The following is a 105970-nucleotide window of genomic DNA, read 5'->3' as shown; positions in this document are numbered from 1 at the left end:
GGACACGATTTTGTATGGTTCCTTCCTTGCTAGTTGCATTTTATTTTCTTTGGTTGGTCTCAGTAGCAACACTTCACTATTGGGTTCAAAAGTTCTTACTCTGGCCTTTTTGTCGTACCAGGTTTTCTGCTTTGTTTGGGCTGCCTCAAAACAATTAATTAAATCAGCATCCTCTTTCTGTTCTTGGGCAAAACTAGGTTTTTGGTTTTTTGTAAAAGGAACCAGCAGGGCTTCATTTCTCCCCTCAGAGATCTGTTCCTCAGCTCTGTCTCCTTTGGCAACAGTAGCATTCCCCTCAGCATCGGGTGACTGTTGACCCCCCCCTTGGAGTGAGTAACTACAAAAGAACTCTGTTCATGCTCTAAGAGATCCCATCTGATCAGCACAGCAGTGGGAATCTCCTCAGAAATGGCAACCTGCCACTGTCCTGACCAATCTTGGAACTTAACATGGATCTCTGCAATGGGGAATACCTCAGGCTGCTTTGAAATTCCTTTTAATCGCATAACTTTCCCTGGAATTATTTTGGTGGGACAGATTATCTCTGGGTGGACAATAGTGACTTGCGAGCCTGTATCTTTTAACCCTAGAAATCTCTTCCCTTCAATCCATATAATTTCCCCAGCGTTTTTCAAAAGAAGATTGTCTTGTTTAATGGCATAGCAATGTGCCACTTTAGCCTCCACCACTTCAGCAGGCTTCGGCCTATCCTGACTAGCTTGGCTCTCCTCAGCTGCTTTGATACAATATGTTGTTTTTTTTTGGAGGGCTAATATTGACAGACTTTCCCCCTCCAGCTCTACAATTAAAATTTTTGTGGCCAAATTTTCCACATCCCCAGCATTTCAGTTCTTTGGGATTTGTATAATTTGTTTTCCACCCTTTCTCCTCAGTGAGACTGGTGTTTGCTTGGGCCTTGTCATTTTGCCCTTTTGACAATGGCCTATTTCCCTTGTCTGTCTTTGAAGATGGGTTTCCCTTTGCCTGTTGGAATCTATTTCTGGCAGTCCCCCACACTTTCCCGCCAAAACTTGGTTCATCAAACCTATGGTCCCTTATTTCATTTATTTGGTCAGCTAAGTTAGCGGCTTCTTGAAGCGATCAAGGGTGTCTTTCCTTTATAAGATATTTTAATTGGCCGTTTATCATTTCATAAAATTGTTCCAGAGCAAACACTTCTCTGATTTTTGGAACGGAGTCTGCCCTCTCCTGTTCTAACCATTTTGTGAGGTAGTTTGAGATTTTAGCCCCAAGCTGAGCGTATGTTTCCTCCCTCACTTCAGTCACACTTCTAAATTTCTTTCTCAGTTGTTCTGGGATAATCCCAAACCTGGTGTATATTAGTTGCTTAAACATATCAACATTTTTGGATTGGTCCTCAGTCATTTGGGCATAGATTTCAGCTAATGCACCACTTATTTTGGCTCTAAGTATCTTCATCTTTCACTTGAAAATCTTGACAAGCTCTTTCAAATGATATAATAAAAGCCTCAGGGCTATCTTTTTCCTTAAACACAGGAAAACGCTTTAAATCTACCTTCACCTGAGTTTGACTACTGGTGTTATTACTATTATTTTGATTTTCCATAGCTGCTAATTCCAGTTTCCTCATCTCCAGCTGAAATTGCATTCTTTCACTCTCACTTTCCCTCTCCTGCTCAGCTCTCATTCTTTCGCTCTCCTGCTCAGCCCTAATTCTTTCGCTCTCACTTTCAGCTTTAATTCTTTCTATTTCTAGTACAGATCTAATCTTTTCTAATTCCAATTTATATTCTTGTTCTAACTTCCAATTTACAAAGTCTTCAGAGAATTTTGGACCTCCTGCCTCAGGTTGAATGTTAGTTACATTTTCTAAACACTGTTCTTCCCTCTGAGGATTTCCATTCTCCTCTCCTTCAGAACTTTCATAAGTTGTTTCCCTCACGGGGTTTCTTATCTTTTTGGGCGGCATAATGTGTGAGCGAGAATTGTCAGTAAATTAACAAAATAAGAGAACTTTCCTCTCAGTACCGTTCCCTCTGGCTAGGCTTCTCTCAAGACTCTGGTCCCAAAGTTCTGCTATGGGTTTTCTCTCTAACCCTTTAAGCTTACTTCCTCTGACCACGAGCCTAAACCCTCTGCCAGAACAGATTTTGAGCTCTCTTTTTCCTTGTTATTTTGGCTTTGCGGCTTACCTTGGGTATTTTACAACTACACACTCAGGCTAGGTAATCACTTCACAGATTCACCCTTCCCCCTCCAAGTGTATTGTTTTCCCCAACACAGGCGTATCTATCTGATCCCGCCTCAAATCCCATGTTTTTTAAAGATATTTATTGAAGTTTCAAAAAAGGTTACAAAAAAGGTTACAAAATAAGAAAAACAAGAGAAAAACAAAAAATACAAAGTACAGAAAAATGAAAAACAGTTAAAAACAAATCAATCTTTTCGTAACTTATCTTTCATTTACATATTTCCTTGACCTCCTCACACCTCCCTTTTTTGTATTCCAGTTCAATTAGTTAATTCAGCAAATCCTTTCCCTCCTTATTTTTATCTTATTCCTCTACCTTAATGTATTTATAACTTTACATTCTCACCTGATAACAATCCATTTTTGCATACTCCTTTATAACATTACTGCTAGAACCACTTAACTTCATGCCAACATCATTCTAACATTCATTAATTTTGCAGTATTTATGTAAATAGTCTTTAAATTTCTTCCAATCTTCTTCCACCAACTCTTCTCCCTGGTCTCGGATTCTGCCAGTCATTTCCGCCAGTTCCATATAGTCCATAACTTTCATCTGCCATTCTTCCAGGGTGGGTAGATCTTGTGTCTTCCAATACTTTGCAATGAGTATTCTTGCTGCTGTTGTAGCATACCTAAAAAAAGTTCTATCCTTCTTTAACACCAATTGGCCGACCATGCCCAAGAGAAAGGCCTCTGGTTTCTTCAGGAAGGTATATTTAAATACCCCTTTCATTTCATTATATATCATCTCCCAGAAAGCCTTAATCTTTGGGCACGTCCACCAGAGGTGAAAGAATGTACCTTCATTTTCTTTACATTTCCAACATTTATTGTCGGGTAAATGGTAGATTTTTGCAAGCTTGACTGGTGTCATGTACCACCTGTATATCATTTTCATAATATTCTCTCTTAGGGCATTACATGCCGTAAATTTCATACCTGTGGTCCATAACTGTTCCCAGTCAGCCAACAAATGTTATGTCCGACATCTTGTGCCCATTTTATCATAGCAGATTTCACCGTTTCATCCTGAGTATTCCATTTCAACAGCAAGTTATACATTCTTGATAATATCTTGGTATTGGGATCTAACAGTTCTGTTTCCAATTTTGATTTTTCCACCTGGAAGCCAATTTTCTTGTCTAGATTGTAAGCCTCCTTTATTTGATAATAATGAAGCCAATCTCGCACTTTGTCTTTTAGTTTCTCAAAGCTTTGCAATTTCAATTTATCTCCTTCTTGTTCCAAAATTTCCCAATATTTCGGCCATTTGGCCTCCATATTGAGCTTTTTCTGAGCCTTCGCTTCCATCAGTGATAGCCACCTTGGGGTTTTATTTTCAAGTAAGTCTTTATATCTTATCCAGACATTGAACAATGCTTTCCTGACAATATGGTTTTTAAATGCTTTATGTGCTTTGACCTTGTCATACCACAAATATGCATGCCACCCAAATACATTATTGAAACCTTCTAAATCCAAAATGTCTGTGTTCTCAAGAAGCAGCCATTCTTTCAGCCAGCAAAATGCAGCTGATTCATAGTAAAGTTTAAGGTCTGGCAGGGCAAATCCACCTTTTTCTTTTGCATCAGTTAGTATTTTAAATTTTATTCTGGGCTTCTTGCCCTGCCAGACAAATCTAGAAATATCTCTCTGCCACTTCTTGAAACAGTCCATTTTGTCCAAAATTTGCAATGATTGAAACAAAAACAACATTCTTGGCAATACATTCATTTTTATAGCAGCAATACGGTCTAGCAAGGAAAGCTTCAAATTTGACCATATTTCTAAATCCTTTTTCACTTCTGACCAACATTTTTCATAGTTATCTTTAAATAAATTCAAGTTCTTAGCGGTCATATTAACCCCCAGGTATTTTACTTTCTTGACCAATGTTAAACCTGTATCCGTCTGAAACCTCTCTTTCTCAATCGGTGTTAGAGTTTTCTCTAGAACCTTAGTTTTTAACTTATTCAACTTAAATCCTGCAACCTGACCAAATTCTTGAATCAATTCCAATACTCTTTTAGTGCTAGATTCTGGCTCCTGTAATATCAGTACTAGATCGTCTGCAAATGCTTTCAATTTATACTGTTTGGCTCCGACTTGTATACCTTTGACCAGTTGGTCCCTTCTGATCATATTTAGGAGAACCTCCAGGACCGAAATAAAGAGCAATGGGGAAATTGGGCAACCTTGTCGTGTCCCTTTCTCTATCTTAAATTCCTCCGTCACCACATTGTTAACAATTAGTTTAGCCTTTTGTTCTGAATAAATTGCACCTACACCATTTCCAAAACCTTGACCAACCCCCATCCCCTGAAGATTTTTCTTCATAAAACTCCAGGAAATATTGTCGAAAGCTTTCTCCGCATCTACAAATATTAAAACTGCCTTAGTATTTATGTTCATTTGTAATTTTTCACTGCTGCCGTCGCTTTTTTGGTGACTAGGCGCAACAATCTAAATATCCCACCACAGGGTACTGAATGGATTTCACAGGCGTATTGATGTTATCCCACAGCTGCCGACACTTTCGTGGCGTTCGCACAGGGTCCCTGGACGTTTGACCGTCTATTGATCCCTGTGCCACCACTGGATCGCTTCCCCGCTGCCACCAACCCGTTTCTCTCGGGTACACACTACATCTAGACAGTTGTTAACATTAAACCAAATAAACAACTTTATTTTATAAGCATTAACAAGTTTATGGTTTCAGATAATTTTTCTTGTCAGTTTCTTAACCTTAGTTTCATTACCGCCCTATACCTTCCTAATACCTTCTAACTGATTATCCCAGCTGTTTAACTGACTCCTCTTAACAGATTCTCTCACTCTCTCGCATCAAACTAGCCCAACCCACAGACTTATCCTCCCTCTCCCTTCTCTAACTCCAGACTCACTTCTTAACAACTCTAACTCCTCCCCTTGGGTTCCTACTGGTTAATCATTTTACACTTAGTTAACCCTTTCCTTATGACCCAGTATGATGTCATACACCTAGGAAAGCAAACGCCACAGGCCTCCTTAAATATTTTATGGGGGGGGGAGACGCCTAGGTCTTTAAACATTGGTACCTATTCCTACACCCACAGGTCTCAGGATGGTTACAACATAAAAACACAAAACACCACATGTTCAAAAGGCATTAGATGTCAATCAGCCAAACGCCAGGTAATAAAGGTGTGGATTTCTTAGCTCCTAAAGCTGTAAAATGGTTTTTCCAACCTTTGAATGGATTCTTTTATGGGAAGTGAGATGGGAGTTCTTCCTGAAGCTCTTTCCACATTCCACACACTGATAGGGTTTCTCCCCTGTATGAATTCTTTGATGGAAAGTGAGACTGGAGCTATGAGTGAAGCTCTTTCCACATTCTACACACTGATAGGGTTTCTCCCGTGTATGAATTATGTGATGACAAGTGAGAGAGGAGCTCTGACTAAAGCTCTTTCCACATTCCATGCACTGATAGGGTTTCTCCCCTGTATGAATTCTTTGATGAGAAGTGAGACTATTGCTGTGACTAAAGCTCTTTCCGCATTCCATGCACTGATAGGGTTTCTCCCCTGTATGAATTCTTTGATGAGAAGTGAGCATGTACTTCTTCCTGAAGCTCTTTCCACATTCCACACACTGATAGGGTTTCTCCCCTGTATGTATTCTTTGATGGGAAGTGAGATGGTAGTTCTTCCTGAAGCTCTTTCCACATTCCACACACTGATAGGGTTTCTCCCCTGTATGAATTCGCTTATGGGAAGTGAGATCGGAGTTCTGACTGAAGCTCTTTCCACATTCTACACACTGATAAGGTTTCTCACCTGTATGAATTTTTTGATGGGAAGTGAGATGGGAGCTCTTCATGAAGCTCTTTCCACATTCCACACACTGATAGGGTTTCTCCCCTGTATGAATTCTTTGATGGCAAGTGAGATCGCAGCTCTTCCTGAAGCTCTTTCCACATTCCACACACTGATAGGGTTTCTCCCCTGTATGAATTCTTTGATGGGAAGTGAGATGGGAGCTCTGACTGAACCATTTTCCACATTCCACACACTGATAGGGTTTCTCCCCTGTATGAATTCTTTGATGGGAAGTGAGAGAGTAGCTATTCCTGAAGCTCTTTCCACATTCCACACACTCATAGGGTTTCTCGCCTGTATGAATTCTTTGATGGGAGGTGAGAGCGGAGCTATCAGTGAAGCTCTTTCCACATTCCACACACTGATAGGGTTTCTCCCCTGTATGAATTCTTTGATGGCAAGTGAGATCGCAGCTCTTCCTGAAACTCTTTCCACATTCCACACACCGATATGGTTTCTTTCCAATGAGATTTTGTTGATGGGAAGTGGAATGGGAGCTCTGATTGCAGTTTTCTCCACACTCTAAATTTTTACGTGGCTTCTCCTCTCTGGGGATTTTATCGTGGTCACCTTTGTTCTCAATTTCCGATTCATCACAATCTGCAATGCAGACAAAAAGGGGTTAGACACTCATGAACAAATGGAGAAGAACTGAAGGGAGCTCGGGGGGGGGTGTTCATTACCTCTGTTGTTTGTCATTAACCAACATATTTATTATGAGATTCTGATGTGTTGTTGAATGTTGCTTTGTTTGATATACAGTAGTGGTCAAAATTGCGGAAGCCTTTTGGAGAAAAATGTATTTCAGAGGCTTGATGGCTCAAAACTCTGCTTCTTTTGGAGTAATATTCTAAAATTATATATCAATGGAAAGATAATTTAATCAAGAATGCAATTCAACAAAGTTTGTTTAATTATCTGTATTCTATCAAACATTATAGCCAAAAAAACAGAAAAAGGAACCACAACTTGCTTAGGTTGACTTTTTTCAGTGTGTTACGTGATTGCTAACAAGTTGGTTGGTTTTCTGTCTTCTTTCATTTAGTCAGGTTGAAAAACATAATAAAATTAAAGAAATGGCACAAACATGACAGAAGAATATCATCTGGGTGTATACAAGATGACATGGTGCAATGTAATGTGAAGTTGAGTGCAAGGATTGGTCGAAATGTTAGAATTCTAAGGAAAAAGCCATTGTTATCTATCAAGCAAAGCTTGAAAGACTAAATGGTCCCAAATACATAAAGGAAATACTTTAGCCCAAACTGAAGCCTTCCGGAGGTGATCTTTTCCCTGATACTAAAGCATATATATATATATAATTTATTTATTTATTTTTCTTTCTATTTCAACAAGATTCAGCTCCATGTCATGTTGCTGCTGTGTGCAAACGGTGCTTTCAAGATAATACTATTCCACTGCCAGAATGTCCTGGGAATTGCTCAGATTTTAACCCAATCGGAAATCTATGGGGCCGCCTAAAGAAACTTGTTAATCAAAGGCAACCCAGCAATAAAGCCCAATTAACAGAGGCAATAATTCAGTCTTGGTTTCACATTCTCACAGCTGCAGAACTAAAAACTTCATGGGAAGGCGTTGTAAGGCCGTAATTAAAGCTAATTAATTAATTAAAGTAATTAATTAAATTAATTAAATTAATTAATTAATTTTAATTAATTAAAACCCCTTCATGGATCACTGCCTTGCCGTGGCGAAGGGGCTTGAATAACTCAGAGAAGCTATGAGCTATGCCATGCATATGCCATGCATATGACGGACAGGTCATAGTGGAGAGTTTTGACCAAACGTGATCCACCTGGAGCTGGAACCGGCAAGCCACTCCAGTATCCCTGCCAAGAAAACTCCATGGACAAAGACAACAGGTATATAAAAGTTATGACGCTGGAAGATGAGCCCCTCAGGTCGGAAGACATCCAACATGCTACTGAGGAAGAGCGGAGGACAAGTACAAGTAGATTCAGAGCTGATGAAGCGGCTGGGCCAAAGCCGAAAGGACGCTCACTTGCAGATATGCCTGGAAGCGAAAGGAAAGTCCAATGCTGTAAAGAAAAATATTGCATAGGAACCTGGAATGTAAGAACCATGAACCTGGGTAAGTTGGATGTGGTCAAAAATGAGATGGCAAGAATATTGACATCCTGGCAGACCTTTTAACATCAATCACAGTAATCCAAGTTTATGCACCAACCACTGGTGCTGAAGAAACTGAAATTGACCAATTCTATGAAGACTTACAACACCTTATAGAAGTGACACCAAAGAAGGATGTTCTTCTCATTATAGGGGATTAGAATGCTAAAGTAGGGAGTCAAGAGATAAAAGGAACAACTGGCAACTTTGGCCTTGGAATTCAAAACGAAGCAGGGCAAAGGCTAATAGAGTTCTGCCAAGAGAACAAGCTGGTCATCACAAACACTCTTTTCCAACAACACAAGAGATGACTCTACACATGGACATCACCAGATGGGCAGCATTGAAATCAGATTGATTATATTCTCTGCAGCCAAAGATGGAGAGTCAGCAAAAACAAGGCCTGGAGCTGACTGTGGCTCAGATCATCAGCTTCTTATAGCAAAATTCAAGCTTAAACTGAAGAAAGTAGGAAAAACCACTGGGCTGGTAAGATACAATCTAAGTCAAATCCCTTATGAATACACAGTGGAAGTGAGGAACAGGTTTAAGGATTTAGATTTGGTGGACAGAGTGCCTGAAGAACTATGGATGGAGGCTCATAACATTATACAGGAGGCAGCAACTAAAACCATCCCAATGAAAAGGAAATGCAAGAAAGCAAAGTGGCTGTCCAATGAGGCCTTACAAATAGCGGGGGAGAGAAGGCAAGCAAAATGTGAGGGAGATAGTGAAAGATACAGGAAATTGAATGCAAATTTCCAAAAAATAGCAAGGAGAGACAAGAAGGCCTTCTTAAACGAGCAATGCAAAGAAATGGAGGAAAACAATAGAATGGGAATAACCAGAGATCTGTTCAAGAAAATTGGAGATATGAAAGGAACATTTCGTACAAAGATTACCATAATAAAAGACAAAAGTGGAAAGGACCTAACAGAAGCAGAAGACATCAAGAAGAGGTGGCAAGAATACACAGAGGAACTATACCAGAAAGAAATGGATGCCTCGTATACCCCAAGTAGTGTGGTTGCTGACCTTGAGCCAGACATCCTGGAGAGTGAAGTCAAATGGGCCTTAGAAAGCACTGCTAATAACAAGGCCAGTGGAAGTGATGATATTCCAGCTGAACTATTTAACATTTTAAAAGATGATGCTGTTAAGGTGCTACACTCAATATGCCAGCAAATTTGGAAAACTCAGCAGTGGCCAGAGGATTGGAGAAGATCGGTCTACATCCCAATCCCAAAGAAGGGCAGTGCCAAAGAATGCTCCAACTACCACACAATTGCACTCATTTCACACGCTAGCAAGGTTATGCTTAAAATCCTACAAGGCAGGCTTAAGCAGTATGTGGACCGAGAACTCCCAGAAGTGCAAGCTGGATTTAGGAGGGGCAGAGGAACCAAAGACCAAATTGCAAACATGCGCTGGATTATGGAGAAACTAGAGAGTTCCAGAAAGACATCTACTTCTGCTTCATTGACTATGCAAAAGCCTTTGACTGTGTCGACCACAGCAAACTATGGCAAGTTCTTAAAGAAATGGGAGTGCCTGATCACCTCATCTGTCTCCTGAGAAATCTCTATGCGGGACAAGAAGCTACAGTTAGAACTAGATATGGAACAACTGACTGGTTCAAAATTGGGAAAGGAGTATGGCAAGGCTGTATATTGTCTGCCTGCATATTTAACTTATATGCAGAATTCATCATGCGGAAGGCTGGGCTGGATGAATCCCAAGCCGGAATTAAGATTGCTGGAAGAAATATCAACAACCCCAGATATGCAGATGACACAACCTTGATGGCAGAAAGTGAGGAGGAATTAAAGAACCTTTTATTGAGGGTGAAAGAGGAGAGCGCAAAATATGGTCTGATGCTCAACATCAAAAAAACGAAGATCATGGCCACTGGTCCCATCACCTCCTGGCAAATAGAAGGGGAAGAAATGGAGGCAGTGAGAGATTTTACTTCCTTGGGCTCCATGATCACTGCAGATGGTGATAGCAGTCACGAAATTTAAAGATGCCTGCTTCTTGGGAGAAAAGCAATGACAAACCTAGACAGCATCTTAAAAAGTAGAGACATCACCTTGACAACAAAGGTCCGTACAGTTAAAGCTACGGTTTTCCCAGTAGTGATGTATGGAAGTGAAAGCTGGACCATAAAGAAGGCTGATCGCAGAAGAATGGATGCTTTTGAATTATGGTGCTGGAGGAGACACTTGAGAGTCCCATGGACTGCAAGAAGATCAAACCTATCCAATCTTAAGGAAATCAGCCCTGAGTGCTCACTGGAAGGACAGACCCTGAAGCTGAGGCTCCAATACTTTGGCCACCTCATGAGAAGAGAAGACTCCCTGGAAAAGACCCTGATGTTGGGAAAGATGGAGGGCACAAGGAGAAGGGGATGACAGAGGACAAGATGGTTGGACAGTGTTCTCGAAGCTATGAGCATGATTTTTACCAAACTGCGGGAGACAGTGGTAGACAGGAGTGCCTGGCGTGCTCTGATCCCTGGGATTATGAAGAGTCGGACACGACTAAGCGATTAAACAACAACAACGACATTACTCCACAGAAAAGTGGTGTTATGAGCCATCAAACCTCAGAAATACACTTTCCACAAAAGGTTTCCACAATTTTGGCCACCAGTATAAGTTGCTCATTTTAAGTTAATGTTCTCTTTATATGGGATCAGAATATTATTATTGATGTTTCATGTTTATATATGTGTTGGAAGCCGCCCAGAGTGGCTGGGGCAACCCAGCCAGATGGGCAGGGTAGAAATAAAAATGTCAGCTTTGTTCCGGAGCTGACAGAGGCTGGAATGTATGAAAGCAGGCAAAGAGAGATAAGGACACTGGAATGTGAGCTGGAATGTGAGAGGGAGGAGGGGCAGCCGAGTGGCAGAGCTTCAGAGAACAGAGAGCAGGCAGCAGATAGCAAAGATCCACAAAATACCAATCTTAGCTCAGAGACAGAAGGGGAGAGGCCAGGAATAGCTAGCCCAAAAACTCGAAGGCGCGAAAAGGTCAGTGAGAGGAGGGGAAAGAGCAGAAGCGAAAGGGTTTTTTCCCCTGTTGGAAGAAGAGGAAGGGGCGGAGTTTAGACTTGGCAACTGCAAACTTGAAGTCAGACACGGAGTGAAAGAGCTCCGGAGTGATTTATGTGTTTGAGCAATAAACCTGAGATAATTACTGCCGGTGTCTCACTTCTGTGGGAGAGCCAAGCCATTACAAAAAATTATTATTATTACTACAGTGGTACCTGTTCTGGAAAAAATTAAGTTTGTAAACCGAGGTACCATTCTATCATCCTCATCACTGCTACTGCTACCTGAGATTCCATAAGCCTAGCTCTTCTCTGGGATGGATTTTGTTTGGCCCAGTCATGTCATCCCCTCCATCTCCAATGCCAATCCTTGGTCTCTCCCACAAACGTGGGAGGACTCTGGCTGTTAATAATTTCAGATTTATTGCTAAAACAACAAACTTGGACGGAGCTCCTCTACTCACCGTCCTCCCCACAAGATGGAGTTGCCCAGACTGAGCTCCTCCCCCTTCCCCAGCACGGAAGCCCCCACCTTCTCTTCCAGTATCTTTTGTGCTCAGATCCTACGAGATTTGGCAGAGAATGCTTCCTGCATTCCAATGTCTGACTCACTCCTATTGCTCTCACACAGCTGTCTGTCACTCTGTCTCTGTTTTTCTTCTCCCCTTTGTTCAGAGCTCAGATGACAGTTCCTCTCCCCCTCCTCTCTGCCTTCCGCTGCTAACTCTCCTCTCCCTAGGCCTGCTTCTTCTCTGGCTGGCAGCACCTGAGCTTCGCTGCCAGTCGTCGCTTTGGTCAACCCAAGACTGACAAAACAAAAACCTGAAGCTACTTATCTTTCCTAACAATTCTGAAGCTGACATTTAAGATGGCCTCGGAAGTTCAGAGCAGCCTGGGGGCCGCTGGGGCGCCTTGGAAGATGGTGGATATTAACATCTATCCAGCTCGCAAGAGGTAATTAGAGGCTGATTATGGGGAGAGATGCAGTTTTCACCCACTGTTGCCATAAATCACCCCCGAGTTTGGAAGAAGGAGGGGGTGAGGCACTGGGTGCACAACCCTCGGCGGGCCTCGGAACTCCTCCGAAGCTACTTCCAGGTGCGAAACTAGTTGCGTTACTTAAAAGGAAAAAAATTGGTGAAAGATAACGCACAGGCTTCAAGAGAGGCAGGATATTTTTATCTGCTAACAATTTTACCACTGAAATGAAGAAGACTGAGACGGAAGATTACATCAAAGTACTACAGACATGGTATGTGGAATGGAATGCAACGGAACTGAAAGGGGGAGGAAATGACTTTTTATTTTTTTTGCTCTATGTGATTAACTAATAACCCTAACTAATAAGAAGAAGTTCAGACCAGCCCAATTGTGGTAGAAAAAGGAATAATTTGAGGAAGATTGTTCAAAGAAAAAACTGTAATTTACTCTTTATTGTGGGGGTGTTAATTTCCCAGGTGTTATAGGGGGCGCTGTTGAGCTCTGTAAAAATAGATGAGGTTGGTCCCATAGAGGTATTTTTTGAATTTCCAGGCAGATATGACGATCCCACAGGGAGGCTTACCAAGAGAGGCCACGATCCCACGATTCTCCTCCATGACGTCCTTATGCAGAGCTCTCTGGTCAGGATCAAGCATCGCCCACTCCTCGTCCGTGAAATGAACAGCAACATCTTGAAAGCACACTGGACCCTAAAAGAAAAAGGGAAATGTCCTTTTTTGAGACAGCAGAAATATGATCTGCTACACAATGCTCTGTTGTTTCCTTCCTGTACATTGCGGTGTTGTTTCAATAGGATTGCTTTGCTTCACATTTTAAATATGGATGCTTATTTTATTCTGCGTTCTAATAATGGGTATTCGTCTTTGTGCAAATAGGTGGTACTCCACAATGTATCTTCCAATTCATTCTGCCTACGCAAGCATTCCAGTTTCCCCAATGGAAGGGTCCACTTTTTCCTCTCCTCGTGAGCTGTTCTGGGGAGTTCCCTCCCAATGCCCTAGAGCCAAATTCCAGGAGTTCATGGGGGCATGGAGAGGGGGAGGAATGTGGAGCAAGCCCCATTTTGCAGTAGATGGGGCTGGTTAGGTGAATCCAGGCCACTATTTGTTCTCATTTGTCCACTGCTTAGAAACCGATTTTAGCATTCAGTGATCAATCTAGAAATAAAATAAGCCTATTTTAAATGGCCATCTGTCTTGGATGATCTAGCAGAGATTCCTGCATTGCACGGGGTCTCCTGGCTCTGAGAGACAAGCAGGGAGGGTGGCTTCTGGCAAAAGGAGAGGGAGCCACCTGTGGCTCTTCCTTATCCTGACTCACCTCTGCCTCTTGACCTTCCTCTCCCACTCGCCTCTTTCCTCTTCTGCCTCTGATTCTGCACTGCATTCTGCCACAGAGTCTCCCAGCTCACTAAGCCCTGTAAGCCCTTCAGCTTCTGACACCTCCTCTTCCCAGGTTTCTCCATCTTGCCCCTCTGACCACCCATCCTTCCTCCACCTCCACTTCTTGGGCTCTGAGCCGTCTCCCCTTCCTGGTTCCCCAGCTGCTTCCTCCCGCCATTCCTCTGTGCCCAACCAGTCCATGACATTGCTCCATCCCCCGGCCTCTGTCCCCACAAGGCAGCTTCCACTGACCTGATCTGGTTCCACAGCCGCTGCTTCCCTTCTGCCCCCATGAAAAGACAGATCAGGAGGTCTTGCCGGCATCCTTCTGTCACCTGCACGAGAAAAAAGGTAAACGACGCCAGGAGTGCCGGCTTCTCTCACAGGTGAAACAGGGCATCTCTAACTACAGATGGGCTTTTGAGAAAGCCTTACCTGCTGAGAGCATTTGGATGTTTGTGGCCATTTCATATGTTTGTTGTGCAGAAATACATCTCCCCTCCTCTGGACCCTTGTTCCCAACTGTCTCCCCCCAAAGCAAGATGAAAAGAACCCTCAGATGAGTTGGAAAACCAACAGAATGAGGCCAAACAGGGCAAAAGCCACCTTCCTCCTTACCCAGTGGCCTCTCTCTGGTGTCCAACGGAGGCCTCTCTGCCTCACAGGAATCCAGGTCCATTTCTGCAAAGAGATCCTTTCCCTGAAAAAGAAACAAGGATTCAAAACAGAGAATGGGGAGAAAGACTGCGAGATCTCATTCCATGGATGCTTTCCCAGAAAACGGATGGGCCATCAGCAGACCATTATGGGATGTTCTCTGTCCTGTTTGGAGCCCCTTGGGAGTATCCAGAGGAAAGTCTCTCTCACCTGCTTTCTCTCCTCTGCCTGACTCAGGAGGAAACCTTCGGCCAGGGCCACCGCCTGGGAACTGGTCTCTGCTCCGCATTCCCTCACCCAGCTCTCCATCTCCGGGGGAAGGACAGCCAGGAACTGCTCCAAGATCACCAGGTCCAGCATCTCAGCTTTCGTGTGCCTTTCCGGCTTCAGCCACTGGCGGCAAAAGTGGTAGAGTCGACTGCAAATCTCTCGGGGTCCTTTGGCCTCCTGGCAGCAGAACTGCCTCAACTGCTGGCTCTGCACCTCTGAGCATAGAGTGTCCTCCTCACCCAGGATCTTCTGCACTGGGTTTTCCCAGAATCCCCCATTGCTCTCCGTTTGGCTGGCATGGCCTCTTCGTGCCTCAGGGCCAGCTGAGTCTCGCTCATCCATCTGTGCTCTCAGGAAGCCTCTGAGAGATCGGAAGGAACCCTTTGGTCTTCTGACAAGTTCTGTCCGTCTTAATGAGAGGCTCTAGCAAATCCTACAAAGCAAATACATTATTCTGTTACAGAATTTGTAGGACGGGGAAAAATGGTTCCCTGAGCAAGCATGGATGAGTCTTGCTGGGAACCAGGGCTGGACTGCACCGCATCCCAGACCATGAGCTATCTTTTTGAAAAGAAAGAGCAGGAAGAGGAGAAGAACTAAGTCTCTCGCCTTCTAGCAATGCAAAATGTGGAGGCCACTGAAGGGATTTCTGGGAGTTTAATCAACCTGGTTTCTGCAGCCTTCCAGTCAATGCATGAAGTCAGAACCAACTGACAAGAGAATCGTTTGTATCTTGTGAAAATGGATGCTTGGCTCTAGTGGGGATCCTCACCCTGGGGTCCTTAGGAGTTGCTCACCACCCCCACTCCCCTGCTTCTGTCTCCTTTTCTTGCATTTGGACTCTCTGCCGCTCTCCAGACAGACTCCTGGGGTGGGGTCCCTTTTTATTTGCTCTGAGGGCCAGGTATGTATCTGAACAACCCCCTAAAGGCCAAGTGGGCAGGGCCAAAGACATCTCCATTGAAATTTAGGTGGGTAATTTTTTATTTTAATATTATTATTACTATTATTATTATTATTCTGTACAATAGCTTAACACACACACAGCCATTCATGCCAAAGTCCCTGGAGGCTTGGTGAGTAGCAGCGCCCATTTCCAGCTTCTATTCCAGCAACAATCCCTTTGGGACAGAGAGGATGTGGTCCTGGGATGCCATGCTCTGGGTGCGAGGGGATTGATGCAGTGGCCTCCATGTGGAGCTGCCCTTGGAGACGACTGGGAAACTGGTTTGCAATGCAGCAGCCAGAATATGGGCTGGGATCCCTCTCTTTATTCCTGGCCTTTCTCTCCCACCTTTCCTTCCTTCCTTCCTTCCTCCATGTGGGGTTTTATTTGGGGGGGGGGAGGTTAGTCCACCTCCTCGTCCGGCTTTGGAAAACCATTTGCACATGTTTCCTCTGTTGTGCAATGAGGCTGAGCGGTGTCACTCAGAGTTAAAGTCCCAGGAACTCCTTTGTTTAAAGAAGGGAGATTTTTTCAGAAAGGGGGGGCGGAGGGCCATTTGAGTTTGGGATCCTCTGATCTCCAGGAAGGAGAGCGTGGCAGACCTGGCCCCTCCCTGATCAGGCCCCCCCAGGCATCCTCCCCTGCTGCAGCCCTGGGACCCCCCCTCTCCCCACTGCACCCTCTGGGGGGAGAGAGAGGAGACTCACCAGATCCCAGGAGGGGACAGCGAGGCAGCCCTTGCAGGAGAGACCCCAAAGCAAGGAAAGGACTGGGGAGGGAGGGGCCTTGGCTCTGGAGGACCTGGTCCCCTCTTGCTTCCTGTCCTCTCTAGGAAGGCAGCTCACTTCCCTTTAACTCTTGCCAAGCCGAGTCTCTGCAGCTCAGCCCTCTCTCGCTTGGCAGAACCTCAGATTTCTATTATTTTTTATGGATTTAGGGGGCCACTGCTCCCCTGGCTATGCCAATGCCCAGATATCCTTTTGAGGGTGAGGCTCTTGGATGGACTCTGAACATCTCCCTCCCTTGGCCAGAAACCAGAGGAAGAGCTTGCAGGGAAAAGGGCTTTGCAGGAGGCAAGGAAGCTCCTCCTAGAATTCTGGAGTGGAGAGATAGGAGGGGATCCCAGGGTCATCTAGTCCAACCCCCAGCAATGCAGGAATCTCAGCTAAAGCATCCATGGCAGATGGCCCTCCGATCTCTGCTTAGAAACCTCCAAGTGAAGCCTTAATTACTTGGGATCCATTTGCCCGCTTACCCAGGACGTAGAGGAGCAAAAAAAAAAGCACCAGGGATTCAGTTCCTTCGGAGAAAAAAATTTATTGTGATCTGTGCAGAGGCAACCAGCGGAATTGCTTCCAAAGGCTGGCGGCCCCTAATACACGTAAGCAAGCAATATTTATACCCCTGCAGCACCTCCCGACCACCCCCCACCAGTAACTCATCGAAATGAAGCCTTATTTACCTCAGGGATCCAGAGGCCCGCCAACCCCGGGCCGCGGAGGGAAACAAAAGTTCCAAGGAGACGAAGGTTCAAAGAAAAGAGATATATTCAAAACTGTATGCAGGGGCAACCAGCAGAATAACTTCTGAAAACTGGCTGCGTCACATAGCTTCAGGCAACAACATTTACACTTACACCCCACCCTGGCAGTCCATACATTGTTGCATATGGCTCGAGATCAGCTTGTGTGTCTATTTCTGATTGGTCTAAGGGGGGCATGGGCTCCTCGTGGCCTTCTGCCAGATAGGTTCAGAAACTCGTGCTATGCTGTCTCAGGGGTGGCGTGATGTGGTGTGACAAAAGGAGGGGGCTATGCAGGTGCTTCCTCTACAGTTTGACAGTTTGGCCAAAGCCTTATTTCCTTATAAGGGCAAATAGGGCGAGGGAAGTATTTCTTAAAGTTCTCCCTTTCAGTTTCAGGAGAATAGAAACTTCCCCTCCAGATTGCTGTAACTTGCTCAGTATTGCCAAAGCAATGGCCAGTCTTCACAAACTGTTGAAAAACGTTATGGTTAAGATAGCTCTATAAGTAAACAGCTCCCTACAATATCATATTCCCCAATTTGCCCAATTTGCCTTATTGGGTGTTGCTAAAACATTTCGCCAGTGCACTCCTTTCGCTTATCAGCCAAGCCTGCATATCTTGTTTGCTCGAGATGCATTCCTCCTCCTTCTCTCCGGGCTTTGCCTTCCAACTGTTAATACACTCCCTGCCTACTCCCTTCACAAGGAAGGAGAGTTCACCACCTCCCAAGGGAGACCTTTCTCCTGCCAAAATGAGTAATAATGAGTAATAAATTAAATGAGTAAATGAGTAATACTTTCTTATGCATGCTTTTTATGCTAATATACAAAGTATGCCATTTACCTATCCAGAAATGCTTAATCCCTAATTCAATGGACTGAAAATGGATGAACAAAAAAAATTTTTTTCCTTCCAGTAGCACCTTAAAGACCAACTAAGTTAGTTCTTGGTATGAGCTTTCGTGTGCATGCACACTTCTTCAGATACACTGAAACAGAAGTTGCCAGATCCTTCTATATAGTGAGAAGGTGGGGAGGGGTATTACTCAGAAGGGTGGTGGGAATGGGTGATTGGCAGATAGCTGTGATGAGCCTGTTGACGACTTTTAACGACTTTTCTTACAGGAAAAAGCAAGGGGTGAGAAGGTGAAAAATGGCTTTGTCATGTATAATGAGATAAGAATCCAATGTCTTTGTTCAGACCAGGTCTCTCCATGGTTTTAAGTTTGGTAATGAGTTGCAATTCAGCAGCTTCTCTTTCCAGTCTATTTCTGAAATTCCTTTGTAGTAATACAGCTACTTTGAGATCTTGTATAGAATGTCCTGGGAGATTGAAGTGTTCTCCTACTGGTTTCTCTGTCTTGTGATTCTTGATGTCCGATTTATGTCCGTTTATTCTTTGGCGTAAGGTTTGGCCTGTTTGTCCAATATAGAGAGCTGAAGGACACTGTTGGCATTTGATGGCATATACAATGTTAGACGATGAGCAATTAAATAGTCCCGAGATGGTATGTGTGATGTTGTTGGGGCCAGTAATGGTGTTGTCCGGGTGTATGTGGCAGCAAAGTTGGCATCTGGGTTTATTGCAGGCTCTGGTGCCAGTGTCCGTGTTACGTCTGGTTGTAGTATTATTGTGGGTTAGGAGTTGTTTAAGATTGGGTGGCTGTCTGTAGGCAATGAAAGGTCTTCCTCCCAGAGCTTGAGAAAGAGAACTGTCATTGTCCAGGAGAGGTTGTAGATCTCTGATGATGCGTTGTACTGTTTTAACTTGGGAGCTGTATGTGATGACTAGAGGTGTTCTGTTATTTTCTTTTTTGGGTCTGTCTTGCAGCAAGTTCTCTCTGGATATCTGTCTGGCTCTGTTGATCTGTTGTCTAACTTCATCTGCTGGGTATTTTAGTTCTAAAAAGGTTTGCTGTAGATCTCTTAGGTGAGAGTCTCTGTCTGTAGAATTGGAACAGATATGGCTGTAACGTAGTGCCTGGCTATATACAATGGACTGTTTGGTATGTTTGGGATGGTAGCTAGAGGCATGTAGATATGTTTGTCGGTCAGTTGGTTTACGGTATAAGGTGGTGTCTATGCGTCCATCCTGTATTTTTATAGTAGTGTCCAAAAAATGTATTTCTTGCATAGATTGATTCATTGTTAGGTTGATTGTGGGGTGAAAATCATTGAATTTCTGGTGGAAGGTGTCCAGGGTCTGTTGACCATGTGTCCAGATGATAAAAATATCGTCAATGTATCACAGGTACAAGAGAGGTTTGAGTGGGTAGGAGTTTAGGAAACGTTGTTCTAAATCTGCCATGAAGATGTTGGCATACTGTGGGGCCATGCGGGTGCCCATTGCTGTGCCGCTGATCTGAAGGAACAGGTCATCACCGAATTTGAAGTTGTTGTGGGTAAGGACAAATGGGCAGAGTTTGGTGGCAAAGTCCGCTGTGGTTTTATCTGAAATGGTGTTCCTTATAGCTTGTAAACCATCGTTGTGTGGGATGTTGGTATACAGAGATTCCACATCCATAGTAGCTAGTATAGTGTTGTTGGGAAGATTATTTAAAGATTGTATTTTCCTCAGAAAATCTGTGCTGTCACGTACAGTAGGACTTGGAATCCAGGAGAAAACTCTTGGAATACCCTTGCCAGGTGCTCAGGGAGGGACTGACCTGTCCCCATGTCCTTCTCTTTGCAGATGTGCTGCAAACTGTGTTGGAATGTGACATCAAGCTTTATTTACAGCAGAAGATAACAAAGAAACATGGCGTGAGCTGTCTTCCACAGCCGTCTCCTCCTCGGTCAGAGTAAAAGAGAAGAAAGGATGGAAGTGATTTACAGACTGACTTCCATTCTTACACAGACAGTACAGAAGGTGTAAACATGGATATCATGTTACACTAGCAATGGGAGAATGAAATACTGACAGTTTGGCCACCAATTTGGTCCAAGACTAAAGTTGGCAACCCTCATGGTCCAGGAGTGCCAGGGACTCCGTGGTGGGGGCGGTGGGGGCCGCTTTGGTCCAGATTGGCCCCTGACTCCGAGATGCTCTTTCCTCCCACAGGACCTCTGATGTTACGCCCTTTGGGAAAGTGGGGAGGAACAGAAACCAACAGCCAACAGCATCTCTACTCAGCTGGTCTTTGCCCGAAGTTCCCCCATCTCAGAGCAAGTAGCTCTCCCTCATGGATTCAGTCCTTTCATCACTTCCATCTCCCCAAGAGGCTCCCAAGGCTACTCATCCTCTGCAGTTGATAACAGACCTAACTGAAAAGAACGGCTTCCTCTTCTGGTGACACCAGAGAATTCTAGAAGACATTCACCCTTTCCATAGCATTATGGATGCACGATTCCCACAGACAAGTTTCTTGGCAAGACAAGGGCCTTCGCTGGCCATAGAGTGTCCTCCTCAGCATCCCCAACAAAGGAGCTGGGTTGCAAGAGCTGCAGCTAATGGGGGGGCTGTTCTCCCCCCTCCCATCTCACCTGGCTGCTAGGTAGGAAAGCAAGACCCAGAGAGAGTTGTGGGAAACCCCGAAACCAGCTTGCTCTGTGCTGGAGCCAAAGCTGCCACTAATAGAGAAGCAAGATCTGTTCGGGTGTTGATGCTGTGAGCCCCTCCGTCCTACACTCCGGTTGTGTATGTGAGTAAATAAAACTAGATATCATAAAGACGCCACAGTCTCCGCTGACCTTCGTTCCAAGGAAACCGAAGATGGGGAAGCGCCTGGGACCCCTGGAATCTCACCGCTCAGAGACTGGGGTAGTTTGCAAATACAAACACACATACAATAATTTGTGCCTGTGTTCCTAATAGATAACTAAGTGTGAAGAGCATGTCATGTGCTTCAGCAAAAGCCCTCCTGAAAATAAGGAAATGCAACCCCCATTGCTGGTCGACTCAAAAAAGAAACAAAGGAATCTGCTCTGGTGTCCCATGAGGTCTGTGGGGCCCTTAAGTAAGAGGAGCCATTGCTTTTCTTTCTTTTCTTTTTTTTAAAAATAAGTTAATTAAAGAAATTTTAACACAATCAAATATTCAAATTTCATTTTACAATTTCAATTAACATCCCCCCGCCATGCGAATTCCCCCAACTTCCCTTCCTGGTTTATAACATCTCTGTTTCTTTTGCTTATAAATTTGTATTCCTTATATATTAAAATGAAGTTTATAACATTTGTCTCTTCCTTCTCATTTTTACCTCATAACTGCATTTTCTGTTTGTATTAGTCCACTGTAAGTGTATCACTCAAATCCTGCCAGTGAGTTCATTTCTATGCATTGTTTCTGTATATACATCTTAAAAGGTTCCCAATCCTTTTTAAAGTCATTATTGTCCTTATCTTTAAGTCTCTGTTAGCTTCGCCATTTCAGCCTATTCCATCAACTTTTCTTGCCAGTGTTCTTTCACTGGTTTTTAATCCCCTTTCCATCTTTGAGCTAGTAAAATTCTGGCCACTGTTGTCACATACATGAAGAGATTTTCCTTATCTTTTGGTAAATCCTGCCCTAAAATACCTAATAAAAATGCTTCTGATCTTTTAACAAAGGTTATCTTAAAACATTTTTTTCATTTCATTATAGATCATCTCCCAATAGGTGGAGCCAGGTGGGCCCAGGTCCAGGGGGAGGGGGGTTGCCATGGTGACAAGGACCGGTAAAAGCCATAGACTTGCAGGCGGCCATTTTGGGTTAGCAGTGAGGCGAGTGGAGGAGAGAGCAGTTGGTGGCAGTTGACGGAGGACAAGGCGAGGCAATCAGTGGATTCTTATTTTCTCAGTTTCTTATTTCATTTATTACTTATTTTTCTCTTCTTGAAATTGTGCCACAGGCTTTCTTCATCCAGCAATGGTGAGTATTGGAGGAAACAAGAGTAGGGAGAGCGTAGCTGTCAACGTTTCCCTTTTTTGAAGGGAAATTCCTTATTCTGAACAGGATTCCTCGCATGAAAAGGGAAAAGTTGACAGCTATGAGGGAGAGGATCCCAAAGACCTCCTCCCCACTGCCAGGACTCTCACTTGTGAGGAACTGACAGCCTGACTTTTGCTGGAGGCAGAGCAAGATCTCTTGCTCCAGGTGACAGAGCTGCCAGGCAGCTGCCCTGAGAGGCCTCCACGCCCTTCAGGTGTCCAAGCACCGGACAGTGGAGGCCATTCTGGGGCTGCCGGAGAGGAGGACCCTGCTGGCTTACGTTCAGGTATCCTGTCTGAAAGGGGAATCATCTTAGGGACTTCCTGTGAAATTCTGCGTCAGGGATGCTGTTCCTAGAATGGAGGCATGTGCAAGAGGTCAGTCGCGATCTACTGGTGGATCCACAACTCTGGTCACTGCTCCCTGAGAAAAGCTCAACAACTCTGGGCAAAGACAATGGGTAGATCACTGGCAGGTTTTTTATTACTGGGAGTAGATCTCAGCATCTTGGAAGTTGGACGTCCTGTAGCCTTTCTAGGCCTTTTAACCATAGGTAGGAAAACGTTGCACCCGGGCAGAGACGAAAAGGGTCAATCGACACCAAGGGGTTAAATCCAGAGAAAGAGCTTTATTCTGCCGTTGGGGGGGGGGGGGCGCAGAGGCACCTGTGTGATGGATTCACAAAACAGGCCGCAGAAAAAAACATTTTACAGCAGGTTTTTATCCTTTTTCCCAAACCCCCTTTTCCCCTCTCCCCCTTCACAGGATTGCATAGAAATGTTTCTCTTGTTCCCTGGCTCTGTTCCCGGAAAAGTTTGCAACAATCTAGATGTACTGTTTGACAAGGTCAGCTAGGCCTGAGAAGCAAAAAGGCTTTGTTCTAATTCAGCTACCTTTGTTACATAGAAATATGCTGAGCTAAAAGCTTTTAGCCTTAGAGAGAGAAAAACTTTGAAAAGTGCAGTTTGAAAAGTGCTTGAGGCTTTGAGGCCTGGCTGGGGGAGGAAATTCACAAACAGTTTTAGGGTAACCTAACTGTTCCCCCTAACTGTCCCCCTTCAGTCCCTGCTATAATGCATAGGTATATACACACAAAACAAAACCTGATAAAATCGATAAAAATCCATTAAATAAAACAACTACTCAGAGACAATTCAGAGTGGGAGAACTCTGAAATTTACCTGTGGAAAGAATCTTGCATGTTATATTTGGACCTTGGCAACCTTTCTTCCATTGTTGATGGTTCAGTACTTCACCATTATTTCCCCTTTGGGACCCCCTGGGGCAAAGATTTGGGGCAACCAACCATTTTACACAAACACACAAAAGGGGTCCTTCTCACTGCCGTTCCCTCAATGGCTCCCAATTTTACAAAAAGAAATTTGAATCAAGTTTCATGTGCAGAGCATAGCTTTGTCACCTCTTGGTTTAAACCTACTTTTTCTTTCCTTCTTTTTTTTTTTTTAACTAACGTAGCCACTGTACATGTACAGGGTACATGATTCAGCAATCTATTATACCATTTGAAGTGTTGCATCACAAAAATATATCATCTGCCCGATAACAAATGTTGGAAATGTAAAGAGAATGAAGGTACAGAAAGAGGATATGTGGATAAAGATTCAAAATTCCAGAGCGAAATTATAAACAACGATGTGAGAACACTATCTAAAATGTATAAGATGCTGTTAGAGTGGAATTTAGGAGATGAGGAAGTCAAGGCAGTAATGATCCACTGGGCTAGAGATGTGGGACATAGTATACAATTTGAAGATTGGGAAAAACTGTGGAAAGAGGGTATAAACTTTTCAGCATCTATGTCAATAAGGGAAAACGTCATGAAGATGTTTTACAGGTGGTATATAACACCTTTAAAACTATCGAAAATGTATAGGGTTTGTAATAAATGCTGGAAATGTAAAGTTCAGGAGGGCTCCTTTTACCACATGTGGTGGGAGTGTAGGAAAGTGAAAGGATTTTGGGAAAAAATATATATTGAACTCAAGAAGATCTTAAAGTATACGTTTACAAAAAAACCAGAAATCTTCTTGTTAGGGATATTAGGGAATGAGATAAAAAAGAAGGATTGTAAATTTGTGTACTATGCGGTTACAGCAGCAAGGGTAATTCTAGCCCAGAAATGGAAACAGCAGGATATACCAACGGTGGATGAGTGGAGATCGAAGTTATTGGACTACGCGGAGTTGGACAAACTGACAGGAAAAATTAGATATCTAAGAGACCAAAAGTTCATTAAGGATTGGGGGAAATATGTAGACTACCTGGAATATGTAAGTGAGGGACTAACAACGCTAGTGGGATTTAAAGAAGCACTGTGAAGCATTAAGAGTTATTGTCTAAAGGAAATAGATGAAAAGAGAAATATATAATGTCAATATAAATTAGGGAATGCGTAATCTAGATTATAATTACGAATGATTTTCGGATAAGCTGAAGGAAGTCCCAAAAGAGAAAGCAATGTAAAATCTTTGATGGAGTACTTAATGTGGTTTTTTTTTTGTTCTTTTTTCTTATTTGTATTTTATTATTTACATATATATTTTTGTTATTTCTCTATTTGAAGTAAATTAATAAAAATTCATATGAAAAAAAAAAAAGAGAATGAAGGTACATTCTTTCACCTTTGGTGGACGTGCCCAAAGATTAAGGCTTTCTGGGAGATGAGCTATAATGAAATGAAAAAGGTATTTAAATATACCTTTCTGAAAAATACAGAGGCCTTTCTCCTGGGCATAGTCGGCCAATTGGTGCCAAAGAAGGATAGAACGTTCTTTATGTATGCAACAACAGCAGCAAGAATACTTATTGCAAAGTATTGGAAGACACAAGATCTACCCACCCTGGAAGAGTGGCAGATGAAAGTGATGGACTTTAAGGAATTGGCGGAAATGACTGGCAGAATCCGAGACCTGGGAGAAGAGTTGGTGGAGGAAGACTGGAAGAAATTTAAAGACTATCTTCAGAAATATTGTAAAATTAATGAATGTTAAAATGATGTTGGATTGGAAATAAGTGGTGTTAGCAACAAAGTTAATAAGAATATGCAAAAATGAATTGATAATGGATGAAAATACAGAGTTATAAAATGTTAAGATATAGAGTTAAGATAAATGAAAGAGGGTAAGGATTTGCTGACTTGATTATTTAAATGGGAATACAAGAAGGGGAGGTGTGAGGAGGTCAAAGAAACAAGCAAATGAGTTTTAAGTTATGAAAAATGGAATTGTTTTTAATTTTTCTTATTTTTTCTGTGCTTTTATATGTTGTATCTTTCTTTTTCTTTTTTCTTTTATTATGTGTTCTTGTATTTATGTTTTTGTAAAACCTCAATAAATATTTCTTTAAAAAAAAGAAAAGAAAAGTGTTGCATGACCTGACTAAATTACCATTTGAATAAAGCCATGATTGGCTTGTCCTACCAGGGACTCAAGGAAGGCGAAGGGGTAGATTTAAGATTTAAGAGACCAAATTCCCAAGGGCATAAAACCTTTTCAGTTAGTTTAAAATCCACTTTCCCAGTTTGATGTCCTAAGACATTTCTCATACGTATGCTTTCCTGTTTCTTTTTGCTTAGCAAGCAGGCTTATAGATCTGAAACTTTAAATAGATCAGAACTTCAACATTCAGACAACCCAACAACTCAACTTTCCCACCAAAAGCCAGTAATAAAAGTTTGATCAAGGCACATTCCACCTAATTATGAATTTGTATGTGCTTTAAACCTTGGCTGGACTTTAGCCTATTTGAAGTCCAATTTGAATAACAGACAAAGTGATGAAAATCCCCAGATAATCACTCAAATGCTTGATATCGCCAGCTCTGCTTCAAAACATCACCGCTTTCACCTCCCACTTCTTAACACTCTCTATTCCAAACTCTGAAAACCAGTCCTTCCATCTTTTTCTACCAAAGAGCAAAGCTTGGCTAAATTTCACCCCACCATAAATTAAAATTCACTCTCCAATGCTTGCAGACACATCCCTTCTCCTTCGGTGATGCCCAGAATTGAACACATTGTGACAACTTTAAAGATTTGCCACCCCATGCCATTTCTGTAACATCTGCAATCATGTGTGTTGTGTTAGCAATTCACTCCTCCCATTGCTGGATATGTGGCTAGTATGTCACATGTCTCTCTTTACTTTCTTTTAAAAAAATGAATATTTATTGAATTTTATAACAAATAAAAATACAGATCTCAATCATCATGTTATTTGCCATTGTTTTCCCTCCCCTCTTCTGGACTTCCCTCAACTTCCCCTCTGCTGAGTTATTTAGCTTTATTTGTTGTATCCTGCTTTTCTTATATAAAAGCAATTTCCCAAATCATTTCTCTAAAGTGTCTGTTCCTGAAATAAAGTTGTGAACGTTTATTCAAACTCTGCCAGTGAATCCAGTCCATTTTGTTGTTTCTGCAAATAGACTGTAAATGGTTCCCAGACTCTTTTGAAGTCCTTTTTGTCCTTCTCTCATAGTTTATCTGTTAGCTTAGCCAACTCTGCATAGTTTATCAGTTTTTCTTGCCTTTATTCCTTTGATGGTATGTCTTCTGTCTTCCAATATTGTGCAATCAAGATTCTGGCCGTTGTTGTAGCATACATAAATAATATTCATTTTTCTTTGGGCAGCGCTTGGTTTGGGATACCTAACAAAAAGGGTGTTTAAGAAAGTTCATTTTGTATTCTGCTCTGGTCAGACCTCACCTGGAGTACTGTGTCCAGTTCTGGGCACCACAGTTCAAGAAGGACATTGACAAACTGGAACGTGTCCAGAGGAGGGCAACCAAAATGGTCAAAGGCCTGGAAACGATGCCTTATGAGGAACGGCTAAGGGAGCTGGGCATGTTTAGCTTGGAGAAGAGGAGGTTAAGGGGTGATATGATAGCCATGTTCAAATATATAAAAGGATGTCACATAGAGGAGGGAGAAAGGTTGTTTTCTGCTGCTCCAGAGAAGCGGACACGGAGCAATGGATCCAAACTACAAGAAAGAAGATTCCACCTAAACATTAGGAAGAACTTCCTGACAGTAAGAGCTGTTCGACAGTGGAATTTGCTGCCAAGGAGTGTGGTGGACTCTCCTTCTTTGGAGGTCTTTAAGCAGAGGCTTGACAACCATATGTCAGGAGTGCTCTGATGGTGTTTCCTGCTTGGCAGGGGGTTGGACTCAATGGCCCTTGTGGTCTCTTCCAACTCTATGATTCTATGATTCTATGAACATGAAGCTGTTTACTTTCCTAGGCTTGGAAAGTGTAAGAACGGAAGTCAGTCTTATCTCTTCTGCTCTGCTGTGCTTTTGCACTGTTCTGTGTCTCCCTGTCTGTTGCTGAAGAAGAGAGAGGACGCCATTATAATCCCTTTGGTGTTGACTGCAAATGTGATGAGCATCCCCTCAGTTCCTTCATCCACTTTTCCCCAGGATGAGGAGGAACCATGAAGGAGTCCTCTTTGGGTTTGGTCAGTCAAATCCACCTAACAGTTACCTCATTCAGCCCACATTTTACCACCTTCCTCACATAAACATCACAGAGGACTTTGTCAAAAGCCTTACTGAAATCGAGATGCACAATTTCCACAGCAGTCCCCTGATCAACAAACTTTGTAACTCCATCCACAAAAAGAAAAGAAAAGGAGAGATTTATTTGGCATCACTTGTTTTTGAGAAAGCAATGCTTTCATCCTGTATGTTTATAATGTAAAATCTTCAGATGAAGAGCAAATAAATTTTAAAAAGAATAAATGAGGATATTGACAAGCTGGAACATGTGCAAAGGAAGGAGATTCATGTCTTTATCTAATCTGGAAACCACACGACCCAGTGCTGCCGACTTGAATAAAACATTGGTGGGGGGCCAGGTAAGGCCCGCCTTGCACAATCAATCACATGATGTATGCACACCATTTGAATGGCAATGCCTATAAAGGCGGCAACTTTTTAAAAAAGTAATACTTTGAGCCCGTACTTCAATTTCCCAGCAGCTCCCCTTGCCCCAGAGACACTTCTAGCATTCCATCTCCTCTACCTGTGGCATTGTTCAGCAGTGGGGAAAGTGACCTCTTCACACCGGATCTCCATTTGGTATGGCCCTTTCCAGGTTTTCCCCTGCCCCTTGTGTTTGTCTTTCATTTGTTCTCCTATGTGTGGGTACTCTAGGTGGCGCAGAAAGCACCTAGAAGCTCCCTAAAGGTTGAAGTGCCGATCAAACTTCTGTTTTGCGCTCTATTAATTCCAATTAGCAGTACTGGGGGTGGTTCAGATTCTGTGGCAGTGCTTTTGGCCAGCAGAGGGTGTCACAGGGCCAGCCTACTTTCCCTTTAAAGCAAACTTGGGTCTCCAGCTGGTTTTGGACTACGGCTCCCATCATCCCTAACTAGCAGGACCAATGGGGAGGGATGATGGGAGCTGTAGTCCGGGAGCTGCTGGGGACCCAAGTTTGGGAAAGCCTCTTTTAAAGAAACTTTTGCGTTTTGCCCGGAAAGATGGGACCTGTCCACATTTGTATTTTCTTGTATTTTGTTTTCCTCATGACCTTTGTGAGTTTATTTTTTTATTTTTTAAGAGAAGGATAAAAGGTTGTGTTTGGGGGGAAAAAAAACACCAAAAACTGGGGGGTGGCATCCTCAAATATTTTATTGGGGGATGGGTCAAAGACCCCTAGGCCTTTAAGAGTTGGCGCCTATTCCCTACACCCACAGGTCTCAGGATGGTTACAACATAAAAACACCACATAAAAACACAAAACATCACATGTTAAAAGGGCATTAGATGTATTTTTTTAATTATTTATTAATGTTCTTATGTTATATCGGTAAACATGATCATGTTACATTACAAGGCTTATTTTACTATAATTTTCAACATGTATACAAAGTTGACATGCTAAAAGAAAAAAAAACAAGGACAAAAAATTATTCCAAAATCATATATGTACCAACACTTTGGACTTCCTGTCTATCCCGTTGTATATTCCTTTTTCACAAATGAATGTATTCTTATTATTGTATATTTCTTTACATTTTTTTCTAATACATTCCTATATCAATATGTACCCTTGGTCTTATTTCTCAACTCAGTCTCTTTCCAACGTCAATTGAATGCTAGCATAGATAGCGAACCATTACTGTATTTTTGAACATTTGTCAACTGCACCATTTCAGCAAATTCTTGTAGCTTGTTATGCCAGTCCATTACTGTCGGGACTTCGTCTTCCTTCCACCCCTTTCCCACCAAAGTCCAAGCTGTGGCCGTTGCATATAAAAATACCTCTCTAAAGGCATTTGGGATGTCCGTGCCAACAATACTTAACAGAAATCCCTCTGGTCTTTTTAGAAAGGTTATTCCAAACACTTTTTTTAACTCATCATAAATTAAGGCCCATAATACTTTGATCTTCATACATGTCAATTAGCCAAAGCCTGGATTCTAAAGCTGTATAATGGTTTTTCCCACCTTTGTATGGATTCTTTGATGGGAAGTGAGATTCCGGCTGTTACTGAAGCTCTTTCAACATTCCACACACTGATAAGGTTTCTCCCCTGTGTGAATTCTTTGATGGGTAGTGAGATGGGAGCTCTGACTGAAGCTCTTTCCACATTCCACACACTGATAAGGTTTCTCCCCTGTATGAATCCTTTGATGGGTAGTGAGAGAGGAGGTATGAGTGAAGCTCTTTCCACATTCCACACACTGATAGGGTTTCAAGCCTGTATGAATTTTTTGATGGGAAGTGAGAGAGAAGGTCTGACTGAAGCTCTTTCCACATTCCACACACTGATAGGGTTTCTCCCCTGTATGAATTCTTTGATGGGAAGTGAGATGGGAGCTTTGACGGAAGCTCTTTCCACATTCCACACACTGATAAGGTTTTGCCCCTGTATGAATTCTTTGATGGGAAGTGAGAGAGGAGCTATCAGTGAAGCTCTTTCCACATTCCACACACTGATAGGGTTTCTCCCCTGTATGAATTCTTTGATGGGAAGTGAGAGAGGAGCTCTGAATGAAGCTCTTTCCACATTCTACACACTGATAGGGTTTCTCCCCTGTATGAATTCTTTGATGGCAAGTGAGATTGCGGCTGTTTCTGAAGCTCTTTCCACATTCCACACACTGATAGGGTTTTGCCCCTATATGAATTCTTTGATGGGAAGTGAGAAAGGAGCTATCAGTGAAGCTCTTTCCACATTCCACACACTGATAGGGTTTCCCCACTGTATGAATTCTTTGATGGGAACTGAGATGGGAGCTCTGACTCTTTCCACATTCCACACACTGATAGGGTTTGGCCACTGTATGAATTCTTTGATGGGAAGTGAGATGGTGGCTGTGACTGAAGCTCTTTCCACATTCCACACACTGATAAGGTTTCTCCCCTGTATGAATTCTTTGATGGGAAGTGAGAGCGGAGCTCTGATTGAAGCTCTTTCCACATTCCACACACTGATAGGGTTTCTCACCTGTATGAATTCTCTGATGGGAAGTGAGATTGTGGCTGTGACTGAAGCTCTTTCCACATTTCATGCACTGATAAGGTTTCTCCCCTGTATGAATCCTTTGATGGGAGGTGAGAGAGGAGCTATCAGTGAAGCTCTTTCCACATTCCACACACTGATAGGGTTTCTCCCCTGTATGAATTCTTTGATGGGAAGTGAGATGGGAGCTCTGACTGAAGCTCTTTCCACATACCACACACTGATAGGGTTTCTCCCCTGTATGAATCCTTTGATGGGAGGTGAGGGAGGAGCTATCAGTGAAGCTCTTTCCACATTCCACACACTGATAGGGTTTCTCCCCTGTATGAATTCTTTGATGGGAAGCAAGATTCTGGCTGTGACTGAAGCTTTTTCCACATTCCATGCACTGATAGAGTTTATTTCCAATAAGATTTTGTTGATGGTAAGTGTAATGGGAGCTCTCACTGCAGCTTTCTCCACACTCCACATTTTTACGTGGCTTCTCCTCTCTGGGGATTTTTTCACGGTCACCTTTGTTCTCTATTTCCAATTCATCAAAATCTGCAATGGAGACAAAAAGGGATTAGAGCCTCCGGAATAAATGGAGAAGAACTGAAGGGAGTTGTGTCATATGACACATGAGAGCAGAAGCAGGAAACAGGCTGAGAGGTGCTGGGACGGCATAATCATTTGGGTATACTAAAGTCATTCAGGCCTAACTGCTAACTGTTGAGTCACTCTGACATGTGACTTGGCAGCCATTTTCTCTCTTTGTTCTCCGTAAGATTTCAGTCAGAGTCAGTCTGCCTCAGTTGTGAGCAGAGTCAGTATATAATCTCAGTCAAACTGTTTGGAACCATGTTTTTATGAAGAAGTTTATTTTAACTCAGTAAAGCTCTTATTCTTTCACTTAGAAACTCAGGATTATTAATTTACACTGCGCGTCAAATTGGGTATGTGTTCATTACCTGTGTTGTTTGTCATTAACCAACATATTTATTATTGGATTCTGATGAATTGTTGAATGTTGCTTTCTTTGATACACAGTAGTGATCAAAATCCCCTTGCTGTTGCGAAGGGACTTGAATACCTCGGAGAAGCTATGCAAAGAAATAGAGGAAAACAATAGAATGGGAAAAAGCAGAGATCTGTTCAAGAAAATTGGAGATATGAAAGGAACACTTTGTACACAGATTACCATAATAAAGGACAAAAGTGGTAAGGACCTAACAGAAGCAGAAGACATCAAGAAGAGGTGGCAAGAATACACAGAGGAACTATACCAGAAAGAAATGGATGTCTCATACACCCCAGGTAGTGTGGTTGCTGACCTTGAGCCAGACATCCTGGAGAGTGAAGTCAAATGGGCCTTAGAAAGCACTGCTAATAACAAGGCCAGTGGAAGTGATGATATTCCAGCTGAACTATTTTAAATTTTAAAATATGATGCTGTTAAGGTGCTACACTCAATATGCCAGCAAATTTGGAAAACTCAGCAGTGGCCAGAGGATTGGAGAAGATCAGTCTACATCCCAATCCCAAAGAAGGGCAGTGCCAAAGAATGTTCCAACTACCGCACAATTGCACTCATTTCACACACTAGAAGGTTATGCTTAAAATCCTACAAGGCAGGCTTAAGCAGTATGTGGACCAAGAACTCCCAGAAGTGCAAGCTGGATTTAGAAGGGGCAGAGGAACCAGAGACCACATTGCAAACATGCGCTGGATTATGGAGAAAGCTAGAGAGTTCCAGAAAGACATCTACTACTGTTTCATTGACTATGCAAAAGCCTTTGACTGTGTCAACCACAGCAAACTATGGCAAGTTCTTAAAGAAATGGGAGTGCCTGATCACCTCATCTGTCTCCTGAGAAATCTCTATGTGGGACAAGAAGCTACAGTTAGAACTGGATATGGTACAACTGACTGGTTCAAAATTGGGAAAGGAGTACGGCAAGGCTGTATATTGTCTCCCTGCATATTTAACTTATATGCAGAATTCATCATGCAAAAGGCTGGGCTGGATGAATCCCAAGCCGGAATTAAGATCGCCGGAAGAAATATCAACAACCTCAGATATGCAGATGACACAACCTTGATGGCAGAAAGTGAGGAGGAATTAAAGAACCTTTTAATGAGGGTGAAAGAGGAGAGCGCAAAATATGGTCTGAAGCTCAACATCAAAAAAACGAAGATCATGGCCACTGGTCCCATCACCTCTTGGCAAATAGAAGGGGAAGAAATGGAGGCAGTGAGAGATTTTATTTTCTTCGGCTCCACAATCACTGCAGATTGTGACAGCAGTCACGAAATTAAAAGACGCCTGCTCCTTGGGAGAAAGGCAATGGCAAACCTAGACAGCGTCTTAAAAAGCAGAGACATCACCTTGCCAACAAAGGTCCGTATAGTTAAAGCCATGGTTTTCCGAGTAGTGATGTATGGAAGTGAGAGCTGGACCATAAAGAAGGCTGATCGCCGAAGAATTGATGCTTTTGAATTATGGTGCTGGAGGAGACTCTCAAGAGTCCCATGGACTGCAAGGAAGATGGAGGGCACAAGGAGAAGGGGATGACAGAGGACGAGATGGTTGGGCAGTGTTCTCGAAGCTACGAGCATGAGTTTGACCAAACTGTGGCAGACAGTGGAAGACAGGAGTGCCTGGCGTGCTCTGATCCCTGGGGTCACGAAGAGTCGGACACGACTAAGCGATTAAACAACAACAACGACATTACTCCACAGAAAAGTGGTGTTATGAGCCATCAAACCTCAGAAATACACTTTCCACAAAAGGTTTCCACAATTTTGACCACCAGTATAAGTTGTTCATTTTAAGTTAATGTTCTTTCTCTATGGCATCAGAATATTATTATTGATGTTTCATGTTTATATATGTGTTGGAAGCCGCCCAGAGTGGCTGGGACAACCCAGCCAGATGGGCAGGGTACAAATAAAAATATCAGCTTTGTTCCGGAGCTGACAGAGGCTAGAATGTATGAAAGCAGGCAAAGAGAGATAAGGAAACTGGAATGTGAGCTGGAATGTGAGAGGGAGGAGGGGCAGCCGAGTGGCAGAGCTTTAGAGAACAGAGAGCAGGCAGCAGATAGGAAAAATCCACAAAATACCAATCTTAGCTCAGAGACAGAAGGGGAGAGGCCAGGAATAGCTAGCCCAAAAACTCGAAGGCGCGAAAAGGTCAGTGAGAGGAGGGGAAAGAGCAGAAGCGATAGGGTTTTTTCCCCTCTTGGAAGAAGAGGAAGGGGCGGAGTTTAGACTTGGCAACTGCAAACTTGAAGTCAGACATGGAGTGAAGGAGCTCCGGAGTGATTTATGTGTTTGAGCAATAAACCTGAGATAATTACTGCCGGTGTCTCGCTTCTGTGGGAGAGCCAAGCCATTACAAAAAAATTTTATTATTACTACAGTGGTACCTGTTCTGGAAAAAATTAAGTTTGTAAACCGAGGTACCATTGTATCATCCTCATCACTGCTACTGCTACCTGAGATTCCATAAGCCTAGCTCTTCTCTGGGATGGATTTTGTTTGGCCCAGTCATGGCATCCCCTCCATCTCCAATGTCAATCCTTGGTCTCTCCCACAAACGTGGGAGGACTCTGGCTGTTAATAATTTCAGATTTATTGCTAAAACAACAAACTTGGACGGAGCTCCTCTACTCACCGTCCTCCCCACAAGATGGAGTTGCCCAGACTGAGCTCCTCCCCCTTCCCCAGCACGGAAGCCCCCACCTTCTCTTCCAGTATCTTTCGCCTGTCTTGACCACTTTTCAGATCCTATGAGATTTGGCAGAGAATGCTTCCTGCATTCCAGCATCTGACTCACTCCTGTAGCTCTCACACAGCTGTCTGTCACTCTGTCTCTCTTTTTCTTCTCCCCTTTGTTCAGAGCTCAGATTACAGTTGCTCTCCCCCTCCTCTCTGCCTTCCGCTGCTAACTCTCCTCTCCCTAGGCCTGCTTCTTCTCTGGCTGGCAGCACCTGAGCTTCGCTGCCAGTCGTCTCTTTGGTCAACCCAAGACTGACAGGAGCAAAAACAAAAACCTGAAGCTACTCAGCTTTCCTAACAATTCTGTAGCTGACATTTAAGATGGCCTCCGAAGTTCAGACCAGCCCAATCTGGTGGGATGCGTCCAAGGGATAGGGGGCATTTGGCAGGCCCCCAGCTGGCTCCAGCCCACCGGCCGGTAACCGGGCAAACTCTGGTCCGCGGAACAGCATCAAACAGCAACCTGCAACTTCAGAACTCTATAGAAGCTGGAGCACCCTCTAATCAGGAGAGTAATTAACTCTTTGCGACAGAAGGGTGGACAGAGGCATATGTAACTTAACCTATATGCAGAATTCATCATGCGAAAGGCTGGGCTGGATGAATCCCAAGCCAAAATTAAGATTGCCGGAAGAAATATCAGATATGCAGATGACACAACTTTGAGGGCAGAAAGTGAGGAGGAATTAAAGAACCTTTTAATGAGGGTGAAAGAGGAGAGTGCAAAATATGGTCTGAAGCTCAACATCAAAAAAAGGAAGATCATGGCCACTGGGCCCATCACCTTCTGGCAAATAGAAGGGGAAGAAATGGAGGCAGTGAGAGATTTTATTTCCTTGGGCTCCATGATCACTGCAGATGGTGACAGCAGTCACGAAATTTAAAGACGCCTGCTTTTTGAGAGAAAAGCAATGACCAACTTAGATAGTATCTTTAAAAGCAGAGACATCACCTTGCCAACAAAGGTCCATATAGTTAAAGCTATATGGGAAAGATGGAGGGCACAAGGAGAAGGGGACGACAGAGGACGAGATGGTTGGACAGTGTTCTCGAAGCTACGAGCATGAGTTTGAGCAAACTGCGGGAGACAGTGGAAGACAGAAGTGCCTGGCGTGCTCTGGTCCCTGGGATCACAAAGAGGCGGACACGGCTAAGCGATTAAACAACAACAGGAGTGGCCAAAACTGTGGAAGCCTTTTGGGAAAAAAGTGTATTTCAGAGGTTTGATGGCTCATAACCCCACTTCTTTTGGAGTAATATTATAAAGTTATATATCAGTGGGAAGATAATTTAATCAAGAATGCAATCCAAGAAAGTTTGTTCAATTATCTGTATTCTATCAAACATAATAGCCAAATAAGCAGAAAAAGGAAGCACAACATACTTAGGTTGACTTTTGTCAGTGTGTTACGTGATTGCTAACAAGTTCGTTGGTTGATTGCTAACAAGTTGGTTGGTTTTAAACAGCATTTCCGTGCGCTGCTCTGGTTCGCCAGAAGAGGATTGGTCATGCTGACCACATGACCTGGAAGCTGTATGCCGGCTCCCTTGGCCAATAAAGCGAGATGAGCGCCACAACCCAAGAGTCGTTTGCCACTGGACTTAGCAGTCAGGGGTCCCTTTAACTTTAAACGCACCCCAAATACATAAATGAAATGCTTGAGCCCAAACTGAAGCGTTCTGCAGGTGATCTTTTCCCAGATACTGAAGCATATTTATTTATTTATTTCAACAGGATTCAGCTATGCAATCGACTAAAGAAACTTGTTAATCAGAAGCAACCCAGCAATAAAGCCCAATTAACAGAGGCAATAATTCAGCCTTGGTTTCACATTATTACAGCTGCAGAACTAAAAATTTGGTTCACTTCATGGGAAGGTGTTGTAAGGCCGTAATGAAAGCTTAAAGGTTACCAATGGTTACCAAAGGTTTCACATTTTTTCTTTATGACTGCTGTTCTAATAAATATTCCTTCATAAAAGTCATTGCATTACATTTTTCATTAAATGATATTTCCATTGCTATATAATTTTATGGTATTACTCACTTTCCACAAAAGGTTTCCACAATTTTGGCCACTAGTATAAGTTGTTCATTTTAAAATTAATGTTCTTTTTACATGGAATCAGGTTATTATTATTTATGTTTCATGATGATATATGTGTTGGAAGCCGCCCAGAGTGGCTGGGGCAACGCAGCCAGATGGGAGGTAGAAATAAAATTATTATTATTATTACTACAGTGGTACCTCGATTTAAGAACTGTCCTGTTCCGGAAAAGATTAAGTTTGTAAACCGAGGTACCACTGTATCATCATCATCATCATCATCATCACTGCTACTACTACCTGAGATTCCATAAGCCTAGCTCTTCTCTGGGATGGATTTTGTTTGGCCCAGTCATGGCATCCCCTCCATCTCCAATGTCCGTCGTCTCTTTGGTCAACCCAAGACTGACAGGAGCAAAAACAAAAACCTGAAGCTACTTATCTTTCCTAACAATTCTGAAGCTGACATTTAAGATGGCCTCAGAAGTTCAGACCAGCCCAATCCTGGTAGAAAAAGGAATAATTTGAGGAAGATTGTTCAAAGAAAAAACTGTAATTTACTCTTTATTGTGGGGGTGTTAGGTTCCCAGGTGTTATAGGGGGTGCTGTTGAGCTCTGTGAAAATAGATGAGGTTGGTCACATTGAGGTATTTTTTGAATTTCCAGGCAGATATGACGATGCCACAGGGAGGCTTACCAAGAGAGGCCACGATCCCACGATTCTCCTCCATGACGTCCTTATGCAGAGCTCTCTGGTCAGGATCCAGCAACGCCCACTCCTCGTCCGTAAAACGAACAGCAACATCTTCAAAGCACACTGGACCCTAAAAGAAAAAGGGAAATGTCCTCCTCTGAGACAGCAGAAATATGATCTGCTACACAATGCTCTGTTGTTTCCTTCCTGTTAATGGCGGTTTTGTTTCAATAGGATTGCTTTGCTGCACATTTTAATTATGGGTGCTTATTTTATTCTGCATTTTAATTATGGGTATTTGTCTTTGTGGGCGGCTTCCAACAGAACACTAAAATACAATAATCTATTAAACATTAAAAGCTTCCCTAAACAGGGCTGCCTTTAGATGTCTTCTAAAAGTTTGGTAGTTATTTTTCTCTTTGACATCTGGTGGGAGGTCGTTCCACAGGGCGCGTGCCACTACCAATAAGGCCCTCTGCCTGGTTCCCTGTAACTTGGCTTCTCGCAGCGAGGGAACCGCCAGAAGGCCCTCGGCGCTGTACCTCAGTGTCTGGGCAGAACGATGGAGGTGATGGCGCTCCTTCAGGTATACTGGACCGAGGCCGTTTAGGGCTTTAAAGGTCAGCACCAACACTTTGAATTGTGCTCGGAAACGTACTGGGAGCCAGTGTAGGTCTTTCAAGACTGGTTTATATGGTCTTGACGGTCGCTCACAGTCGCCAGTCTAGCTGCCGCATTTTGGATTAGTTGTAGTTTCCGGGTCACCTTCAAAAGTAGCCCAACATAGAGCGCATTGCAGTACTCCAAGCGAGAGATAACCAGAGCATGCACCACTCTGGTGAGACAGTCTGCGGGCAGGTAGGGTCTCAGCCTGCGTAACAGATGGAGCTGATAAACACCTGCCCTGGACACACAATTGACTTGTGCCTCCATGGACAGCTGCGAGTCCAGAATGACTCCCAGGCTGCGCACCTGGTCCTTCAGGGGCACAGTTACCCCATTCAGGACCAGTGAATCCCCCACACCTGCCCACCTCCTGTCCCCCAAAAACAGTACTTCTCTCTTGTCAGGATTCAATCTCAATCTGTTAGCCGCCATCCATCATCCAACAGCCTCCAGACACTCACACAGGACTTTCACCTCCTTCACTGGTTCCTATTTGAAAGAGAGGTACAGCTGGCTATCATCCGCATACTGATGAGCACCCAGCCCAAAGCCCCTGATGATCTCTCCCAGCAGCTGCATGTAGATGTTGAAAAGCATGGGGGAGAGGACAGAACCCTGAGGCACCCCACAAGTGAGAGTCCAGGGGTCTGAACACTCATCCCCCACCACCACTTTCTGAACACGGCCCAGGAGGAAGGAGCGGAACCACTGTATGACAGTGCCCCCAGCTCCCAGTCCCTCAAGACGGTCCAGAAGGATGTTATGATTGTTCAGAAACCACTCGCTCAATCACCTTGCCCAAGAATGGAAGATTTGAGACTGGGCGATAGTTAGCCATATTGGCAGCAGCTAAAGATGGTTTTTTAATAAGCGGTTTGATAACCGCCTCTTTCAGCGGGTCTGGGAAGGCTCCCTCACAGAGAGAAGCATTCACGACCCCTCAAAGCCCATCGCCCAGCCCTTCCCGGCTAGCTTTTATAAGCCAGGATGGGCAAGGATCAAGGAGACAGGTGGTTGGTTTCACTCGTCCAAGCAGCCTGTCCACATCCTCAGAGGTAACAGATTGGAATTGATCCCACGCAACTTGACTAGACAGGACACTAGCACTCTCCCGCCCCGGCCCTGCTCCATGGTGGAGTCTACCTCTTCCTGAATCTGAGCAACTTTATCTGCAAAAAACTTTGCAAAATCATTGCAGGAGATCATGTGGCCCATACTGGGCCCCGATGTAGCAGGTGGTTCCGCTAAATTGCAAACCACCTGAAAAGTCTCCTGCTGCTGTTTTCTGCAGATGCAATAAAGGCAGCAAAGAAAGTCTTCTTCGCCGTCACTACCGCCACTTGGTAGGTTCGACATTGAGCTCTAACCCGTGTCCAGTCAGCTTCAGAATGAGTTCTCCGCCACCGGCGCTCTAGCCGTCTCAGCAATTGTTTTATTGCCCTCAGATCCGTGGAAAACCACGGGGCTGAGTGGGCTCCATGCAATCAAAGAGGGCCCATCTGCTTCAGCCAATCAAGTCTCTGTTACACATGCCAGGTCAAGTCCTCCATCCATGATCAAGTCATGGATGGCAGTGGTTTTTTGAATCAGTGACTTGGCATTGAACAGCAGCACCTTCAGGTCATGTGGGTATCCCTTGCTGATTCTAGTATCCGTCCAGTCAGGACCAGACCCAGAGGCAGGGATAGTCCTTAAACAATGACTAAACCTGCCTCCTCTGTAATGACATGGTCTGGTCTTAGCGTACCTCCTCCTCCTACCCGTGATCACTGAGATCGGTTGTCCCAGTGCATCCCCCCCCCCCGGAACATCCCCCAGCTATTTTGTGGGCTGGGACACACTACCTGGCAGCCCTGACCCCTCCCCTTAAGAACAAAATAAAACCCTTATAAAAAAAAAATCTAATTCCTGAACCCAACCAAACATCCATGCCACCCCCCACAAAAAAAGTAATCAAAAGGGAAAAAAGAAAATTTTAAAAACATTTTAAAAAGAACATTGCGCCACTCCGAGTCCTCCTGGCCAGCAGGAGCAGCAGCAGCAGCAACTGTCCTTATGAGGCCTGTCAGGCCCCACCCTGGGCCAGGTGGTGAGTGGCAGGAGCAGGGCCCTCACACACTCACGCAGGGGAGTTGTTTCAATAGGATTGCTTTGCTGCACATTTTATTTTTGGATACCTATTTTATTCTAAGTTTTACTTATGGGTATTCGTCTTTGTGCAAATAGGTGGTACTCCACCTTGTGTTTTCCAAGTCATTCTGCCTACGCAAGCATTCGAGTTTCCCCAATGGAAGGGTCCACTTTCTCCTCTCCTCGTGAGCTGTTCTGGGGAGTTCCCTCCCAATGCCCTAGAGCCAAATTCCAGGGGTTCATGGGGGCATGGAGAGGGGGAGGAATGGGGGGCAGGCCCCATTTTGCAGCCAATGGGGCTGGTTAGGTGAATCCAGGCCACTATTTGTTCTCATTTGTCCACTGCTTAGAAACCGATTTTAGCATTCAGTGATCAATCTAGAAATAAAATAAGCCTATTTTAAATGGCCATCTGTCTTGGGTGATTTAGCAGAGATTCCTGCAATGCACGGGGTCTCCTGGCTCTGAGAGACAAGCAGGGAGGGGGGGCAAAAGGAGAGGGAGCCACATGTGGCTCTTCCTTATCCTGACTCACCTCTGCCTCCTGACCTTCCTCTTCCACTTGCCTCCTTCCTCTTCTGCCTCTGATTCTGCACTGCATTCTGCCACAGAGTCTCCCAGCACACTAAGCCCTGTAACCCCTTCAGCTTCTGACACCTCCTCTTGCCAGGCTTCTCCCTCTTCCCCCTCTGACCACCCATCCTTCTTCTACCTCCACTCCTTCGGCTCTGAGCTGTCTTCCCTTCCTGGTTCCCCGGCTGCTTCCTCCCACCATTCCTCTGTGCCCAACCAGTCCATGACATTGCTCCATCCCTCGGCCTCTGTCCCGACAAGGCAGCTTCCCCTGACCTGATCTGGTTCCACAGCCGCTGCTTCCCTTCTGTCCCCATGAAAAGACGGATCAGGAGGTCTTGCCGGCATCCTTCTGTCACCTGCAAGAGAAAAAAGGTGATCAGGACGCCAGGAGTGCCGGCTTCTCTCACAGGTGAAACAGGGCATCTCTTACTACAGATGGGCTTTTGAGAAAGCCTTACCTACTGAGAGCATTTGGACGTTTGTGCCCATTTCATATGTTAGTTGTGCAGAAATACATCTCCCCTCCTCTGGACCCTTCTTCCCAACTGTCTCCCTCCAAAACAAGATGAAAAGAACCCTCAGATGAGTTGGAAAACCAACAGAATGAGACCAAACAGGGCAAAAGCCAGCTTCCTCCTTACCCAGTGGCCTCTCTCTGGTGTCCAACGGAGGCCTCTCTGCCTCACAGGAATCCAGGTCCATTTCTGCAAACAGATCCTTTCCCTGAGAAAGAAACAAGGATTCAAAACAGAGAATGGTGAGAAAGGCTGTGAGATCTCATTCCATGGATGCTTTCCCAGAAAACGGATCGGCCATCAGCAGACCATTATGGGATGTTCTCTGTCCTGTTTGGAGCCCCTTGGGAGTATCCAGAGGGAAGTCTCTCTCACCTGCTTTCTCTCCTCTGCCTGACTCAGGAGGAAACCTTCGGCCAGGGCCACCGCCTGGGAACTGGTCTCCGCTCCGCATTCCCTCACCCAGCTCTCCATCTCCGGGGGAAGGACAGCCAGGAACTCCTCCAAGATCACCAGGTCCAGCATCTCAGCTTTCGTGTGCCTTTCTGGCTTCAGCCATTGGTGGCAAAAGTGGTAGAGTCGGCTGCCAACCTCTCGGGGTCCTTTGGCCTCCTGGCAGCAGAACTGCCTCAACTGCTGGCTCTGCACCTCTAAACGTAGGGTATCCTCCTCACCCAGGATCTTCTGCACTGGGTTTTCCCAGAATCCCCCACTGCTCCCAGTTTGGCTGCCACAGCTGCTTCCTGCCTCAGGGCCAGCTGAGTCTTGCTCATCCATCTGTGCTCTCAGGAAGCCTTTGAGAGATCGGAAGGAACCCTTTAGTCTTCTGACAAGTTCTGCCCTTCTAAATGAGAAGCTGTAGCAAATCCTACAAAGCAAATACATTGTTCTGTTACAAAATTTGTAGGACAGGAAAAGAAATATTTCCCTGAGCAAGCATGGATGAGTCTTGCTGGGAACCAGGGCTGGACTGCACTGCATCCCAGACCATGAGCTATCTTTTTGTAAAGAAAGAGGAGGAAGAGGAGAAGAAATAAGTCTCTTGCCTTCTAGCAATGCAAAATGTGGAGGCAACTGAAGGGATTTCTGGGAGATTAAACAACCTGTTTTCTGCTGCCTTCCAGTCAATGCATGAAGTCAGAACCGACTGACAAGCAAATCGTTTGTATCTTGTGAAAATGGATACTTGGCTCTAGTGGGGGTCCTCAGGAGTTGCTCCCCCCCCCCGCTTCTGTCTCCTTTTCTTGCACTTGGACTCTCTGCCGCTCTCCAGACAGACTCCTGGGGTGGGGTCCCTTTTTATTTGCTCTGAGGGCCAGGTATGTATCTGATCAATCCCCTAAGGTCCAAGTGGGCAGGGCCAAAGAAATCTCCCTTGAAATTTAGGCGGGTAATTTATTATAATTATTTTGCTAGATAACTTAACACTCACACAGCCATTGATGCCAAGGTCCCTGGAGGCTCGGTGAGTAGCAGCGCCCATTTCCGGCTGCTTTGCCAGCAACAATCCCTTTGGGACAGAGAGGATGTGGTCCTGGGATGCCATGCTCTGGGTGCGAGGGGATTGCTGCAGTGGCCTCCGTGGGGAGCTGCCCTTGGAGACGACTGGGAAACTGGTTTGCAATGCAGCAGCCAGACTATGGGCTGGGATCCCTCTCTTTATTCCTCGCCTTTCTCTCCCACCTTTCCTTCCTTCCTTTCTCCATGTGGGGTTTTCTTTTTTGGGGGGGAGGCTAGTCCACCTCCTCGTCCAGCTTTGGAAAACCATTTGCACATGTTTCCTCTGTTGTGCAATGAGGCTGAGCGGTGTCACACAGAGTTAAAGTCCCAGGGACTCCTTTGTTTAAAGAAGGGAGATTTTTTCAGAAAGGGGGGGGGGCGGAGGGCCAAATGAGTTTGGGATCCTCTGATCTCCAGGAAGGAGAGCGTGGCAGACCTGGCCCCTCCCTGATCAGGCCCCCCAGGCCTCCTCCCCTGCTGCAGCCCTGGGACCCCCCCCCCCCGTCTCCCCACTGCACCCTCTGGGGGGAGAGAGAGGAGACTCACCAGATCCCAGGAGGGGACAGCGAGGCAGCCCTTGCAGGAGAGACCCCAAAGCAAGGAAAGGACTGGGGAGGGAGGGGCCTTGGCTCTGGAGGACCTGGCCCCCTCTTGCTTCCTGGCCTCTCTAGGAAGGCAGCTCACTTCCCTTTAACCCTTGCCAAGCCGAGTCCCTCCAGCTCAGCCCTCTCTCGCTTGGCAGAACCTCAGATTTCTATTATTTTTTATGGATTAAGGGGGGCAACTGCCCCCCTGGCTACGCCCATGCCCAGATATCCTTTTGGGGGTGAGGCTCTTGGCTGGACTCTGAGCATCTCCCTCCCTTGGCCAGAAACCAGAGGAAGAGCTTGCAGGGAAAAGGGCTTTGCAGGAGGCAAGGAAGCTCCTCCTAGAATTCCGGAGTGGAGAGATAGGAGGGGATCCCAGGGTCATCTAGTCCAACCCCCAGCAATGCAGGAATCTCCGCTAAAGCATCCATGGCAGATGGCCGTCCGATCTCTGCTTAGAAACCTCCACGGAAGGAGAGTCCACCATCTCCCAAGGGAGACCTTTCCCCTGCCAAAAGGAGTAATAATGAGTAATAAATTAAATGAGTAAATGAGTAATACTTTCTTATGCATGCTTTTTATGCTAATAAAAAAGTATGCCATTTCCCTTTCCAGAAATGCTTAATTGCTAATTCAACGGACTGAAAATGGATTGTTGTTATTTTTATGTTTAGGGAAGCTTTTAATATTTGATGGACTATTGTATTTTAATATTTTGTTGGAAGCCGCCCAGAGTGGCTTGGGAACCCAGCCAGGTGGGCAGGGTATAAATATATTATTATTATTATTATTATTATTATTATTTATTAAATTGATTATTAAATTATTATTATTATTTGATCAGGAGCGTGTTCTCCTTTCGAAAGAGGCAGGTGGAATTTCCAGGGTTGCTAATAGCATAACGTTGAAAGGCTAGGGAAATATGGGGAGCCCTAGAGCATCTGCTTGGCATGCAGAATGTCCCAGTCAGTGTAGACCAGGGGTCCTCAAACCATGTCCCGTGGGCCAAATCCAGCCTGCCAGGGTCCTGCATCTGGCCTGCACGGCCATTTCAGAACCCGCCAAGTGTCCAAGGCTCAAAGCATCTCGCCGCCCGCTCAGTCAGTCCTTGCATCGCGCTGAGGTAAACGTCACAAGCATGGTAGCGGCTCTACCAATGAAAGGCCAGGGAGTTTCACCCGGTGAAATATACTCAGAGTCGCAAAGTGATTTCATGCTCTTTATTCAGCTCATAGTGGTGAGGAGGAATGAATGAATGAAAGTCCCCTCAAAGTATCTGCTTTATATACATTATTTACACAATGGGCTGCACATGATTGGCTAATTCCAGAATTCTACTGTAAGCCAATCAAGTTGTGGATTCACTTCTATCTGGAGCATGATTGGGTGGTTCCTGCCAACCAATCATACTGCTGCATTGTTCTAGGACCAATCAGACTGCTGCATTCTGAATCCTATTGTTCTAGGACCAATCAGACTGCTGCCTTTTGGATCCTATTGTTCTAGGACCAATCAGACTGCTGCCTTTTGGATCCTATTGTTCTAGGACCAATCAGACTGCTGCAGTTTGGATCCTATTCAACTCAGTACTTAACACCCGGGGACGGGAAAGTGTTGTCTTTTGGCATGAAGAGCGAAGCTTGAGGTTGGTGGAGGAAGGCAGACTTGGATCAATTTGGTTTCTTTACGTTTACTTTGAAGGTGGGAGAAGGAAGTATAGTCCTATTTTTGTGAGTGGCGCAGCGGTCTTTCCACTCCTGTGATTTACATGCTCTGAAAGTTGGGATCTATTTTGATATTTAAATTTTAAAAGGGTGGAATGGAACTGGATATTGACCATCTCCTTAGCCTAGGGAGCCACGTTCTGGTTGAAGGAGGCCAGGATTTGCCCCCAAGGCCTGAGGTGTCCCTCCTCCCCTGCAGTAGGACTTGGAATCCAGGAGAAAACTCTTGGAATAGCCTTGCCAGGTATTCAGGGACGGACTCACCTGTCCCCATGTCCTTCTCTTTGCAGATGTCCTGCAAACTGTGTTAAAATGTGACATCAAGCTTTATTTACAGTGGAAAATAACAAAGAAACATGGCGTGAGCTGTCTTCCACAGCCGTCTCCTCCTCGGTCAGAGTAAAAGAAAACAAAGAATGGAAGTGATTTACAGACTGACTTCCATTCTTACACAGACAGTACAGAAGGTGTAAACATGGATATCATGTTACACTAGCAATGGAGAATGAAATACTGACAGTTTGGCCCCCAATTTGGTCCAAGACCAAAATCTGCAACCCTCATGGTCCAGGAGTGCCAGGGACTCCGTGGTGGGGGCAGTGGGGGCCGCTTTGGCCCAGACTGGCCCCTGACTCTGAGACGCTCTTTCCTCCCGCAGGACCTCTGATGTTACGCCCTTTGGGAAAGTGGGGAGGAATAGAAACCAGCAGCCAACAGCATCCCTTCTCTGCTGGCCTTTGCCCGAAGGTCCCCCCATCTCAGAGCAAGTAGCTCTCCCTCATGGATTCAGTCCTTTCATCACTTCCATCTCCCCAAGATGCTCCCAAGGCTACTCATCCTCTGCAGTTGATAACAGACCTAACTGAAAAGAACAGCTTCCTCTTCTGGTGACACCAGAGAATTCTAGAATACATTCACCCTTTCCATAGCATTATGGATGCACAATTCCCACAGACAAGTTTCTTGGCACGACAAGGGCCTTCGCTGGCCATAGAGTGTCCTCCTCAGCAACCCCAAAGAAGGAGCTGGGTTGCAAGAGCTGCAGCTAATAGCGGAGGCCTGTCCTCCCCCCTCCCATCTCACCTGACTACTAGGTAGGAAAGCAAGACCCATAGAAAGTTGTGGGAAACCCTGAAACCAGCTTGCTCTGTGCTGGAGCCAAAGCTGCGACTAATAGAGAAGCAAGATCTGTTTGGGTCTTGATGCTGTGAGCCCCTCCGTCCTACACTGTGGGGGCCATGAAGCCATGGCAGAGGCTTGTAGTGCCGCGTGGTGCCTCGCTGACCTCAGTGACGCGGCATGTCCGTGCTTTGCAGTGTATTAAGTGTATTGACCTTATATGGAGTTATGTTCCCGCTGTGCAGTAATACCATATATGGTGATGAGTGTTGTATAGCCATGATCGGGCGATGTGACGTGGGACATTGGCAGATGGCCATGTAGGCTGTTAGAAAAAGGGGAAGATAAAAAAATATACGGGAGAGGAGGAACGTTCAAGTGAGCTGTCCTCCACCCTGAAGATACTCGCTGTCTCTGTGTTTTTTCTATGCTGCGCACCACCCGTTGACGGCTGGTTTCCGTCAAGTGGTGGCCCGTGTGACGCTTCCCGATCCACGCTACGGACACCATCGACTCTCCACGCCCGGCAAGGGTTACACGCGCCACGCATCTTCGGATCCCGGTAAGTCGATCCCTTTCATCTTGATTTTGGAAAAATGGGCAGCTCCTTGTCTATTCCACAACAGAAATTTTTAAAAGACTTAAAATTTCTCCTCTCCTCCAACAAATTGGAAGTTCCTGAGTGCTATTTGATACAGCTTATTCTGGCCATCGATGAACATTGTCCCTGGTATCCCCAGGATGGAACTTGGGAATTAAAGGACTGGGACAAAATCGGGATCCATTTTCATGGACACCCTAGCATCGGCGTTCAAGTTCTGAATGCATGGTGCAAGGTTTGTTACGCCATGGGCTCTTTATCACCAAAAATATCTCCATGGCCGCATTGCCAACATCACCTCTGGCCTCTTTAATCCAGCCTGCCGTGTTGCCGTCTGCTCTGGCACTCGCCCTGCCGGCACCACCGGACCCTAAGCCTCCAGATTACAGCTCATCGCCGGGGGACCCCATTATTCAGAAATACCACGGCCTAGTAGGCAATGTGAAGAATGTTTATTGCTCAGATAAGCCTTGGCGTCCAGCCCGCTTCGGCTGCGCAGTTACGAGTCAGGCCTCCAGACTTCAAAGGCCACATTCTAAAGGCTCTGAGCAAACGCAGAGATTAAGCAGCGGCAAGAGAAAGCTGAGGTCAAGTGCTTTCTTCAGTGTGCTTAAATAAAGTCCACTCAGGATCTTAGCAGCTAGAAGCAGTTTTTTATTTACAGCAGACTATCCATTGTCTATCACAGCGAACAGCATCATGAAAACACGTCCTCTCTCCTCAAAAGCGAAAGTAGAGGGAGAAAAAACAAAGGCTGGAGACTCTCGGAAATGACGCATAATGACGCATAATCTCCCCCCTCCCAACCTGTAGGCAGGGCGTACACTCTGAGCTGTTTAACCCTGTAAGCTCAGGTTCTCCTCACACAATGATCCTGTTACGGCGTCAGCGGAACCGGCTACTCCTTTTCAACGTGCGGTTCTTGCCTGTTCCTTATCTCAGGATACTGTGGCATTTCCCGTTATATTGCCCCCCGCTGGCGCCCCGGCAGGCACCCAAGCCCAACATGAACCTTTTTACTTTAAGATCTTGAAAGAGTTGCAGCAGTCAGTAAAGACCAATGGACTCCAAGCTCCATATACGCAGGCGCTTTTGGAAGCCACATTCGCCCAGCTTTTGGTTCCTGATGACATAAAGCTTCTGGCCTGTACGGTGTTACCTCCATCAGCGGGCATATTGTTTGTCCACGAATGGGAAACCGCCTGCTGTGCTTATGCTCCGGCTTTATTACAACAAACCAGAGGGAATAACCCTAACGTTACCCTCGGAGATGTCATAGATGCCATGATGGGGCGTGGTCCTTTTGTTGTGGCTTCGGTGCAAGCCACACTGCTGCAGATCTTATTGAGGGATACCGCCCTTGCTGCTAAAGAAGCAATGAGAAAAATTCCAGAACCCACCAGTATTCAGTCTCGATGGGGTTCAATCAGGCAAGAGCCAAAAGAGTCATATTCTTCCTTTATGGACAGGCTGATTACAGCAGTGAGTCGCCAAGTTGATAATCCTGAAGCCAAACAAATAATTATCAAACAATTGGCCTTTGAAAATGCAAATGAGGATTGTAAAGTTGCATTACGACCAATAATACACAATCCTACTACAGACGCAGCAGCAGCAGCCATGCTTCGCATTTGTCAGTCTGTGGGTACAGTCACCCACAAGGCTCATCTGCTGGCGGCGGCGCTAAATAAAAACCAGCCTGTAGCCACCGATAAAACTTGTTTCCAGTGTGGCAAACCAGGACACTTTAAGGCGCAATGCAGATCCACGCAACAGCCCCGGCGTCCTTCTACCAAATGTCCAATCTGCAAAAAAGGCTTTCATTGGGCCAATCAATGCAGATCGCTTCCCCAAAACCAACAGCAGGGTCAGCACACTGCCCAAAATCAGCAAGGACAACAGCAGGGAAACCGGCAGCCGGGCCCACCCCGGGCCCAGACAAACCAATAGGGGATCCCCCGGAGTCCAGGGAAACAGCACCACGGCTTCGCCTGACCCAGGACGTGGAATTCCATTTGCCTTTCTGCCCTTTAAAGAATCATGTCCTCGCTGAAGCAGGGTTGGACAATCATGCCACTTGCCTGGTATTGCCTTTATTATCCACGCAAGCAGCAGGAATTCATGCGGTACCGATGTTAACACATGGACCATACGTGAATTTCCCTGAGATCACGCTATACGCGGATCGTCCATGCAGGATACAGTCAAATACTCCAGTGGCAAAGATTATCACCTTCCCCCCATCTGAACAACCACCCCTGATTGCAGCAGCCATGGACATTACAGCCTCGCGCCCTTCTGTGTCTCTGACAGTGGGAGGTCGGCGCATTGTGGGGGTGGTGGACACAGGGGCAGATGTAACAGTTGTGGCCAAATCTGCTTGGCCATCCAGTTGGCCCACTTGTCCAGCCACACAAGTTATTGGTGTGGGAGGTGAATCACCGGCACGGCGCAGTGTCCACCCAATTTTCATCCAAAGCAATAGCGGGGTTCAGATCACCCTTCATCCCTTGATAATGGACATTCCAGTTTCCTTATGGGGGCACGATATTTTGGCCATTGCAGACACCAAATTGGAGTCAAATTTATTCTAATTTTTTACTTCCTCGCACGGCACTGCCGTTACGATGGGTCACCAATACCCCGGTGTGGGTAGAACAGTGGCCCCTATCAAAAGAAAAATCCGCAGCGGCGGCCCAGCTTATTTCTGAACAATTGACTTTCGGCCACATTGAACCGTCCTCATCCCCCTGGAACACCCCAATTTTCGTCATTAAAAAGAAATCGGGGAAATGGCGCCTTTTGCAGGATCTGCGAAAAGTCAATGAACAAATGCAGCCAATGGGGACTTTACAACCTGGCATGCCAAATCCAAATATGCTCCCGCGAGAATATCAGTTGGCGGTGATTGATTTAAAGGACTGTTTCTTTTCTATCCCACTGGCCCCAGCAGACAGGGAACGGTTTGCTTTTACATTGCCAGTATATAACAATTTGCAGCCCACCCAGCGATATCAGTGGGTTGTCCTGCCTCAGGGCATGCGGAACTCCCCTACACTTTGTCAACATTTTGTGGGGGAAGCATTGAAACCTTTCCGCATGCGCCACCCAGAGGTGATATGTTATCATTACATGGACGACATTTTGATTGCTGCGAAGAAACTCCCACCCGCCATTTTTCAAGAACTTTCTGTCACGTAGGCGGAAGCGGGACTCTGCGTAGCGCCTGAAAAAATTCAATTGACATTGCCCGCCACCTACTTGGGACATAAAGTCACTACACAAGCAGCGCTGCCTATTGTTCCCCAATTGACTATCCCTTCAAGCACGAAGCTTGTGGAATTACAGCAACTTCTTGGACATTTGAATTGGGCTCACTCTTTCCTTGCATTACCCACCAGTACATTATCACCATTGTTTTCGGCGCTCGCAGGACACAAGGATCCAGCAGATGTAATCCAGGTCACCCCAGCAATGATCACTGCATTACAGACCGTTAATCAGCACCTGCGATCTACTCTCATGGACAGGATCACAGAAGCCTCTGCACACGAGCTGCATCTGGCAGTGTTTGCCACACCATTGTTGCCAACAGGAATTTTATATGCTCAGACGGACAAGAGGAAGACTATCTGCATTATAGAATGGCTACATTTGCCACATACCCCACCAACAAACATTTATTCAGTAATTGAATCCACATCAGACATTGTCATTAAAGGACGTTCTCGCGCCATGGCCTTGAGCGGTTTTGATGTTGCATCAATTTATTTGCCTTTCTCACAGACTGAACAGCAGCACTTATTGATAACTAATGCTGCCGTGCAAATCGCCTTGGCTGATTTTGTAGGTGTCATCATTTTCAACCCTCCGAAGGATGACCGTTTGACTTTTCTGACACAAGTCACCTATGTTTTGGCCACCCCCTTGTCTCTCACACCTCTTCCCTCTGCATTGACCCTCTTCACGGATGGAACAAAAAGTAGGGGGTGGTGACGTGGGAGGAGGGAGGAAAATGGAAATGTTTATTTACCCCTCCACAGTCTTCTGCTCAGCGAGCTGAGCTAGCGGCTGTGATTCTTGCCTTTCAATCCTTTTCTACTCAACCTTTCAATCTCATTGTGGATACTCAGTATGTATATCGCCTTTTTGCTGTTTTACCAATATCTTATGTAACTCCTTCCTTGGATTCTGACTTGTTTTCTTTGCTTCTTGCCCTGCAAGCCTTACTTCAGCACAGAGAGTTCCCTTATTATGTTGCACATCTTCGCTCCCACACATCACACCCAGGGTATTTAGCAGAGGGCAATGCAAGAGCAGATGCAGCGTTGAGGGACATTTCTGCCTTTTCTCTCTTTTCTGATCCTGTACTATGTCATAACACCTTTCACCTCCCTGCGAAAGCATTGGCAAAGCAGTTTTCTATTCCTTTGGCCCAAGCAAGGGATATTGTTTCCCAATGTGCTTCTTGTTCTAAATCACCGCTGGCCATTCCTTTTGATGCTGTCAATCCTAGGGGCACGTCTGCATTGGCGTGTTGGCAGATGGATGTCACGCACACACCTGTGTTGGCTCCACTCTCCAAGATTCACCTCACGGTGGACACCCACTCTGGATTCATATGGGCTACGCCCATGAGGGGGGAAACAGCTCGTCATGTGATCCAGCACACTATTCGCTGTTTCTCAGTCATGGGTAAACCTGCGCGCATCAAAACTGATAATGGTCCAGCATATATTTCTAAAACATTTTCTGAATTTTGTATGTTGTGGAATGTGAAATTAACTCATGGTATACCCTTTAACTCCACAGGACAAGCTATAGTGGAAAGAGCGCACCTGACGTTCAAAACAATGTTGATTAAGCAGCTTGGCAGCCGAAGCATACCAACAGCAGATATCCCTTCGGCAGTCCACCAAGTTCTTTTTGTACTTAACCATCTTTTATATCCACATAATAGGACCCATACCCCCGCTGAATTGCATTTTAGGAAGGAGGAGGCACTCCCCCGCCCCTTGGTGGTGTACCAACGCTTGCCTGATCCCGCGTGGCATGGACCTGTTCCGCTGATCACGTGGGACGAGGGTACGCGGCAGTGGACGTCGAGGACAAGCCTTTGTGGGCTCCAGCTCGATGCGTACGGCCATGGCGAGTCCCTTCAACTGCGGAAGTGCCTTCCTCACCATCTGCCTCGCCATCCTTTGCTGCACCGTTATACAAGGAAGAGAAGCAGACGACCCAGTCCAGTTGAAACCACCATATTTCACCTTATCAGCTGGCAAGCCGCTGCCGTCAGAATTCTCTGATTGCACCTACCGTCATCGCCCCATTCAGGTGCCCTGGTTACCTGTGCCATCTACAGCGGTACCAGTGTTTCCTGCTGCGTTACCTGGCCACGCCACACCATATAAGTTAGGCAAACCCACCTATGCATGGTCCACCACTTATGGATATAGTTTTGCAGCCAATTGCCTGGGAAACATGCCAAGCTATGAAGGGTGTCCTCGTCGCACAGGCATTTCTTGGGTATTGCCACCACGCGCCACGCTGCCTATTTGTGTATCCACATATGGGTGGCGATGGAACATGACTGCAGTTTTGAAGTACAACCGTCGCTCCAAAGACATGGCCTATCTGACACAAGTTGGAAGTTGCATCTGTGCCACTGGCTGCCAAATAACATTGGGTTACATGTTCCTAAAAGAGAATGGGGCAGCCTCAAATTATCACGAGGGTTGTTCGGAGGTGGCCATAGGAATCATTTACCACAGTCACTCATATTGCCCACCAGAACAATCTATCTGGTTCCGAGGCACTTGGCCTAAAGGTATGAATGACTGGCTGGCAGTATGCACGGCTCAGCCACTCTCGAACTAGAAGAACAGCGTTGTTGAATAAGACTTTTAGGGGAGAAAATTATCATAAGATTTGGAGGAATAATATTTTTGTACAAGATATGATTATGTTTGCCAGTTTATTACATGCTTCTATGTTGGTTGTGTATGCATATGCCCCCTTTTGCCCATCGTTCAGGCTTAATGCTTCATGGTGTGCGTGTTAATGGATCTTTTCAATTTACAAATGTTATAATAATAATAATAATAATAATAATAATAATAATTTTTTATTTATACCCCGCCCTCCCCTGCCAAGGCCGGGCTCAGAGCGGCTTACAAGCAATAATAAAAACAAGATGAATGATTACAACTTAAAAACAAAAATAAAATACAACATTAAAATAATGGAACATTAAAATATTAAAATGTAGCCTCATCGCAGGAGGAGAAGGAAAAGAAAAAAGAAAGAGAGGGAGGGAGGGAATCAAATTGGCTCCAAGCCAAAGGCCAGGCGGAACAACTCTGTCTTACAGGCCCTGCGGAAAGAAATCAGATCCTGCAGGGCCCTGGTCTCATAAGGCAGAGTGTTCCACCAGGCCGGAGCCAGAGTTGAAAAGGCCCTGGCTCTGGTTGAAGCCAGTCTAACTTCCTTAGGGCCTGGGACCACTAGGGTGTTGTTATTTATGGACCTTGAGGCTCTCTGTGGGGCATACCAGGAGAGGCGGTCCCGTAGGTACGAGGGTCCTAGGCCGTGAAGGGCTTTAAAGGTCAAAAGCAGCACCTTAAATCTGACCCTGTACTCCACTGGGACCCAGTGCAGCTTGAAAAGCACTGGGTGAATATGCTCCCATGGCAGAGACCCCGTGAGGAGCCTCGCTGCAGCGTTCTGTACCCGCTGGAGTTTCTGGGACAGCTTCAAGGGCAGCCCCGCATAGAGCGAATTACAGTAGTCAAGCCCAGAGATGACCGTCGCATGGATCACTGTGGCTAGATCAGGGCGGGAAAGGTAAGGGACCAACTGCTTGATGCGGCGAAGGTGGAAAAATGTCGCCTTGGCTGTTGCTGTAACTTGCGCCTTCATGGAAAGGGAGGCGTCAACGATTACACCCAAACTCTTATATATCCCCTAACCAAACTTTTTGGCCTCCAGTACAATTGACCCTCCATGAGCCTGCCCCCATTTGTTTTCAAATTGATGAGGGAGAAGAATCATGGGGCATATATCCAAACTGTCAATATACATTGAATTTCACTTTTAATAGCTCTTGTTCTCTTACAGGAACATACAGTGACCAATCTCAGTGCTATAGGAGTGACACCAGTGCATGGCTAAAAACTAGAAAGGAAGCCTACTATGTGGCTTGGAACCAGAATTCTTCTATCCCTGGCTTAGCAAATGCCACTGATGAGCAATTTCATATCAGTTCTTTATTTACTGCAGCCTTTAATTGGTCCCAACAGAGTAGTAATATCAGCTATTTACTCCAAAGAGAGTTATGGTTGCTTTGTGGCGAAAAAGCATACAAAGCCATTCCTCGAAACCTCACAGGCACATGTACATTGGGTATTGTGGTCCCGTTGTTGTATAAGGTTGATAAGTTACCATCTTCTCTTAGACTACGAAATCGCCGGGAGATTAATTCACCCATAAATCAATATACCGGTACCCAGATTTCTCGAGCCTTGCTGCCCCCAGTGGGCGCAGCAATGAACTATAGGGACCTCCATCGGCTAGCAAATTGGACTGAAGGATTATTCAATGATACCATAAAAGCATTGAAGAATCTCAACCAGGAGGTGTCTGAAATGAGAGAAGTGGTATTACAAAATCGTTATGTGTTGGATGTCATTTTGACCTCAAAAGGAGGGGTATGTGCACTTGTTCATTCTCATTGTTGTATGTTTATTCCTGATAATAATGTCAGCATATCTGCGACGATTGATCATATGGAAACCATGGTAGCTCACAATCCACTTGCCCCCCTCCTTCCGTTGATCCATGGGCATGGTTATATTCTTGGCTTCCGGATGGGAGTTGGCTTTGACATTTATTGATTTCAGTGATCCTTATAGTAGTTATTTGCATTATTTTGTGTTGCTGTATACAATGTATTCCTTCTTTAATCTCTGTATGTACTGCATGGTTTTCCCATCAACGGCCTGCTTCAGGCCTTACAGGGGTCGCCTATCGTGCTCGGTATAAACGTATTGGTAATGAAATATATGACTCTGATTAATAAAATAAAGAAAGAGGGCATGTGGGAACCATGAAGCCATGGCAGAGGCTTGTAGTGCCATGTGGTGCCTCGCTGACCTCGGTGACGCGGCATGTTCGTGCTTTGCAGTGTATTAAGTGTATTGACCTTATATGGAGTTATGTTCCCGCTGTGCAGTAATACCATATATGGTGATGAGTGTCGTATAGCCATGATTGGGCAATGTGACGTGGGACATTGGCAGATGGCCACGTAGGCTGTTAGAAAAAGGGGAAGATAAAAAAAATATACGGGAGAGGAGGAACGTTCAAGTGAGCTGCCCTCCACCCTGAAGATACTCGCTGTCTCTGTGTTTTTTCTATGCTGCGCACCACCCGTTGACGGCTGGTTTCCGTCACTACACTCAGGTTGTTTATGTGAGTAAATAAAGCTAGATAGTTTAGCCTGGAGAAGAGGAGGTTAAGGGGTGATATGATAGCCATGTTCAAATATACAAAAGGATGTCACATAGAGGAGGGAGAAAGGTTGTTTTCTGCTGCTCCAGAGAAGCGGACACGGAGCAATGGATCCAAACTACAAGAAAGAAGATTCCACCTAAACATTAGGAAGAACTTCCTGACAGTAAGAGCTGTTCGACAGTGGAATTTGCTGCCAAGGAGTGTGGTGGAGTCTCCTTCTTTGGAGGTCTTTAAGCAGAGGCTTGACAACCATATGTCAGGAGTGCTCTGATGGTGTTTCCTGCTTGGCAGTGGGTTGGACTCGATGGCCCTTGTCGTCTCTTCCAACTCTATGATTCTATGATTCTATGATATCATAAAGACGCCACAGTCTCCGCTGACCTTCGTTCCAAGGGGAAGATGTTGAAGCGCCTGGGACCCCTGGAATCTCACCGCTCAGACTGGGGTAGTTTGCAAATACAAACACACATACAATAATTTGTGCCTGTGTTCCTAATAGATAACTAAGTGTGAAGAGCATGTCATGTGCTTTAGCAACAGGCCTCCTATAAATAAGGAAATGCAACCCCCATTGCTGGTTGACTCAAAAAAGCAACAAGGGAATCTGCTCTGGTGTCCCATGAGGTCTGTGGGGCCCTTAAGTAAGAGGAGCCACTTTTAATAACTGAATTAAAGAAATTTTAACATAATCAAACATTCAAATTACATTTTACAATTTCAATTAACACCCCCCCCCCGTGTCTTCCCCCAACTTCCCTTACTGGTTTATAACACCTCTGTTTCTTTTGCTTATAAATTTGTATTCCTTATATATTAAAATTAAGTGTTCTTTTGCTGGTATTTCATCGCCTTTCCATCTTTGAACTAGTAAAATTCTGGCTGCTGTTGTCGCATACATGAATAGATTTTTCTTATGTTTTGGTAAATCCTGCCCTAAAAAACCTAATAAAAACGCTTCTGGTCTTTTAACAAAGGTTATCTTAAACATTTTTTTTCATTTCATTATAGATCAGCTCCCAATAGGTGGAGCCAGGTGGGCCCAGGTCCGGGGTGGGGGGTTTGCCATGGTGACAAGGACCACAGACTTGCAGGCGGCCATTTTAGGTTAGCAGTGAGGCGAGTGGAGGAGAGAGCAGTTGGTGGCAGTTGACGGAGGACAAGGCAGGGCAATCAGTGGATTCTTATTGTCTCAGTTTCTTATTTCGCTACTTATTGATTTTCTCTTCTTGAAGATGTGCCACAGGCTTTCTTCATCCAGCAATGGTGAGTATTGGAGGAAACAAGAGTAGGGAGAGGATCCCTCAGACCTTCCTCCCACTGCCAGGGCTCTTTGCCCCCCAATCTGCACTCTCAGCAGTGAGGAACTGACAGCCTGACTTTTGCTGGAGCCAGAGCAAGATTTCTTGCTCCAGGTGATGCAGAACTGCCAGGCAGCTGCCCTGAGAGGCCTCCACGCCCTTCAGGTGTCCAAGCACCGGACAGTGGAGGCTGTTCTGGGGAGGGACCCCCATGGGGAGGTGGGGGAGGGAGGGGCTTTGGGGAAGGGGTTGTCCGTCTGCCGGTGAGGAGAGCCCTGCTGGCCTAGGTTCACGTATCCTGTTTGAAAGGGGAATCATCGTAGGGACTTCCTGTGAAATTCTGGGTCAGGAATGCTGTTCCTACAATGGAGGCATGTGCAACACTACTACACTGTGGAACTGTAGTAGGCTCCAATTTGGACTTTATGAGCATATTTGGAACAGAAACTAGCAGACATTTGGTCTTTATGAATGAACTGATTTATTGGGACTTCCATCTATATTATTGCATTTTATGTGTTGTTTATGTGCAAGATAAACTTTGATATTGTGATAAGAATATATAGAAGAGTATTGTTTATGTGAATCCACAGCCGGTTACGTCTTGTGTTTGTCGAATGTATTTCATGTAACACAAGGTTTGATGCTGTTTTGCAAATTCCTAGAATGGAGGCATGTGCAACAGGTCAATCGCGATCTACTGGTCGATCCACAACTCTGGTCAATGCTCCCGGAGAAAAGCTCAACAACTCTGGGCAAAGACAATGGGTAGATGACTGGCAGGTTTTTTATTACTGGGAGTAGATCTCAGCATCTTGGAAGTTAGACATCCCTGCTATAATGCATAGGTAAAGGCAAAGGGACTCCTGACCATTAGGTCCAGTCGTGGCCGACTCTGGGGTTGCGGCACTCATCTTGCTTTATTGGCCGACGTAGCCGGCGAACAGCTTCCAGGTCATGTGGCCAGCATGACTAAGCCGCTTCTGGCGAACCAGAGCAGTGCACGGAAACAGAAGGCGAAGGGGTAGATTTAAGAGACCAAATTCCCAAGGGCATAAAACCTCTTCAGTCAGTTTAAAATCCACTTTCCCAGTTTGATATCCTAAGACATATATCTCATTCAGCCCACATTTTACCACCTTCCTCACATAAATCTCACAGAGGACTTTGTCAAAAGCCTCACTGAAATCAAGATGCACAATTTCCACAACAGTCCCCTGATCAACAAAGTTTGTAACTCCATCCAAAAAAAAACAAAACCTGGGGGGGTGGCCTCCTCAAATATTTTATTGGGGGGGTGAAGAGTTGGCACCTATTCCCTACACCCACAGGTCTCAGGATGGTTACAACATAAAACACAACATAAAAACACAAAACATCACATGTTAAAAGGGCATTAGATGTCCTTTTTTAAAAAAAAATATTAATGTTCTTATGTTACATCGGTAAACATTATCATGTTACATCACAAGGCTTATTTTACTATAATTTTCAACATGTATACAAAGTTTATATGCTAAAAGAAAAAGAAAACAAGGACAAAAAATTATTCCAAAATCATATATGTACCAACACTTGGGACTTCCTGTCTATCCCGTTCTATATTTAATGGGAAGTGAGATTGGAGCTATCAGTGAAGCTCTTTCCACATTCCACACACTGATAGGGTTTCGCCTCTGTATGAATCCTTTGATGGGAAGTGAGATTCTGCCTGTGACTGAAGCTCTTTCCACATTCCATACACTGACAGGGTTTACCCCTGTATGAATTCTTTGATGGGAAGTGAGAGAGGAGCTCTGACTGAAGCTCTTTCCACATTCCACACACTGATAGGGTTTCTCCCCTGTATGAATCCTTTGATGGAAGGTGAGAGAGGAGCTCTGAATGAAGCTATTTCAACATTTCACACAATGGTAGGGTTTCGCCCCTGTATGAATCCTTTGATGGGAGGTGAGGGAAGAGCTATCAGTGAAGTTCTTTCCACATTTCACACACTGATAGAGTTTCTACCCTGTATGAATTCTTTGATGGGAGGTGAGATTGCGGCTGTTTCTGAAGCTCTTTCCACATTCCACACACTGATAGGGTTTCTCCCCTGTATGAATCCTTTGATGGGAAGTGAGATTGCGGCTGTTTCTGAAGCTCTTTCCACATTCCGCACACGGATAGGGTTTCTCCCCTTTATGAATCCTTTGATGTGAAGTGAGACTGCAGCTGTGACTGAAGCTCTTTCCACATTCCACACACTGATAGGGTTTCTCCCCTGTATGAATTCTTTGATGTGAAGTGAGATTCTGACTGTGACTGAAGCTCTTTCCACATTTCACACACTGATAGGGTTTCTCCCCTTTATGAATTCTATGATGGGAAGTGAGAGAGGAGCTATTCCTGAAGCTCTTTCCACATTCAAAGCACTGATATGGTTTCTCTCCTGTATGAATTCTTTGATGGGAAGTGAGAGAGGAGCTATCAGTGAAGCTCTTTCCACATTCCACACACTGATAGGGTTTCTCCCCTGTATGAATTCTTTGATGTGAAGTGAGATTCTGACTGTGACTGAAGCTCTTTCCACATTCCTCACACTTATATGGTTTCTCCCCTGTATGAATTCTTTGATGTGAAGTGAGATTCTGACTGTGACTGAAGCTCTTTCCACATTTCACACACTGAAAGGGTTTCTCCCCTGTATGAATTCTTTGATGGGAAGTGAGATTCTGACTGTGACTGAAGCTCTTTCCACATTTCACACACTGAAAGGGTTTCTCCCCTGAATGAATTCGTTGATGGGAAGTGAGAGAGGAGCTCTGGCTGAAGCTCTTTCCACATTCCACACACTGATAAGGTTTATCCCCTGTATGAATTCTTTGATGGGAAGTAAGACTGTCCTTATTACTGAAGCTCTTTCCACATTCCACACACTGATAAGGTTTCTCCCCTGTATGAATATTTTGATGGGAACTGAGAGAGGAGTTCTGACTGAAGCTCTTTCCACATTCCACACACTGATAGGGTTTCTCCCCTGTATGAATCCTTTGATGGGAGGTGAGAGAGGAGCTATCAGTGAAGCTCTTTCCACATTCCACACACTGATAGGGTTTCTCCCCTGTATGAATTCTTTGATGGGAAGTGAGATTCTGTCTTTGACTGAAGCACTTTCCACATTCAAAGCAAGGATAGGGTTTCTCCCCTGAATGAATTCTTTGATGGGAAGTGAGAGAGGAGCTCTGGCTGAAGCTCCTTCCACATTCCACACACTGATAGGGTTTCTCCCCTGTATGAATCCTTTGATGAGAGGTGAGAGAGGAGCTATCAGTGAAGCTCTTTCCACATTCCACACACTGATAGGGTTTCTCCCCTCTATGAATTCGTTGATGGGAAGTGAGATTCTGTTTGTGACTGAAGCTCTTTCCACATTCCACACACTGATAGGGTTTCTCCCCTGTATGAATTCTTTGATGAGAAGTGAGAGAGGAGCCCTGACTGAAGCTCTTTCCACATTCCACACATTGATAGGGTTTCGCCCCTGTATGAATTCTTTGATGGGAAGTGAGAGATGAGCTATCAGTGAAGCTCTTTCCACATTCAACACACTGATAGGGTTTCATCCCTGTATGAATTCTTTGATGGGAAATAAGGTTGACGCTCTGACTGAAGCTCTTTCCACATTCCACACACTGATAGGGTTTATTTCCAATAAGATTTTTTTGAAGGGAAGTGGAATGGGAGTTCTGTTTGCAGCTTTCTCCACACTCCAAATTTTTATCTGGCTTCTCCTCTATGGGGACTTTATCGTGGTCACCTTTGTTCTCGATTTCCAATTCATCACAATCTGCAATGAAGACAAAATTAGAGCCTCAGGAATAAATAGAGAAGAACTGAAGGGAGTTGTGTCACGTGACAAAGACACATGAGAGCAGAAGCAGCAAAGCAGGCTGTGAAGTGCTGGGACTGCACAATCATTTGGGCCTACTCAAGTTATTCAGGCCTAACTGCTAACTGTTGAGTCACTCTGACATGTGACTTAGCAGCTATTCTCTCTCTGTGTTCTCTGTAAGATTTCAGTCAGAGTCAGTATGCCTCAGTTGTGATCAGCAGAGTCAGTATGTAATCTCAGTCAAACTGTTTGGAACCATGTTGTTTATGAAGAAGTTTATTTTAACCAAATAAAGCTCCTATTCTTTCACTTAAAAACTCTGCATTATTAATTTACGCTGAGCGTCAGGTTATGGGCCTTGTGTTTTATGGATGGCGAATTGCTAAAGCTGGAGAATCAGGGTACTGTCGCTGAGGACCTCAAAGGGACTGAAGGTCCAGTGGTGAGACCGCGTACCAAAGAAGCAGACTCGATGCAGCAAGAGCAGAAGCCATGCCAGCTCAGTAACCTACGCAGTTTATTAATCTTGGCAACACTGCCCAGATGGAATGTCTGAAGGTAAGAACTACCTGACTTGGGCTCTCAAGCTTGAACTGGTTCTAAAACGTGATAGACTTTGGCACTATGTGGAAACTGGTTTGAAGCCACAACCCTCAGAGCAGGAAGGTGAAGAAGATGATAGAGCCAGAGCGCACATTTTGTTGGCTCTAGAGGAACCACAGGTCCTGCACATTGCAGATTTGTACTCTGCCAAACAATATTGGGATCGTCTACGTCAGATACACCTGTCTGACAGTGCTTGTTCAATAATTGGACTAACTGCGGGAGGTAGTGGAAGACAGGAGTGCCTGGCGTCCTCTGGTCTATGGAGTCACGAAGAGTTGGACATGACTAAATGACTAAACAACAACAACAGGAGACTGTACAGAACTGTGCTACCTGAAGGTGGATGTTTAGTCACACACCTCCAGACTTTGCACATTATTCCTCTAGTTGCAAAGGAGAGGTAAAAGATTTCTGGACCTGGATCAAATCTATATCCTGCTATCCAGTCTCCCACCAAGCTTTAATATTGTGATAGCCTCTCTTGAAAGCATGAGGCAAGAAGATTTATCGATGGCGTATGTCACAACCTGTCTACAGGAGGAATCTGAAAAGTGCGTGGAAAAGCTGAGTGAGAAGGCAGACTGGTGGAGTTTGAGTCACCCTGCTAACCAGAGACCCAGATTCTCAGGAGGAGATGGGACCGAAGAACGCTCCACAGATCGTGCCATGTTGGCAAAGAAATGCTATCGGTGTGGCAAGCTCGGGCACATGAAGAAAAATTGCTGTGTGAAAATCCCAGGAAAAGCGAGTGATCCATGTGAGACAGAAAAGTGGATGCATTTCGTCTCGGCCACCACAAGAAAAGATTTTTTTTCCAGACGGCTACATTTTGGACTGGCTCTGCCAGAATCATAATGAACAACCCTGACTGCTTTACAACACTCAGCAAATTGCCAAAAGGCAAGGACAGCATTTGTCTTGCTGATGGGCGGCATTGCCCAATCTCAGGTATAGGTACATGCTATTTGCCATGCCTAGATGCAGAATTGAGGGATGTATTGTTTGTTGAAGAACTAGAATTTTCTTTATTGTCAATTTCATGCCTTACAAATGTTGGTTTTGAATTTATTTTTGAGGGTGATGAGTGTTTTATTAAGAAGCAGGGCGGGGTAATTGCTTCTACAAAAATGGTAGATGGCTTGTATTCTTTACAGCATTCTCCGCCCAGTGATGGGGTCACAGAGAGACCTAAAGCTGGAAAAAGGGATGTGTTAATAACTGAACTATGTCAGCAAAACTCTAATTGCCCCCATAAAAACTGCATCCATGCTTTGCATAGAAAAATGGGGCATGCAAGTTTCAAATATCTGGAGAACATGCAAAAAATATGTAAAGATTTATATGTTAACCAGAGCAGCACATACCTTGATTGTGCTATTTGCAAGCAAGCAAAATCAAAGTTGCAACCAATAACAGGTTAAAGTGATAGAATTTCTATACATGCTTTGCAACTTGTTCATTCTGACTTAACTGGTCCTTTTCCAGAGAGTGAGGGAGGATCTAGATATTGCCTAATTATTGTGGATGATAAAACAAGGTATTCGTGGCTATATCTATTGAGAAACAAATCAGAATGTGCTGATACTTTTAAGTCCTGGAAGGTATGGGCAGAAGGACGTTTTCAAAGGCCAGTTATTCAACTCCAAACCGACCGAGGAGGTGAATATTTAAGTAATCATTCCAGGTATGGCTTATCGCCATGGAATAACGCATCGTCTTACATGTCCAAATAGTCCCTGGAAAAATGGAGTTGCAGAGAGACGTGTAGGAATCATACAGATGAGGAGATTTCACCCCTCCCATATCCAAGAATCTGCAGATGTTCTCTGCTGATTCTCCAGAGAGGAGGAGCGGTTTTCTCCTCTCTACTTATTCCACTCCAGCACCACATCAAAGTGTCAGTCAGTCAGTGTCGGAGACAGAGACTGAGTGTTAGAGATCATGTGTATAGATAAGGTTGCTGCTAAGAGCAGCTACAGACACTCAGTGCAGTGCAGCATTCATTTATGCTTAGACCTATTTAGCTCTGTATATAGTTGTGTATTATAGTTGTAGTTATAGAATAAAGATTATAGAATAAAGAATAAAAGTTATAGAATAAATATTCTACAGAGCTGCTCTCCGAGTCATTTATATGCTCTGCTAGACTCTGCTGTGTGACGACTATCTTCTTGTGGAAGTGAATCCAGTGCTCACAACTCCAAGCTGTGAGTCCACAGCACTTTGACCTGTTCCTGTGCGGAAGGTGGTCTCTGGAAGTGCTACCCAGCTCGCCTAGCCCAGTCGGGGCTGAAGTGGATGAGTCCAGTTGGTGACACTGGCTCAAGGGCGATGCTGACATCGGTTATGGGCCCAGTCGTCTGACCAGTCATTGTTCCAGTCATCCCTGTCGTCCCAGTCATCCCAGTCGCCAGAGGCTTCTGTTGCTGATTGCCGGACGGCGGAACGGAGGCTGCATGCTGGACTAATTTGCGGTGCCCAAAAGCAGAGCTGTTTTGGAGCAGAGTGTTCAAGCTGCCGCTGTTGCTGCTGCTTGATTTATGAAGGTATGTTGCTGACTGCCAAGAGAAGAAGATAGTGTCCCTGTTTGCCTGTTAATTGCGCTCTGAGTGGGAGAGAGAGTGGCTGAAGGAGTCCAAGGCTTTATTTATCTGTGTTTGCACGAGGGAAGTGTCTTGCTCTAAGTAATAGCAGACATGGCCTATGCACATTTGGCCAGATGGCTCTGTCCTTTCCTCTCCTCATGCCTGAGACCTATGCAGTTTGGCAGGTCAAGATGAAAGCGCTTTTACAGAGGCAAAAGCTATTATTCACTATAGAAGATGACCCTCCCGATAAGGATGATGATGATTGGCCTGAGTGGCATGCTGCAGACATGAAAGCCCATGGGACAATTGTTTTGAGTGTTGCAGGCCACTTGTTGGTGAACTTAGAGGGTCAAGAGACTGCACGAGCTGTTTGGCATAAACTGAGGGATATGCATTTGAGGCAGAATGCTGGTTCCAGTGTGATTTTCTTCAAGAAGCTGTGCAGGCTGCAGTTGGAGAAAGGTGGTGATTTGCCTAGCCATCTATCTCAGTTAAAGCGTCTCAGACAGTGAGGGGAAATCTGAATTCTTCAAGAAATTGCATGAGACATTGTTTGACTATATGGACTATAACATTATTATGATGGGAGATATGAATGGAGTGGTATCCACAAACATGGACAAGTCGCAGAGACAGGTGGTAACTAAAGACGGCAGACTACCAAAAACCTTTTTTGAACTGACTGACAATATGGACTTGATTGACATTTGGAGAACCAAGAACCCCCTTGGAAGAGAGGGAACATTCTTTTCTGAAGCCAACATGACATGGACAAGAATTGACCAAATATGGATAACTAGAGGACTGGCACCTAAGACTCGAAAAGTGGAAATTTGCCCAAAAACTTGCTCCGACCATAATGTGGTGAAGATGGAGATGAAACTAACACCAATCGGTTCCTTCAGATGGAGGATGAATGACACCTTATTCAGAGATCAAGAGGTTACCAAGAAGGCCCAAAAAATCTTGAGAGACTATTTTGAGATAAATTAGAATACTACGGTTGAAAAAAGAACAATCTGGGACGCAAGCAAAGCGGTCATGAGAGGGTTTCTGATTCAACAGAATGCAATAAAGAAGAGAACTCAAAATGAGAAAAAAGATAAAATCTTGGAAAAAATAAAAGAAGGAGAGAAGAAACTAAGAGCGAAACCAAAGTCGCAAGAGATTCTGAGAGAAATTAAGTTATATCAAGTACAATACATGAAAATGATAAATCAGGAAGTAGAATGGAAAATCAAGCAGATGAGACAAAAGACATTTGAATCGGCTAATAAATGTGGGAAACTGCTAGCTTGGCAGATGAAGAAAAGACAAAAATTAAATACCATTACAAATTTGGATGTAGAAGGAAAGAACATACAGAATCCATTGGAGATTAGAAAGTGCTTCCAGAGATATTTCAAACAACTATATACACAAGGGCCACAGGAAGAGACTGATTTAGACCAATTTCTAAGAACAAATGGATTACAAAAAATCTCTCAAGAAAATAAGACAATGTTGAATCACAAAATTACAGAACAGGAGGTGGAAGGTGCCATCCAGAATATGCAGCTGGGTAAATCTCCAGGGCCAGATGGTTTAACCTCCAAATACTACAGATCCTTGAAAGATTGGTTAATTCGGCCACTAAAGGAGGTTTGCAATGAAATTTTAGAGGGGAAAAAGGCACCAGAGTCGTGGAAGGAAGCTTACATTACACTTATACCAAAAACTGAGTCTGAAAAGACACAACTTAAGAACTACCGCCCCATATCCCTGCTTAATGTGGATTACAAAATATTTGCTGACATTTTGGCTAATAGATTAAAAAAAGTACTAGTGGAAGAGATTCATAAGGACCAAGCCGGCTTTCTCCCAGGCAGACACTTGTCTGACAACACGAGGAATATAATTAACATTTTGGAGAAGTTGCAAGTGAACATAAATACTAAAGCAGTTTTAATTTTTATAGATGCGGAGAAAGCCTTTGACAATATTTCTTGGAGTTTTATGAAGAAAAATCTTCAGGGGATGGGGGTTGGTCAAGGGTTTGAAAATGGTATAAGTGCAATTTATTCAGAACAAAAGGCTAAACTAATTGTTAATAACGTGGTGACAGAGGAATTTAAGATAGAGAAAGGTACACGACAAGGCTGCCCAAATTCCCCATTGCTTTTTATTTCGGTCCTGGAGGTTTTATTAAATATGATTAGAAGGGACCGTCTGATTAAAGGTATTCAGGTCGGAGCCAAACAATACAAATTGAAAGCTTTTGCAGATGACCTAGTTTTAACGTTACAGGAGCCAGAATCTAGTACGAAAAGAGTATTAGAACTGATTCAAGAATTTGGTCATGTGGCAGGATTTAAGTTGAACAAGTTAAAAACTAAATTTCTCGAGAAAAATTTAACACCGATTGAAAAAGAGAGGTTTCAGAAGGAGACAGGTTTAACATTAGTTAAGAAAGTTAAATATTTGGGGGTTAATATGACTGCTAAGAACTTAAACTTATTTAAAGATAACTATGAGAAATGTTGGACAGAAGTGAAAAAAGACTTAGAAATATGGTCAAATTTGAAGCTTTCCTTGTTGGGCCGAATTGCAGCTATAAAGATGAATGTACTGCCAAAAATGTTATTTTTGTTTCAATCATTGCAAATTCTGGACAAGATGGACTGTTTCAAGAAGTGGCAGAGAGACATTTCTAGATTTGTCTGGCAGGGCAAGAAGCCCAGAATAAAATTTAAAATATTAACTGACGCAAAGGAAAGAGTTACAGATAGGTAGCCGTGTTGGTCTGCCATAGTCAAAACAAAAATTTTTTTTTCCTTCCAGTAGCACCTTAAAGACCAACTAAGTTAGTTCTTGGTATGAGCTTTCGTGTGCATGCACACTTCTTCAGATTCTTCAAAGGAAAGAGGCGGATTTGCCCTGCCAGACCTCAAACTTTACTATGAATCAGCAGCATTCTGCTGGTTGAAAGATTGGCTGCTTCTTACAGGACAGGAAAATTGGCTTCCAGGTGGAGAGATCAAAATTAGAAACAGAATTGTTAGAACCCAATACTAAGAATTTGTCAAGAATGTACAACTTGCTGTTGAAATGGAATACACAGGATGAGATGGTTAAATCAGTTATGATTAAATGGGCACAAGACATTGGTCATGACATCATGTTTGCTGACTGGGAACAGTTATGGACCACCGGTATAAAGTTTACGGCATGTAATGCCTTAAGAGAGAATATTATGAAAATGATTTATAGGTGGTACATGACCCCAGTCAAGCTTGCAAAAATCTATCATTTGCCTAATAATAAATGCTGGAAATGTAATGAAACTGAAGGTACTTTTTACCACCTTTGGTGGACGTGCCCAAGGATTAAGGTCTTCTGGGAAATGATCTATAATGAAATGAAAAAGGTGCTCAAATGCACATTCATGAAGAAACCAGAGGCCTTTCTCCTGGGCATGGTAGGCCAATTGGTGTTAAGGAAAGATAGAACGTTCTTTATGTATGCTACAACAGCAGCAAGAGTCCTTTTAGCAAAGTATTGGAAGACACAAGAACTACCCACGCTGGAAGAGTGGCAGACGAAGGTGATAGACTATATGGGACTGGCTGAGATGACTGGCAGAATCCGCGACCAAGGAAAAGAGACGGTGGAAGAAGATTGGAAGAAATTTAAAGTTTATCTTAAGAACTGTTGTAAAATTAATGAGTGCTAAAATGTCATGGGTAATGTAAAACAGAATTGCAGTGATAAATAATTGGGTAAGAGAAAAAAGATTAAAGAAAGTGAATTATAAGTTATTGAAATTAGGGGTTGCTGAAAAAGTTTAAAATAGGGATGCAGAAAAGGGAGGTATGGGGAAGTCGTTGAAATAAGGTTTAGGAAAAAGAGGTTATGAAATTATACGTGTTTATATGTTTGTTTGTTTATGTATTGTCAGTTGTATTGTGTTTTAATTTATGTTGGAAAATTAATAAAAATTTATATATATAAAAAAGAAAGATTGGCTGCTTCTTGAGAACACAGACATTTTGGACTTAGAAGGTTTTAATAATGTTTTTGGGTGGCATGCATATTTGTGGTACGACAAGGTTAAAGCACACAAAGCATTTAAAAACCATATTATCAGAAAAGCATTGTTTAATGTTTGGATAAGATACAAAGACTTATTGGAAAATAAAACCCCAAGGTGGTTGTCACCAATGGAAGCAAAGGCTCAGAAAAAGCTCAATATGGAGGCCAAATGGCCGAAATATTGGGAAATATTGGAACAAGAAGGAGAGAAGTTGAAATTGCAGAGTTTTGAGAAATTAAAAGATAAAGTGCGAGATTGGCTTCATTACTATCAAATAAGAGAGGCCTACAATTTGGACAAAAAAATTGGCTTCCAGGTGGAAAAATCAAAATTGGAAACTGAACTGTTAGATCCCAAAACTAAGACACTTTCAAGAATGTACAACTTGCTGTTAAAATGGAATACACAGGATGAAACGGTTAAATCTGCAATGATTAAATGGGCACAAGATATTGGTCATAACATTATGTTTGCTGACTGGGAACAGTTTTGGACCACAGGTATGAAATTTACAGCATGTAATGCCTTAAGAGAGAATATTATGAAAATGATATATAGGTGGTACATGACACCAGTCAAGCTTGCAAAAATCTATCATTTGCCCGATAATAAATGTTGGAAATGTAAAGAAAATGAAGGTAAATTCTTTCACCTTTGGTGGACGTGCCCAAAGATTAAGGCTTTCTGGGAGATGATATATAATGAAATGAAAAAGGTATTTAAATATACCTTCCTGAAGAAGCCAGAGGCCTTTCTCGTGGAAATAGTCGGCCAATTGGTGCCAAAGAAGGATAGAACTTTATGCATGCAACAACAGCAGCAAGAATACTTATTGCAAAGTATTGGAAGACACAAGAGCTACCCACCCTGGAAGAGTGGCAGATGAAGTTGATTGACTTTATGGAATTGGCAGAAATGACTGGCAGAATCCGAGACTTGGTAGAAGAGTTGGTGGAGGAAGACTGGAAGAAATTTAAAGACTACCTTCAGAAATATTGTAAAATTAATGAATGTTAAAATGATGTTTGGATTGGAAATAAGTGGTATTTAGCAACAAAAGTTAATAAGAATATGCAAAAATGAATTGATAAATGGATGAAAATATAGAGTTATAATATGTTAAGATATAGAGTTAAGATAAATGAAAGAGGGTAAGGATTGATTATTTAAATGGGAATACAAAAAGGGGAGGTGTGAGGGAGTCAAGGAAACAAGTCAAATGAATTTAAAGTTACAAAAACGGATTTGTTTTTAATTTCTTTTTGTATCTATTTGTCTTTTGAATTCTGTATTTTTATTTTTTCTTTTGTCATGTATCTTTTTGTATCTTTTTTATTACACGATTTTTTGTTTTATTTATGTAAACTTTTCTTTTTGTAAAACCTCAATAAATATCTTATAAAAAAAATAATAATAAAGCGTCTCAGACAGGACCTTGTTCAGCGAGACCTGGCTATTTCAGAGGCTGTGTTTGCAATGCTGATGATAAATAGCCTAGATGAGTCTTATGATGGAGTAGCTGCCCAGATTTCTACGATGCCTTCTGACCGGCTAACAGAAGATTATGTGCCTAGCGTGCTCTTGAATGAGTGGGATCGCAGACAGGCTGTTAGAGAAAGCTGGGACTGTGCTGTTAAAAATGTGCTTGAAAATGTGCCTGAGTCTCCAGTAGCAGGGGAAAGTGAAAGTGAAACTGCTGCTGTTAAAGCTCTAAAGTTGAGGCGGTGCTTTTCGTGTGGAGCACAAGGCCATTTGAGTTTCCAGTGCTGCAAGAAATCTTCAAAGAAGAAGGGAAACTTCAGAGGCAGAGGGGGAGGAGGACGAAATTCCCAAGCACCTGCTACTTCAAAGGCTTTGATCTCTCGCTGTTCCAATCAACGTGGACGGAGTTTCTTCGTGGTCGACTCTGGCTGCTCCAACCACGTGGCCAAAAATGAAAGTCTCTTTGTTCAGCTTGAGAAGCAAGATAGAAATTCATCAAGCAGATGGGACTGTTCTCAGGAGTTTGGCTAAGGGAACTGTGTTTTTAAGGAGCCTGAATGCTACAATTAAGAATGTCCTGTTTGCTCCTCATCTTCAGGACAATCTTTTGAGTGTTTCCCAGCTTGATCGTCAAGGGTTTAAGGTGGTGTTTGCTAAATCTCGTTGTGAAATTTGTCGAGATGGCAAGCTCATTCTGTATGCAAAATGTGTAAATGGTTTGTACCAATTGCCTTTTGTTACAGGTACTGCAAAAGCAACTGAGAAAGAGTGTTGCAATATCTCTGTTGATAAGAATGAGAAGTTGCATGACCAATGTATTCATTATTACCACCGCGTTTATCGTCATTTGAATTTTCAGGCTATGGCAAAAATGCATGATATGGTTGAGGGTATGAAATTGAAGGAATGTCCCTATCATATGAAATGTGTTTCTTGCGCTGAGAGTAAGGCAAGGCAAGCTCCCAAAGGTACAGAGTCTGGGAGAGAAGCCAAGAAACCATACGAAGTCATTCATGCAGACCTAGTGGGGCCTCTAGCGCTCTCTAGAGGCAATTCGAGGTTTTTCATGGTGTTGATAGACTCCTATTCAAGATATGTATGGGTCTATATGTTGCAGAAAAAGTCTGAAGCCTTTACTAAGTTTTGCCAGTTTTGTAAATGGCTTAGGAATGTACATAGTGAGAATGTACATTGTCTTTTCAGTGACAGGGGAGGTGAATTTTGTTCAGAAGAGTTTGAGACTTTTCTTTCTGAACAGAGCATTGAGCATAGGACTGCCACGCCCAAATCACCCTGGCAGAATGGTTTATGTGAGAGAGTAAACCACACCCTGCAGCAAGGAATCAGAATGCTGTTACATGATTCGGGGCTGCCCAATCTCTATTGGGCCGAAGCTCTTTCATTTTTCTGTCACGTATAACAGGAGGTACCAGTCTGCTGTAAATTGCACCCCGTATGAGATGCCTCACAAAAGAAAGCCATGTGTAAAGCACTTTAAAATTTTTGGTTCGGAGGTATGGGTGCAGGGTGACAAACTGAGCAAGCGTGGAGAACATGGTGTTTTCCTAGGATATGAGAAAGGGTCTTATCGTGTCCTGATCACAGACACGAAAACAATCAGGTTGACAAGGAGTATTGAGGACATTCCACAATGGGACAGAGTTGGCATTTTTCAGAGCCATCCCATTTGTGATGATGGTGCAAAAGGGGCAAAGACAGTTAAGAGAGAGGCAAGTGCTGTTGTAATTGATGATAATTCTGATGCCGGTGTAGTTTCTGATGGTGGCACAGATTATCAGAGCCCAAAAGCCTCAGGTGAGTCTGACGCAGATTCAGACTTAGCAGCTTCATATACTTTAGCTCCCCATTCTCCCAAAGAGGAGGAAGCACCAGAACAAGAGGATCAGAGAGTTTTGCGCAGATCCGAAAGAACAACCAAAGGTGTGCTACCAAAAAGGTTTTCTGAAGAGTTTGCAAAGGCTGCAGTCACGAGCAACTCTGATGTGGTTTTTAAACCAAGCATGAAGTGTGCTGAGAGCAGTAATAGCACAAAACGCTGCATTTATTTCCTTACCTGGTATTTGAAGGAAAGCGTGTGTTTGAGTACAAAAGTGGTTTGTTCAAATCTGCCCAATTAATAATGTCAATTTGTATCTGAGAGGAAGAAACATGTAGGAAGAATTTTTCTAGAAGCTGCTTATTCGTTTGTATATTCACAATGTGTATTTTGTGTGAATTACAGATTGAGGTTTGTGTTTCAACTCTTTCCTGATAGACACAGAGTGGTTGCAGTAACTGTTTAAGGATGTGGTAAAAGTGTCTTAGATAAAGGGGGAGAGAGATACCTGCAGATATGTTAACAAAGGTTGTAAGCAGAGAACAACTTTTGGAGTGTGTGTGTAAATTACAGTTATGTTTAGATTCTTGAATGGTCGGATGAAATGGGGGAGGATGAGGAGATTTCACCCCTCCCATATCCAAGAATCTGCTGATGTTCTCTGCTGATTCTCCAGAGAGGAGGGGCGGTTTTCTCCTCTCTACTTATTCCGCTCCAGCACCACATCAAAGTGTCAGTCAGTCAGTGTCGGAGAGAGAGAGAGACTGAGTGTTAGAGATCGTGTGTATAGATAAGGTTGCTGCTAAGAGCAACTGCAGACACTCAGTGCAGTGCAGCATTCATTTATGCTTAGACCTATTTAGCTCTGTATATAGTTGTGTATTATAGTTGTAGTTATAGAATAAAGAAGATATTCTACAGAGCTGCTCTCCGAGTCGTTTATATGCTCTGCTAGACTCTGCTGTGTGACAACTATCTTCTTGTGGAAGTGAATCCGGTGCTCACAACTCCAAGCTGTGAGTCCACAGCACGTTGACCTGTTCCTGTGCAGAAGGTGGTCTCTGGAAGTGCTACCCAGCTCGCCTAGCCCAGTCGGGGCTGAAGTGGATGAGTCCAGTTGGTGACACTGGCTCAAGGGCGATGCTGACAACAAATTGTAAAGGACAGCTTGTTAACTGATGCTGGATTGCATCAAAATGATGCAAAGCTCTGGAGAGAAGCTCTCCTGCCTGCAAATTTTCTAGTGAACCATACTTTCACTACTGCCACTGGTGATATTCCCTACAGAATGCTTTTTGGGAAGGAACCGGATTACAGAGGTTGACACGTGTGGGGGAGTTGGGCTTTTGTTCATATCCCCAAGTCTCTGAGACGCAAAGGTGAGCCTAAAACCAGAAAGCTACGTTTCATTGGCTATCAGGGCTATTCTAGCAGGCATTATCGTTTTGCTTTGGGACGTGGCCGAGTAGTCATTTCACAAATTGCTGAATTTGCTGAACAGGATAGGTGGGAACAGGTTCATGCCAATCCTAGTATTTTAATTCCTCTCTCAGTACAGCCACAGGAGCCTCTCAGGCAGCCAGTTGCTGAGGAAAGGCTAGAAAGTGGGGGAAATTTGCCCTCAGACACTGACACTTTGGAAAGTGGCACAAGCAGTGAATCAGAGGAACAACAAAATGATGAACTGGAGGAGCAACAAGAGAAGGAAAGCCCAGTGATTATTCCTAGGAGGTCCACACGGACTACCAAGGGTATCCCTCCAGATAAATTGACTTTTGGTGCAACAAAAGGGTGTCATGTTAATTGTACAGAGCTGCAGGACTTTGCTCAAGTTCTGAAACTACCTTCTAAGGAACAAACCCAATGGTTTGACGCCATGAAAGAAGAGTTGAGATCATTCAAAGAAAATAAGGTTTACACACTAACCAAATTGCCACCAGGTGAAAAGTGAATTTCTAGCAGGTGGGTCTTTAAAAGGAAGATTCAGGTGTCTGGTGACACAAGTTTTAAAGCTAGACTGCTAGCAAAAGGTTTTGCACAAAAACCAGGAATTCACTATGGTGAGCTTTTTGCGCCCACTGCCAAGGCAGAATCAGTGAGGCTTGTTTTGTCTGTTGCAGCCGACAAGAAATTGGAAGTGAGTCATTATGATATTACTTCTGCATATCTAAATGCTCCTCTGGACTAGATGATATACATGGGACAACCCCCAGGGTTTGAGGAGGAGAATGATTTGGTGTGAAATTAGACAAAGCTGTCTATGGTCTTAAGCAAAGTGCTAAATGCTGGAACGATTGTATAAACACACAACTCAAATCTTGGATTTAAAAGTATTGCTGACCCTTGCTTATATACAAGAGGATCAGTCGACAATTACATATTGGTTTTGATCTTTGTAGATAACTTGATGGTGGCAGGTAGTTCCACAGGTAAAATTCCAAAGATAGCAAATCAGTTAGAAAAACATTTCAAACTGAAAGACCTAGGACCAATAAGTCACTATTTAGGGGTCCAAATATGCAGAGAAGCAGATGGAAGTTTCTTAATATGCCAAGAGAAAAGATTAAAGGTCTGCTTGAACAGCTAGAAATGCAGGATTGTAATACTGTGCAAACCCCTATGACTGTAGATTTTCAAAAGACTGAAAGTGATGTTTTGTTTGATCAACCAGATTTATACCAATCGGTAATGAGATCTCTTCTGTACCTGAGCCAATGGTCAAGGCCTGATATTTCATTTTGTGTAGGTATTCTAAGCAGAAAAGTGAGTAAGCGTAGTGTAAATGATTGGGCTGCTGTGAAGCGAATACTGAGATACCTGAAGGGTACACAGAGTAAGTGTATAAAATTATCTGCATCTAATTCAAGTGATTTGCAGGTGTTTGTGGACAGTGACTTCGCAAATTGTCCACCCACAAGAAAATCAACCAGCGGTCTAGTGGTCATGTTTAGAAATTCACTAATTGGTTGGAAATCCAAAAACCAAGGTTTTGTTGCCACATCTACGTGTGAGGCAGAATTTTCTGCATTATCTGAAGCGTGTGACGAAGTCACATGGTACATCCAGGTATTAAATGATTTGGGATATGAAGTGCAACAGCCTGTGACAATCTATGAGGATAATCAAGCTGGTATCACAATCGCTAATTCAGGGAACACTTCAGCATGTGCAAAACACATGGCCACCAAATTTTGCAATGTTAAAGACTATATACAATGTAATGTGATTAAGTTGGTTTATTGTCAATCACAGGATAATTTGTCTGATTTATTTACAAAACATGTTCCCTAGGGTGCAACATGTTGAATTGATTGCAAAGCTGAATCTTGTGGACAAAGTATATGAATAAGTTAATTTTTCATGTTTATGCTTCTGCTCTCTAGGTCTTTGGGGGAGTGTCATGTGACAAAGACACATGAGAGCAGAAGCAGCAAAGCAGGCTGGGAAGTGCTAGGACTGCACAATCATTTGGGCCTGCTAAAGTCATTCAGGCCTAACTGCTAACTGTTGAGTCACTCTGACATGTGACTTAGCAGCCATTTTCTCTCTGTGTTCTCTGTAAGATTTCAGTCAGAGTCTGTCTGCCTCAGTTGTGAGCAGAGTCAGTATGTAATCTCAGTCAAACTGTTTGGAACCATATTTTTATGAAGAAGTTCATTTTAACTCAGTAAAGCTCTTATTCTTTCACTTAAAAACTCTGCATTATTAATTTATGCTGCGCTTCAAGTTGGGTGTGTGTTCATTACCTGTGTTGCTTGTCGTTAACCAACATATTTATTATTAGATTCTGATGAGTTGTTGAATGTTGCTTTGTTTTATATACAGTAGTGGTCAAAATTGTGGAAGCCTTTTGGAAAAAAGTGTATTTCAGAGGATTGATGGCTCATAACAGACCTTTTTTTTTTGGAGTAATATTATAAAATTATATATCAATGGAAAGATAATTTAATCAAGAATGCAATTCTACAAAGTTTGTTCAATTATCCATATTCTATAAAACATTATAGAACAATAACCAGAAAAAGGAAGCACAACTTGCTTAGGTTGACTTTTGTCAGTGTGTTACGTGATTGCTAACAAATTGGTTGGTTTTCTGTCTTCTTTCATTTAGTGAGGTTGAAAAACATAATAAAATTATAGAAATGGCACAAAGAGTTGACTGGTCACCCAGAAAGCAATGTAAAATAGTACTATTAAGTGAACAAGGCTACAGTTATGAAGAAATTGGATGAAAAATTGGGAAAAACTTAACCAAAGCTGGCATTTCTATATTTTTGAAGAGGTATAAGGAGACTCAGTCACTACAAAATCAGACTGGTTAAGGCAGGAAAAGGTGCACAAAGGCAAGTGACGATCAAAGAATGGAGAGACTGTCACTACATGACAGAAGAATATCATCTGGGTGTATACAAGATGACATGGTGCAATGTAATGTGAAGCTGAGTGCAAGGACTGGTCTAAGGCTAGAATTCAAAGGAAAAAGCCATTGTTATCTCTCAAGCAAAGCTTGAAAACATTAAACCCATGTTAACTGGACAGCGGAACAATGGGACAGTGTTATTTGGAGGGATGAGACCCAAATCTCCTTGCTTGGTAGTGATGGCATGAAATACGTGAGGAGAAGAATCAGAGAAGATTTACATGCTACTTGCATTACACCAACCGTGAAACACCCAGATAGTGTGATGATCTGGGGTTCTATGGCAGCAAAAGGTGTGGGCAGAATTTGCGTCATTAATGGGAATGTAAATGCCCCCAAAATGGGAAGCGGGTGGCGCTGTGGTCTAAACTACAGAGCCTAGGACTTGCCAATCAGTAGGTAAGCGGTTCGAATCCCCACGACGGAGTGAGCTCCCGTTGCTCGGTCCCAGCTCCTGCCAACCTAGGAGTTCGAAAGCACGTAAAAGTGCAAGTAGATAAATAGGTACCGCTCCAGCGGGAAGGTAAACGGTGTTTTGGTGCCCTGCTCTGGTTCGCCAGAAGCGGCTTAGTCATGCTGGCCACGTGACCCGGAAGCTGCACGCCGGCTCCCTCGGCCAATAAAGTGACATGAGTGCCACAACCCCAGAGTCGGTCACGACTGGACCTAATGGTCAGGGTTCCCTTTGTTACGAAAAAGGAGCAATGCTGCTGAGTGCTCCAGATGGCTGGAAAGCCAAACAGGATGTTGATGTTTTGGGACTGTACCGTGGGAACAAGGGACAGTCTATTCTATGCACTGAGCACCGGATGTTAGCTCAGAGTGTCACATGACCCTGTACCAGAAGTACATGCGTGGAGTTATTCTCTCTCTGCTATTGATGTAAAGAGAGTGCAGACATGTTTTCTCTGCACTGCTGGAAAGACAGAAATAAAGGCATGTAAATACATTTCTGTCTGTCTCTCTCCCCTCCCTGGGGATGGGGGAGGAGTGGTTGTGTTCTTCTCACGTTCGTGAGAAGGATCGGCCGATAGAGATCTGGCCTTGTCTTGCCGGGAGCCGAGACGGGGGAGATCAACAAGGAATCCAAGCCGGGCACCTGGAGAGTGGCCAAATTCCTCTGACTAGTAGGCTTAGATTCCGACATATGGTAGCAGACGCCGCTGGTTATCTGATCCATGGGAATCAGCATGAGAGGTGAGAGGTTGATGGATCGTGTGCCATCCTCTGCACCAAGGAAAGAAGATAACGTCTGCATTGCAGCCAGAAGCTGAACAGACGGCTGGACACCAAGAGGGGGTGTTTTCCAAGCATCGGAGCCCCAAAAAGGTATGCTGAATATCGGGCTGAAAGTGTGAATGCAGATTGATTTATTCTCTGGTTCACAAGAGCTGCGTTTGGAAAAACAGCTCTGAGAGCAAAGGCTTGCATACCAGGCATACTTGTGGCAAGATAAAGAAGTAAGGTATGCACAGTTGCTAAGCAACGACGGTCAGTACAGTGGAAAGTTACTGACACCTGGGGCTGGCTCAGTGAGAGCGAGAGTTGTTTTGTCTTCGCTTCTTTGCAAGGACTTTGAAACAGTTTGCCTGCCTGAGAGAGGCTGTAAACAACTCAAAAGAGACTTTTGGGTTTTACAGGCTTGAGAGTGAAAGCTGAGACTTGGATTCAAAATGGATGCCAAGAAGGGGGGAGGCTTGCCTTACCCGCCTCCCCTGACCAATGACAATTATTCATCTTGGTCTGTAAAGATGAAGGCCCTGCTGCAGAATCAGAGGCTTTTTGGGGTGATTGAGAACCCAATCCCTCAAGCACCAACGCGAGGTTGGGAATCACAGAATGTGAAGGCCAGGACGGCTATAATTCTGTGTGTCTCGGATGATCAACTTGTGCATATTCAGGATTTGGAATACGCACGTGAGATTTGGGAAACGCTGCGTAGAACACACCAGAGGGATGCAGGTTCTTCAGCGTTACTGTATTTTGAAAAGCTGACCAATCTGAGGCTTGCGCCTGATGGAGATGTTCAAGCGCACCTGACGGAAATGAAATATCTGTGCCAACAGATGGTGGAACGCAATTTCCGTCTGCAGGAGGAAGTGTTTTGCTTCATGATGATAAACAGCTTAAATCGGACTTACAAAACGGTTGCCAGTCAGCTTGGTTCCCTTCCGGTGAACGAATTGACCGCGGAGAGGGTGTCTGCCATTGTTTTGAATGAACATGACAGGCTTGCTGCACTGGAGGTGAAGGACAGGGGGACGGAGGAACGGAGTTCTAATTCCCCCACTGATGTTGCTACTGGAGGATGGTTGTAGCTTTGAACGTTGTCCGATGTTACAATTGTGGACAGGCTGGGCATCTTCAGCGGAACTGCAAGAAGCCACGCCAGCCAACAGGAGCTAAGGGCCGCTCAGCAAAGCCTGAGGCAGCAGGCAAAGGTCATACCAAGTCTTCGGTGAAACCTGCAAAGGCCCTGATGGCGAAAGGAACCACGCCAGATGTTGGAAACTCGTTTATAATCGATACGGGCTGTTCTGTTCATATGTCCCCACACAGAGCGCTCTTTTCAACGTTTAAGAAGCAAAGCTTCGCTGTGAAACTAGCCAACGGTCAGGAGCTGGAGGCGACCGGAGTTGGAACTGTGTATCTTAAGAGTCTGAACCTGACTATACACAATGTTTACTTGGTTCCTGAATTGAAGTTCAATCTGCTGAGTGTTTCGCAGATTGCAAAGAAAGGACTGAGACTGTCCTATGATGATAAGAGCTGCAAGATCTTCAAAGATGGGGAGTTGTATCTTTCTGCCAGAGAGAAAGATGGACTGTATTTGTTGACTTTTGAGCAAAGTGATTACATGGAATGTAATTCTGAGTCTAACTTGATTTCTCTTGCAGGTGTGACCAAAACGAGCGCCAAGAAGGTGGCCAGGGTCGACAGAGAGTTTCAGCGGGTGTATGCTGATGTGATTGGTCCTCTAGAACCATCTAGAGGCAATGCAAGATTTTATCTTGTGTGTGTGGATCATTTCTCTAACTTTGTCTGGATTTATGTGTTAAAGAGGCCACAGGAAGCCTTGGAAAGGTTTCAGGAGTTTTGTGACAAGGTTAAAAATGTGCATGATGCTAACATTGATTGTCTTTTCACAGATGAGAAGCAAATTTTTCTTTTACAGGATTTCCAGAGGTTCCTGCAGAAGAAAGGGATAAGACACAAGGTTGCTGTTTCAGCGGAAGCGTGGAACAGGGGTGTCTGTGTACGGGTGAACAAAGAATTGCAAAAGGGGATGAATGCGCAATTGCTTAGTTCACATCTGCCACATGAGTTCTGGGCGGAGTCACTCATGTCGTATTGTTATGCGTGGGTGAGAAAGGTTTCGAAAGAGTTGGGAAGTTCTCCTTTTGAGAAACTATTCCAGAGAAAACCTTCTGTTGCCCATTTCAAGGTTTTTGGGTCTCATGTGAGGACAGAAACTCCAGGTGGAGTAAAGAATGCCAGAGGCATTTTTGTGGGATATGAAAAGGGTCTCTACAGAGTAATTTTGTCTGAATCTGGTCAGGTGATTCTCACAAAGTTTCTAGAGAGTGCTCAGATTTTGTCTGAATCTGGTCAGGTGATTCTCACAAAGTTTCTAGAGAGTGCTCCTGAACAGGAGAGAGTGATAGTACACACATTTCCCACAGAGGACGATTCAGATGATGATGATGATTTCACAGAGTACAGTGGTACTGAGAGCGACAGTGATAGCTCAGAGAGCTCGGTTGTCACAGTCATTGAGAGGAAATCTCACACAATGGATAGACCTTCACAGGTGAAGGATGAACCACTGTTTACTATTGGAACCGGTTCTCCTAAGAGTACTGAGACAGAACCAGTGAGCAGAGAGGATCAGCACCTCTTACGCAGGTCTGAGAGAGTTACAAAGGGTGAACCACCCAAAAGGTACTCAGAAGAGTATGCTAACTTAGCTGTTGCATGTGTTGCTGTTGTAAACAACCGAGGACAGGTTGGAACTGTGTCTAGGTCAGAGGCAAAGACACAACAGAGAGTTGCTAGCCAAGGTAATGCAGATGCACTCATTCCTTGGAAGCCAGACAACCAGAGAGGTACACTGGGGAAACCAGTGGCGGGTAGTTCCAAGGGTGGAACTGAAACAACAGGGGAGTGTTATGTGTATAACAACTGTTTGTTTTCTTCTCTGGATCACGCTTTGCTTGCTGCAACACGCATTGATTCTTTTGGGGGAGGTTGTTACGAAAAAGGAGCAATGCTGCTGAGTGCTCCAGATGGCTGGAAAGCCAAACAGGATGTTGATGTTTTGGGACTGTACCGTGGGAACAAGGGACAGTCTATTCTATGCACTGAGCACCGGATGTTAGCTCAGAGTGTCACATGACCCTGTACCAGAAGTACATGCGTGGAGTTATTCTCTCTCTGCTATTGATGTAAAGAGAGTGCAGACATGTTTTCTCTGCACTGCTGGAAAGACAGAAATAAAGGCATGTAAATACATTTCTGTCTGTCTCTCTCCCCTCCCTGGGGATGGGGGAGGAGTGGTTGTGTTCTTCTCACGTTCGTGAGAAGGATCGGCCGATAGAGATCTGGCCTTGTCTTGCCGGGAGCCGAGACGGGGGAGATCAACAAGGAATCCAAGCCGGGCACCTGGAGAGTGGCCAAATTCCTCTGACTAGTAGGCTTAGATTCCGACACCCTTTACCTTTAAGACCTTAAAATTCTTATCACAGAAGCTAGTGTGAAGGGCTGGGGGCTTTAAACCTCTGCCTCTATCCAGACCAAGGGCTCTGGCCCACCTTGCATGGCTGTTGTAGGACTACAGTGTTGGACCTCCGCTGCATGAGGCAATATGCTTCCGAATGCCACTTGCTGGGAATCTCAAATGGGCATCCCATTGGGGCATTTGGTTGGTCCCTGAGATGAGACCAGGATGCTGAACTATATGGACCTCATATGGACCTATATGGATCCAGCAAGACTCTTGCATTCTTAGGTTCTTACATTCCATCAGCCTTTCAGGGTCATGCAAGGTGACCTTGGTGGCTCTCCAGGAGACCAGCTGCACACACAGATCAATCTCCTTTTTCCAGGATGCCTTTCGTCTGATCATTACTTATTTAACACCAATACTGCAGCGCCACAACCCAAGAGTCGTTCGCGACTGGACTTTAAACACCCCCCCAAATACATAAACGAAAAGCTTGAGCCCAAACTGAAGCGTTCCGCAGGTGATCTTTACCCAGATACTGAAGCATTTATATTTGTTTGTTTGTTTGTTTGTTTGTTTTCTACTTCAACAAGATTCAGCTCCATGTCATGTTGCTGCTGTGTTGAAAAAGTGCTTTCAAGATAATCCCATTCCACTGCCGGAATGGCCTGGGAATAGCCAAAACTTTAACCCAATTGGAAATCTATGCAGTCGACTAAAGAAACATTTTAAACAGAGGCAACCCAGCAATAAAGCCCAATCAACAGAGGCAATAATTCAGTCTTCGTTTCACATTATTACAACTGCAGAACTAAAAACTTGATTCACTTCATGGGAAGGTGTTGTAAGGCCGTAAGGTTACCAATGGTTACCAAAGGTTTCACGTTTTTTCTTTATGACTGCTGTTCTAATAAATACTCCTTCATAAAAGTCATTGCATTACATTCTTCATTAAATTATCTTTCCATTGCTATATAATTTTATGGCATTATTCCACACAAAGGTGGAGTTATGAGCCATCAAACCTCAGAAATACACTTTTCATAAAAGGTTTCCACAATTTTGGCCACTAGTAGAAGTTGTTCATTTTAAAGTTAATGTTCTTTTTATCTGGAATCAGATTATTATTATTATTATTATTATTATTATTATTATGGGCAGCGTAGAAATAAAAATTATTATTATTACTACAGTGGTACCCGTTCTGGAAAAGCTTAATTTTGTAAACCGAGGTACCACTGTATCATCATCATCACTGCTACTACTACAGTGGTACCTCGCAAGACGAATGCCTCGGAAGACGAAAAACTCGCAAGACGAAAGAGTTTTTCGTTTTTTGAGCTGCTTCGCAAGACCATTTTCCCTATGGGCTTGCTTCGCAAGACGAAAATGTCTTGCGAGTTTGTTTCCTTTTTCTTAAAACCGCTTGAAGAGGTGCAGTTGCGACTGACCGTGCTCTGCAAGACGAAAAGCATCGCAAGACGAAAAGACTCACGGAACGAATTAATTTCGTCTTGCGAGGCACCACTGTACCTGAGATTCCATAAGCCTAGCTCTTCTCTGGGATGGATTTTGTTTGGCCCAGTCATGGCATCCCCTCCATCTCCAATGTCAGTCCTTCTTATGGCTTGGTCTCTCCCACAAACGTGAGACGACTCTGGCTGTTAATTATTTCGGATTTATTGCTAAAACAACAAACTTGGACGGAGCTCCTCTACTCATCGTCCTCCCCACAAGATGGAGTTGCCCAGACTGAGCTCCACCCCCTTCCCCAGCACGGAAGCCCCCACCTTCTCTTCCAGTATCTTTTGTGCTCAGATCCTACGAGATTTGGCAGAGAATGCTTCCTGCATTCCAATGTCTGACTCACTCCTATTGCTCTCACACAGCTGTCTGTCACTCTGTCTCTCTTTTTCTTCTCCCCTTTGTTCAGAGCTCAGATGAGTTTCTCTCTCCCTCCTCTCTGCCTTCCGCTGCTAACTCTCCTCTCCCTAGGCCTGCTTCTTCTCTTGCTGGCAGCACCTGAGCTTCACTGCCAGTCGTCTCTTTGGTCAACCCAAGACTGACAGGAGCAAAAACAAAAACAGAAAACCTGACGCTACTTATCTTTCCTAACAATTCTGAAGCTGACATTTTAGATGGCCTGGGAAGTTCACAGCAGCTCAATCATGGTAGAAAAAGGAATAATCTGAGGAAGATTGTTCAAAGAAAAAACTCTAATTGACTCTTTATTGTAGGGATGTTAGGTTCCCAGGTGTTAGAGGGGGTGCTGTTGAGCTCTGTGAAAATATATGAGGTTGTTCACATAGAGGTATTTTTTGAAGTTCCAGCAAATACGACGATCCCACAGGGAGCCTTACCAAGAGAGGTCACAATCCCAGGATTCTCCTCCATGACGTCCTTTTGCAGAGCTCTCTGGTCAGGATCCAGGAACACCCACTCCTCATCTGTGAAACGAACAGCAACATCTTCAAAGCACACTGGACCCTAAAAGAAAAAGGGAAATGTCCTCCTCTGAGACAGCAGAAATATGATCTGCTACACAATGCTCTGTTGTGTCCTTCCTGTTAATTGTGGTGTTGTTTCAACAGGATTGCTTTGCTGCACATATTAATTATGGATGCTTATTTTATTCTGCGTTCTAATAATGGGTATTCGTCTTTGTGCAAATAGGTGGTACTCCACAATGTATCTTCCAATTCATTCTGCCTACGCAAGCATTCCAGTTTCCCCAATGGAAGGGTCCACTTTCTCCTCTCCTCCTGAGCTGTTCTGGGGAGTTCCCTCCCAATGCCCTAGAGCCAAATTCCAGGAGTTCATGGGGGCATGGAGAGGGGGAGGAATGGTGGGCAGGCCCCATTTTGCAGCCAATGGGGCTGGTTAGGTGAATCCAGGCCACTATTTGTTCTGATTTGTTCACTGCTTAGAAACCGATTTTAGCATTCAGTGATCAATCTAGAAATAAAATAAGCCTGTTTTGGATGGCCATCTGTCTTGGATGATCTAGCAGAGATTCCTGCATTGCACGGGGTCTCCTGGCTCTGAGAGACGAGCAGGGAGGGGGGGCTTCTGGAAAAAGGAGAGGGAGCCACTGGTGGCTTTTCCTTATCCTGACTCACCTCTGCCCCCCGACCTTCCTCTCCCACTCGCCTCCTTCCTCGTCTTCCTCTGATTCTGCACTGCATTCTGCCACAGAGTCTCCCAGCTCACTAAGCCCTGTAACCTCTTCAGCTTCTGACACCTCCTCTTCCCAGGCTTCTCCCTCTTCTTCCTCTGACCGTTCATCCTTGTTCCACCTCCACTCCTTGGGCTCTCAGCCACCTTCCCTTCCTGGTTCCCCGGCTGCTTCCTCCCACCATTCCTCTGTGCCCAACCAGTCCATGACATTGCTCCATCCCTCAGCCTCTGTCCCCACAAGGCAGCTTCCACTGACCTGATCTGGTTCCACAGCTGCTGCTTCCCTTCTGCCCCCATGAAAAGACAGATCAGGAGGTCTTGCTGGCATCCTTCTGCCACCTGCAAGAGAAAATAGGTAAGCAGGATGCCAGGAGTGCCGGCTTCTTTCACAGGTGAAACAGGGCATCTCTAACTGCAGATGGGCCTTTGAGAAAGCCTTACCTGCTGAGAGCATTTGGACGTTTGTGCCCATTTCATATGTTTGTGGTGCAGAAATACATCTCCCCTCCTCTGGACCCTTCTTCCCAACTGTCTCCCGCCAAAACAAGATGAAAAGAACCCTCAGATGAGTTGGAAAACCAAAAGAATGAGACCAAATGGGGGAAAACCACCTTCCTCCCTACCCAGTGGCCTCTCTCTGGTGTCCAACGGAGGCCTCTCTGCCTCACAGGAATCCAGGTCCATTTCTGCAAAGAGATATTTTCCCTGAAAAAGAAACAAGGATTCAAAACACAGAATGGTGAGAAATATTAGAAAGAGAATGGCAAAGACTTGAAGGGTGTGAGATCTCATTCCATAGATGCTTTCTCAGAAAACGGATCATTGTGGGATGTTCTTTGTCCTGTTTGGAGCCCCTTTGGAGTATCCAGAGGAAAGTCTCTCTCACCTGCTTTCTCTCCTTCTGCCTGATTCAGGAGGAAACCTTCTGTTTGTCGTAATGAAAAGCTCTAGGAAATTCTACAAAGCAAATACATTGATCTGTTACAGAATTTGTAGGACAGCGGGGAAAATGGTCCCCTGAGCAAGCATGGATGAGTCTTGCTGGGAACCAGACCATGAGCTATCTTTTTGAAAAGAAAGAGGAGGAAGAGGAGAAGAAATACGTCTCTAGCCTTCTAGCAATGGAAAATGTGGAGGCAACTGAAGGGATTTCTGTGAGGTTAATCTACCTGGTTTCTGCTGCCTTCCAGTCAATGCATGAAGTCAGAACCAACAGACAAGGGAATCGTTTGTATCTTGTGAAAAATGGATGCTTGGCTCTAGTGGGGGTCCTCACCCCGGGGTCCTCAGGAGTTGCTCCCCACCCCCACTCCCCTGCTTCTGTCTCCTTTTCTTGCATCTGGACTCTTCTGCCGCTCTCCAGACAGACTCCTGTGGTGGGGTTCCTTTTCTTTTTTAAAAAAAAATAATATTTATTAACAGTTTAAAGAGTATAAAAAAAGAAAAATAATTCAACAAAACAATACAATACAATACAAAAATAAAAACACTACATAACACTGACATTAAAAACATTAAATTAATAAAATACAACATACACAATTTAAAACACATCCATAATTTCAGTATCTTATCTTTCATTCACTTATTTCCACGACTTCCTCACACCTCCCTTTTTGTATTCCACTTCAATTAACTGTTTCAGCAAATCCTTTCCATCTTCCTCAGTTTTCTGTCCTGTAATTTATCTTAACTTATTTTAACCTTATTTTTTTCCCTTTGATACATTAAAAATCCATTTATACTTAATTCCTTATAACCTTTCTGCTAAAGCCATATAACTTCATTCCAACATTTTTCTAGCATTCATTAATTTTACAGTATTTCTGTAAATAATCTTTGAATTTTTTCCAATCTTCTTCCACCGACTCTTCTCCCTGGTCTCGGATTCTGCCAGTCATTTCCGCCAGTTCCATATAGTCCATCAACTTCATCTGCCATTCTTCCCGGGTGGGTAAATCTTGTGTCTTCCAATACTTCGCGATAAGTATTCTTGCTGCTGTTGTTGCATACATAAAAAAAGTTCTGTCCTTCTTTGGCACCAATTGGCCAACCATGCCCAGGAGAAAGGCCTCTGGTTTCTTCAGGAAGGTATATTTAAATATCTTTTTCATTTCATTATAAATCATCTCCCAGAATGTCTTAATCCTTGGGCATGTCCACGAAAGGTGAAAGAATGTACCTTCAGTCTCATTACATTTCCAACATTTATTGTCAGGTAAATTATAAATTTTTGCAAGCTTGACTGGTGTCATGTACCACCTGTAAATCATTTTCATTAAATTCTCTCTTAGAGCATTACATGCCGTAAATTTCATACCTGTGGTCCATAACAGTTCCCAGTCAGCCATCATAATGTTATGTCCAACATCTTGTGCCCATTTAATCATAGCAGATTTTACCATTTCATCCTGAGTGTTCCATTTCAACAGCAAGTTATACATTCTTGACAAGTTCTTAATTTTGGGATCTAACAATTCTGTTTCCAATTTTGACCTTTCCACCTGGAAACCAACTTTTTTGTCCGAATTATATGCCTCCATTATTTGGTAATAATGAAGCCAATATCGCACTCTGTTTTTCAATTTCTCAAAACTCTGTAGTTTTATTCTGTCTCCATCTTGTTCTAAAATTTCCCAATATTTCGGCCATTTGGCCTCCATATTGAGTTTTTTCTGAGCCTTCGCTTCCATTGGAGACAACCATCTTGGGGTTTTATTTTCTAACAAATCCTTATATCTTATCCAAACATTAAACAGTGCTTTTCTAACAATATGATTTTTAAACGCTTTATGTGCTTTTACCTTATCATACCACAAGTATGCATGCCAACCAAATACATTGTTGAAACCTTCTAAATCCAACACATCTGTGTTTTCAAGAAGCAGCCATTCTCTCAGCCAGCAAAAAGCAGCTGATTCATAGTAAAGTTTAAGGTCTGGCAGGGCAAATCCACCTCTTTCTTTAGCATCAGTTAATATCTTAAATTTTATTCGGGGAAGCAAGAAGCCCTTTTCTTTGCTCTGAGGGACAGGCATGTATCTGACCAACCCCTTAAGGGCCAAGTGGGCAGGGCCAAAAACATCTTCCTTGAAATTTAGGTGGGTAATTTATTATTACTTTATTATTATCATTCTGATAGATAGCTTAACAAACACACAGCCATTGATGCCAAGGTCCCTGGAGGCTCGGTGAGTAGCAGCGCCCATTTCCGGCTGCTTTGCCAGCAACAATCCCTTTGGCACAGAGAGGATATGGTCCTGGGATGCCATGCTCTGGGTGCGAGGGGATTGCTGCAGTGGCCTCCGTGGGGAGCTGCCCTTGGAGACGACTGGGAAACAGGTCCGCAATGCAGCAGCCAGAATATGGGCTGCGATCCCTCTCTTTGTTCCTGGCCTTCCTCTCCCACCTTTCCTTCCTTCCTCCCCGTTGTTCTTGGGGGGGGGGGCTAGTCCACCTCCTAGTCCAGTTTTGGAAAACCACTTGCATATGTTTTCTCTGTTGTGCAATGAGGCTGAGCGATGTCACACAGACTCCTTCCAGGGGCTCCTTTGTTTAAAGAAGGGATATTTTTTCAGAAAGGGGGGGGAGGGCCATTTGAGTTTGGGATCCTCTGATCTCCAGGAAGGAGAGCGTGGCAGACCTGGCCCCTCCCTGATCAGGCCCCCCAGGCATCCTCCCCTGCTGCAGCCCTGGGACCCCCCCTCTCCCCACTGCACCCTCTGGGGGGAGAGAGAGGAGACTCACCAGATCCCAGGAGGGGACAGCGAGGCAGCCCTTGCAGGAGAGACACCAAAGCAAGGAAAGGACTGGGGAGGGAGGGGCCTTGGCTCTGGAGGACCTGGCCCCCTCTTGCTTCCTGGCCTCTCTAGGAAGGCAGCTCACTTCCCTTTAACCCTTGCCAAGCCGAGTCTTTGCAGCTCAGCCCTCTCTCGCTTGGCAGAACCTCAGATTTCTATTATTTTTTATGAATTTAGGGGGACAGCTGCCCCCCTGGCTACGCCCATGCCCAGATATCCTTTTGGGGGTGAGGCTCTTGGCTGGACTCTGAGCATCTCCCTCCCTTGGCCAGAAACCAGAGGAAGAGCTTGCAGGGAAAAGGGCTTTGCAGGAGGCAAGGAAGCTCCTCCTAGAATTCCGGAGTGGAGAGATAGGAGGGGATCCCAGGGTCATCTAGTCCAACCCCCAGCAATGCAGGAATCTCAGCTAAAGCATCCATGGCAGATGGCCCTCCGATCTCTGCTCAGAAACCTCCAAGGAAGGAGAGTCCACCACCTCCCAAGGGAGACCTTTCCCCTGCCCAACTGCTCTTAGATGTCCCTCAAGGCAGCGGGTCCTGAGTTCTAGCCCTGCTGAAACAATCGCACTGGCTACCAAGGAGGGACCAAGCAAATTTCAAAATAAATTAATCCTATTCTCATCATAAATGAGTAATACTTTCTCATGCATGCTTTTTATGCTAATAAAAAAGTATGCCATTTCCCTTTCCAGAAATGTTTAATTGCTAATTCAATTGACTGAAAATGGATGGTTGTTATTTTTATGTCTAGGGAAGCTTTTAATATTTGATGGACTATTGTATTTTAATATTTTGTTGGAAGCTGCCCAGAGTGGCTGGGGAAGCCAGCCAGGTGGGTGGGTATAAATATATTATTATTATTATTATTATTATTATTATTATTATTATTAATTGATCAGGTGAGTTTTCTCCTTTCGAAAGAGGGAGGTGGAATCTCCACGGTTGCTAATAGCATAACATTGAAAGGTTAGTGAACTATGGGGAGCCCTAGAGAATCTGCTTGGCATGCAGAATGTCCCAGTCAGTGTAGGCCAGGGGTCCTCAAACCATGTCCCGTGGGCCAAATCCAGCCTGCCAGGGTCCTGAATCTGGCCTGCACGGCCATTTCAGAACCTGCCAAGTGTCCGAGGCTGAAAGCATCTCGCCGCCCGCTCAGTCAGTCCTTGCGTCGCGCTGAGGTAAACGCCACTGACGTGATGGCGGCTCTACCAATGAAAGCCCAGGGGTTTTACTCGGGGACGGGGAAGTGTTGCCTTTTGGCTTGAAGAGAGGAGTTGAGGTTCCTTACGTATACTTTAAAGATGGGAGAAGGAAGTACAGTCCTATTTCTGTGAGTGGCGCAGCGGTTTTCCACTCCTGTGATTTACATGCTCTGAAAGTTGGGATCTGTTTTGATATTTAAATTTTGAAAGGGTGGAGTGGAACCGAATATTGATCATCTTGTTAGCCTGGGGAGGGGGTCAGCATCCTTTTTCAGCCGTGGGCCGGTCCACCGTTCCTCAGACCAAGGAATGTCTCCACCCCCATCGTCCATCCTGGACACTGAGGTCCAGCTACGAGGGCCTTCTGGAGGTTCCCTCATTGCGAGAAGCGAGGTTACAGGGAACCAGACAGAGGGCCTTCTCGGTAGTGGCGCCCACCCTGTGGAACACCCTCCCTTCAGTATAAATAAATTATTATTATTATTATTAGTATTATTAGTATTATTAGTATTATTAGTATTATTAGTATTATTAGTATTATTATTATTATGTAGGGGGCCAGACTATATGGGGGGGGATGAATGAATTCCTATGCCCCACAAATAACCCAGAGAGGCATATTAAATAAATTTTAAATAAAAGGACACATTCTACTCATGTAAAAACACACTGATTCCGGAATTGTCCGCGGGCCAGATTGAGAAGACGGGCCGGATTAGTTTACCTACCCCTGGCCTGGGGAGCCACATTCTGCTTGAAGGAGAGCAGGATTGGCCCCTAAGGCCTGGGGTGTCCCTCATCCCCTGCAGTAGGACTTGGAATCCAGGAGAAAACTCTTGGAATAGCCTTGCCAGGTGCTCAGGGAGGGACTCACCTGTCCCCATGTCCTTCTCTTTGCAGATGTGCGGTTGCACATCCCTCCCCCAGGGGTGAGTATTGGAGAGAACCAGAGCAGGGACTCAGACCTGCCCTCCTTGCCCCCCACTCTGCCCTCTCGGACGTGGAGAAGCCCTCCCTTCGTGAGGAACTGACTTTTGCCTTTCAGCTGCTGGAGGAAGATCAGCTGTACCTGCCGGAGGTGATTCACAACTGCCAGGCAGCTCAGCTCAGGGGGCTCCGAACCCTGAAGTGCTCCAAGCAGGAGACGGCCAAAGCCATCCTGGTGAGTGATGGGTGGTGTGGGAGACCCCATGGGGAAGTGGGGGAGGGGGGCTTTGAGGAAGGGTTTCTCCGTCTGCCAGAGAGGAGGACCCTACTGGCCTAGGTTCACGTATCCTGTTTGAAAGGGGAATCATCTTAGGGACTTCCTGTGAAAATCTGGGTCAGGAATGCTGTTCCCAGAATTGACAAACACACAAGATGTAATCGGCTGTGCATTCACATAAACAATACTCTTCTATACATTCTTATCACAATATCTTGCACATAAACAACACATAAATTGCAATAATATAGATGGAAGTCCCCAGTAAATCAGTTCATTCGAAAGACCAAATGTCTGCTGGTTTCTGTTCCACATATGTTCATAAAGTCCAAATTGGAACCTGCTACAGTTCCACAGTGTTGACAAGGATTTCCGGAATAATGCCCTGTTTTGCTCTCATGGGCTCCATCCGTTGTACATATTCTAAGTAATATAAATGAATATAATGTTGTAATTCAACATATTTTAACAAATTACCGTATTTTTCCCTCTATTACACGCAGATTTTTTCTCCTAAAAAGTAAGGGGAAATGTCTGTGCGTGTTATTGAGCGAATGTGTGGTCCCTGGAGCTGACAAGCGCGAGTGAAGGCAAAAATCAGGCAAATATCAAATCGTCCGGAGAAGGGAGGAAAGGAGGAAGCTGCTGCTTTCCTGCATTCTGCCTCAGGGTCTTACTGCCCACCCGCTTCTGTTTCCTTACTGTGTTTGCTCAAACGGAACAAAGAGCAGAGAAAACCCCTCCCCTCCAGGCAAGCAGAGCGTCCTTCCTTCTAATTCCTCTCCGTGCGTCTGGGACTCGAAGGCAACATGCAGGTTGGGGGGGGGGGAGAGAGAGCTGGTTGGCTTGTGGGGGGGGACTTTTGCCTTCCTTTCCTCCCTCCGGTAAAACCCCTCTCCTGCATTCTTAGCCAGCTGCTTCTCTGCACACCCCTCTCCTTGTCGCTTCTATGTTTTTCCTTCCCTCCCTACTTAAAACGTGGTTCCAATCACGGATCCACATGGATCCTCAGGATCTTTGCATTGAGTCACCCCAAATTCACCATCAGATCACATAGCATGTCCATGGCTACAGCCTGCACCAAAAAAATCACGCACCCACTGTTGCCTGGGGCTGCAATGGTACAAAAACGTGGTTACAAAGCATGGATCCACATGGATCCTCAGGATCTTTGCATTGGGTCACCCCAAATTCACCAACAGATCACATAGCATGTCCATGGCTACAGCCTGCACCAAAAAAATCACGCATCCACTGTTGCCTGGGGCTGCAATGGTGCAAAAACGTGGTTACAAAGCATGGATCCACATGGATCCTCAGGATCTTTGCATTGGGCTACCCCAAACTCACCATCAAATCACATGTCTGTGGCCGCAGCATGAAGCACAAAAATGATACATCCACTGTTTCATTCAGAATTTTTTTTTCTTGTTTTCCTCCTCTAAAAACTATGTGCGTGTTATGGTCAGGTGCGTGTTATCGAGCGAAAAATACGGTAACAAACCTGTGATGGATAAAGTTTGTTTTACATTTGTTGTTTTAAAGGGGTCACTTAAAGAAGAGAACCTTACAGCTGGAGATTTCTGTCACCTGTAGCTAAAATCAATGCTGCGCCTTTCTATATACACTGCAAGAGTTGTTGTTCACCGAAGAAACCACTGTGTTAAAAGTTCTATTATCGCGATACTTCATATATGGCATGTACTTTTATAGCACAATTGTTTATATAATTTTAATTTGTTAAATGATCTAGTGGTCGATCCACAGCTCTGGTCACTACTCCCTGAGAAAAGCTCAAGAACTCTGGGCAAAGACAATGGGTAGATCACTAGCAGGATTTTTATTACTGGGAGTAGATCTCAGTCTCTTGGAAGTTCTGGCATTGTGGCTAGTTCAAGGTACTAGCACAACTTTAATTGCCACTCATCTTTTGTTGATATTAACTCATTTCCCAGTATTTTGCTATTAACATCCTAGCCGCTGTTGTTGTGTAAAGAAACACTCTTTTATTTTCATTTGGTATGCTTATTGTTAGAATATCAAATAGGAAAGCTTTGGTTTTCTTTAAAATAAATAGCTTTTTTTTTTTTTTACTTTACTTTATTTTATTTTCCCTTTGGGGACATGTCCACCACTTGTGGAATAAGGTTCCCTCATTTTGTCTGCATCTCCAGCACTTATTGCTGATATTTATTTATTTTGACTGATTTGGATGGGGTCAGGTACCATCTAAAAATCAGATAGCACATGGTGAATTTTATGTCTTTTTCCATAATTCCCCCCATTTTTCATCTTGATTGGATAGCTACAATCGTGTGCCCATTTCACCATCACCTCCTTCACCTCCTAGTCCTTAAGGTTCCAGTCCAGTAACAATCTGTGTGGTTTTGATAATATCTTTGTATTATTTAATATTTAATAATAACTTTTTTAAAAAATCTGCTATATTTGAATCAAGTTGTCAGGGAATCAGGAGCAGGAGCACTGGGGAGAGAGGAATTGGAGAGCGAAGGGGAAGAATCCGAGGGCAGCGTAGGGGAGTATGACAGTGGCCCGAGAGATTCCATGAGCTTCTCCAGCGAATCAGAAGATTCCCAAAAGGGGGCGCCTATGGTCAGGGCAAGGGGGGTCCCAGGGGGGACGCACCAGAAACAAGGAGCCAGAGGGGAACCCCAAAACAGCAGTGGAGGATCGGGACCAGTTTCCCCACCAGAGCGTAGTGGGGGGGAAGAGTCATGTGTCAGGGCCAGCGTCTCCTCCATTGGGGAGAGAGAGTGAGTCAGGGCTGACCACGCCTCCATCGGAGAGTGGGGGAATGGAGGGGAGGTCAGTTGCAGCTAGCCCCCCCCCGAAGGGGGAAGCAGTGACAGCAGCAGTGAAACGGTCAGGAGGAAAGCTGCTGGCTGGGCGCGCGCGCCAAGTTCAAATGTGCAGGCGCGGGAGACAGCAGGAGACCCGGATGGGGAACCAGCTCCTAAAGCTCGCCGGAGGGAGGGAGAAGGCTCAGGGGAATCAGCGTCAGAAGAGGCTAGAAAGGGCGAGACCCCGGCGGGCAGGAGGACCCACAGGAGGAAAGAGCAGCGGAAAAGGTGGAGCAAGGCTAGGGTCTTAAATTGGTGTACAGGGGGAGGAGATTCAGACGGATCATCAGTGGTCTGACAGTTGAGACGTAGAGCTGCGCGCTGCGGCTCTGGAAGTGAAACTGAACTTCAATAAAGACTTTTGTACTTAACAACGAAGCAGCGTTGGTCCTTTGTGAGCTGGGACCTTGGGCAGCTCTGACACAAGTCCATTAATTTTTCATCTGGAAGAAAATGTTTAACTGGTAATCTATCTTTTTTACTTTTGTTTTCTTTTTATATTTTTACTTTTTTTGTATTTTTAGCATGTAATAACAGTAGTAAATACCGGTATATGGAAATGTGATCATAATATTGAAATGAATAAAATGCTTAACTCGCAAAGATAATAATAGTGAAATGAATAAAATGCTTGCAGCTTCCCAAGAAAACTCAAGAAGATTCTCGCCTTTTTGGCTTTTACCTCTTCCCTTTATAACTGTGTCATTAAGTCCCAAAAGTCCTGCCCCCCCTTACAGGATATCCCTTCTACAGATGCCAACGCAGACCTCGTGACCACAAGACTATTCATTACCTGCAGTAGCAACAACAAAAGACACCAGAGTGACCACAGCTATCTCTTTCCAAAGGATATAGACTGACGGGGGGGGGGTGGCTGACAAAGGGGGGAAAGTTGAATTACAAGCACATTCTCTCACCTTTTAAACATCAAGACTCTGTGCCCCAAGATTGAAAAGATATGTAAAAGATCACAATTGCCTCAAGATATGCAACTGATATTTAATTAGTATATAGTGTATTGTGTGATATTATGTAGGAATGCTAACATGTGTCTGCTAGTATGTTATTTCCACAAAGGGGGGGACACCCAATTTTTGTGTATAATTGCTTTTATGTTCAATGTATAGTGTCTTATTACCTACAGCTCTATGGAGGATTCTCATGCATTTTAAGCTTTCAAATAGATCGGGCTATTGTGTAGTCCAGTATTTAGATTAGATCAATTTAAGTGGTTAAAATGAATGTTCTGCCAAAAATGCTATTCCTCTTTCAATCAGTCCCAGTAATTGTGAAAGATTTTTCAAAATGTTTCAAAAAATGGCAGAAATAAATTTTCAGGTTTATCAGGGGAGGGGGGTTTCACGCATATTTATGGCATGGGAAAGGGAAGGTATATAAAAAAAGTTTGTATAACCATATTATTAGGAAATCACTAATGAGCATATGGGAGAGATACAGTGGTACCCCAAGTTAAGTACTTAATTTGTTCCGGAGGTCCGTTCTTAACCTGAAACTGTTCTTAACCTGAAGCACCACTTTAGCTAATGGGGCTCCTGCTGCCGCCGCGCGATTTCTGTTCTCATCCTGAAGCAAAGTTCTTAACCTGAAGCACTATTTCTGGGTTAGCGGAGTGTGTAACCTGAAGCGTATGTAACCCGAGGTACTACTGTATAAAGATAGGTTAGAACAGAAGACCCCTTGGTGGCTTTCACCACATGAAGCTTTACTGCTCAAACCACTTGGAAAGAAAGGAAAGTGGCTTACGTATGCTGACTTGTTAAAGGATCAAGAAGGAAAATGCAAACAAAGAGATTACAAGGAAATAAAAGACCACTTTCAGAGTTGGTTACGCTATCGGCAACTACATGAAATATACAAAGAAGACAATAAGAAAGGATTTAGCTACACGACATCTAGATTTCAAAAGGAAGTCGTAGAAGGGAAAGGGAAGTTGCTGAAAGGTGCATATAGTATTCTGCTAGAATGGGAAACAAAAGATGAAGAGGTGAAATCAGTCATGATTAAATGAGCACAAGATATAGGTCGTAATATAATGTTTGAAGATTGGGAAAGATTGTGGAAAACTGATTTAAAATTTAAAGACTGCTCTTTGCTGAAAGAAAATTACATGAAAATGATGTATAGATGCTATATATCACCAGTGCAGATAGGAAGAATGTATAAAACCAGCTCAAATATATGTTGGAAAGGTAAGAAAAAGAAGGGACTTTTTACCATATGCGGTGGGATTGTAATAAAATAAAAAAATTCTGGGAAATGATATACAATAAGTTGAAGAAAATGTTCCAATTAACTTTTGTAAAAAAGCCTGAAGCATTATTGTTAGGGATTGTAGGAAAAGAAGAAATGCACCTTGGGCTTCTTGCGTGCAGCAGAAAATAGGGCGTGTCCCCTACTACAGAACTGTAAGAAAGGTTCAGAGTGAAGGACACAGATTTCCACGCTTCCACCCAAAACTGCTGGGGCAACCCTGTGTCAAAGAGCATGGCTTCGGTTGCCTCCTGCAGCGTTCTCTCCCTGCATTCTGCAACTCCATTCTCCTGAGGAGAATTTGCTAGTCAACCTGTGGCGTATGCCTTTCTGGCAGAAGAAGTTCTGCAACGCAGACCTGGTGAACTCTCCACCGCAATCTGATTGAAAGCTCTTGACCTGCAGTGAGATCTGTTGATCTACTGCCATTATCCCGTCTTTCACCAATGCAGCGGCCTCTCACTTGTGCTTCAGAGAGAAAATCCACCCATTTCTGGAAGAATCATCCACCAGAGATAACACAAATTTGGCCCCACCCCACCTGGCATATGGCTCCAAAGGTCTGCATTGACTAGCTCAAAAAGTTTTGTGGTTACCCTGTCACACCTAGGATAAGAGCACGTCTGAACCTTGGCTTTCTTGAAGGCCCTGCATTCCAGGTATTTGTCACATGCCTTCATCTTGCACCCTTCAGTGCACCCTGGAACCTTCTTCATGTACCCCAGTTGACATATGACATTCTCTGGTGCCAAATGCCATGATGGCACCCATCATGGATGGGAACCTTAGCACACTGTGCTTGTGCATCCTCAGTGGGATCTTTACCTGCAGTAGGCGCTTCTAGCACAAACAGCCTGTCTTTGCACTCAACACTGACCAGTTGTCACCCACCTCTGGAAATGGAATAAACATTATTTTCAAAACACACTTTGAATCCATCATGGACAAGAGAGGAAACAGAAAGCAAACAGCACTGCATCTCTGGAATGACATAGGCCTCAATCTCCGCCTGTAAAAAGGAACAATAAACAGAGCCAGACATACTTAGTTGGCGCTTGGAACCATCTGCAAGAGTTACACTTCTTCCAGTTTTCACAGCCTTGCAGTTCCACAAAAAAACACTAGATGGCGATGGCATGAGGTGGTGACTGGCCCCACTGTCAATCACCCAGCTCAGCACGTGGCCCTGGTCGCAGTTTTTTCCATCTTTTTGCCTGTAATGCCTATAATGGCAGCAACTTTTTAAAAAAGTAATATTTAGAGCCCGTAGTTCAATTTCCCAGCAGCTCCCCTTGCCCACGAGAACACTTCTAGCATTTCAAATCCTCTACCTGTGGCATTGTTCAGCAGTGGGGAAAGTGACCTCTTCACACCGGATGTCCATTTGGTATGGTCCTTTCCAGGTTTTTGCCTGCCCCTTGTGTTTGTCTCTCATTTGTTCTCCTATGTGTGTTGCCAGTAGAAGCCACAATTCTGTGGGTACTCTAGGTGGTGCAGAAAGTTGGCAGCTATTCCCTACACCCACAGGTCTAAGGATGGTTACAACATTAAAAAAACAACAACACAAAACACCACATTTTAAAAGGGCATTAAATGTCAATCAGCCAAGGACTGGTTTAAAAAGTGTGGATTTGCCTGGCTCCTAAATCTGTATAATGGTTTTTCCAACCTTTGTATGGATTCTTTGATGGGAAGTGAGATTCTGACTGTGACTGAAGCTCTTTCCACATTCCACACACTGATATGGTTTCTCCCCTGTATGAATTATTTGATGAGAAGTGAGACTATTGCTGTGACTAAAGCTCTTTCCGCATTTTTTTCTTGTCAGTTTCTTAACCTTAGTTTCATTACCGGCCTATACCTTCCTAATACCTTCTAACTGATTATCCCAGCTGTTTAACTGACTCCTCTTAACAGATTCTCTCACTCTCTCGCATCAAACTAGCCCAACCCACAGACTTATCCTCCCTCTCCCTTCTCTAACTCCAGACTCACTTCTTAACAACTCTAACTCCTCCCCTTGGGTTCCTACTGGTTAATCATTTTACACTTTCATTTTACACATTTAACCCTTTCCTTATGACCCAGTATGATGTCATAAACCTAGGAAAGCAGACGCCACAGGCCTCCTTAAATATTTTATGGGGGGGGGGGAAGACACCTAGGTCTTTAAATATTGGTACCTATTCCTACACCCACAGGTCTCAGGATGGTTACAAAATAAAAACACAAAACACCACATGTTCAAAAGGCATTAAATGTCAATCAGCCAAATGCCAGGTAATAAAGGTGCGGATTTCTTAGCTCCTAAAGCTGTAAAATGGGTTTTCCGACCTTTGAATGGATTCTTTTATGGGAAGTGAGTTTGGAGCTTTGACTGAAGCTCCATCCACATTCCACACACTGATAGGGTTTCTCCCCTGTATGAATTCTTTGATGGGAAGTAAGACTGGATGTCTGAGTGAAGCTCTTTCCACATTCCATGCACTGATAGGGTTTCTCCCCTGTATGAATTCTTTGATGAGAAGTGAGACTATTGCTGTGACTAAAGCTCTTTCCGCATTCCATGCACTGATAGGGTTTCTCCCCTGTATGAATTCTTTGATGAGAAGTGAGAATGTCCTTCTTCCTGAAGCTCTTTCCACATTCCACACACTGATAGGGTTTCTCCCCTGTATGAATTATTTTATGGGAAGTGAGACTGTGGCTGTGACTGAAGCTCTTTCCACATTCCACACACTGATAGGGTTTCGCTCCTGTATGAATTCTTTTATGGGAAGTGAGACGGTGGCTGTGACTGAAGCTCTTTCCACATTCCACACACTGATAGGGTTTCGCTCCTGTATGAATTCTTTGATGGGAAGTGAGATCGGAGCTCTGACTGAAGCTCTTTCCACATTCCACACACTGATAGGGTTTCTCCCCTGTATGAATTCTTTGATGGGAAGTGAGATGGGTGCTCTGACTGAAGCTCTTTCCACATTCCACACACTGATAGGGTTTCTCCCCTGTATGAATTCTCTTATGGGAAGTGAGATCGTAGCTGAATCTGAAGCTCTTTCCACATTCTACACACTGATAGGGTTTCTCCCCTGTATGAATTCTCTGATGGGAAGTGAGACTGGAGTTATTCTTCAAGCTCTTTCCACATACTAGGCACTGATAGGGATTCTCTCCTGTATGAATTCTCTTATGGGAAGTGAGATCGTTGCTGAATCTGAAGCTCTTTCCACATTCCACACACTGATAGGGTTTCTCCCCTGTATGAATTCTTTGATGGCAAGTGAGATGGGAGTTCTGACTGAAGCTCTTTCCACATTCCACACACTGATAGGGTTTCTCCCCTGTATGAATTCTTCGATGGGTAGTGAGTTTGGAGCTGTGACGGAAGCTTTTTCCACATTCCATGCACTGATAGAGTTTCTTTCCAATGAGATTTTGTTGATGGGAAGTGGAATGGGAGCTCTGACTACACATTTCTGCACACTCCAAATTTTTACATGGCTTGTCCTCTCTGGGGATTTTGTCATGATCACCTTTGTTCCCTATTTCCGTTTCATCACAATCTGCAATGGAGACAAAAAGGGGTTAGAGCCTCAGGAACAAATGGAGAAGAACTGAAGGGTGTGTGCTCATTACCTGTGTTGTTTGTCATTAACCAACATATTAATTATGAGATTGTGATGTGTTGTTGAATGTTGCTTTGTTTGATATACAGTAGTGGTCAAAATTATGGAAGCTTTTTGGAAAAAAGTGTATTTCAGAGGTTTGATGGCTCATAACACCACTTCTTTTGGAGTAATATCATAAAATTATATATCAATGGGAAGATAATTTAATCAAGAATGCAATTCAACAAAGTTCATTTAATTATCCGCATTCTAGCAAATGTTATAGCCAAGTAACCAGAGAAAGAAAGCACAATTTGCTTAGGTTGTAAAACATTATAAAATTATAGAAATGGCACAAAAAGTTGACTGGTCACCCAGAAAGAGATGTAAAATTGTAGTATTAAGTGAACAAGGCTACTGTTATGAAGAAATTAGATGAAAGATTGGGAAAAACTTAACCAAAGATGGCCTTTCTATATTTTTGAAGAGGTATAAAGAGACTCAATCACTATAAAATCAGACTGGTAAAGGCAGGAAAAAGTGCACAAGGGCAGATAACAATCAAAGAATGGAGAGACTGTCCCTACATGACAGAAGAAAATCATATGGGTGTATACAAGATGACATGGAGCAATGTACTGTGAAGTTGAGTGCTAGGACTGGTCTAAATGTTAGAATTTTTAAAAAAAGCCATTGTTATCTCTCAAGCAAAGCTTGAAATGATTAAACCCATGTTAACTGGACAGTGGAACAATGGGACAGTGTTATTTGGAGCACTGAGACCCAAATCTCCTTGCTTGGTATTGATGGCATGAAATATGCGAGAATCAGAGATTTACATCCTACTTGCATTACACCGACCGTGAAACACACAGATAGTGTGATGATCTGGGGTTGCATGGCAGCAAAAGGTGTGGGCAGAATATGCGTCATTAATGGGAATGTAAAACGCATCACCATAAAGAAGGCTGATCGCTGAAGAATTGATGCTTTTGAATTATGGTGCTGGAGGAGACTTTTAAGAGTCCCATGGACTGCAAGAAGATCAAACCTATCCATTCTTAAGGAAATCAGCCCTGAGTGCTCACTGGAAGGACAGATCGTGAAGGTGAGGCTCCAATACTTTGGCCACCTCATGAGAAGAGAAGACTCCCTGGAAAAGACCCTGATGTTGGGAAAGATGGAGGGCACAAGGAGAAGGGAACGACAGAGGACGAGATGGTTGGACAGTGTTCTCGAAGCTACAAACATGAGTCTGACCAAACTACGGGAGGCAGTGGAAGACAGGAGTGCCTGGCGTGCTCTGGTCCATGGGGTCACGAAGAGTAGGACACGACTAAACGACTAAACAACAACAAAACGCATCAATGAAATACTTGAGCCCAAACTGAAGTGTTCCACAGGTGATCTTTACCCAGATACGGAAGCATTTATATTTGTTTGTTTGTTTGTTTGTTTTCTATTTCAACAAGATTCAGCTCCATGTCATGTTGCTGCTGTGTGCAAAAGGTGCTTTCAAGATAATCTTATTTCACTGCCGGAATGGCCTGGGAATAGCCCAAACATTAACCCAATCAGAAATCTATAGAGCCGACTAAAGAAACTTATTAGTCAGAAGCAACCCAGCAATAAAGCCCAATTAACAGAGACAATAATTCAGTCTTGGTTTGGCATTCTTACAGCTGCAGAACTAAAAACTTGGTTCACTTCATGGAAAGGCGTTGTAAGACCGTAATGAAAGCTAAAGGTTACCAATGGTTACCAAAGGTTTCACGTTTTTTTCTTTATGATTGCTGTTCTAATAAATACTCCTTCATAAAAGTCATTGCATTACATTCTTCATTAAATTGTCTTTCCATTGCTCTATAATTTTATGGTATTACTCCACACAAAAGTGGTGTTATGAGACATCAAACCTCAGAAATACACGTTTCACAAAAGATTTACACAAGTTTGGCCTCTAGTATAAGTTGTTAATTTTAAAGTTAATGTTCTTTTTATATGGGTTCAGATTATGATTATTTATGTTTCATGATTATATATGTGTTGTGCCGCTCAGAGTGGCTGAGGCAACCCAGCCAGACGGGCAGGATAGAAATAAAAATTACTATTATTATCACAGTGGTGCCATCTCCAATGTCAGTCGTCTCTTTGGTCAACCCAAGACTGACAGGAGCAAAAACAAAAACCTGAAGCTACTTATCTTTCCTAACAATTCTGAAGCTGACATTTAAGATTGCCTCAGAAGTTCAGACCAGCCCAATCCTGCTAGAAAAAGGAATAATTTGAGAAAGATTGTTCAAAGAAAAAACTGTAATTTACTCTTTATTGTGGGGGTGTTAGGTTCCCAGGTGTTATAGGGGGCACTGTTGAGCTTTGTGAAAATAGATGAGGTTGGTCCCATAGAGGTAGTTTTTGAAGTTCCAGTCTGATATGGCGATCCCACAGGGAGCCTTACCAAGAGAGGCCACGATCCCACGATTCTCCTCCATGACATCCTTATGCAGAGCTCTCTGGTCAGGATCCAGCAACGCCCACTCCTCGTCCGTGAAACGAACAGCGACATCTTCAAAGCACAATGAACCCTAAATGAAAATGGAAATGTCCTCCTCTGAGACAGCAGAAATACGATCTGCTACACAATGCTCTGTTGTTTCCTTCCTGTACATTGCGGTGTTGTTTCAATAGGGTTGCTTTGCTGCACATTTCAAATATGGATGCTTATTTTATTCTGCGTTTTAATTATGCGTATTTGTCTTTGTGCAAATACGTGGTTCTCCACCTTGTGTTTTCCAAGTCATTTTGCCTACGCAAGCATTCCAGTTTGCCTGATGGAAGGATCCACTTTCTCCTTTCCTCATGAGCTGTTCTGGGGAGTTCCCTCCCAATGCCCTAGAGCCAAATTCAAGGGGTTCATGGGGGCATGGAGGGGGGAGCAATGGGGGGCAGGCCCCATTTTGCAGCCGATGGGGCTGGTTAGGTGAATCCAGGCCACTATTTGTTCACATTTGTCCACCACTTAGAAACCAATTTTAGCATTCATTGATGAATCTTGTAAAAGGTTACCAGATTTTTTTCGATGAATCTGGGGACACTAAGTATAAATATATAAATAAATAATACTATATGTGTGGTACGTTGATGCTGCAGCGATGGAGGTGGCAGAGGGGCGGCCACCACCTTGACCTCAACCGCCACGGTTCCCCTTCCTCCGAGGCTTCTATCTCCTTTCTCCATGAGCCTGGGTAGCCCCTGAGTTGTTGGTTCTTCGGTGGTGGTGGTGGGGAAGCGCTGCGCGGTGGGTCAGGCATGGAAGGCGAAGAAGGAAGGCCAAGAGCAGCGGCAAGGCTCGGGCAGCGCGATGCCTCCCTTCTCATCGGAGCAGCCCCAATTCCATTCCTACTTGCATGCTAGCAGGAGGGAGCGTAGATCCCTTAGCTGCGAAGCGAGGCTTTACACTGCCTTTCGGAGCAGCCCCATCCCAACTGCTACTTGCGTGCAAGCAGGAGGAGGCAGGGATCTCTCAGGCAGCTCTGGGCTGCTGAGACTGCCACTGCTGCATTTCCCGGGGACATTAGATGAAATCTGGGGACATTCCAGGGATGGTATTTGTCCGCAGAATTATTCACAAATCTGAGGACAGTCCCTGCGAAAAGGGGACGTCTGGTAACCCTAGTCAAGAAAAAAAATAAGACTGTTTTGAATGGCCATCTGTCTCTAGCATGATCTAGCAGAGATTCCTGCAATGCACAGGGTCTCCTGGCTCTGAGAGACAAGCAGGGAGGGTGGCTTCTGGCAAAAGGAGAGGGATCCACCGGTGGCACTTCCCTTATCCTGACTCACCTCTGCCTCCCGACCTTCCTCTCCCACTTGCCTCCTTCCACTTCTGCCTCTGATTCTGCGCTGCATTCTGCCACAGAGTCTCCCAGCTCACTAAGCCCTGTAACCCCTTCAGCTTCTGACACCTCCTCTTCCCAGGCTTCCCCCTCTTCCCCCTCTGACCGCCCATCCTTCTTCTACCTCCACTTCTTTGGCTCTCAGCCATCTTCCTTCCTGGTTCCCCAGCTGTATCCTCCCACCACTCCTCTGTGCCCAACCAGCCCATGACATTGCTCCATCCCTCGGCCTCTGTCCCCACACGGCAGCTTCCCCTGACCTGATCTGGTTCCACAGCCGCTGCTTCCCTTCTGCCCCCGTGAAAAGACAGATCAGGAGGTCTTGCTGGCATCCTTCTGTCACCTGCAAGAGAAAATAGGTAAGCAGGATGCCAGGAGTGCTGGCTTCTCTCAGAGGTGAAACAGGGCATCTCTAACTGGAGATGGGCCTTTGAGAAAGCCTTACCTGCTGAGAGCATTTGGACGTTTGTGCCCATTTTATATGTTAGTTGTGCAGAAATACATCTCCCCTCCTCTGGACCATTGTTCCCAACTGTCTCCCCCCAAAACAAGATGAAAAGAACCCTCAGATGATTGGAAAACCAACAGAATGAGACCAAACTGAGAAAAACCACCTTCCTCCTTACCCAGTGGCCTCTCGCTGGTGTCCAACGGAGGCCTCTCTGCCTCACAGGAATCCAGGTCCATTTCTGCAAAGAGATCCTTTCCCTGAAAAAAAAACAAGGATTTAAAACACAGAATGGTGAGAAATATTAGACAGAGAATGACAAAGACTTGAAGGGTGTGAGATCTCATTCCATGGATGCTTTCTCAGAAAATGGATGGGCCATCAGCAGACCATTATGGGATGTTCTCCATCCTGTTTGGAGCCCCTTGGGAGTATCCAGAGGAAAGTCTCTCTCACCTGCTTTCTCTCCTCTGCCTGACTCAGGAGGAAACCTTCGGCCAGGGCCACCGCCTGGGAACTGGTCTCCGCTCCGCAGTCCCTCACCCAGCTCTCCATCTCCGGGGGAAGGACAGCCAGGAACTGCTCCAAGATCACCAGGTCCAGCATCTCAGCTTTCGTGTGCCTTTCTGGCTTCAGCCACTGGTGGCAAAAGTGGTAGAGTCGGCTGCAAACCTCTCGGGGTCCTTTGGCCTCCTGGCAGCAGAACTGCCTCAACTGCTGGCTCTGCACCTCTGAGCGGAGGGTGTCCTCCTCACCCAGGATCTTCTGCACTGGGTTTTCCCAGAATCCCCCACTGCTCCCAGTTTGGCTGCCATGGCCTATTCCTGTTACAGGGCCAGCTAAGTCTTGCTCATCCATGTGTGCTCTCAGGAAGCCTCTGAGAGATCGCAAGGAACCCTTTGGACTTCTGCCAAGTTCTGTCTGTCGTACTGAAAAGCTCAAGGAAATCCTACAAAGCAAATACATTGTTTTGTTACAGAATTTGCAGGTCAGAGGAAGAAAAAGCTTCCCTTAGCAAGCAAACCATGAGCTATTTTCTGAAGAAGAAGGAGGAGGAGGAGGAGGAGGAGGAGGAGGAGGAGGAGAGGAAGCTCTCCTAGAAAGAAGATTGCAATGCAAAATGTTGTTGGAGGCAACTGAAGGTGGGGAATGGTTCCCTGAGGAAGCATGGATGAGTCTTGCTGGGAACCAGGGCTGGACTGTACTGCATCCCAGACCATGAGCTATCTTTTTGAAAAGAAAGAGGAGAAGAACCAAGTCTCTAGCCTTCTAGCAATGCAAAATGTGGAGGCAACTGAAGGGATTTATGGGAGATTAATCAACCTGGTTTCTGCAGCCTTCCAGTCAATGCATGAAGTCAGAACCAACTGACAAGACAATCGTTTGTATCTTGTGAAAATGGATACTTGGCTCTAGTGGGGGTCCTCAGGAGTTGCTCCCCACCCCCACCCCCACTCCCCTGCTTCTGTCTCCTTTTCTTGCACTTGGACTCTCTGCCGCTCTCCAGACAGACTCCTGGGGTGGGGTCTCTTTTTCTTTGCTCTGAGGGCCAGGTATGTATCTGACCAACTCCCTCAGGGCCAAGTGAGTGGGGCCAAAGACATCTCCCTTGAAATTTCAGGCCGGTAATTATTTTTTATTATTATTATTATTATTATTATTATTATTATTATTATTCTGTTAGATAGCTTCACACACACACACACACACACACACACACACAGCCATTGATGCCAAGATCCTTGGAGGCTCGGTGAGTAGCAGCGCCCATTTCCGGCTGCTTTGCCAGCAACAATCCCATGCTCTGGGTGCGAGGGGATTGCTGCAGTGGCCTCCGTGGGAGCTGCCCTTGGAGACGACTGGGAAACTGGTCCGTAATGCAGCAGCCAGAAAATGGGCTGGGATCCCTCTCTTTGTTCCTGGCCTTTCTCTCCCACCTTTCCTTCCTCCCTCCACGTGAGGTTTTCTTGGGGGGGGGGGGGCTAGTCCACCTCCTCCTCCAGCTTTGGAAAACCATTTGCACATGTTTCCTCTGTTGTGCAATGAGGCTGAGCAATGTCACACAGAGTTAAAGTCCCAGGGACTCCTTTGTTTAAAGAACGGATATTTTTTCAGAAAGGGGGAGCGGAGGGCCAAATGAGTTTGGGATCCTCTGATCTCCAGGAAGGAGAGCGTGGCAGACCTGGCCCCTCCCTGATCAGGCCCCCCAGGCATCCTCCCCTGCTGCAGCCCTGAGACCCCCCCCCCGTCCCCCCACTGCACCCTCTGGGGGGAGAGAGAGGAGACTCACCAGATCCCAGGAGGGGACAGCGAGGCAGCCCTTGCAGGAGAGACCCCAAAGCAAGAAAAGGACTGGGGAGGGAGGGGCCTTGGCTCTGGAGGACCTGCCCCCTCTTGCTTCCTGGCCTCTCTAGGAAGGCAGCTCACTTCCCTTTAACCCTTGCCAAGCCGAGTCCTTCCAGCTCAGCCCTCTCTCGCTCCGCAGAACCTGAGATTCTTATTATTTTTAATGGATTTTGCGGGGCAACTGCCCCCCTGGCTATGCCAATGCCCAGATATCCTTTTGGGGGTGAGGCTCTTGGCTGGACTCTGAGCATCTCCCTCCCTTGGCCAGAAACCAGAGGAAGAGCTTGCAGGGAAAAGGGCTTTGCAGGAGGCAAGGAAGCTCCTCCTTGAATTCTGGAGTGGTGAGATAGGAGGGGATCCCAGGGTCATCTAGTCCAACCCCCAGCAATCTCAGTGAAAGCGTCCGTGGCAGATGGCCATCCGATCTCTGCTGAGAAACCCCTAAGGAAGGAGAGTCCACCACCTCCCAAGGGAGACCTTTCTCCTGCCCAACTGCTCTTAGATGTCCCTCAAGGCAGCGGGTCCTGAGTTCTAGCCCTGCTGAAACAATTGCACTGGCTGCCAAGGAGGAACCCAGCGAAGTTCAAAATAAATAAATCCCAATCTCATCATAAATGAGAATTTATGCTAGAAATTTATGAGAATTTCTTATGCACGCTTTTTATGCTAATATACAAAAGTATGCTATTTCCCTTTCCAGAAATGCTTAATTGCTAATTCAAAGGACTGAAAATGGATGGTTGTTGTTATTATGTTTAGGGAAGCTTTTAATATTTGATGGACTATTGTATTTTAATATTTTGTTGGAAGCCGCCCAGAGTGGCTTGGGAACCCAGCCAGGTGGGCAGGGTATAAATATATTATTATTATTATTATTATTATTATTATTATTATTATTATTTATTAAATTGATTATTAAATTATTATTATTATTTGATCATAATCCTTTCTCCTTTCGAAAGAGGCTGGTGGAATTTCCAGGGTTGCTAATAGCATAACGTTGAAAGGCTAGGGAAACATGGGGAGCCCTAGAGCATCTGCTTGGCATGCAGAATGTCCCAGCGTCAACCCCTGACATCTCCTGCAAGGGCTGGACGAAATCCCTGCCTGAAACTCTGGGGAGCAGCTGCCAGTCAGTGTAGGCCAGGGGTCCTCAAACTATGTTCCGCGGGATGAATCCAGCCTGCCAGGGTCGTGAATCTAACCTGCACGGCCATTTTAGAACCCGCCAAGTGTCTGAGGCTGAAAGCATCTCGCCATCCGCTCAGTCAGTCCCCGTGTCTTGAACGACCTACATTGGCTCCCAGTATGTTTCCAAGCACAATTCAAAGGTGCTGACCTTTAAA

The 105970-nt window shown here is 44.5% G+C and overlaps 3 protein-coding genes across 3 annotated transcripts; all 3 read right to left on the bottom strand.

Annotated features, from left to right (window-relative positions):
* Window positions 1-4892: 4892 nt before the first annotated feature.
* Window positions 4893-16353, bottom strand: LOC310760755 (uncharacterized protein). The gene is made up of 6 exons (XM_083609893.1): window positions 16263-16353; window positions 14550-15042; window positions 14301-14382; window positions 13935-14017; window positions 12863-12989; window positions 4893-6696 (listed from the first exon to the last, which is right to left on the bottom strand). Exons 2-6 carry the CDS (start codon window positions 14949-14951, stop codon window positions 5438-5440), a joined length of 1953 nt encoding a protein of 650 aa, XP_083466019.1. The 5' UTR covers window positions 14952-15042; window positions 16263-16353; the 3' UTR covers window positions 4893-5437.
* A 12424-nt stretch (window positions 16354-28777) lies between these two features.
* On the bottom strand, window positions 28778-104643 carry LOC310760670 (uncharacterized protein). Its single transcript, XM_083609577.1, has 8 exons — window positions 104569-104643; window positions 102735-103227; window positions 83610-83691; window positions 83243-83325; window positions 82170-82296; window positions 58705-60036; window positions 57864-58033; window positions 28778-30865 (listed from the first exon to the last, which is right to left on the bottom strand). Exons 2-8 carry the CDS (start codon window positions 103134-103136, stop codon window positions 29513-29515), a joined length of 3549 nt encoding a protein of 1182 aa, XP_083465703.1. The 5' UTR covers window positions 103137-103227; window positions 104569-104643; the 3' UTR covers window positions 28778-29512.
* Window positions 36336-42080, bottom strand: LOC310760862 (zinc finger protein 202-like). Its single transcript, XM_083610075.1, has 5 exons — window positions 41243-42080; window positions 40994-41075; window positions 40626-40708; window positions 36984-37110; window positions 36336-36901 (listed from the first exon to the last, which is right to left on the bottom strand). The coding sequence occupies exons 1-5, from the start codon at window positions 41846-41848 to the stop codon at window positions 36825-36827; spliced, it is 975 nt and encodes a 324-aa protein (XP_083466201.1). The 5' UTR covers window positions 41849-42080; the 3' UTR covers window positions 36336-36824.
* Window positions 104644-105970: the final 1327 nt, after the last annotated feature.

The sequence above is a fragment of the Podarcis filfolensis genome, assembly GCF_964270895.1.
Source record: "Podarcis filfolensis genome assembly, chromosome: 4".
NCBI classification, from domain to species: Eukaryota; Metazoa; Chordata; class Lepidosauria; order Squamata; family Lacertidae; genus Podarcis; species Podarcis filfolensis.
Note: the sequence above shows the minus strand (reverse complement) of the source record. Positions and strands in the feature narration are given on the sequence as shown.

What these genes read in the sequence shown, in the direction of transcription:
- LOC310760755 (XM_083609893.1), bottom strand. Translation starts at nt 14,951, where the DNA reads ATGGATGAGCGAGACTCAGCTGGCCCTGAGGCACGAAGAGGCCATGCC. An exon ending in AGGCAGAGGAGAGAAAGCAG is followed by an intron (nt 14,383 to 14,549) that starts GTGAGAGAGACT and finishes TTTCTTTTTCAG; the next exon opens with GGAAAGGATCTCTTTGCAGA. An exon ending in CGGCTGTGGAACCAGATCAG is followed by an intron (nt 12,990 to 13,934) that starts GTCAGTGGAAGC and finishes TTTTTCTTTTAG; the next exon opens with GGTCCAGTGTGCTTTCAAGA.
- LOC310760862 (XM_083610075.1), bottom strand. Translation starts at nt 41,848, where the DNA reads ATGCAGTGCAGTCCAGCCCTGGTTCCCAGCAAGACTCATCCATGCTTG. An exon ending in AGGCAGAGGAGAGAAAGCAG is followed by an intron (nt 41,076 to 41,242) that starts GTGAGAGAGACT and finishes TTTCTTTCTCAG; the next exon opens with GGAAAGGATCTGTTTGCAGA. An exon ending in TGGGATCGTGGCCTCTCTTG is followed by an intron (nt 36,902 to 36,983) that starts GTAAGCCTCCCT and finishes CTATTTTCACAG; the next exon opens with AGCTCAACAGCACCCCCTAT.
- LOC310760670 (XM_083609577.1), bottom strand. Translation starts at nt 103,136, where the DNA reads ATGGATGAGCAAGACTTAGCTGGCCCTGTAACAGGAATAGGCCATGGC. An exon ending in AGGGGAGAAACCCTATCAGT is followed by an intron (nt 58,034 to 58,704) that starts GTGTGGAATGTG and finishes AAACCCTATCAG; the next exon opens with TGTGTGGAATGTGGAAAGAG. An exon ending in AGGCGAAACCCTATCAGTGT is followed by an intron (nt 30,866 to 57,863) that starts GTGGAATGTGGA and finishes AAACTCTATCAG; the next exon opens with TGCATGGAATGTGGAAAAAG.